Source organism: Glycine max, chromosome 3 (assembly GCF_000004515.6).
Source record: "Glycine max cultivar Williams 82 chromosome 3, Glycine_max_v4.0, whole genome shotgun sequence".
NCBI lineage: Eukaryota > Viridiplantae > Streptophyta > Magnoliopsida > Fabales > Fabaceae > Glycine > Glycine max.
In genome coordinates this window covers 5,752,293-5,859,466 of record NC_016090.4, presented here as the reverse complement: position 1 = coordinate 5,859,466, position 107,174 = coordinate 5,752,293, and the positions used below count along the sequence as shown (strand labels likewise).

General features: G+C 34.5%; 5 protein-coding genes, 3 long non-coding RNA genes and 2 pseudogenes across 18 annotated transcripts; 1 reads left to right on the top strand and 9 right to left on the bottom strand.

Moving 5' to 3' along the window:
• The first annotated feature begins 8,818 nt into the window (after positions 1–8,818).
• Positions 8,819–11,901, top strand: LOC100818918 (patellin-6). Its single transcript, XM_006576418.4, has 4 exons — positions 8,819–9,952; positions 10,109–10,233; positions 10,577–10,718; positions 11,169–11,901. The coding sequence occupies exons 1-4, from the start codon at positions 9,215–9,217 to the stop codon at positions 11,427–11,429; spliced, it is 1,266 nt and encodes a 421-aa protein (XP_006576481.1). The 5' UTR covers positions 8,819–9,214; the 3' UTR covers positions 11,430–11,901.
• An 8,711-nt stretch (positions 11,902–20,612) lies between these two features.
• Positions 20,613–29,093, bottom strand: LOC121172728 (putative disease resistance protein At3g14460). 11 transcript variants are annotated; one of them, XM_041014386.1, is made up of 7 exons: positions 25,271–29,093; positions 24,755–24,999; positions 24,070–24,202; positions 22,800–23,126; positions 22,553–22,670; positions 21,839–22,040; positions 20,613–21,277 (listed from the first exon to the last, which is right to left on the bottom strand). In XM_041014386.1, the coding sequence occupies exon 1, from the start codon at positions 29,005–29,007 to the stop codon at positions 25,291–25,293; it is 3,717 nt and encodes a 1,238-aa protein (XP_040870320.1). In that variant the 5' UTR covers positions 29,008–29,093; the 3' UTR covers positions 20,613–21,277; positions 21,839–22,040; positions 22,553–22,670; positions 22,800–23,126; positions 24,070–24,202; positions 24,755–24,999; positions 25,271–25,290. The 11 variants fall into 11 exon arrangements, with proteins under 11 accessions (XP_040870320.1, XP_040870326.1, XP_040870327.1 ...); XM_041014392.1 differs by having other exon boundaries at positions 20,613–21,006; XM_041014393.1 differs by having other exon boundaries at positions 22,800–23,078.
• A 4,267-nt stretch (positions 29,094–33,360) lies between these two features.
• LOC102668133 (uncharacterized) lies at positions 33,361–36,632 on the bottom strand. Its single transcript, XR_413435.4, has 4 exons — positions 36,568–36,632; positions 35,512–35,560; positions 35,245–35,433; positions 33,361–33,579 (listed from the first exon to the last, which is right to left on the bottom strand). It is a non-coding gene; the product is annotated as an uncharacterized lncRNA (long non-coding RNA).
• A 158-nt stretch (positions 36,633–36,790) lies between these two features.
• Positions 36,791–38,873, bottom strand: LOC121174660 (uncharacterized). The gene is made up of 3 exons (XR_005890914.1): positions 38,775–38,873; positions 37,185–37,434; positions 36,791–37,081 (listed from the first exon to the last, which is right to left on the bottom strand). It is a non-coding gene; the product is annotated as an uncharacterized lncRNA (long non-coding RNA).
• Positions 38,874–39,160: 287 nt separating this feature from the next.
• LOC102668219 (uncharacterized) lies at positions 39,161–41,379 on the bottom strand. Its single transcript, XR_005890905.1, has 5 exons — positions 41,033–41,379; positions 40,784–40,918; positions 40,561–40,694; positions 40,280–40,372; positions 39,161–40,191 (listed from the first exon to the last, which is right to left on the bottom strand). It is a non-coding gene; the product is annotated as an uncharacterized lncRNA (long non-coding RNA).
• A 27,400-nt stretch (positions 41,380–68,779) lies between these two features.
• Positions 68,780–73,755, bottom strand: LOC121174651 (putative disease resistance RPP13-like protein 1; annotated as a pseudogene).
• Positions 73,756–84,338: 10,583 nt separating this feature from the next.
• On the bottom strand, positions 84,339–84,851 carry LOC121174542 (uncharacterized). Its single transcript, XM_041013893.1, has one exon. The coding sequence runs from the start codon at positions 84,849–84,851 to the stop codon at positions 84,339–84,341; it is 513 nt and encodes a 170-aa protein (XP_040869827.1).
• On the bottom strand, positions 84,848–86,650 carry LOC121174541 (uncharacterized). The gene has a single exon (XM_041013892.1). It carries the CDS (start codon positions 86,648–86,650, stop codon positions 84,848–84,850), a length of 1,803 nt encoding a protein of 600 aa, XP_040869826.1.
• Positions 86,651–92,485: 5,835 nt separating this feature from the next.
• Positions 92,486–100,986, bottom strand: LOC100810023 (putative disease resistance RPP13-like protein 1; annotated as a pseudogene).
• Positions 92,766–94,859, bottom strand: LOC106798142 (probable protein phosphatase 2C 33). Its single transcript, XM_014774100.2, has 5 exons — positions 94,671–94,859; positions 94,424–94,541; positions 93,823–93,911; positions 93,025–93,150; positions 92,766–92,879 (listed from the first exon to the last, which is right to left on the bottom strand). Exons 1-5 carry the CDS (start codon positions 94,857–94,859, stop codon positions 92,766–92,768), a joined length of 636 nt encoding a protein of 211 aa, XP_014629586.2.
• Positions 100,987–107,174: the final 6,188 nt, after the last annotated feature.

The following is a 107,174-nucleotide window of genomic DNA, read 5'->3' as shown; positions in this document are numbered from 1 at the left end:
TTAGATACAAGGGCGATACCCCTAGGAGATAAATTCTTAAAAAATTTGACAATTAAAAAGGAATGAAAGGAGTATCCTCTTCTATCTTAGTAAATCATTTAATTTCAATCATGCGTATGTAGTATAATGTAAAATGTTCTTAATTAACACAAAAATAATGAACCGGTTATGAAACTCTATCGTAATCGCATTTTTATTTTGTAAAGTGTTTTAAAAAAATACATTGAATTAGCATTTTTAAATACAAAATCTTACAAAAAAAATCATTTACATTTTTTTGGTGAAAAAAAATATACCACAGAACCGGAAAAACTTCCGTACTATAATACTGGAAAAAGAAAATAACCAATCACTGATCATGATACAGCAATTTGCTGCCACATTTGTACTCATATTAAACATGCTCTAGGCTTTTTTTAAAAAATAAAAATCATCCTTTTTTATGTTGTTTTTATGTCATTGATCTTTGTCTCTTTATGAACTGAACAAATTTAAACATAATCTAAGATTTAATTTGATAATTGATTCCTTAAATTTAGATATAAATTAAATAAGTTAAATTTAAGTTACATATAACTTAATTTAATTGGTTTATCAATCATATATATATATTCTAGATTTATCTATTTATATAATCATTTATCTAGTATTAAATATTTTATATTATTGAATAATTCATTTTTTTAATTGATTTCGTAATTTTTTTTTGCATAAAATATATAAATAAAAATATATAAAATAACTATATTTAAATAAATTTGAGCTGACAAACTCAATTGAGTTTTTCATGAATTTGAATTTAGTTGAGTTTCGGCTAAAAAATAAAAGTGTATATTAAACTTAAGTCGAATTTCTAGTCGAATAATTTTTTATCAAGTTGAGCTAAGCATAACTGGATTCATTTTTATTCCTAAGTTGTGTTCTAAGATAAATCGTGACATTCAGTAATTCAACATAAATTGCAATATTTATTTTGGTCTTATAAGAAAAAAAATCATCTTATTCTTTAAAATTGATTTTTAACGGTCAACCAAGCATGAGACTCAATTCACCTATTTTTTTATATAAAAAAATATTTTTAAAAATAAAATCTTGAGTTAAAACTCATAAAATAATGAATTAAATATGTTTGATATCTTTAATATATATTTAATTTTTTGTTTTAAGTGTCTGATAAATAATTTTGTTGTTATAAGTTTCTAATATATTTAAAGTTTTATTTCGAGTTTCTAATATATTAAAAGTTTTATTTTGAATTTTTATTATTAATTAAATAATGACTGATATCATTTTAACTATTCTTCTAATATATATCAACCCATTGAAATGTCACGTTATTATTTAATGTTAGCATAAACTCAAAATAAAAACTTTTAATATATCAAAAATTTGAAACAACAAAAATATTTATCAAAAACTCAAAACAAAAATTATATATATATATATATATATATATATATATATATATATATATATAATTTATCATGTACTTAAAATTTATTTAAGCCTAAAATAATTCAGTGGCTTCTTGATTGGATATGAAGACTTCACTTTACACATCACACATAAATTGTAATTTTATAAAAAAATCATAATTATAAAATATATACATCAATATAAAATAATAGTTTTTATATTTTAAATATATATATCATTATACCTCTATCAAATTATGTTGAATAACTTATAATTTAACTATGCCCAATATTAAAATTTATGTAATTTTAATAAATGAAAGATTGGATTGGTTTTAATATGGATGCTAGTTTACTTTACCTTGAGTTCAAACTAGGCTAAACTCATCCTATATGTCAGGTGAATACTCTTGGGTTGGACATTAATTATTCACTTTGTGGGCATAATTATTTATTCTTGCCATGTGTGTTGTAAGCACTTAAGTAAGGCGAGTTCTTTCAAAAGTGAAAGGCTTGTTTTAAAAAATAAAGTAAAATTATAATTGTTTATTAAAAATAAACATTTGAAGTTTAAGAAATTACGTGTTTTATTTTATAATTGTAAGCATTCAATGACATGCACTTTCGATCATTGAATTTTTAATTATAGATATAACTTTTTTTTACATTTTTCTAAATTTTTTTTTAGTTCAGAAGAAAAAATTAATGCAATACAACAAAATTTAACCATTTAAAGTAAGTTAGGAAAAAGATATTAGTGAACAAGACAGACTTTTTTTTATCTAAACCATAAATATTTTCTTTAAAAAAATATTTGAGTTGGAAACATTAATAATATAAGACTAATTAAGAGCGGTTATTTCCATAAAAAAAATTTAAATCCAAGATTTTTTACTTAAAGAATTAGATATGCGTGACTTAAATTAATCACTCGTTTGTGTTTAAAGAAAACCCGAGCCTATGATCCAAATTCCTTAAAAATTTAATAAAGAAAATGACACTCAAAACATTAATGTTCGTTGAATTTCTATTTGGGTGTACCAAATCTGAAGCACAGGACCACACACCATGTTTCCAATTCCCCAGCAGGAAACTATTTTCGTATTCTTGCTCTGCAGCAATTACCATTGCTTCTTCCTTTCAAGCAAAGTTCCTCAAAAGTCAAAGACTTGGCCATCTCATTCCCATTTTCTCAGGAAAAATAGTCATATCTTTTAATTTTCTAAATATATTTAACTTAGTAATCTATATTTTGAATCTAATAAAACAAATAGCTACCCAGTTTTACGTGTTATATTGTTAACTAGTAACGTGATGTGCCCAAAATAAATAAAATAACAACTCCTCTCCTCGTAGGCTTTGTAGCTTCTTTGTTCAAACTCGTGGCCTTAGAACTTTTCGAAGGCCCAGCAAAATAGTCCATGAATGATTCTGTAGTAATTGTAAGAAATGGTAAATAATTGATTTCCTCTTTAGGAAGGATGGAGCATGCTGTGGTGATGAGGGGAGTACCTCAATTATTTATTATTTATTATTTATAAATATAAACGATAGAATTTTGAAAGAATTTTGTTTCCCTAAAGGCATGAATAAACTTTTCATTTAATTTCAATTCAAATTAGTTAAACATCTTAAAATTACTCAAATTTTAAAAGAAAAATAAAATATTATATAAAAAACACACACATAGATAGATAAATAACACATTACACGAGAACTTTTCTCTTGAAAAATAAATTGTAAATTTAAATCATTAGATAATATTTAAATGGATAAATTAAAAGAAAGACATATATAACTTTTTAATTGATGATGTAATTAGGAATTATAAAGTTAACTTATTGGTTAAGATATTAGAGAGAAGAAATAAAAAAAATTATTGTGTGTTTGAATTTTTTCGGCTAACAAACTAATAACTAACATTAACCCTTTTAAAAAAATAACCATATAATTTATTTTTAATTTTGATAGTCAATATTTATAAATTTTGTTTTTCATAATTAAAAGAATTTTTGTTTGTTAACATACACCTACATATTTTTTAAAAGAAATAAATTGGCAAGTTATATCTTAGTTTAATACACATTTGTTAACGTTCATTGATATATTGATATGTGTTTTTAGAAGGACTATGTTATTAAACTACACCTTCAGTATTTTTTAAGATAATTATTATAACTTATTAACCTCATAAAAAATTGGTAGATATGTTAGTGTATATATATATATAACACAAAATGCTTGTATGCTATAGGATGTGTATACTTTTAGGCAGGGAAATTGACATTTGATAACACAAATTACAAAGCCACAGCATGGGAATTCACTTTGAATATGTATAGTGGATACATCAACAGTGTATAGAGCCAATCAATTGAAAGTGATATATCCTCCATCAACTAAATTAATTGACACATTCATATCATCCCATTTATGTGGACTGTGGGGTAAAATGTTCCGGCAAACACACGACAAATGCAGGTTAGTGGACAGGCACAGTCTGTAAAGCTAGCTTATAGCACGGTCATAAGATTAATTTCTTATTATATATTTTGCAAGTGATGCACATTAATAAAACTAATATTTTCTCCAACAAAGTAAAAAAAAAGAAAGAAAAGATGTCAAATATAATAAACGCAATACATGAATGGACCCGTGAAATTCTTTCAAACTATATACATGAAAATACAATTTTGCCATTTATCTTGATTAAACATTTATTTCTTAGCTAATGTCCTAAACGAATATGACATCCTAACTTTTATTATCAGTCTAAATACACGCATGAGATTATTGATTACACATGTAGTGCATGTGTCAAACTGTAATAAGAGCAAGACCCTCCAGTGACATTAATAGACTTTTGGTTCATTACTATTTTTTCAGGACCATTAGCATATGATTATACATAATAAATTGTACTGTGGTGCATTTGACCATCACACTATAGAATATATACATAATGTTCTTTCATATGGTTAAAATTTTGAAGGTTGCTTTCAAACCAAGTTTAAAGCTTATTTTTTTCTTACTTGCTTTTTTTATCCCTAATTTTTTTTAATTTGATGTATTTTATTCCTAAATTTTAAGAAAATTATAAATTTTACCTTTTGTCATTTATTCATAAATAAATACAAAAGTTTGAAGTAAAAATTTTCAAAAAAAAGTTAGGGGTATAAATCGCCAAAAAATAAAAAAATTTGAGGATAAAATTGTCAAAAATAATAAATTAGGGGTATAAAGTGTAATTATGTTAATAGTAAAATAATGAGAGTAAAATTTACAAGATTCTTAAAAATTAGGGATAAAACACACCAAATGAAAAAATTGGGGTGAAATTTGTAAAAAAATAAAAAAATTGCTATAAAAATACAATTAAACATTTTTTGAATAGCTTCTGCATTTTGCATTTGGTTTTTTTTTTTTCAGAAAATACATTATGCCATTTCACTCATAAGAGAAAAGAGATACAATGTATTATAAGTTTGAATTAAACTTGGACTACGTACCAAATTGCCAAGTTGTTTTTGAAAGAACAAAACAACCATATTCATCTCACAAACAAATTTTGGTTCCAAAGCAATATTGTTGGCTAAAGATAGCGACATCGATGTTGCATTTGATTTTCCCCGAAGGAGGTTTTTTCCATCGTGACAACGATAAAGGACACAGTTTCCAAGTGTGTCAATGTTGGATACATGTCGAACTTGCATGACTGCATGCATTATGAAAGGAATTGAAGAGCTAAGTATTCAGAATTGAAGAGTTTAAACTAAGATGCTGAGATCGTGTCTGGATTATTCCATACCTTATCATAGCAAGTTTGTATCAATTATCATGAGATAAAAACTGGAACAAGTCAAAGAGCAATTTTGTTATACCTTTAGCTTGGAGAACTTTGTCTTCTTAAAATGTGAATTAAATTCGGTTGAGTGATTAAATTTTCATTATTTTTATAGTTTTTAATGTGAATAATAAAAAAATTAATTAAAGACAAAACTCTCAACTCAAGAGTTACCGCTAAAATAAGATTAATATGTTTGAGGGGTTAACTGAGACTCAATGTAAGAAAAAAGAAAGAAACAAGATATTGAAATGGGATTAAGGTTGCTTTGTGTTGTTTAAATGTTTGTGTTTGATGGCGAGGAAGGAAAGATAGGGAAAATGAGGGGATATGTGAGTAAAAAAGAGAAATAGAATATAATTAAGGTTGTTTGGTTGAGATAAAATAAAGTGAAATAGAAGAGAAATATTTGAACTAAAGATGTTTGAGAGGTAAGAAAAGAAAAGAAATAAGTTTGGTAAATTAATGAAAAAGTTGTAATTTTTGTTGGAATCCTAAACCCTAAATCCTATAAAAATTTGAAATTTTGAAGTGTTTAAGTTGTAATTTTTGTTGGATAAGTGGTCTCAATAACTTAAGAGGGGGTGAATTAAGTCTCACACTATTTTTCACTAACAAACTTTTAACCCCTTTTTAAATGATAGACTCATGATGCAGAAGAAGAAACAACAATCAATTTAATAATGTTCTTTAAATGTGCAAGACAAAATTGATTGCAATAAAATAAATAAGATAAGAGAAGAGATAATTGCAAACTCGATTTATACTGGTTCAGCCACTTCCCGTGCCTATATCCAATCCTCAAGTAATCCACTTGAGATTTTCCCCATCTCTAAAAATCCTTTACAGACTTTGAACGCACATTGGGATCCCTCACCCTTATGTTAAAGATTCTCCAAGAGACAATCAGTCTATTGATTACAATTCATTCTCACAATCCAAGAGACAACTAGTCTCTTGATTACAACTGAGTTCAAGATGAACAGAAAAATTTCTCTCCTTTAGAGTAAATTATACAAATTGAAGATCCTAGAAGAATTCTCAATAGATTTGCAAGTGTTTGCCCAAAAGTTGTTGAACGAGCATTTGACAATTAAGTTCTCTTAAAATATATCTCTCTTCTGGTACTTGATTATACTGCTTGGTAATCGATTACCAAAGCCTTTGATCTCTTGGAAACAATTTGTTTTAAGGCAAAAACCAATCAACCACTGAGATTGTTTGAGACCTTATCTTTTTTTTGACCTTGAATTAATCTTGAAGCAATGCTTAACCTTTGAATGTTTGTTGAAGTAACCTTGTAAGCAACATTGTTTGATTCTACTTTGACATCATCAAAACTTTATATTCATACATTCACAATTTTTGAGCAAACTACTTTCTTAAGCCTTCAAACTCATTTATTAGTATTTTTTGTTATAAAAAGCTCTTGAAACACCTTATGTATCCTAAGAGAAAAAATTATGAGCTAAAATCTATATATCTAAGAGCTAGTCTAGTCTTTGTGCATCCACCTTAAACAAATATGTCCATATGTATAAAATCACAAGTAACTTGTTAGGAAATAATAGTTATGTTAAAATACTATATAATTAATAAATTTTTAGTTTAAATATGTTTTTTTATTCTTGCAATACATTACTTTTTTTTGTCTTTATAAAATTATTTTTCTTAAAATGATTCTTATGAATTTTTATTTATTTTACTCACTATTATTTTATTTTAGTCATTCTAATTCATCTTTTTTTAGTCCCTATAATATTTTTTTTTATTTTGAATTATTTTTTTTGAAAAAAATATATTTAATAGAGACTAAAAATAAATTATCTATATATTACAAGGATAAAAGTTTTAAAAAATATTTAGTTTCAAAATCATCTTTGTAAATTTCATTTTCTCTTAAAATTTGATATTTATAATTTTTTAACTTTGGTATTGATATGAAGTTGCTTCATAAAAAATAATAATAAATCTTCATCAAAAATCAAAAACCATAAGTACACACTAAAATTAATTAAAATTCAAATCCCAGAGTATTTAATTAAAAAACACATATTATTATCATTTGTGTCAATTATTATTTATCTATAATTATTATTCTATTCATTAAAAAATATAATTTACAAGGAAGAATGCTAAAAATTATGCATCACATGAACAAATCATATCATATTTAAACCTAAAATTTAAACATGAAAAAGCGTCAGTTTTTTTTGGTAAAATGAAAATAAAAACTTTCCTTTGTATTTTTTAAAGGGGAAATGGAGGAAACGGAGGTCCCTCAATGTAGTAAAAAAAAAAAAAACCGTGTTGTGCAATCTCCCAAGCGGTGCGGTGTGGGTTGCTACTGCCAAATCTGAACCGTCTATTATTTGCATCACACTTCTCTCTCTTCCCACCCTATCCTTTTCAGTTTCCTCATTCCCCCCACATTTTCCGTACACACTCCCTTCCACACCACTTACTCAACTCATTACACATCATATACATGTTGACACAATAACATAATTAATTAGTTCAAGAATAAGTAATTTTTTTAATATACTGCGGTTCAAGAATAATCTAAAGTATAAGAAAATGTATTTTTGAAAAATTAGTAAATATGGTTTATAAATGAAAATAAAAAAACATAGAAATTTAAAATTGACAAAAAAAGTACATTTCCTTATTAAAATCAAGAAACTTTTCGTTATTCATATAATGTAAAAATATTTAAATATAAAAAATTATTGTACTACTTTAATTTTATTAGCTCATTAAATTAAAATTTTTAAGCTAATAAGCGTTCAAAAAAGCCTAACTAAACAAATTTAATAACTTATTTTTAACCAAATAAACTTGGTAAGTAACTTGTACATGGAATAAACTAATTAAGTAACTTATAAACAAATTAATCAGTTTCATGCTAAAGTAGAATCGAGAGTTTTACTCACCAAATACAAGTACTCAAATCTACTATACTAATACAAAAGTAAATAATATACATTTTTATTATATTAAATAGAAATAAATTAAAAGGATAAAACTTAAAATTGAAAAAAATAAAATTAACTTACTTTAAAAATAACTCTTTTAAAATTATTTCTTATTCTTATTATTTATTTTCTTGAAATCGAAGGATTAATAAAAAAATTACTCTTAATGTCCTCATAATTTACTTAATGAGAAAGAGTCCATATAATTTATATCTATTTATAACTTAATTATATATAAAAAATATGATATTTTGATGTATATATTTTTATATTTATTTTATTTCACAACTATATTTTATTGTACTATTTTATCCTTATAATTATTTTCACAATCTACCCGCTAATTTTTATTTAAAAAAAACATGGAGCTTGTTTCCCTATTATTTAATGACTTATTTGTAATCTAGGTAACTTACAATGTACAAACTATATCTAATTTACCTTACTAAACATGCAAAAAATTAAGGCAAGATAATCCAATAATATAAACTCCAAGATTTCTCTTGTTTGGTCTCGTTTTGAACTCTGAACTGTGCAGCAATACAGCTCATAGAACCCCCACTCGCCACACAACAGCGCGTGCCCTCACTCTCTCTGCCACGAGCCCTTGTCTCCATTCACTCCCCTCATCACCACATTCAAATTCGTTTCTTCCTCAAACACCACTTTCATAGTTTCATCTCCCTCACTCTCATTCAAACACAACACAACACAAAGTGTCACAAACACACACAGTTCCAAACTCAAATCTCGCCTCAAACCTCTCTTGTTCTCGTTTCCCCACTCCCTCATTTTCCTTCCTCTACCCGCATTTTTCTCTAACCACCCCTCACACACTTCACTTATAGAGAGAGAGAAAGTTCAGTGCTTTTGTATAGAATCACCACCCCATTACCCTGCATACACCATTTAATGCATTGATTCCATCTGGGTCAGTCACAATAACAGAAGAAAAAAAGAAAGGAAAAAACCCCTCTTTGATGATGGACACCACTTCATCCCCTTTGTCCCTCCAAACCCAAAAAACCACCTTCCAAGAACTTCCAGAAGCTTCTCCCAAGCCATACAAGAAGGGCATAGTAGCAACCTTAATGGGAGGAGGTTTATTCAAAGAAGACAACTACTTTGTGTCCCTTCTGAGATCCTCAGAGAAAAAAGCCCTTCAGGAGCTGAAAACCAAGCTCAAAGCTTCATTTGAAGACTCTCCCTCTGATGCATCCATGTGGGGAATTCCCCTCCTTGGAGGTGATGACAAAGCTGACGTCATTCTCCTCAAGTTCCTAAGAGCAAGGGACTTCAGGGTTGGTGATGCACACCACATGCTTATGAAGTGTCTATCTTGGAGGAAGGAGTTTGGTGCTGACACAATCTTGGAAGAGGAATTTTTAGGCTTGAAGGAGCTTGAAGGGGTGGTGGCATACATGCAAGGGTATGACAAAGAGGGTCACCCTGTGTGCTACAATGCCTATGGGGTCTTCAAGGACAAGGAAATGTATGAGAGGGTCTTTGGTGATGATGAAAAGCTGAAGAAATTCTTAAGGTGGAGGGTTCAGGTTCTTGAGAGGGGCATCAAGGTGCTTCATTTCAAGCCTGGTGGGGTCAATTCCCTCATTCAGGTCACAGACCTCAAGGACATGCCAAAGAGGGAGCTTAGGGTGGCATCCAACCAGATCCTCTCCTTGTTCCAAGACAACTACCCGGAAATGGTGGCTCGCAAGGTTAACTAATGTGGTTCTTTTTTTTTTGTTGTTGTTTTCTTCAAATTAAGGAACTTGCTATCAATTCATTAATTAATGTCCCATGGCATTTATTTGACTGTGACAATTTTTTTTTTGGACTCATTTGCTTGGTTTGGCTTTTGGGGGGTTCTTCAGATTTTCATCAACGTGCCTTGGTACTTCAGTATGTTGTATTCAATGTTTAGTCCGTTTCTGACTCAGAGAACCAAGAGCAAGTTTGTGATCTCTAAGGAAGGAAATGCTGCCGAGACACTCTACAAGTGAGTCATTTGGTTCCATTTGGTTTGCTTTTTGTGTCTTTTTTTTTTATTTAATCTTTTGGATCTTTTATAACCTTCTGCAATTCAAAAATCAAAATCCACTATTTTAGAGCATTTTGGCCCCTCTCAAATTTTTTATTATCTCTATTAAGATTTTTAAAGTGGTTGAGATCTTGTCTGCTTTCTAGTTTCTATACTGTTCTGAGATTTTGTTCACTGTTATTATTATTACTTAAGTTGTCCTTGCGTTGCTTTCATTTTGTGGTAACTAATATAGTTCCAATTTTCCTTCTTTTTCTATTTTGGGCTTGCTTTCTGAAGGGAGTTGTTTTCTTGTGTTCAGATTTATGAGACCTGAAGACATTCCTGTTCAGTATGGAGGACTGAATCGGCCCAGTGATTTGCAGAATGGTCCCCCAAAACCTGCATCTGAGTTCACAATCAAAGGAGGAGAGAAAGTGAACATACAAATAGAAGGAATTGAGGTGATGATTCACCCCCATTACTTATGCATTTTTCCATCAACTTATTTTAAAGAAACAATAATGACTTTTGCTTTTTTGAAAAACTATACTGTATTTTATAAATAGTTAGTAGAGCAAAAGATTTTTTTGTACTGACATCTAATAATAAATTATGATGATTTCAAGTTTGTTGTTTTTTATAATTATAATATACCTTTAAAGTCATAACAATTACCAATTCTGATTTCTGATTGGTGTAAAAGGGCATACAAATTAAACACAATAATGCATCCCAAACATTCACTTGTTCTTCCCTATGCTGATTATGATTACTCTTTTTGTCATGCAAATGGGTTCCTTTTCAGACTTAATATGGATTTTCTATTTTAAATTTAATGCTTAATAATAATTTTGATACAATGGAACTAAGGAAGATTAGTTGGTAATTAACTTCTTTTTTGGGTGAATTAGGCTGGTGCAACTATCACATGGGACATTGTAGTGGGAGGGTGGGACTTGGAATACAGTGCTGAGTTTGTGCCAAATGCTGAAGGAAGCTACACCATAGCTGTTGAGAAGCCAAGGAAAATGGGGGCATCAGAAGAAGCAATCCACAACTCATTCACATCAAAAGAATCTGGCAAAATGGTACTCTCGGCTGACAACACTGCCTCAAGGAGGAAAAAGGTTGCTGCATATCGCTACTTTGTCCGCAAAAGCAGCACCATTTGAGAATGGCTATTATTAAATAGTTTCTAGGACCTTCTTTATTAATTAATATCTTGCTTGTGATGTTACTTTTTCTACCTTTTTTTGGGTTAAATTTTTAGAGGGTCTTCTTATTTATGCTTCTGAACTCATTAAAAGCCTGTTTCACAGGTATTAACTAGTAGTAGTTTATTAACTAGTAGTAGTTGTGGTGGTACTAATGTGATGTAAAAAAAGAGAGAAAAAATGGTTGTTGTGGTGGTGGTAGCATATGGCTTGGTATAGAAGGAAAGCAAGTAAGTTTGCTTATATAGCATTACCAAATTACTGTTTGTTGTCCTTCACATTGTGGTGACTCTTGTTGCAAGTGAGTGTGTGTGCGTGCGTGACCATTGATTGTATTATTGTTGTCCTTTTTGGACACGTGGTTATTTGTATGTTGCAATCTAGAGGCATCATCACTTTGTGAAGGAGCAATCTATGGTTTATTTATTTATGATTTATGATTTGAGGTTTCTGTTTTTGTGAGGGGTTTGATTGGTTTAAGGGAAAGTACTTGAGATGTGTCCACGTAAAATGAAAGGGAAAAATTCCGGGGGTGGATATTGACAGGACTGTGCATTGTAAGAGAGGGGTTTTGGTTTGGTTACTTTGTATAGAAATAATAGATTTTATTATAATCAATGTATGGAACTAGAGGGTGAGGAGAGTTCCAAAGAAAGAAGCAGGAATAGGAATAGGTCAGGGGCAGTGACTGACAACGTGTTCAGAGGGTTAAGATTAGGTAGTGGAGCCTCTTTCCTTGCTTTATATGTTTTCCAAGAGTGGTGCCAATTCTGGTTTGGTAACCATTTAACTTTGGTATTTTAATTGGGTCCCCTTTCTACCCTCTCCATTTTACCTTTTATGCATACACATCGATTTTTTAGCCTGAGATTAAGGATGCTAATATTATCAATGTACTATTGAGGTGTTTGTAAACACATTCTTGATATTTGGTATTATCTTTTTGGGTTCTTGGTTGGCTAAAAAGCAATTTTTTTGGGGGGATTATTTGAACTCAATTTATTTAACATGAGTTCAGATGGGTTAAAATTGGGTTAACATGTTCCTTATTTTAATATTTTTCATTTAATTAGTAAATATTTGACTTGCACTTATATTTAATTTGACTTATTTTAAATCTAGTTATCTGCCTTTTGTAGTTTAACTTGAAACATTAAACTTATCTTATTTTTTTATTTTTCTTGTGTGTTTTTTTTTTTATGAAAATAAGGTGAGTAGGTTTATCCAACTCACTGATTTAGGTGCGTCAAGTTAATTTTCTTAAACTTAAATTAAGCCAAATTTTGGAATGAAAAGAAGTTTTTTTTAGATGTGTTAAAATGCTCTTCTTTATTTTATAATCTTTATATGCACTTTTATATGACTTTTTTTAAAAAAATTTAACCAAATTCTCTAAAGAGCTGGTTAATAAGACCTTTACTTATTAGTAAGCATGTGGTGAACCAATTATTGTGTTAAGCATGTTGGAAGGTTCATTTTCACATCACTACCTCCTAATGAAACTCTAATTTAATTTTCTTACATTCCTTTTTCTTTTCAATAATATATTTCAGTACTGAAGGGACAGGCTTAAAGAGAAGAGAGTAAATATCAAGATAAATAATGTCTCCAAATTGCGTACCATATACATTGGAATGGAGTATTTGTTGTTTTGCAATTGGAGTAGTACACAATGTCCTCTCATCATAGGGTGTGCATTGATTGTAGTAGTTTGCTGTGACAAATGACAATTGTACACCACACCTTTAATTCAAACCACTATTGGAAGCTTTGACATGGGAAAAGGAACTCGTTATATGAAAAATTGCCATTCATTGCATCTGCTAACAAGTACAGCAGAATTCTTCAGTAGCAATGAAAGGTATCGCATATTTTCGCCAGAATAGAAGACTTAATGGCAACGCATTGCTCTGAACGATTGGTTGAATTTTTTGCCTACCATTGAAAATTAAAATTTACTAGCTGCTGGGCCTTTACAAGGGATCATGTACTGTGTTTGTACTGTTGTAAGTGGATATGAATCCTTGACAATTTAAGTACATCTGTACATGTTTGGATGAGTGTGATAAAAAATGATTTTGTAGTCAAGTGATTTTTTCTTGTTGCTAAATTACATATTTTGTCCTTTTTATGTTTTAGTTTTGGTTTAGTTTGATTGTTTGTTTTAGAAATTTTATTTGTCTCTAATATTTTTAAATAGCCTCAAATTAGTCATTGCTACCAATTGCTAAACGCAACAGAAACATGTTCGCAAGTTTTTTCACAAGTAAACAATTGATTAGTGGTAATTACTTCTTGCACCACATTTTTTTTCTTCCTACATCTCCCAAAAAACAAGAATACCCCTCACCAGACATCCTGTGTCCTTGCCTCTCCCAAAAAATCCCAGCCATGAAGCCTCCATAACCACTACGCCCCAACACAATCACACCCCGAACACCATTGTGCACCCAACACCACCGTGTCCTCATGGGATTTGTAGCTGGTAGTGCTCCTTGGTCTATACCTTGGATCTCAACACACAAAGGAATGAAGAGAAGGAGAAGAAGGTGTCGGTGGAATTTGTGGTGAGAAATGAGGGGATAAGGTAGGGCATATGCGAATGGGGTGTGAGATTTTACATTTGTGTGAAAAAGAGAAATTTGACCTTTTACACTTTTAGAATACCTATTCCAAAATATGATTTTTCATATTCCATAATAGGCATTTTGGAATATCCTTTTGGATTACTTATTCCTATTACGAAATACTTGTTATGAAATAAGATTTTCATATTCCAAAAATAGGAATAAGTAATCCAGAAACATATTTTAAAATACAAATTTTAGAACATGAAAATTATTATTTTGGAACAGGTATTTTGGAAGTGTATACAAAATTAGTGTCTTATGAATTTATGAATCTAGAATGGGGTTGCACTTTACACCTCTTCGTTGGTCTTCGATTCCATTTTCACTTTGTTCCTTGCACCAAAGTCATCAATGGTGGTGTTGGGTGGTGTTGTTTGCGTGTTGGTGGTTGGGTGGAGGTGGGGCTACAGTGGTGGTGGTGGTGTTGGAGGGGTAGTTTTGCCTGCTTGGATTTTTGGGAGGTGCAAGAAACAAAAAATGGAATGTAGGAAGTAATTCCCTTGATCAGTTGACCCATAAAAAGTCTAAAGCCCAACATGACACCTAACCAAAAGAGCCTGGAACCACCGATCCATGCCTGACCCAAAAGAATTACATTTCCTTCTTGGGCCAAGGGCCATGATGCTATTAGCATTCCCACACCGAGCATAATGTCATCATGGAGTTTGATTAGCTTGACAATTATATTGACAAAGAGATATGAGTAATAGGTGAATTTTCATATTCTTATTCATAGGTAATGAAGAGATACAAGGTTACATACAAACCAGCTTAACAGAATCAGTAACTAACTTTAGCAGTAACTAACTTCAGCTTAACAGAATCAGTAACTAACCTTATTCTAACTAATTGCCAGTTATTCTAATTGACTTTCATCCCTTTACACAACTGTAATACCCCCCTCAAGTTGGAGAGTAAATGTTAATGAGTCCCAACTTGTGGATAAAGGAAGAGAAAGCTAGAAGTAGTAAAGGCTTTGTGAAGACATCTACAACTTGGTGTTGAGATTTCACATGAACAAGCTTGAGGATGTTGGACTACACTAACTCACATATGAAATGATAATCAATATCAATGTGTTTGGATCGTTCACGGTGAGCTGGATTGGATGCTAGATCTATAACATATTTGCTATAACAGAAAAGCATGACAGAAGGAATAGTAATCTCAAAGTGCAGTAAAAGTCTTCTTAGCCAAATGACTTCACTGGATACTGAGGAGAGTGCTCGATATTCTGCCTCAGTAGAAGACTTAGACACAGTGGGTTGTTTTTTTTTTCCCATGATATTAGAGTATCTCCTAGAAACACAAGAACTAGATGTTGATCTGTGTGCGTCCAAGCATCCTCCCTAATCAGCATCTGCATAGGCAGACAAGTTGAAGGAATTACTTGTTGGAAAATGAAGACCCTGACCTAGAGTACCTTTGATGTATTGGAGGAGATGATGCACAACATCTAGATGAGGTGTCCTTGGATTTTGCATGTACTGACTCAGTTTGTTAACAACAAATGTAACATCCGACCTTGAAATAGTTAGATACATTAGGCGACCAAGTAAACGCCTATACATTGAGGGATTAGTAAGTAACTCACCATTGAGCATGCTGAGCTTTAAATTTGGATCCATTAGAAGAGAAGATGGTTTTCAGCCAAGGAAGCCAGTATCTTCTAACAGGGAAAGAGCATATTTTCGCTGAGTCAGTATGATTCCCTTGCTGGACTTTGCAATTTCTAGTCCGAGAAAGTACTTTAAGGGACCAAGGATCTTTAGTTTGAACAGAGCTTGAAGTTTGGCCTGAATAGAATGAACACATGCAACACTTGGGCCAGCAAGTAGAATATCATCTACATATACTAACAACATAACCAAGGAAGCACCTTTGCCAATGGTAAAGAGAGAATAGTTATTCTTTGACTGAGAGAAACCATTAGCAATTAATGTTGTTGAGAATTTACAAAACCATTGTCTAGAGGCTTGTCTAAGGCCATAAAGGGATTTGTTGAGTTTGCAAACAAGATTTTTATCAATTGAATTGTACCCTTTTGGAAGTTCCATATATACTTCCTCAAATAGATTGCCATTAAGGAAAGCATTATCCACATCAAGTTGTAAGATTGATCAATTTTTAGCAGCTACAACAACCGAAAGAACTCTAACTGATGTAAGTTTAGCAACTAGAGAAAAAGTATCAGAAAAGTTAATGCCAACCTGCTGTGTGTAGCCTTTAGCTACCAATCTGGCTTTGTGGCGATCCATAGTGCCATCAGGTTTGAATTTCACCTTATACACCCATCTGCAGCCAATGCATTGTTTTCCAGCTGGAAGGGGAACCAAGGTCCATGTGTTATTAGATTCTAAAGCTTTGATCTCAGCTGTCATGGCTTGGCGCCATTATGGATTGATGATAAAATTGTGGCTCATATGTAGTGGAAACTTGAGCAATGAAGTCCTTATAAAGAAGGTTGAGATGGACTAGAGAGCAATGGTGCCGAATAGGATGAGATCTTTGCCTAGGTTGTGGTCTAATATAGTCAGAAAGATAAGGTGGAGGGTTTGATGTTCTAATTGATCTTCTTAATGGAGGAGAAGACAATGTAGATGATGCACCAATGGTATTATCAACTGTAGAATCATATAACTGAATAGGCAGATTATTTGTGTAGAGGAAATAAGGTGATCAGGTTCAGAAGTATTGGGTTCAATGGCTCTAGGTTGAATGTTTGAGGTTATAGATTCAGGAATGGGTAAGGAAATAGCTAATTCATTAAGGAAACCAGGTTCTTGAGATGAATTGGGTAAAGTTTGAAAAGGGAAAATGCTCTTATGAAAGACTAAATCCCTTGAAACATAAAACTTCCTAGTATGCAAGTTATACAACCTGTACCCCTTGACTCCTTGTGGATAACCAACAAACACAGAAAGAACTGCTCTTGGAGAGAATTTGTTCCTCTCAGAAGCTAAAGTAGCTGCAAAGGCAAGACAACCAAAAGATCTCAAAATGGAATAATCAGGTGCAGAACCATGAAGAACTTGAAATGGAGTATTTTGTTTCAGCAATGGTGAATGCAATCTATTGATAAGGAAAACAGCAGTAACAACACATTCTCCCCAAAATGAAATAGGCACCTTGGACTGGAAAAATAATGCTCTAGCAACATTAAGTAAATGTTGATGTTTCCTCTCAACAACAGAATTTTGTTGAGGTCTTTCAACACATGCGAATTGATGTAAGGTCCCTTGAGATGCTAGGAAGTCTGTAAGAGCTAACTCCTTAGCATTATCTGATCTTAGACATTTGATTGAAGTTGCAAATTGAGTCTTTAACATTGCAAAAAATCTCATGATCACAGTTGGTGCTTCAGATTTATTTTTGAGCAAAAAAACCATGTAAATCGTGAATAATCATCCACAATTGTTAGGAAGTAACGATTATTAGCATAAGTTGAATGCTTATAAGGTCCCCAAATATCACAATGAATCAAATCAAAGGGCTTATCAAAAACATTATTAACAGAAGGAAAAGATAATCTATGAAACTTAGCAATAGGACACATATAACAACTTTTGATGGAAAACTCATTAGGGATGGAAAAAGGAATTTTATTACTCATAATTTTTAAAACATTGTCTGATACATGGCCAAAGCGATTATGCCAATTAATAGCTTGAGTACAAGTATTGGAAACAACATTTATGCAGGAATCAGAAATAGAAACATTGAAAGTGGAATGAGTATCCTTGAGGTTCAAGACATAAAGTCCTTGAAGGAGATCCCCTCTACCAATCTTCTTGCAATGAGGCATTTCCTGTATGATAAATTGATTTGAAGAGAAACAAACAGAGTAAATTGAATTGGTAAGGAGTGCACTGACTGAAAGGAGATTGAAGGCAAAATTGGGAATAAAAAACACATTATGCAGAGTTAAATAAGGAGATAAATGCACAATACCAATTGCAATGACTGAAACTGTTGCATTATTAGGCAATCTAACGATATGATTTGACACATATTGATAGGAATCAAAAAGATCAATGGAACAAACAATGTGAGTGCTCGCACCCGAATCAACAATCCAACAATTTTGAGGAAACTTAGTTAAAGAAGCAGACAAGACCATACCAGTGTTAGAAGACTCAATATTGGGAATAACAACATTTGAAGTTTGTGCTTGAAGCAAACTCATGAGTTGGCCATATTGTTTGGCAGTGAGATAAAAATCAGGAACAAAATTGGGTGTTGAGGCTTGATTCACTATTTTGCTTTTAGTATTAGAAGAAGAAGGCTTATTCTTCTTGTAATTTGGGGGGAAAACCATGTAACTTGAAGCACTTATCTTGAGTATGGCCAAGCTGACCACAATGTGCATAGAAGGGTCGATTCTTGGAATTAGCATTAAACTTGTGATCAAATTGATATTTGGAGTCCTTGACAGCAAAGGCATGAGATTGTGAAGCATCATTTGTGGAGTTGAAAGTAGAAACAGAAGCACCAATTTCTCTCTGTTTTTCTTCTTGAACCACTAGAGAAAAAATGCAATTAATAGAAGGGAAAGGATCCATAGAAAGAATCTGACCTCGAATTGAACCATAGGATTCATTGAGACCCATCAAGAAATGCATGGCATACTCCATCTGTGCATAGTAGTGCCAAGGACAGATATCGTTGCAGGTGCATGAATGTGCAGGCTTTAATTCAGAAATCGATTCCCAAATTAATCGCAACTTGGAATAATAGGATGAGATGGACATAGAACCTTGTTGCAAGGTTGCTAGTTCATGTTTCAACTATAAAATCAAGGGACCATTTCTCTGTTCAAATCTTTCTTTAAGATCATTCCAAATGGCTTGAGCAGTGGAACAATGAAGAATGCTTATCTGTATCTCTTTTGTAAGAGAATTGAGAAACCAAGATGCTATCATTTTGCTGCCATAAAGCATGACTGGAGTGCTCCAATGGAGGTTCGAGAATGGAACCATCCACAAAACCGAACTTATTCTTGCCAAGAAGTGCCATCTTGATGGCTTTCTTCCAAGATTTATAATTCTCGCCAGATAAAGGATGAGTCACAAGACTCAATCCAGGATTTCATTGGTTTGTATGAGAAAAGGATTGGAATCATCCATGGCACCCATGGGGGAACTTCGAAGAATCGAAGAATAGGAGAAGAAGTGCTAGAAAGGGATCAGAGAAAGCGGTAAAAGTTTATCTATGCTGATACCATATTAACAAAGAGATATGAGTAATAAGTGAATTCTCAAATTCTTATTCATAGGTAACAAAGAGATACAAGGTTATATACAAATCAGCTTAACAGAATCAGTAACTAACTTCAGCTTAACAGAATCATTAACTAACTTTAATTCTAACTAATTGCCGATTATGCTAACTAACTTTCATCCTTTTATACAACTGTAATATTATAGTTGGGGAAGGGAGGGTTATTTCAAGTTACCCTTTTTTCAACGGGATCACATTTCAACACCAGAATTTTATACAGTTTATCTGTTGTATCAGATATAATAGTTACGCAATTTTTGATCTGATTTTTAAGTATCAAGCTTTTCATGAAGTCAAACTCTGATTTTGAAGGTAAAATAAGTCTTGACAAAGCTGGGAGCAGTGAAGATGGGTTTGGGTTTCTTTATCTTTTCTCATGCTTGTTACTGATGTATCATGGCGCTGCTTATATGAAGACAATCAGCTGGTGAACTGTAGAAGCTCCACGTGGTGAGGCAAAATACATATGGTGGTCCCTCAAAGATGTATCTTTTCATCATGGTTAATTTGTTAGGAGGCCTGCCTTTATTTTGTTTTCTAGGCTAATATATTTGTATGATTTTTAATAAATATTTTAATTTTATGTTTAGGTATTAATATTTTTTTTTTTTAGTTTTTGTTCTCTGATAAAATAAAAAATATTTTGTTTTTTTATCGTTGATATTTTACTTTAGTCCATAATAAATTAAAAAATTATGTGTTGTTTTCATGATAATTATTTTTTATTTGTTATTAGCCTATTTGAAAAGACTAACGAAAAATGAATTTTTTTTATTAGAGACTCAACGTAATTTTTTTATCAGAAAACAAATATAAAATTTAAATATTTATTAAAAATACAAAATATATTTTAACCTTTTTTTTTCCAACTTTGGTGCTGCTGTTTATAATTCTAAGGCATGCTTTTCGGCCAAATAGCATTTTTTTGGTGTTGTAATCTCTTTCCAGAAGTTCTGGAAGTTATTGATATAATTTCATTTCCTTCGGCTTTAAAAAAATAAACCTTACTCTGGGTTGTTATTGGATCACTTTTTACTTTTGTAGATTCATTCTTAAACTTCAAAATGCTCAGCAATAGTATAACCCCTCTGAATTATCGGCAATCTATTAATACTATATTCTTGGTATGTAAAATTCCAAAATCCTCTGGTTCTAGTGTCTAGTAATGTTTTATGCTGAATGTTAGTGTCAACACAGAACACTAGGAAATAATTGAAGATAAATAGAAAAGTAGGTGCTGCTTAGTTCTTCATTGAACTCTTTAGAACCCAAGCCAGAAAAAAGAAAACTTTTATGGTACCATAATATAGACTGCTAAAATTGATCAATGTTGGTCTTAGGCAGATAGAAAAGAAGTCTTGCACGTAATTACACCAGAATTAGAAGGCTAAAATAATTGCCATCTTCTGGGATTGTGTCAAAAGCAAAATCTTCTGGCCGTAAAATTGTTAACTTGTTAGTAGCACTAGCCCTTGGATTCGGGGAGTTTCTGGCTGAGTTAGTGATCAGCTTCAACCCTCCTTGAGGTACTGAGGTGATTGCAATCTATGATTCAAAGTTGGCTCTGGAGAACCCTCCAAGAGCATCCCATTCTTCCTTTTGATTCTACCATACTCTTGCCATATCTACAATTTCAGTATTTACAAGTCTAGATTATGAGAAATGCAGGTGCTTCAAGGGATGTCTATTGTTCCCACTAACTTTGGATCAGGATTGGGTTAAAGGAGGCTAATCCTTCAAGAATAAGCATATGGATGAACAATAATCAACCTTGAAACCATACTTATATTTCCAAGCCCGAGCAGCATGGTTTACTAACAATTTGGCTGCCACGGACCTTTTTGGTGCTGAAGCAACTATGTTTATTACTTCACTGTTTGTTAGCAAATCCATAATCTGCAAGAAATAAAATTTAGACCTTATTGGTTGGGATAAATTTTGAGAAGTTAATTGGTTGTTGTTTATTGATTAAAAGCTCTCTTAGGAAATTGATAAAAATAAGCTATTATTTGTGCCAAATATGCTGGGACAAAACTTAGATACAGTTTTTACAGGTGCTTTTAACATTGTTCTTCAATCAAAATTGGATTTCCACCTTAGTAGTCTATGTTGACTTTTAATTGAAACCTTTATTACACGAATTTACTAGGTGAAACTCCAATTCTAATTGAAAGACAACAACGAAAGCACTTACAGAACTAACTGCATCTAATTTTTGTCCAATATGAACTAAACACGTATGTGTGGAAACTACATGCTGTTAATTCATTTAACCTTCTTGGTTATTTCTTTTCTTACACTATTTGATCAAATATTTGCAAACATATTTGGATTGAGAGGAATACGAGAAATGAGCATAACTTAAACACTAAAAATGATTGTTCTGTTCCTGTAACTGATTACTCAAGAATCAAAATCCAAAATTCGAAGTTGACATCCTGATATGAAAATGCTTACCCCATCAGAAGCCAAAACCACACACTTATCCTCCTTGGTAAGTTTTCTTTAAGACACATCAGGGACTGAGGCGACACCATAGTCTTTTAGGCAAAAATTTCTAAAGGCTCTTGCCATAGCCAGTCCAGGCAGTCCCTTTTAGGCATCCATACTCTGTTTACAGTAGGATCTTCTTCTACAGCAAAAATTCTCATAGCTTCTCCTGAGTAACATTGAGGAAGAAAAGCTAGTTAGACACAGACCAAGGGACATTAGGAAGAATTTCATAAAACTTATTTGGACTTGTAGAAGTAGCATATGGCCATTCAGTAGAATATTTTTAGCTTATTTCAATTAAATTTCAAAAAGAAGGTTATCAAAATAAGTTTGGTTAGCTTATTTACTAAGTTATACAATCAAGCTTTTAGGGTCTGTTTGGATAAACTTATCTGGAAGCACTTTTAGGAGAAATAAAATAAGAAAAAGAAATGAAATGAGTTTCTCCATAAGCTAAATTGTAGAAACTCTCTTGTATAGTTTCTCTAAAAGATGAGAGAGCTTTTACAAACTAGTATGTGCATAAGTGGTTTTGGATAAACTTACCCAAACAAGTCCTGAAAGAAGCTCTCATCTAATAAGTTCTTAATGAATATGGCTTAATTAGACAATTTAACCAAATAAACTCAAAAGGGTTGTAAGATTTGGAAACTAAGAATAGGTAATACCAAAACATACTTGGAATATCTGGAGTCAAGTCAACAGTAAGTTGAACAGGAATAAGGCGATTGTCAGGTGCTCTTCTGCAAAGAACTGCACGAGAATCCCTCACATTGCCAATTATTACTTGGTCACCCTGAAATTTAAAGGGGGAAAAAGATGTGGTTATAACATTGTTGCAAAAGTATTCACAAAAAAAGAAAAAACATAATTGCAAAAGCAACATTGGCAAGAAGGTAATGTAATTGTGAAGGTCTAGTTATACCTGTTTGAGTACAGATACAGAAGTGCTACCGCCATGAAATCCATCAGTGTCAATGTTCTTAGCAAGCTTTTCATTTATTTCACTGAAGCACCTCATAAAGGTTCCCTCCCACGACGGAAAGGACATGTTTTGGTTATCCTCAACATGGACATCACCGCGACTGCCACCATTTTGTGGCATTAGCATCATAGTGTTTCATGGCCTTTTCTTGTGACTGTTTGATTGATGCTGAGAGTTTTGAGGGTAGATTGTCACGTATTCACTGTGATAACTTTTGTCCTAGAGAAAACAAGGGAAGGAAAAATTGCATGCATGCAAGGAAGAAGTCTGCGTTTATGAGAAAAATTGGATGATTAAACCTTGAATTGAAATTTAAAAAAATGTTGGGGCTTTGTCTTTTATGTGTAGTAGTATTTCAGTTTTTAATTTGTTTGCAATTGTCACCACAGACTTAATTTGGATTGTAAGTTAAGTATTTAAACTGGCTCAGTTCTATTTTAGATTAAAATGATCGTTATCTAACTAATACTGTTTTTTATTTGTAGTTAATGTCGAATCGAAAAACTTAAGTCCACAGCTATATTTTAATTGTGTTGTGAGTAACGGATAAACACATTAGTTGCCTTTTTTTATAGTAAATTTTATAGTTTTATCTGAAATGAAATGAGTTTCTTGTATTGGAAAATATTTTTTTAAGAGTTATTCTTCAACTAAAGTATTTTTAGTTTTTTTTTCAACAAGATATTTTAAATTTTTTTATAAAACTTTTATCTCTGTTTAATTTTTCATTTTCATACTTATTTTTAAATTGAATTTTAATATTTTCAAAAGAATATAAATAAAGATAAATATTTTTGTATTATAATATAAATTATAAATTTAAAATTTCCTGTAGCACAATATTAATAAAATAATATCAATAGGATTTATTTAACTTGCTAGTCTCTAGTCTTTTGTGACTGTTTTAGTCCTTCTTAATCTTTTGATGGGTCTTAGTCCATAATTTTTTTTTTCGTTTATAGTCCCTCAATTTTTTTGTTTCATTTTTAGTCCCTAAAAAATTCTACATATATTGAGAACAAAAAATAAAACAATATTTTTTTTGGGACTAAAAAAAGACAAAAAAATCATGAAACTAAAAACGAAAATTCACAAAAGATGAAAGATAAAAAAGATAATAACCCAACTCGGATGAAAACTTGTAGTGACAGAGAATTTATAACAAGTAGTTAGAGCCATGATAACAATTTTCAATTATGTGACAGCATACCTGCGTGACATGCTTAATAGGAGCTGTATCCAGAGGTAGGTTGGAATCATCCTTGTCAATTTGATCAAAGCCACCCCTTTGGGTGAAAGCAAACATTGCATGCAATGACATGAACAACTTTAGAAAATATGATCTGAAGGAAAATAAGAAACAATGAGTAAGAACAAAGCTCTGAGCCCAATTTAGAGGAAAATAAGAAACAAGAATGAGAAAGAACAAAGACAATTGCCTAATAAATCAGCTTAGAGAATGATAAGCTTGATGAATTCTAGTTAAAGACTGAAATCAGGACTTTGCTTCTCAGATAGACCACAATCTCCTACCCAAGACCCTCTAGTTTCTATTCCTTGTTCATTGTAATTATTGTGTTTTAAATGATCCAAGTTTCACATAGGTTACAAAATTGATGCAAGGCATGGGAGGAACAATAAAATATAAGATTAAGAAGAAAACAACATTGTCTTATTTTTTCTATCTTCTTTGTTTTCCTTGTTGAACTTATGTTCTGGAAAATTTCCTAGAGATGTTAGACAGGAACTGCAATTTATATTGTTATTTCAAATCATCCATGGTGTGATTGTTAAGTTGGTTCACGAATCCTTGGTATTACTAGCAAGATCTAAACCCTTGTCAATTTTATATGAACCCTCATAGAATTTAGTGTCTTGAATTCAGTAATTATTACCTATCTAAACCAGTCAAGTCATGGCTTAAGGCCTGTATGCTCAGGGAGTTGCTGGTGCTATGCTCCAGATGGTGCCATGGAACAATCTTAAACACTTTGCCATCAGCTGACTGCGCCCTCGCTTCCTCCTCCTTTTGCCCTGGAAGATCAGCTTTACACGCATAAATATGAGCTTTCTGGTGTCACGTCAAAGTTGAATTCATATCCAATTACAGGTGCAGTTTCTACAGGACAATCTATCATCTCTGAAAAACAAAGTACACCCAATTACACTTTGAACACTGACAGAGAATGTAACAAGATGAAACAACCACCATGATTGCCGATATATTGAGAAAGTTCAAATACAATGGCATTGATTGATAACATTTCTTCAGGGTAATAACGCTTGTTGAATGAAATGAATAAATTAACTGTGAGAATAAAAAGACATGAAAAGAAAGATATCCTTGACTGAAATAGTTTTGTTTGGTTAGACTTAGAAGACGATGAAGTAGGTCAAAGAAGGAGAATTACCCGGTGCTCATCCTTGGTCACTAAATCCATCTATTGTCAACTTTAATGTGACGGATGTGGGATATTTGAGGGTGCTTCCTGCGGCATTGTTTTTCCAGCAAAGGACATCTCTCTATGGTTAATTTTATTAGAGAGACAGGAAGCCTTTCTCCCAGCATATTCTCCAGCAAAGGACATCCGATTATGGTTAATTCTTGCAGGGATGTGAGATGGAGAAGCCCCGTGCAGTCCAACATCTCCAGATTTGACAACTTATGTAGATACAGAGACGTAAGGGAGGGAGGCAGCAAACCCTCCTTAGGGAAGGACTTGATGCCATCACATGGACCCTGAACATGGAGATGGGTAAGCATGCCCATGGATGGCCATGCTAGGCCGCTCAGTAGTTTCTCACAATTGTGAATCGAAACTGTTCTCAGGTTAGGTGGCATACCCCCTTCTGGAAACGACTCAATTTCTGGGCAGTCTTTTATGTGAAGATATTCTAACTTTGGGAGAAGACTACTCATTTTGTCAGGTAATGACTTCAACTTGTCGCAATTGAAAACTTCAATTCGAGTCAAATTGGGCGCAGGCAATCCTTCTCTCCAGAATGATACAAAGTTGGGGCATCGGCAAATTCTCAAAGAACACAGACTCTTGAATGACTCTGCCCCTGAAACCAAAAGAGATTCCAGATGTTCACAGTCATGGATTTCGAGACTTTTGAGATTTGGAAAGGTAACCAATGGAAGAGACGTGAGAGAATCACAACTATTGTATAGTGACAGTGATTCCAGTAAATCGTGTTTGTGTTGGGTCGGGAATTCCAGATTTTTAAGATTGCTGATATGCAGATCCTTCAGAGATGCAGGTAGACGACCACACGGAAAAGATATGGCTGACGAACAATCACTCAATGTTAAATGTTGGAGGCAAGTTGGATCAATGCTGAAGATGGCCTCGATCATGGACTCCACCATTGGGCTTCCTTCTACTTTTATCCTTTCCAACAAAAGAGGAAACACATGCAACGATACATTATTGCTTTTACATATCTCTAAGCCCTTAAGGATGGGAGCCCTTGGCAGGGAAGAGACAAGAAGCTGGCATCTTGTAATATTGAGTGTTTCTAGAGCAGGAAGGTGATTTGGCAAATCTCCCCTTAGTTTGGGGCAATCCTCTATTGTAAGAGACTTGAGTAGAGGAAAGGCGTCTGACTCAGGGGTACTCCACAACTCCCAGCAACACATGTTATTAATGTATAGCGTTTCAAGGGAAGAAAAGGGAGTCACAGAAGGACAATCTTCATTTTTGTAAAACCCTGCATCAACAGTCTTCACTGACTTCAATATTGAAATATAGAGCTGCTTAAGAGATGGTAGTTGCCCAAGCGAAGGAAGCACACAACAGTTATTACAATCATGTAATCTTAGACTTGTCAAGTTGTGGTAGGAAAAATTTCCCACCCAATCTGGAAATATGGTTCCATTATAACCCCATATTGTTAGAGATTCCAGGTCTGGGTGAGGTTTTAATTTGCACAGTACATCTAATTCAGTTTGGAAGTCGGTGCCATTAGACCATTTCAACGATAAATGATTTATGTTCTTCTTATCCATCATCCTAGCCTCCAATGCTTCATTGCTTCTGGTTACATTCTCCAAATTCCTAATAGAAAGCGAACCATGAAGATTTGAAAGTGTCCCCAGTTCTTTGATTCCGTTCTCTTTATGGTTGCCCACAATAAAGAAATCCAATTGCTGCAAATGACTTAACATTCCCATTCCTCTAGGCATCTCTTCTATACGAGTACCATAAATATGAAGATGACACAAGTTTACAAGATTTTGCATGTCAGTAGGCAACCTGGTCAACATTTCGCAATGAGACAACACCAGAGTTTGTAGATTGTACAAATTACACAATGACTCCGGCAGTGTTCTTATTCTTGTAAAAGAGAGATTTAAATAACGCAAATGGATCAATTTACCTATTGAATCAGGCAAAACATCCAGACTTGCAAAGCCACAAAATGATAAAACTCTCAAGCACTTAAGCTTCGATGCTACAATACCTGGTGCCTTTTCCTTGTTGAATGAAGAATCTTTAAAATCAATTGCCAATAAAGTTCTCAAAAATTGTAGTCTGTCAAAAACTTCAATATCTGAGATTGGATCACTGAACTTTGTAACTGACAAATGACGAGTCTTTATACCAATCTTGGTTTCTTTTCCAAGTTCTTCTGATCTGAAATAGAATTCTCCACCAAGGTATAATGCTAGATCATGCACGAGGTCATGCATTACAAAATAATTGCCCCAAGTTTGATTACTTGAACGTTGAAAAAATGATCTAGAAACTAAATCATCAAAATACTCGTAACCAACTTCTAACGCCTTTCCTCTGTTTGGAAGCTTCAAAAGATCTTCAGCCATCCACAACAAGATCAAGTCATTCTTTTGAAATTCAAAATCTTTAGGGTATAATGAACAATAAACAAAGCATCGTTTTAAATGTGGAGGGAGATATTGATAACTAATTCTCAAGGCTGGAATAATTTTACACTGACTTTCAGGAAGTTCCCAAATGTCACTTTCAAGTATATTATTCCAATCCCTAATAGCATGCTTTCTTCTCAACATACCTCCAAGTGACCGTGCTGCTAAAGGCAATCCATTACACTTTTTAACAATCTCCCTTCCAATTTCTTCTAAAGCTCTTCTAGCATCCCCACTTGATTCTGAGGGGGGAAATGCATGGTTTGCAAACACTAGCCAACAATCTTCATCTGACAATTTACTTAGAGAATAAACTTGAACAATATGATAAGGGACTACATTCACTACATTTGCATTGCGGGTTGTCAAGAGAATTTTACTTCCCCTTTTTCCATGTAGAAATGGTTTTGTAAGATTACTCCAATTCTCATAATCCTCGATCCATACATCATCCAAGACAATTAAGAATTTTTTAACTTTCAGTTTGTCCATCAATTCAAGTTGAAGCAAGTTTAGATCATTCAATTTACATGACTCTTGCGTGATTTGCTCTATCATAGTTTTTGTGACCTTAACAATATCAAATTGATCAGAAACACAAACCCATGCATTTAAATCAAACATCTGCTTCAAATTCTCATTGTTGAACACAGATCGGGCTAAAGTGGTTTTTCCAACCCCACCCATGCCTACAATAGCGATCACAGACACTAGTACACCATCACTGCTATCATCTGACAACAACATCTTCATTATGCCCTCCTTGTCTGTATCCCTACCATACATACCATATCCATCTTCCAGAGATGTTGTTGGCTGAGTATTCCATGACTCGCTCATCTCCCCTGCCATCACTTGCAAAGGAAGACCCTTCATGCCTCCTAAAACTGTGTCTAATTTGTCAACTATTTTTTCCAACTTACTGGCCATTTTCCTATCAGTAAAGCGAGAAAGCACTTTACTTACCTTCTTTTGAGTTGCAGATTTGGTAGAAATTTCATCCAGCAAGTCATCGGCCTCATAGAGAGCATCTTTGACCTCAATGAGCCACTGGTTGACACTGGAGAGTTTGATTTGTTTCTTCTCAGCATCATCAAGCACAGCTCCAACCACTCTCAGAGTGCTCTTCAAGTTCTCAAGCAAATTGAGGTCAAGCTTCTTTCCACGGATGAAGTCAACAACCTCATCTGTAGACAGCTTGTCGAACACAACATCAAGGAAAGCCGAGAGGAATGCACCACCAACTGCCTCAGCCATGATGTCAAGAACAAAGGAAAGGAATTGGTTGCAATAAACTGGGTTGGTTTTCGACAAGCTTAACTGGTGTGATGAGATTTGATTCTAGTCAACTCTCTTCACTTTTAACTCGCTTTGCGTTAGTACCTACCATCAAAATTAACCGTTAAATATATTAATTAAAAATTCAATGGTTTAGATTGAAGTCTGGCTACTTTAAAAAGTGTAGTGGTAGTAGGTGTCTTGTCCTCTTTTGAAGACAATGTTCTTGGTTGGATGCTTTTTGATCGTGGAATCTGGGGGAAGTACCTACCATCAAAATTCATCGTAGATATATTGATTAAAAATTCAATGGTTTAGATTGAAGTCTGGTTAAATAAAAGTTGTATTATATCTGTTTTGTATTACTTCTTACTGTTCTTAGGTGTGCAAGTTGGCTTTAATTTATAAAAAGTAAAAAACCTTAATGCATTTTGTTTTTTTTTTCTTCTGTAAGTGTTTTTAAAGAAATTTATCTAAAAAGAACCAAATTGTTAATGATAAGCTTGATGCATTATAGTTTATAGATGATGACTGATATCAGGACTTCCCTTCTTAGACAAACCATAATCTGCTACGTATGACCCTCTATTTCCTATTCCTTTGTCATTGTTTTTATAGTGTTCTAAATCATACAGGTTTTACATAGCTTACAAAATTGAGGTAAAGAATAGGAGGAGAAAAATAAAATATTAAGATTAAGAAGAAAACAAACATTATCTTATTTGTCCTTTCTTTTTTTTTATTCCTTGTTAAAGTTATATTTTGACAATTTTCATAGAGATACTAGACTGGAACTGTAATTTTTTTTTTTTGTTTTTTCAAATCATATAAGGTGTGATTGCTAATTTGGTTCACGAATATTTGGCATTACCCTCATAGAATAAGAAGCTTTAATGTTTTGGTGAAAGTTTATAGATATTACCTATCCGATGAGGCCAAGTCATATTGTTAAATTTCTTTAAATTACTTTTGTAACTACATATTTTATTTTTATTCATTTCAGTTATGGATTAAAGTTATTCCTAAACTTTAGGAGCAAGTCACTTTTAATTTTCAATTTTCCTGAAATTAATAAGTGGTTAATATTTGTTTTCCTATATATTGTATTGCTCCTCAGAATAATTTGATTAAGCAAAAATTATTATATTTCCTCCACCTTGTATTGTTTCTCTTTTTCCTTGCTTATTATATTTTTTTGCTACAAAACTAACAATTGATATCAGAGATGAAGGTTCGACTTGGTGACCGACTCAAATAAGTAAGATGGCACGGCGCAGCATGCAGTGGCGGTGTAAGTACCATAGGTGGCCAGAATGGCTATACTCGTGACCGGCTCAGAGGAGTAAGATGGCGGCGCAGGGTACCCCGCAGATGTAGCGGTAGTGCAAGTACTGCAGGTGGTCAGAATGGCTATACTCGTGAGCTCCAGAGGAAGGCTACCATGTGGAAGAGACTCACACTTGAAGGGGAGATGTGTTGGAGTACAAGTGTGAGGTGAAGTCTCACATTGGGTAAAAGTGGAAAAGTTGAGCACCATATAATTGAGGAGAATACCCATAAACCTGAATCTTAAGGTTTTGGGTTAGAGTGTGGTGACAGACTTCCTTATGTGGTGACTCATGGTCCATAGGTGTTTCCCTCGAATCTCCCCAACAATTGATATCAAGAGCCTCTTCTTAAGGAACCTATGCATTTTAATTTCTGATGGATTCTGACATAAGTTTTTTCCAAGCCATCATTCTTGTCTTTACCAGGGAAAGTTATGATCTCAGATGATCCTACTATAAACCAGATCAGAATTCACAAGGAGAAAGAAATATGTCAAGAAGAACTAGCCAGCAAGCAGCGAAAATAGTGCAAACAACCAAAACAAAGGTAAGGGTAAAAAGAAAAATTACTCACCTTGTCAGCATTGCGGAAAAATGGGTCACCCACCATTCAAGTGTTGGAGAAGACCAGATGCAAAGTGCACTAGGTGCAATCAACTTGGACATGAAGCTGTAATTTGTAACAACAAATTTCAACAAGCTGAAGCCAATGCCCAAGTTGTGGAGCAAGATGAAGAAGATTATATTTTTGTTGCAACGTGTTATTCGATGAGGAGTAGTTTTGAATGTTGGTTGATTGATAGCGGTAGTATGAACCACATGACAAATGATAAGACTTTATTCAAGGATTTGAAGCCAACTAATGTCTCAAAGGTCATAATTAGGAATGGTGATTATATTTCTACAAAAGGAACCATTGCAATTTCAACATGTTCAGGTACCAAAATAATATCAGATGTTCTTTATGTACCTGACATTGATCAAAATTTGCTAAGTGTAGGTCAATTGAGTGAAAATGGATTTAAATTGTCCTTTGAACATCAACACTGCCTTATTTATGACAGTGCTGGCCGGGAAGTTCTAAGGGTTAAAATGAGAGGTAAAAGCTTCTCATTTGATCCAACAGAGGAGGTGCATGCAACCTATTACACTAAAGTCAATCCCATAGAACTCTGGCACAAAAGACTGGGTCATTGCCATCTTGAAAGAATGCTAGATATGAAAAAAAGGGACTTGGCAAAAGGCTTACCATAATGTTTTGATAATTTACCAAATCGTAATGCTTGTCAATTTGGTAAACAAATCAGAAAGTTATTCTCAAAATCATCTTGGAGAGCCTCTCAAAAGTTGCAACTAATTCATACTGATGTTGCATGACCTCAAAGAACACCATCACTGAAAAGGTAGTCTCTACTTTGTTCTTTTCATAAATGACTTTACAAGAATGTGCTGGGTTTTTTTCTTAAAATTCAAGCATGAAGTGGCTGGAGTATTTATGAAGTTCAAGAACATGGTAGAAAACCAAAGTGGCTGCAAGATTCAATTTCTAAGATCAGACAATGGGAATGAGTATACTTCATCAAAGTTTAATCAATTCTATGAAGAAGCTGGCATTGAACATAAACTCACAGCTCCATACACTCCAGAGCAAAATAGAGTTAGTGAAAGGAGAAATAGAACTGTGATGAAGATGGCTAGGTCCATGTTGCATGAGATGGAGCTACCTGAAACATTTTGGGCAGAGGCGGCTAATATGGCTATTTTCATGCAAAATCAGCTTCCAACCAAGGCTTTGAATGATAAAACTCCATTTGAGGCTTGGTATGGGTTTAAGCCTTCACTAACCTTTCTTAAAGTGTTTGGTTGTGTTTTTTTTGCTTATGTTCCACAAGTTAAGCGTGACAAACTTGACAAGAAATCAATTTCGGGCATCTCTGTGGGCTACAATTCAATTTCAAAAGCCTACAAAGTCTATCATCCTCAAACTAAAAAGATGACAGTCACAAGAGACATGCACTTCAATGAAGGTAAGAAATGGGATTGGAACAACTCACAAACAGGTGGGTTTTTCCTCAACAGTGGAGACAATCATCCTGGAGAACAAACAACAGAGCTTATGCATAATGAATTAGGAGATGACCTTCCAATCAGAGGAAAAAGGTCACTGTTCGACATCTATCAAAGATGTAATATAGCAATTTATGAACCTTTTAGTTGTGAGGAAGCACTAAAAGATCCAAAATGGAAAATTGGAATGGAGGAGGAGATGTCTATGATACACAAAAACAAAACTGAAATTTTTGTTGACAACCAACACTACTACAAATTGTGTTTTCTAAGTCGGTTCTAGAAGACCTTCTAAGACGGTTTTGAACCGTCTTAGAACGCAACGTCGTAAATTGGTACTACACTTTTTACATCGGTTTATGAACCGTCGTAGATTATTATGTTTTCTAAGACGGTTATTTAATAACCGTCTTAGAATGTTCATCTTACAAAGGCGGTCCTCAAAGCTAACCGTCTTAGTGACTATTACTTTCTAAGACGGTTTTCATGTCACCCGTCTTAAAATGGAGTCCACAACATGAAAAATCTAAGACGGTTATTAAATAACCGTCTTAGTATGTTTGAGATTCTAAGTCAGCTCTTCTTAATAACCGTCTTAAAATAACCTTTTTGAACTTAATTTTTTACGACGGTTTTTCTTATGACCGTCATAGTTTCTCGATCATTCTAAGACAGTTATTAAATAACCGTCTTAGATAGTTTTTCTTTTGTTTTTTTTTGGATTTTTGATTTTGGTTTTTTTTTATTATTAAATAATCGCCCTGGGAATATTGTCACGTGTTAAATTTACCATCTTATTCGCAACAATTTATAAACCATTAGACATAAGTTACTTTTTGAAATAAAAATTAAGGCTTTTCCCACCAATTTTCAGTTTATAAACCACCAATCATCCAACAGAAACAATATTGTCAACCTATATATTATAACAGACACTCGATCAAAATCTTTATTGCATAAATAATCGAATAAGTAAATTGTCTGACATATCGAGCAACTATTGGGAGAAGGGAACAACTACTATTAACTCCAATGACAGCCAAAATTGCAAAAACTAGAGCACATAACATTATATTTAAGAAGGAATGTTTGGACTAATTGGTGTACCATAACCATCGGAACCACGACCAAAATCAGGCCCTCCACCAGGACCACCCTGCAAACAGAGTTAAAACATATACATATAAGGAAAACTTGACATGTCAAAGTAGGCCATCACAAGAACTTCTACAAATTCTTTATCAAAATTAGGACAATGCTACTTCATAGATAAAAAAGAATATGGGTTTTCCTAACTAGAGATTAGAGAAATATCAAAATAATAAAAAGTGATAAAAATAACAACACATTTTCTCTCAACTTGAAGTCATCATGCCCAACTCTAGCCAAAATTTTCAATATGATTTGATTTTTGCACTGGTAGAAGCAAATAATATACCTAGTTTAAGTATGAGGATCGAAAATGATAAGAGGGCCAAAATGTTGTCCAGAGAGCAAAGGAAGAAGCTTCTACATAAAGACTATAGTCTAAAAGTCTGAAGTCTTTTTCTGAATAACAATTTGATTACCAAATACGGGCAATTCAACAATAAAACTTATTGTTTGTCAATGTGATATTAGTTGGCAGATTACATTAACATCCCTAAGATTACTTCAAATTATACACAATATCCCTCCTTATTTCATTACAAGGATAACAAGGACACTAACCAATTTGCCACAAATTTAATTAAAAAGTCATAGTAGTGATTAAGAGTTTCCTGTTACTGCAGTGAATTTAGAGACAAGTTTTGGTTCATTGCCCTTTGGGTTGGTGAAACGACCACATCATCAAATGATAGTGGGTGAGGGGTTGCTCTGTAAATGCGTGACAAAATATCCTGAACGAGAGGCCCAAGTTTTTCTTACAACTTTTTATTTTAATTTTTTCAAATATCTAAAACAATGATGTAAACTTTTTCAATTATCGGCAATAAAAGAAAGAGAGGGCCATAAAATTAAATGAAAGGAGGCATGAATGCTATGTATAGTATAGTAATCATTCGGTGATGTGGACCAAAAAACACACGTCTTAGAAGAATGGGCTAGTATTTCTTTTAGTTTGTAATCAATCATTCTATCGGGTATTTAGCCCATCTTCAATTTTAAAAAATCATCTCTTCATCATTGTTATAAACTATTGAGTTATATATAAAATGTAAGAATTTGAACGGGGCAATAAAAAATGTAATTCATTTTTATATAGGACTTTTTTTTGATAAAAAGTAGCTTGACGGGTAATAAATATGAAGGATTTGACATGTGACACTAATTTTGACAGATTTATGATATAAAATATGGGAAATAATTAAAAATGATAATGATGTCTAACAAACAACTATTATATATATGTCAAATTGAAATTATCAAGAACATAAATGTAAATATAAAGAATAAATAATTAAATTCTTTATTCTTCTAAGTCTTTATACAAGGTGTTAGGAAGAAAAATTACGCATATGATTCATCGAAAATCTTATAGATAAAATATAGTACATAAGTTAATATAATACGTTTATTAGAAAATATCTGACAATTTATACAACTAAAATTAAGAGTGTAATTTTACTTGTCCAAATTTTATGAAAGGAATTTTCTCTCAGAAAACATAGAACAAATATTTATAAATACAAAAATAAACATTCAACTTCAAACATTGAATTGTTTATAAATATAAAAATAGTCATTTCCACTGCCTTTTTTATTTCCTATTACAATAGAAAAACAAGGAAAATTAAATAATACTGTATTCATTAAATAAAAATGAGTCTTTAAAATTTACCTGAAAAATGAGGTCTGCGTGGATCTCCACGGTATCCATCACGGTCACTGTTGAATCTCCTCTCTCCGTCAAAGCGAGATGGGCCTACTCTCTGGATTTGAATCTCCTCTCACGGTCACTGCAGATTCGGCACATCAATCTCTGGGTGCTTTGCCACATTGAAGTCCTTCTTCGCAAAGCAAACTCCCTCTGAATCAAACAAACACACCTTACAATTTTAACAAAACCGTAAAGCACAACAAGAGACAACAACGTTAACTAACGAACCTTGGAAGATGTATTTGTAGATCTCTTTACGATTCTTCTCGGGAATGATCTGCACAAAACAAATCAAATTAGGGCAAGCATAAGTTGATTCCACCATGGTTGCTACGGTGGGTGAAGCGGCAACGGAAACAAGCTTAGCTGCGGCTACCACACTATGCGTAATATAAAACCCTAATACTACTTTCTTCCCATTTTATAATGAACCTCCCAACAAGTTACGGCTTATGTTTTGGGCCTATACATGGCCCGAGTTTGACAAAATCATATATGGGGGTGATTAATTTTAAATGCAAGTTATATTTTTTAAAAAGAAATAAAATACTAATTAAGAGGTGTGTGGATAATAATTAATTTAATTAAGAAACAAAATAATTTAATTAAGAAATTAAAAAGAAATAATAATATTTTTTTATAACTAAATTATCTTAATTAAAACATATATATGTGTGGATAATAATTAATTTCATTATTTCAAATCAGAATATATAATTATTCAAATTATCTCAATTATTATATTTATATAATTCTATGAATTAAAAATATAAAAAAGTTTCTCTAAAATTTTCTTGCTCAAGTGCATAAAATGTCCCTATAATTTTATTATAATAAGAAATTTAAAATAATCTGAATTACCTTAATTAAAACATATACCAATAATGACTTTAATTATTTCAAATTAGAAAATATACTTATTTTAATTACCTTAATTACTATATTTATATAAAAAGTTTAAAACCATCTTAATAACGTTAACTAAAACATATACCTAAGTTACTAATTACAATTGATTAAATTATTTCAAATTATAAGATGATTCTGATTACCTTAATTACTATATTAATATAATTCTATGAATTAACAAATAAAGAATAAAATCTCTAAAAATGAACAATTTAATTGCATAAGTTTTCCCTCTCAAACTTATTTGCTTTTATTATTATTATAAAGATAAAGATACAAAATATTCCTAATCATACCTTAAGATTACAATCGGTGCATAAAAAACTCATTATAAAATTATGATTAGCAAGTGTACATATAAATTGTTTGACTAACCAGATCAAGAAAGAAGATCCGAATCAGATCCATGCATGAGAATATTAATAAGAACATTATTCCTGCCACAACCTGGGAATATTAAGAACAGCAACACTGCTACTAGCTATATATATATATATATATATATATATATATATATATATATATATATATATATAACAACAGGTGAAGATATCAAACAACAGGTGGCATACCAGTCGAGCTTGTTGAGGCAACTAAGGTCTGCATCTAAAGATTCTAAACTTGATTTGGTTTCATAACTGGTATAAGGTGCATTGAATATAAAAGAAGTTGTAATCACAAGTATACAGATTAGGAATAAGGCAAATAACATTTCAGATTATAATTAACATGATCCTATCAGCAGTTGTGGTTACCTAATTCCTGACACTCACTTCACATGAAGAAGATCAACAAGCAATTGTAAAGCTCCAGAATCACCACAGACCTCCCACACAGCTGATTGGACATCTGTATCTGATAGTTGCCTCTCCCTTTCAGGTCCAGCAAGCTTCATAGAAACATGAACATATACAATGCAATTCAATATAATGCTTATCACTTACCTTCAGGATTCTAAACTTCTAGCTAAATGTAATAAATTTAAAATTCACCTCATTTTATCACAGCTTAAAATCTGCCAACAATCGAAAATGTAATAAATTTAAACTCTACCAAGTACGGTTGCATTCCCTCAAATCAAAAGATCTTGAAAAGCAGACCACCATGAGTGGCAAAAAATGGTGCGAAGACAAGCGACTCAACTGCCATGAGCTTGATGAGGATGTTGAGTGAAGGGCCTGAAGTATCTTTGAGAGGGTCTCCAATGGTATCCCCCATAACAGTCTGCAAAAAGACAATTTGCTGCAAGAAGAGATTGATATGTAATTCTAGTCAAGGATAAAAATTATCATTAGGAAATATTCAAAACTTTATACTTAAATTTGAAAAATTATTACGAGAGCCCACTTAACATAGGTAAGCACCACGTCATATAATTCTGCATAAGTTGCCACATTCTTTTTTTTTTCTTTTCAAAATCAACAAGAAGGACAACACACATCTTTCTCGTGATCACAAATTGCGATTTTCAGGTTGCTAGCTCCAAGGGCAAAGCATATTCCAAGTTGCATTGACCAATATTTCATAATGAATTAGCCAAATCATCCTATGGTCCTATCTTAGCCCAGAGAAGCAACTAGATCCAGTGTAGCTAAAAAACTTAAGAGGACAAAAACCGGAAAAAAAAATCTTAAGAGGACAAAAAGAAAATAACCCTGTATATATTATAGGGGCTAAAAAACTATTTAAGTCTTTTCTTAAAATCTTCATATGTACTTGTATACGATTATTAATAAAAGGAAGTGAAATCTGTCATTCCATACCAGTACTAAGCTACCACTTACACTAAGACTCCTACTTCTAAGCAAGTTTCTATTTTAAATGATAAATCACACATGACACAACAATCTGGATCAGTTGTACAGTTCAAATAAAATGAATAAAATGATTTCACCAAAATGGAAAAGAGAAGGGATAGGCACACACCTATATACTTTTACTCTATAATTAAGTTTTCCTTTACAGCTTCTTTCTTTAATTTGACAGAATACGAATTACTTTATATAAGTGATGTCCCATATGAAACGTAGAAAGGAACAATTAATTAGGAAAAAATGACTTCTTTTTTTTCCTAACTCCCTTTGTTCTATGCACTCATCATGCTCTTTTAATTTATTATTAGCATCAATCCAGTATACTATTTATGTATATACTCACTATGCAAACGTATTACGTATGCAATCAAATAAAATATTTTAAAATACTAAAAAACTTTCCTTTATTACGTAATCCACCAAATAAAATATTTGAAAAATATTAAAATCTTACACGTCAAAATATTAAAAAAATTACTTATAAATATGGTCAATAAACTTTCCTTTTTAAATTATATTTTTTTATCCATAAACTTAAACTAAATTTTGTTTAAAAAGATGAAGTCCAATATATAATAATAATTTTTTATGGAAGATAGATATAGCATTGCTAAATAGAAAGAGAAGAGCAGCTCACTGAGCTTCTTCAAGAATAACTATGCCTTCTTCGCTCTTCACTGAAAATAATTATAAGCTCGAGTAGTATTAACTAAGTACTAACCACTACATAAACTGAGAAATAGATAACTATGGCTTCTTTTAGCTTACCTTGGTATTAACTAAATGAGGAACCCGAACCCTTTTGAAGCCATCAGGTAAACGCTAACAAGGTGAAGGGTTTTCCATATCAGTAAAAGCATTGCAAACCTGCAAACAAATCACAACCAAATAATTAGCATACAGATTTTGTTTTGTCCAACACTAAAATAAAGATCTTTACTAATAATTAAAAGACCCAAAAATCATGTTAATCTGCCACAAGTTGAAATTTGATACTGCCAATTATAATTTAACTATCTGAAAGCATAATACTATTGAGACAAGTAATTCTCACTTGCTAGGAAGATTATTTGGGTAAGGATTAAAACAGGGACAAATATGTTATAGTTTATGCCTACATTACTGTCCAAGTCAATATGATGACCAATCAATCACCTGTTTTTCATCCTGAAGCCCTCTATTAACTTAGTAATTTAACATGCTGAACAATTAATATTACCACTTTTGTGAAACCAAGTTTAAATCTTATTAAAGAAAACAATATAACATGCTACTAAACAATACAACTTTGCTTGAAACAAATCAATGGATTGACAGTAGCACAATGGCAATACTACTTTATGGAACTGTAACAATTGAATGATACACATACAACACACTTTTACAATTTTCTATTCCATATATCTTGCTAATAATAGGAATTGTTACACTGCCATAAATATTAAAAGAATCTGACATTCTCTATCGGGACTTGGGATAATTTGACTTCCGTCCTTAATGACAATGGTATCATCACTGTGTACCTTGACCCCATCAACAAGTATTGTATTTTGAGTTCTTGACTACAGCATGAATGCATGATACACCTAGAAACAAAAGAATTAAAATAAAAGGAGTAAAATATGAAAAGGAAAGGAGATAACACCCTTCTTGAAGTGATATATAAACATCTAATACTTCAACCCAGAATGAGGGGTGTAAAAAACATTTAAAAATAATTATTTAAGTAATCAGTATTCATTCACCATCATGAAGCTGAAACAAGGTATATATATTTAAGTAATCAGTATATATATTTTTTCTTATTATTGTCCTAGCTGTGATTTCCTAAGTTTTAACTCTAAAAAAGCAACATAGTGCACAAGGTCTGCGAGAATGGCTGAGTAGCGGCGCCGCGAGATCTATAGATGAAAGTTAACATAAAAATCATACATTTAAATAGACTCACAAAATAGAAACTATACATTTAAATAAAAGTTTTAAATGAATAATGTTTGGAGTTTTAAAAGCAAACAAAAAAGCAATGCACTACAGTTAAACAAACAATTCATACTTTTCATTCCTTTTGAGCAGTCATCATCAACAGAGGAAATAATATAAACTTCCACCTGATTGCACCCTTCTCCCTCCTTTTCTGGTGAATCTTGAACCTCCTTTCTTTTCTTCTTGTCTTTCTTTGACCTACCTACAAAAGCAGGACAAATTTCATGTGAAAACGAATGTATAGTTTCCAAATGCAAGAGTGAAATCCACCAGAAAATGTATTTTATTACATGGTTTGATAGCTGCTCCAGTATCAGAATCTCTGTGCCCATCTAACCCTTGGATCTCCTCAGCTTTACAATGAGGATTGTACATTACTCCATCTGACACCATTGGTTAAAAAAACAAAGATGTTGAGAATGAACATTAGTTTACTTAATTTTATAAAAGAGGTGTATACTAGATGCCAGAACAGGGAGAAACAATAACAACAAAAACAAAATTAATACAATATAGCATTAGAAAAGTAATGAACAGTTCTACAAGCCAACACCCAATAATCATCACTCACCACTTTGCTCATCCAAATCAACCTCTTGGCCTTTCAGTTTTCATTTCCTAACTAAATTCTTGTCCTTGCTCTTTCTCTTTTTGTTGATGGAAGTTTTCTCCTTTTTTGCCTCTTTAACCTGCATTCCATTGGCACTATCCAATGAAACAAAACAACCACTTTATTTCAGGGACAACTCAACAAAATGCGATGAATATGAAAGCATAATATCAACATAGTTTACCTTCACTGTTCTGCGTGGCAACAATTATCTCAACATCAAGGTTTTGTTCCCTGTACCTCTTATTCTTCTTCTTTTCCCCACTGTGTGAGTGTCTTTTCCCCTTCTTCATCACTTTCATCGTAACAAAAACTCAACCTGTGAAAAATATAAAACATCAACAATATTATCGTTACTCCGAAAATTAAGAATAAACTATATAACATGTAGTAGTTGCTATTGATTGATAAAAAGGACAAATAATTGGAGTACCTTTTAGATTTGAGAAATAATGATAGATAAGTTGCATGCGACGAGGGAGGGAAGAATAACAATCGTCGTTGTTAACAAAGGTATTGAGTATTGTGTGGTAGCGCAGCTAGGGCAATTGGGACATGGACTGCACGATGAAACAATTCACAAGAAATTTGATCCACTTAGAAGTTAAAACCCTTTCCTTTACAGTGGCGTATAACCTAATATTTTTGAGACAGCAGGCTAGGTTTGAGGTACACAATGTGGGTGAGGTTCAGGGTTTGAGGTACACCATGTGGGTGAGCTTCAAGGGGCAAGGTAAAAAGTTTGACGGAGATCGACAATGACTGAGGAAGAAACGTGAATGGTCTGCGAGAATGACTGAGTAGCGGCGCCGCGGGTTTAGGTTAGTTTTTATATTCGTAATACTACGACGGTCCTAGGTCAAAACCCGTCGTTGACTTCGTTGTACGTAATTACAAGTTTGTCACTACCATACATTCTAAGACGGTTATTTATAACCGCCTTAAAATGTACGACGTGAAAAATTATTTTTTTCTCTATAATTGCAAAATTGCCACCGCGCCTTTTACTAAAACGGTTCTCCAGAACCGTTGTAGATCGCGCGATGTAGAATGCCATAATTCTAGTAGTGCAAGCAGCCATTACTATTACAAGCAATCCAGTGTGTCATGGGAAGACTAAACATTTCAACATCAAATTCTATTTTTTGATAGAGATGCAGCAAAGTGGAAAAATGAACTTAATTTACTATAAGTCTGAAGATCAATTGACTGACATGTTTACAAAACTATTGCCTATCAACAAATTTGAACTCTTCAGGAAAAGTATTGGAGTTTGCATTTCCTAAAGCAAGGAGGAGTGTTAAATTTCTTTAAATTATTTTTGTAACTACATATTTTGTTTTTATTTGTTTTTGTTATGGATTAAAGCTATTACTAAAATTTAGGAGCAAGTCACTTAAAATTTTCAGTTTTCCTGAAATTAATAAATGATTAATTTTTGTTTTCCTTTATATTGTATTGCTGCTCAGAATAATTTGATTAAGCAAAAATTATTATATTTCCTCCACCTTGTATTGTTTCTCTTCTTCCTTGCTTATTATATTTTTCTGCTACAAAACTACCAATGGCTTAAGGCATGTATCAATCCTATTCTCTTCCCTTATCCAAAGCACTCTTCTATCTTCAGAACTTGCCATGACTTCCTCCACCCTTAGTCCTGCAAGATCAGCTTTATACACAAAATACTATTTGTATAGCAATGCATCTACTGATGCTATTTTGCTTCAAAGCACATATATATTGTGAAGCACCTCTAGCATGTGATTGAAACACTGAACTACATTTGGGTGACGCAAATAATCCAACACAAAAAAATAGTAACAGAAGTTTTTGATATAAAATTTTGTGAACTACATTTTGGTGAAGTCTCACATCTGGTAGAAGTAAAAAGGTTGAGTATCATATAAGTGAGGTGAAGTCCTACATTATTATGTTTCTCAATCGAAGCAAGATGGACACATTCTATATGTATGAGATTCAGTCAGCATCCTGCAAACAAACAAAATAATGTAGTTAATTTTAAACAGTTTTAAGAAAAAGTGGTAAGCTATGGATGTTTGCCAAATCATAAATCAAAACATTTCTTAATGCTTACTCTTTTGAAACCAAAAAATTGTACAATGTTGGAATGTCCAGCTGTTTAGAAGTTGTGCATGCTGACAATCCACGAAAAAAAATATAATTTTAAGATTATGACATTTGAATAATATGAAAAAAGAATCATGGTCATGAATAAACTAAACTTGGGCTATTGTAGTGGAGTTTCACCTCTGAAATTTATATGACTTCCATATATATCTTTGATTTAGTAGTTCCATTAAAATGCCAATGATCAAAAACCTTACCCATCATCAGCCATCATTCATCCCTCAAACTTCCCGAGTTTTTGTTTGGATTCAAAATGACTTGCCATACGAAGCCTGTACCAAAAAGGTGCTCAAGCTTTTCTTATGGAAGTTTGATGTTTTCTTCGAGATTATGGAACCCTTCCACACTGATGAGACCCAAACCTCCACTCTGATCTTTTGCATCAAAAGCTTTGCATGTATGATTCCTTTCTTCTAGTTCTATCCCATTCAGAGAACTGGTGTCAAGTGCATATCAGTAGTGTATAGGCAACTTTGAGCATTTCAAATACTGACGTACCCAACTTGAAAAAAATTCAGGGATTCAAGTGGAAATCCAACCTCAACATATATCATTCCTTGCATCAATGGATAACCTTCGTAGAGAGCAGTATACTACAATTTCCTACAACACAATAATAATGGAAAAAACAAAACCTCAGATATGTTTTGCCAAAGAATTTGAAATGGCTAGAAATTAAAGGATATGCAACATTTTCAGTTATCTGCCAATATATACATGGGACGCATGCCTTACTGAAATATCTCAGATTATCCTATGTAGTTGGCCTCTTATAGTCTGGTGCCCAATGAAAAGCTTTGCAATTAAAAATTCAGCTATTGAGAAAGGATCACTTTCACGTCAATTAAATCAGAAGTTCTGTTTAGATCTTGTTCAAAGTTGAATTCATATCCATTGAGAGTTGCAGTTTCTCTGGGCCACTCTACCATCTCTGAAAAACAAACTACACTCAACTAATTGTGAAAATTATATTTATTATTCAAAAGAAAAATATTTTTAAGATAATAAAGAAATTTTCATTGAATGATTATATTAACATTTTTTATCCACATCTTTGGGTATTGATGCATTTCCAAAAAACATTTTTTGCGTGGTAATATTAATAAAATGATTAAAATAAACTATAATTTATTTGATATGAGAAGAGACTCTCTTAAAAAAAATGAAAAAAGAGTGAAAAATAAAGTTATTTGATTGAGATGAAAAAAGTGTAAAAGAAATTTAATGTTTAAATTAAAGTGTTTAGGTCAATAATAAAAGAAAAAAACTGAAAAAGAGATTAAATAAACGCTCATTTTACCCCAAAAAAATACGTTTATGTAATTATATATATTAGATAAAAATGTATAGTTTTTTACAAATTAAAGTCACCTAAACAGTTATACAAATTGCATATATAATTGATTATACCTTGAGTAAAAGTCACTAGAAAGCAAACTTGATTCCAAATTAAGCATAATCAACTATGACATTTGAATAACTTATTATATGTGACATGATACCCTAATTTGAAAGTTCTAGCGAGGGTTAATGAGGGGCTTGAGGGACAATTTTAGCAACCAACAATTTTGTGTATTGCATCCTTTTTATTATTTCTTTTCCTGCCTCTTATTCTCTTTTTGAGATAAAAAGGAAAAACATGTGGGTCTCACATTATTTTTAAAACTTTGATCAACTTTTCACATGTAACAAACATCCTAGACAATCATTAAGTCTTATATATACAAACATATATGGAGTAATTTCTTCAAGATCGTTGGAGTGGGACCTCACTTCATCTCTCTCAATATTTGAAACTTATTTCAAGCCATTAGAAACATTGATTTTTAATTTAATGGACAATTTTTTTCTTCTTTCTTTTTTATTTTGTTTTTTTCCTATTTTTTTTCAATTTACTCCTCTATTTTCTCTCTACATTAGCCATCGTGCACTATCAAAAATCACCATAAGTGTTACTTCTACTCTTCCTCATCTTCCCCTTGTGGTTGTTGCCCCGCCAATAACCATCAACGGAATCATCTTTTGATGTGTCAGAATGTTATAGGTGTAACATTTCATTTTTCGTGAATTAAATTAAAAAAGTTTTTCATTTAAAATAAATAGAGTTTTAGAAAAAAAAATGATGAGGTTTTTTTAATTAAATAAATAAAGAGAAATAGTTGTATTAAAATAATTATTTGAAGAAAAAATATATTTGATTTGTTGATTTGATAGGAAATAAAATAGAGTTTGTTTTTATAAAATAATAAATAAATAAATAGAGTAAATAATAAGTTGTAAGTACCCTAGGTATAAATAGCGACATGCTAGGTCAGTCTTCAAACTGACTTCTCTGCCTCCTCTCTGCCTCTCAATTTTGTTTTTTTCTTTTCTTCTTCCCAAAATCCTCTCTTTTTCCACAGACCACCAAACATGTCTCACAAAAATGATGATCTCAGGCTCATTCATCATTGGATTGTCGTGAAATTTAAGCATCAGGTTCACAACCTAATTCTGAGCACTCTCACCATTGGGAATTTCGGAATCATGATTAAACTGAGAGAAATACCCTTCGCATATTAGCCTTTTATTTTCCAGCAGAAGCCCAAAACTGTCTCGGTAAAACTATGATCCTGGATTCATTAACCGTTGGATTGTCGTCCAATTTTGATATGTGGTTCGAAATTCATTTCCGCACGACTTCATAGTTGGATTTGCAAAATAATATCTTTGGATGGAGAAAGATGCATCGCACGAAGACGGTACAAAATGGAGGTTTCAATCCCTGTCTTTCTCTCTAACGTTTGGGAATTCTATCAGAGTAATCAGAGGAAAAAATTGAGGAATCTCAGGAAATTGCTAGAGATGTCGCTATTGCTTTCGGAAGACACGTGAGTCCGCTTAGAGGTACTGAATGAGTTATTCACAATTGGGGATTAGTGAGAACATGTGTAGGGATCCTTAGAGTGTCAATTGGAATGAGTTTTAGGGTGTTTCTGCAATTTTTATTTTATCCTTATAATTGTAACTGTGAATTATATATGTTTCATGAACTGGTTGATGTCCCAATGAGAAATTGTTGTGAAATTAATGTGTTCTTTTGTTGAGTGTGAACCTAAAAAAATTGAGCTTTTTTTATTAACGTAAATTATATTCTAAATAGTATTATTTTTAATGACTTATTTTATATGAATTATTATCTTATCCTATATTTTTCCACGAGGATAATCAACATGTTGTGTGTGTGTGTGTGTGTGTGTGTGTGTGCACGTGATTGAGATGTTGTGTGCATTGAGTTATGAACTATGAATAGTACAATCACACGACTATAAGTCCCTTTAAGGGTCACGAGTTAATGCTAAGTCCCTTTTAGAGCGATGAGTTAATGCTAAAACCCTTTAAGGGCGACGAGTTAATGCTAAAACTTTTTAAGGGAGACGAGTTAATGCTAAGACTCTTAAAGGGCAACGAGTTAAAACTATTTTGAGAACAATTGAGAATTCGTGTGTTTTGTATAGTTCATAGATAGAATCTGTGTGCTAAAATATTTTCTGAGATGGACCTGAATCAGGAGGGAGAGACCTTGACGGACTCTTTGGAGTGTAGGCCTTGGAGGTCACCCGGTTTGAGTGCTCCTTTAAGCCTATGTTGATCCCATATGGTTGGAGCATTCTCGCAAAATACTGTGACCCTGATTGGTCTCCCTATGATCTTATCTAGTGAGAGTGACCTGACTTGCTAGTGTGTGGTTTGTCTTGTTATGTACTCCTAAGTGCCCCAGGGTGATTTTTCATTGACATGGTACCACATTGCATATAGGCTTGAGTCTTAGCATAATTGTTGCATACGTTTGCTAATTGTTTATTATGAAATTTATGTGTTATTATGTCTTGATCGGAGTGTGTGATTTTTGTGTGATTTGATTGATGATTGAAAAGGGAATTTTGAATGAAAAGTGGTTGAATTACGTGAGTTATGTTTAAGTAAGTTTTATTTTGTTTATATGATATGTATATCTAGTTGTCTTGCTTCTCTATTAGTTAGGAATGTGATAACTCACTCCCGATGTGTTATTTGTGCTTGGATCTTGTGATGATCTAGAACTTTGTGTTCGGGGAGCAGATGACTAGGTGAATTACTTTAAGGAATCGTTTGCTGAAGGACGTCGGGACACAATACTCTGATAGGATGTGACATTGAGACATAAGTTTTTATATTAATTGTATGATGTTAGTCTATTTTATTTTACCTCACTGATTTAACAAAATATTTTTGTAAATTTTGACGGCCTTATTTTGAGCCGAATACGTTTTTAATAAGTTTTAATTGATAATAGTGAAGTGAATGTAAACCTTTCACCCACGTGAATTTGTTTATCGATATTTTTATATATTTTATTTATTTATATATATGTCGGGGTAGAAGGTGTCACAATAAGAAAATCTTAACGACATCACATACCCACAGACACCAACACCCTTGCCAACATCAAACAAAGATGAAACTCGTCAACAACATCCTTTTCATGCCTCTAAGAAACCATTATCATTGTTCGTTGATAACAACCATCATAAAGACAATGAAATCAACTTCGAAGAGAAGAACTTAGAGGGAATCCAAAGGGATATAGTGGCAATCGCCATGGTCCCCCGTGATAGCTGCAACAAAGGGAGTAAGATCCACTCGGCAACGTCACACCAGTCGCCATCATAGTCTTACCAACACGTAACACTAAGAGTACAAGGATATTTAAAATATACTTATACTGATCTAAACATGCAAATCAATTTAAGTGGCATATTCAGATCAAACAGCGGAAATTAAATATTACGAGCGTACCTCCAGTCATTGCAAATCGAACGCGAAGCGGCGCACACACGAACCTGAAAGGAAGTTTTGTTCTTCTAGACAGTTACTCGCTCTGAATAGATGATGTATTTTTTCTGAATAGACAAGTGAGTTTCGTGATACAAAACTGAGAGCACCCCATCTTATTTATAGAGTCTGTCCATCGTATAGCTCAACTTGTTATCAGAACGTGAGATAGAAGTTATCAGTTCGTGAGATAAAGAATGGGTACATGATTTGTTACTGAAGGTGGTTGCAAATATGTTGCAAAGATATGGGTTGAATGTAGATGGAAAATGGACCAGATTCAGAAATAACAAAATTTTCTAAAATAATGTAATGGGAATAAAAATTGGAACGTGGAACGTGGGCTTCCAACATTCTCCCACTTGGTCCATTTAACTCAACATCAACCGTGACAAGAAACATAATATATGAGTCATGGCGATAGATCCTCTGATCATAAGTAGTATCTTCCACGTACCACAATATATCAAATTGCGTACCATATACATTGGAATGGAGTATTTGTTGTTTTGCAATTGGAGTAGTACACAATGTCCTCTCATCATAGGTTGTGCATTGATTGTAGTAGTTTGCTGTGACAAATGACAATTGTACAGCACACCTTTAATTCAAACCACTATTGGAAGCATTGACATATGTGAAAAGGAGCTCGTTATATGAAAAATTGCCATTCATTGTATCTGCTAACAAGTACAGCAGAATTCTTCAGTATCAATGAAAGGTATCACATATTTTCGCCATAATAGAAGACTTAATGGCAACGCATTGTTCTGAACGATTTTTGGTTGAATTTTTTGCTTACCACTGAAAATTAAAATTTACTAGCTGCTGGGCCTTTACAATGGATCATGTACTGTTTTGTACTGTTGTAAATGGATATGAATCCTTGAAAAATTAAGTACATCTGTACATGTTTGGATGAGTGTGATAAAAAATGATTTTGTAGTCAAGTGAATTTTTCTTGTTGCTAAATTACATATTTTATCCTTTTTATGTTTTAGTTTTGGTTTAGTTTGATTGTTTGTTTTAGAAATTTTATTTTAGTCTCTAATATTTTTAAATAACTTCAAATTAGTCATTGCTACCAATTGCTAAACGCAACAGAAACATGTACAAAGGTTTTTCACAAGTTAATAGTTGATTAGTGGTAATCACTTCTTGCACCACTTTTTTTCTTCCTACACCATCCAAAAAACAAGAATACCCCTTACCAGACATCTTCTGTCCTTGCCTCTCCCAAAAAATCCTAGCCATGAAGCCTCCATAACCATTGTGCCTCAACACAATCACACTCCGAACACCATTGTGCCCTCATGGGATTTGTAGCTGGCAGTGCTCCTTGGTCTATATCTTGGATCTCAATGCACAAATGAATGAGAAATGAGGAGAAGGAGAAGAAGGTATCTGTAGAATTGGTGGTGAGAAATGAAGGGATAAAGTAGGGCATATGCGAATGGGGTGTGAGATTTTCCATTTGTGCGAAAAAGAGAAATTTGGCCTTTTACACTTTCGGAATGCCTATTCCAAAATATGATTTTTCATATTTCATAATAAGCATTTTGGAATACCTTTTTGGATTACTTATTCCTATTGCGAAATACCTATTATGGAATAGGATTTTCATATTCCAAAATACGAATAAGTAATCAAGAAACGTATTCTAAAATACAAATTTTGGAATATGAAAAATATTATTCTGGAAGTGTATACAAAATTAGCGTCTTACAAATTCATGTATCTAGAATGGGGTTGCACTTTACACCTCTTCGTTGGTTTTCGATTCCATTTTCACTTTGTTCCTTTCACCAAAATCATCAATGGTGGTGTTGGGTGGTGCTGTTTGCGTGCTGGTGGTTGGGTGGAGGTGGGGCTACGGTGGTGGTGGTGGTGGTGTTTGAGGGGTAGTTTTGCCTGCTTAGATTTTTGTGAGGTGCAAGAAAAAAAATGGAATGTAGGAAGTAATTCCCTTGATCACTTGACCAATAAAAAGCCTAAGGCCCAACGTGATACCTAACCAAAAGGCTAATAACAAATGATATTTTATGTTTAAGTATTAATATCTAAATTGTTTTTTCCATTTGAAAAGGCTAATAACAAATGATATTTTTTTATTACGAATTTCATGTAATTTTTTCATAAAAAACAAATACAAAATTTAGATATTTATTATGAATGGACAATATATTATAACTTTTTTTTCAACTTTGGTGTTGCTTTTTATAATTCTAAGGCAGGCTTTTCGGTCAAATAGCATTTTTTTGGTGTTGTAATCTCTTTCCAGAAGTTCTGGAAGTTGTTGATAAAGTTTCATTTCCTTCGGCTTAAAAAAAAAAAAAAAAACCTTAGGCTGGGTTGTTAATTGATCACTTTTTACAATTGTAGATTCATTCTTAAGCTTCAAAATGCTCAGCAATAGTATAACCCCTCTGAATTATCAGCAATCTATTAATACTATATTTTTGGTATGTAAAATTCCAAAATCCTCTGGTTCTAGTGTCTAGTAATGTTTTATGCTGAATGTTAGTGTCAACACAACACACTATAGGAAATAATTGAAGATAGATAGAAAAGTAGGTGCTGCTTAGTTCTTCATTGAACTCTTTAGAACCAAGCCAGACAAAAGAAAAGTTTTATGGTACCATAATATAGAGTGCTAAAATTGATCAATGTTGGTCTTAGACAGATAGAAAAGAAGTCTTGCATGTAATTGTTAACTCGTTCGCAAGTATACCAAATTGTCACAAAAAATAAAATACTTAAAAGTTCGAGTGTCGAATCCACAAGGACTTTGTTTGTACTTAGATTAATGCAAACCTAATTTAAAAGCAAAGGATAAATAATTTAAAATAAAGATAAAAAAATATAGGAGATAAGATAAAGATTTAAAAGAAAGGATAAAAGATTTAAAGATAAAAATAGAAGATAGAGAAAATAAAATATTTAAATTAAGATATGATAAAGATAAAAGAAAATAGAAGATAAAAGATAAGATAAGAAAAGTAAAAGATAAAAATAAAATAAAATCAAAATTTGATAAGATTGAGTCCTGCCTTGTTTGTCTAAGATGCATGAGTTTATGATTTTTCTTTATCAATTTAGGTGACTCTGTTCTACCCACATCTATTCAATTACTTGCCCCTGATCCCTCATGATGACAAACCTATTTTATTTATCTATCTTCTACCTTCCTTTGCAAAGACTCAACAAATAAAATGCATGAAGCCTCTAACAGAATATAAAGATGAATAATGCAAGATAAAAGCAGAAAAATAATAGAATAGAAAACACATTTGCATTGAGATAAGAGGGGTGAAAGAAAGTAAATCCTAGGAGAGGAGAGGGGTTCCATTGTATTATTTTTCTTCTTGGCTTGACTCCCTTTAGTTGTTGTAGTGGACTTGAGCCTGATGCTAAAAATTTTCCTTTTTGATATCTTTTAATATCTCATTTTCATATCTACAAGTCATAAATAAGAAAAATATCAAATCTTAATATTTAAGTCAAAGATAACTGCTAAATAAATATTTTTAAAGATATTTTCAATATATTTTTATCATCAAAATAACTCATATTTAGCAGTTATCAGTGATCATGGCAGAATTAGAAGGCTAAAATAATTGCTATATTCTGGGATTGTGTCAAAAGCAAAATCTTCAGGTCCTACAATTGTTAACTTGTTAGTAGCACTAGCCCTTGGATTCGGGGAGTTTCTGGCTGAGTTAGTGATCAGCTTCAACCCTCCTTGAGGTACTGAGGTGATTGCAATTTATAATTCAAAGTTGGCTCTGGAGAACCCTCCAAGAGCATCCCATTCTTCCTTTTGATTCCACCATACTATTGCCATATCTACAATTTCAGTATTTACATGTCTAGATTATGAAAAATGCAGGTGCTTCAAGGGATGTCTATTGTTCCCACTAACTTTGGATCAGGATTGGGTTATAGCAGGCTAATCTTCAAGAACAAGCATATGGATGAACAATCATCAACCTTGAAACCATACTTATATTTCCAAGCCCGAACAACATGGTTTACTAACAATTTGGCTGCCACGGACCTTTTTGGTGCTGAAGCAACTATGTTTATTACTTCACGGTTTGTTAGCACAATCCCAAATCTGTAAGAAAGAAAATTTAGACCTTTTTGGTTGGGATAAATTTTGAGAAGTTAATTGGTTGTTGTTTATTGATTAAAAGCTCTCTTAGGAAATTGATAAAAGTAAGCTATTATTTGTGCCAAATATGCTTGGACAAAACTTAGATACAGTTTTACAGGTGCTTTTAACATTGTTCTTCAATCAAAATTGGATTTCACGGTAGTAGTCTATGTTGACTTTTAATTGAAACCTTTATTACACGGATTATTAGGTGAAACTCCAATTCTAATTGAAAGACAACAACGAAAGCATTTATAAAACAAACTGCATCTAATTTTTGTTCAATATGAACTAAACACGTATGTGTGGAAACTACATGCTGTTAATTCATTTAACCTTCTTGGTTATTTCTTTTCTTACACTATTTGATCAAATATTTGCAAACATATTTGGATTGAGAGGAATACGAGAATTGAGCATAATTTAAACACTAACAATGATTGTTCTATTCCTATAACTGATTACTTGTTGATGTATGTTGTAATTCAGTTAGTTAGGAGTTAGTTAGTTTGATAGCTATGAAGGTTGTTATAGCTACATGTGCAATGTATATAAAAATAATAGTGATCATGAATGAGAAAGAATGAGAGTGTGCAGAAGTTCTAATTCAGAATTCTAAGTTTCCTCTATTTTCTCAATCAATTCTTTCATCTTCTCTTATTCTCTAACATAGAGTGAGTGAGTGCATAGTGTGAGTGTGAGTAAAGAGCTTTATTTGCTCCAACATTACTCAAGAATCAAAATCCAAAATTCGAAGTTGACATCCTGATATGAAAATGCTTACCCCATTAGAAGCCAAAACCACACAGTTATCCTCCTTGGTAAGTTTTCTTTAAGACACGTTAGGGACTGAGGCGACACCATAGTCTTTTAGGCAAAAATTTCTAAAGGCTCTTGCCATAGCCAGTCCAGGGCAGTCCCTTTTAGGCATCCATACTCTGTTTATAGTAGGATCTTCTTCTACAGCAAAAATTCTAATAGCTTCTCCTGAGTGACATTGAGGAAGAAAAGCTAGTTAGACACACACCAAGGGACATTAGAAAGAATTTCATAAAACTTATTTGGACTTGTAGGAGTAGCTTATTTCAATTAAGTTTCAAAAAGAAGGTTATTAAAATAAGTTTGGTTAGCTTATTTACTAAGTTATACAATCAAGCTTTTAGGGTCTGTTTGGATAAACTTATCTGGAAGCACTTTTAGGAGAAAAAAAATAAGAAGAAGAAATGAAATGAGTTTCTCCATAAGCTAAATTGTAGAAACTCTCTTGTATAGCTTCTCTAAAAGATGAGAGAGCTTTTACAAACTAGTATGTGCATAAGTGGTTTTGGATAAACTTACCCAAACAAGTCCTGAAAGAATCTCTCATCTAATAAGTTCTTAATGAATATGGCTTAATTAGACAATTTAACCAAATAAACTCAAAAGGGTTGTAAGATTTGGAAACTAAGAATAGGTAATACCAAAACATACTTGGAATATCTGGAGTCAAGTCAACAGTAAGTTGAACAGGAATAAGGTGATTGTCAGGTGCTCTTCTGCAAAGAACTGCACGAGAATCCCCCACATTGCCAATTATTACTTGCTCACCCTGAAATTTAAAGGGGGAAAAAGATGTTGTTATAACATTGTTGCAAAAGTATTCACAAAAAAAAGAAAAAACATAATTGCAAAAGCAACATTGGCAAGAAGGTAATGTAATTGTGAAGGTCTAGTTATACCTGTTTGATTACAGATACAGAAGTGCTACCGCCACGAAATCCATCAGTGTCAATGTTCTTAGCAAGCTTTTCATCTATTTCACTGAAGCACCTCATAAAGGTTCCCTCCCACGACGGAAAGGACATGTTTTGGTTATCCTCAACATGGATATCACCACGACTGCCACCATTTTGTGGCATTAGCATCATATGTTTCATGGCCTTTTCTTGTGACTGTTTGATTGATGCGGAGAGTTTTGAGGGTAGATTGTCACGTATGCACTGTGATAACTTTTGTCCTAGAGAAAACAAGGGAAGGAAAAATTGCATGCATGCAAGGAAGAAGACTGCGATTATGAGAAAAATTGGATGATTAAACACATTAGTTGCCTTCCACAGCTATATTTTAGTTGTGTTGTGAGTAACGGATAAACACATTAGTTCCCTTCTTTTATAGTAAATTTTTATAGTTTTATCTGAAATGAAATGAGTTTCCTGTATCGGAAAATATTTTTTTAAGAGTTATTCTTCAACTAAAGTATTTTTAGTTTTTTTTTCAACAAGATATTTCAAATTTTTTTATAAAACTTTTATCTCTGTTTAATTTTTCATTTTCATACTTATTTTTAAATTGAATTTGAATATTTTCAAAAGAATATAAATAAAGATAAATATTTTTGTATTATAATATAAATTGTAAATTTATAATTTCCTGTAACACAATATTAGTAAAATAATATCAATAGGATTTATTTAACTTGCTTCGTCTTTTGCGATTATTTTTAGTCCTTCTTAATCTTTTGACTGGTCTTAGTCTATAAATTTTTTTTTTGTTTATAGTCCCTCAATTTTTTTGTTTCATTTTTGGTACCTAAAAAATTCTACATATATTCAGAACAAAAAATAAAACAATATTTTTTTTGGGACTAAAAAAGGACCAAAAAATAATGAAACTAAAAACGGAAATTCACAAAAGATGAGCGATCAAAAAGATAATAACCCAACTCGGAAGAAAACTTGTAGTGGCAGAGAATTTACAACAAGTAGTTAGAGCCATGATAACACTTTTCTATTATGTGACAGCATACCTGCGTGACATGCTTAATAGGAGCTGTATCCAGAGGTAGGTTGGAATCATCCTTGTCAATTTGATCAAAGCCACCCCTTTGGGTGAAAGCAAACATTGCATGCAATGACATGAACAACTTTTGAAAATATGATCTAAAGGAAAATAAGAAACAATGAGTAAGAACAAAGCTCTGAGCCCAATTTAGAGGGAAATAAGAAACAAGAATGAGAAAGAACAAAGACAATTGCCTAATAAATCAGCTTAGAGAATGATAAGCTTGATGAATTCTACGTAAAGACTGAAATCAGGACTTTGCTTCTCAGGTAGACCACAATCTCCTACCCAAGACCCTCTAGTTTCTATTCCTTGTTCATTGTAATTATTGTGATTTAAATGATCCAAGTTTCACATAGGTTACAAAATTGATGCAAGGCATGGGAGGAACAATAAAATATAAGATTAAGAAGAAAACAACATTGTCTTATTTTTTCTATCTTCTTTTTTTTCCTTGTTGAACTTATGTTTTGGAAAATTTCCTAGAGACGTTAGACAGGAACTGCAATTTATTTTGTTATTTCAAATCATCCATGGTGTGATTGTTAAGTTGGTTCACGAATCCTTGGTATTACTAGCAAGATCTAAACCCTTGTCAATTTTATATCAACCCTCATAGAATAAGAAGCTTTAGTGTCTTGAATTCAGTAATTATTACCTATCTGAACCAGTCAAGTCATGGCTTAAGGCCTGTATGCTCAGGGAGTTGCTGGTGCTATGCTCCAGATGGTGCCATGGAACAATCTTAAACACTCTGCCATCAGCTGACTGCGCCCTCGCTTCCTCCTCCTTTTGCCCTGGATGATCAGCTTTACACGCATAAATATGAGCTTTCTGGTGTTTTACTTGAAAGTTTTCCTGACAATAATATTTTCCACAATATATATTTGCATAACTTTGCATCTACTAATGTGATTTTTCTTCAAAGCATCTCTAGCATGTGATTGAAACACTGTGAATTACACATTGGAGATGTAAATGATCCAACCCAGGAGAAAATGGCAACAGAAGTTTTTGACAGAAAAATTTGTGAGAAAGACAGAATATGCAGAGATGTTTGACCTTTAGTATGGTAAAGATCAATGACCTTACCCATCAGATATCATTCTTCCTTCAAACTTCCCAAGTTGCTTTTATTTGAAAATCACTTGCCAGAACTCATTCCATACAATGAAGCCTGTACCGTTAAGGTGCTCAAACTTTGGTTATGCAAGTTTGAAAGTTTGATCTCTGAGAACATCATGGAAACCTTCCACACAGATGAAACCACCACCTTCCCTCTTATGTTTTGCATCAAAAGCTTTGAATGTAAGATTTCCTTTCTTCCAGTTCTTTCCCAATCAGTGCACTGGTGTAAGGGCAAATCAGTAGTATGTAACAGAATTCACATCTAATAACATGTACAGCCTACTTTGAGCATTTTGCTTACTGACCAAACATGCAAAAATTCATAGATTCAAGCAGTATGAGAAATTCAACCTGTACATATTGGGATAAACCTTTCAGAAGTGTTCCACCTATATATATCCATCTTTGCATCAAACACAAAAGTGATGACCTGCCTAGGGAGCAGTATATGACAATTTCCTACAACAGAATAATAATGGAAAAAGCGAAACCTCAGATATGTTCTAGCAGAGAATTTTAAATGGATAGCAGTTAAAGGATATGCAACATTTTCAATAATCTGCCAGTATACCTAGGAAGACTGCATGGCTTGTCGAAAGATCTGAGATCTTCCCATGTAGTTGTCCTGATATAGCTTTTCATCCTCTCTATTGTATGCAATGAAAAGCTTTTCAGTTTCTAATACATGTGTTTAGAAAGCATCAGTGTCACGTCAATTAAATCAGAAGTTCCATTTAGATCTTGTTCAAAGTTGAATTCATATCCATTGACAGGTGCAGTTCCTACAGGACAATCTATCATCTCTGAAAAACAAAGTACACCCAATTACACTTTGAACACCGACAGAGAATGTAACAAGATGAAACAACCACCATGATTGCCGATATATTGAGAAAGTTCAAATACAATGGCATTGATTTATAACATTTCTTCAGGGTAATAACACTTGTTGAATGAAATGAATAAATTAACTGTGAGAATAAAAAGACATGAAAAGAAAGATATCCTTGACTGAAATAGTTTTTGGTATATTATTTTTCTTCATCATACCAAATGCAGTCAAGGGTATGTAGGATAAAAAGGAATAGAAATAGATGAAAGAAAGTTGAAATGAGAAGAGACTCTCTTAAAAAAATGAAAAAAGAGTGAAAAATAAAGTTATTTGATTGAGATGAAAAAAAGTGTAAAAGAAATTAAATGTTTAAATTAAATTGTTTAGGTCAATAATAAAAGAAAAATAACTCAAAAAGAGATTAAGTAAACACTCATTTTACCCCAAAAAAATACGTTTATGTAATTATATATATGAGATAAAAATGTATATTTTTTTTACTAATTAAAGTCACATAATCAGTTATACAAATTACATATATAACTGATTATACCTTGAGTAAAGACCACTAGAAAACAAACTTGATTGCAAACTAAGCATAAATACGACATTTGAATAACTTATTATATGTGACATGATACCCTAATTTGAATGTTCCAGCGAGGGTTAATGAGGGGCTTGAGGGACAATTTTAGCAACCAACAATTTTGTGTATTGCATCCTTTTTATTGTTTCTTTTCCAGTCTTTTATTCTCTTTTGAGATAAAAAGGAAAAACATGTGGGTCTCACATTATTTTTAAAACTTTGATCAACTTTTCACATGTAACAAACATCCTAGACAATCATTAAGTCTTATATATACAAACATATAGGGAGTAATTTCTTCAAGATGGTTAAAGTGGGACCTCACTTCATATCTCTCATTATTTGAAACTTATTTCAAGTCATTAAAAATATAGATTTTTAATTTAATGGACAATTTTTTTCTTCTTTCTTTTTTTATTTTGTTTTTTTCCTACTCTTTTTCAATTTACTCCTCTGTTTACTCTCTACATTAGCCGTTGTGCACTATCAAAAATCACCATAAGTGTTACGTCTACTCTTCCTCATCTTCCCCTTGTGGTTGTTGCCCCGCCAGTAACCATCAACGGGATATAGTGGCAATCGCCATGGTCCCCCATGATAGCTGCAACAAAGGGAGTAAGATTCACTCGGCAACGTCACACCAGTCGTCATCATAGTCTTACCAACACGTAACACTAAGAGTACAAGGATATGCATGAACATAGGGATGCACGTAATGAGGAGCACAGGGATTCAGGCAAAGCCATATTGGCATCAGGGACGACTTTGCAAAGAAAGGTGACAAGGAAGAAGGAGACAAAGGGGAAAAGAAACGAGTTAAGGAAGAAAAGGATATGTTGGAAAAAAGAAAAAAATAGAATACTTAAATAATAATTTGGTGGTTATAATATATCTTATTTTTTTGGTTTTGTATTTTTATTTTTTTATTTTTTTAGTCCTTCTAAAAATTTAATATTTTTGGTTTTAGTCTCTACTATCAAATAATGTTGATTGATAATATAACAGAAGTATTGATAACTCATTGACTTATTACATTATTAAGGAGTTTGACAAGATAGTCCGTATAATTTTCTTATAAATTATGGCATCGTCAATATATAGTTCTAAAAATATGAGAATTTTTTCTTTCTTTTTTTAAGGATGAGAATTTCATTCTCATTGAGTTATGGATTGTGATTTAGATAATGATTTTATGGGATGTTGATTTGTGGAATTTCTTATTTATGATTTGTTGATTTTTCTTACTACATCTTCTTTGTTTTTTTTTTCAAAACTTTAAACATTTTTCTCGTAGTTTACACCATCAAAAACTTAGAACTCCCAAAAAATGTCTTGAACCAACAATATTTTATTATGTGATTGTTACATTATATTAGTGGTGCGTGTGTTTATGCATCATCCCTAAACGATGATATTTGATTAAAATAATTAAAAACAATGATAGACAAAAGTTGAGGGACTTAGATCGATAAAAAAATTGTTGAGAAAATGAGGCAGATCAAAAAATTGTTAAATGACTAAAACTAGTAAAAAAAAATTGTAAAGGGACTAAAAGTGAATTTGATAAAATGAAAGATTAAAAATATAATTTACACAAAATTTGACACATGATTGTCACGTCATATAGGTCACTAGGTTGTCATGTTGGCAATCATGTCATCACTTAATAGTAATAGTTAATAGTATGGACTAAAAACATGAATAGAAAAACACTATAAGATTATTCAAAATTTTGTTTATGAACTAAAAATAAAAATTAACAAAAATTGGGGGAAAAAGCTTATTTTGTCATACAACTTTATCTTGCTGCTTTTGTTGCAATTAGGATGCTTGTGAAATAGAGGCTTTGCACGAATTAAAGGAACATGTTGAAATCAAGTTCTTTTAAAACTCAAGTTTAATTTGTTCTTTCAATTTTAATTTAATATTGGAAGAAATAAATTTAAATTAGGAGTGTACATATAAACTGATTCGAGCCTATCCGTTTTTGAATTACACCAAACTGAGGTGATTTTTGAACCGAATTGGTTCAATCAAATAAAATTGAATTGATTTTTCAAATAAGTTTGATTCAATTAATAGCCAAATGGTTTTTTCTAAAATCAGAATAATTTTTTTAAAGTAAAAAAATAGTTTGTAAACTAGTTCAAAAATAATTCGATTCTTAAAGTTGAAATAATTGAATTAAAGTTGGGAGGGTTTAATAGTATTTTACTTCAGAAGTATCAAAATTTTTCATTCTCCATTCATGTATTGGGACGCATAATTTTACACCTAAACTTCAGAAAGCACTTCTGTAACTTTAAACCCTTCCCATAATTAGATATGATAAAAAAAAAGTCTCATGCTAACTCTACTCTTTTACTTTTGCGTTTAATTTGCCAAAGTATGCATGCTTGATATCTATGTGGAATCTTGATTGCAACCAACATAGGTGAAAACAATCAAGAATTTTGGTCGCCAATTTCATTGTCAGTGATGATTAGCAAAAAAAAGTCCCACATACGATCCTTTTCTCGTTTATGAAGTTAGTGTTTTTTCAATTACCAAGTGCCTTTAATAGAAACCCCACATACAACAGTTAAAAGCTACTCGAGAACCTGTACTCAGTCTCGTCAGCACCAAGAAAACTGATCCAGAAAAAAGTGGCATTGAATATTCCGACTTTGCTACTGTTTAAGTGGGGCATTGAAATCTTCACCTTACACTTCATCTGCTATTCTTTTTTCCATTTACCATGGATTGTATTGCTTCACTACCCGTCACACCACTCTAGCTTCCTGCAACCTTAAAATCTTTTAATAGGGTTGGTAAATATTAGGTTTAATTAGCATGCCATCTCTAAATTTTTAATTAAGTTTCTGAAATTTTTTTAATTGGGTTTTTGAACTTCTATTTTGTAATTTGGTCCATTTACTTTTTTGTTTAGTTGGGTTAATGTTTATAACACATTCTAGTTAGTTATTTATAGTTAATTTTTCATAACAGCATTTAGACGGAATAATCCAATAAAAAAAAAAGGTTCAAGAGCCCAATTAAAAACAAATCAAAAACCTAGTTGAAAAATTGGTAGAAGTGTATGTAAATTTAACCTAAATATTATTATGGGTGAATATGAGATTATTGGAACCTGCATTAACTCTCTTGATTGTCATGTCAATTGATTGTTATTAGAACCTGTACTACTGTATAGGATTCTCCTCTTACTATCAATTGAAGCATGCACTTTAAAGAAATTAAATCATGTCCAGACAAGTGACGTAGAGTTTAAAAATCAAGTATCAATATCAAACAGTTTTGCATGTGGATGTGCCATTTCATCTACAACAAGCTCATTATTCGTTCATAAATCAAGTATCAATATCAAACTCTTTTGCATGTGGCCTTGCTATGTACAAGCTCATTAGTCATTTTCTATAAATGCAGAGAACTCACCTAAAGAAATTAAACCACGTTTTAACAACCATGTAGCTGGAACAGATCCACTTAAATGCCATACTTGAACATTATCACATGACTGCACTAATATTAATAATATCCTGCTTTCGCTTTACTAATCATTAACAATAATAATTTCAGATAAGACAGACATTAAACAGCTGATAAGGGACACATAAGAAACCATGTAATGTAACATCATTAGAACCATTAACCTCAGAATACTACCATGTATCAACAGCTATCATGGCCGAGGAATTAACTTGGCTGATGATAAACTGCAACTTAGCACCCAAACAATGACCATATACCAGTCTCTTTGTCAAACGACTAACTAAAGTTGATCATATTATTTGTCACTTGATTACTATTACTAATAGTATAAAGCAAGATTTTAGTTCAATCCCTTTGAGTGATATTTTCAATTGACTGAATTATCAGGAAAATCATCACCTGGGGTAATAATTTCAACTCTCAAACCCCTATTGCCTGCAATTCTGTTATAGCCACAGAAAACTTAAAATCCCATTGCAAGAACCTTTTAACTAAATATCCACATCAATTTTATTACCTAGTGCACTAGAACTAATTCAACGCAGTAATATTATTTAGATATCCAACAGTGAAAATACTCTATTGACACTTTATATTTCGGAAAATTTCCCCATCTGAGGTAGTTTTAGAAACTATTTCTCCAGATGGGGTTGTTTCCAAATTATTTCCAACATGGGGCAATTTTTTACGTGAAATGCATGGGGACATGCAGCCAAACCGCCATTGCCAATGGCGAGTTTGGTCTCAGTGAAGGACTCGCCACTACCAGTGGCGATATGTCCATGCAAGACACAAATCGCCAGTACGAATGGCGATATACACAACGCGAGGAAACCGCCAGTCAAACTGGTGAGTTCCATGGTCTGATGGTGCAGGCCTACGTCGCAGGCAGTTGCGCTTTTCAGTGGCTAGGTTGCAGGAGCTTTTTCAGAGAAAGGGGAGTTGCAACTGCCATTGGCGAGTTGCCTGCAAGTTGCAACTCCCATTGGCGATTTAGACAGAAAAAATAGCCATCACGAATGGCGATTTTGTGCTTATAAATACTCTTCTTTCACTTGTGTGCTCACTCACGTTTTCAGCTGTTCTTCAAATCAGAAATTCTTCCCTCTTTCAGTTGTAGCTGTGTGTGCTCACAATCAGTAGGTTTAAGTTTTCTGAATGCACAAAGTGCTTTGAGTTTTCTGAGTGTGTAGGAATTTTTATCCGCATAAAGTTTTAAGTTTGTTTGCTTGAACTTAAATATTTGAAGCAGGTTTGTAATTTTAAAATTAATAATTTGTGTTATAATTTTTTTAACCTATATTTTTATAGCAGTTAAAAGGTATAGTTTTTAGTAATTCTTTAATTAAATTAGTTTTATATTTTTATTTCGTAATGTCCCGTAAAATAATTTGTATTATTATTTTTTAAGTAATTTTTTATAGCAGTTTCAATGTATAGTTTTTATGAAATTTTTAATTAAATTATTTTTATATTTTATATGAGGGCGAGCCCTGGTGCAGCGGTAAAGTTGTGCCTTGGTGACTTGTTGGTCATGGGTTCGAATCCGGAAACAGCCCTCTTTGCATATGCAAGGGTAAGGCTGCGTACAATATCCCTCCCCCATACCTTCGCATAGCGAAGAGCCTCTGGGCAATTGATAATACGTTCCTTTTTTGAAAGTCAAAATAATATGTTCCTTTTTCGAAATTAATAATTTTTGTTATAATTTTATGTAAGTAATTATTTATAGCAGTTTGAATGTATAGTTTTTATTAATTTTATAATTAAATTAGATTTATAGTTTATTTTGTAGTTTCCAGTAAAATAATTTATATGATAATTTTTTTTAAGTAATCTTTAATTAGAAGTAGAATTTTGCTTTAAAGTAATTTTTTTTAAGTAATTTTTTTTATTTCTTAGTTTGCAGTAAAATAATTTGTATCATAATTTTCTTGTAGTAATTTTTAATTAAAACTAGATTTCAGCTTTAAGAAAAAAAATTTAAGTAATTTTTTTTATTTCTTTGTTTCCAGTAAAATAATTTGTATTTGTATTATAATTTTTTTAAATTATTTTTTAATTAAAACTAGATTTCAGCTTTCAAGTTATTTTTTGTAAGTAATTTTTCTTATTTCTTAGTTTCTAGTAAAATAATTTGTATGATAATTTTTTTAAGTAATTTTTAATTAAAAGTGAATTTCAGCTTTCAAGTAATTTTTTTAAGTATTTTTTATTTATTTCTTAGTTTCCAGTAAAATAATTTGTATGATAATTTTTATGAAGTAATTTTTTAATTAAAAGTAGATTTCAGCTTTAAAGTAATATTTTTGAAGATTTTTATTTATTTATTAGTTTGCAGTAAAATAAATTGTATCATATTTTAAGTAATTTTTAACTAAAACTAGATTTCAGCTTTCAAGTAATTTTTTTTATTTGTTAATTTGCAGTAAAATAATTTCTATTATAAATTTTTTAAGTAATTTTTAATTAAAACTAGATTTCAACTTTCAAGTAATTTTTTTAAGTAATTTTTTTATTTCTTAGTTTGCAGTAAAATAATTTGTATTCTCATTTTTTTTATTTCTTACATTTTATTATTTTTAATTTATTATGAATAATTAATTAAAATATTGTTTTTGTAGGTACATGATGAATTCGGTTATAACAGTGTTGTGTTTCAATGGAAGGGTATATGAAGATAATGATGGTGTAATATTTGAAGGCAGTAAAAAAACGATTCAGATTAAACGTGGAATTAGTTTCAATACTTTGAAGAAAAAAATTGGAGACAAGGTAAAGTTAGAAAATAATGAAATTATTTCTGCTATCAGTTGTAGATTTTTAGTGTCAGGAAAATATAGTCTTGCAAATTTGCGATGACGAAGACGTTGAAACGATGCTGGAAAGTTTTAAACAACAACAAGAAATGTCAGTTCTAGAATTGTACATAGAAAAGGATGTGGCTGGTGGTTCAATGTTTCATTCTGCAAATTCCCTTACATCATGTGGAAATTATGTATCTAATGATTACACACAACCGCCAACAAATATGAGCAATTTAAATCTTGACGAAGATGATGATCATGATGATGATGATTATCTTGTGTCTAACTCATACGTTGAAGAGTCGTTAGACGAAGATGACAATGTTGACGGTATATCAGATACAGACAATGAAGTCTCCGACATGATTCCACCAGTAAGAATTGTTCACCCAGCAGAAGGTATGATTTCCTCTACAAAATTAAAAATTAACATAGCAACATAAATTGAAATAAATGACCAAATTAAAATATGTGCATAATAAAATTATAAAATAAAACACGTTCATAAATTTAACACAACAAAACTTAATTTACTAACTAAAAAACTCTATACATAACAAAATTAAATATTCAAATGCGTACATAAATTTAATTAAATGACCATATTTTTTTCCAATTATTATAATTTAAATTAAATAACAAATATTATACACAAAAAAATGGTATTAAATAAAAAAAATTCATGGAATAAACAAATTTAAAGAACGTGTATATATATATATATATATATATATATATATATATATATAAAATTAATAAAATATCATATATTTCAATAAAAACTATAAATAAGTAAATTAAATAATATTCACATTCCAACTAAACCTAAAATACCATATATAAAATACAAATAATATCATACAAACCTAATAAATCTAAACCAAATAATAATAACATAACAACTAAAATTAACGTACAAATAATTTTATCACAAATAATAAGATAAAAATTTAAAAAATCTTAACAAAATCATATTAGTAAATCCACTACAACTAACGTACAAATCATAATATACCAACTCAATATTTCAATGTACCACTTAAAATTTAAAAATTTCATCTAACATCAACAAACGTAATATGTATATATAAAATAATTAATACCATGTTAATTTACAAAATTTAAAGAAAATAATATATATCAATTTAACTATAACTAACCTAACATATATCTATATATATAACACAACTAATAACATATAATTTTTAAAACCTAACATTAACCTATCAATTAAAGTTACCAAGTTAATAATCACTTACCAAGCACAGAGAACTCACGTAATATGAAGAGGAGAGAAATCACGTACCAAGACTGAAACAAAGCACACCCCTACAAACATTAACAAAATATTTACCATTCATATATAAATATATATATACACAATAAATATTTATCATTAAAAAATACTTACCAAAAACAAAAGACAGCAACCAAATAAGAAGAAGGCAACAACAACCAAATAAGAGGAAATAAGGAAGAAGAATAGCAAAGCAATGGAAGCAAAGGAAGGAAGAGCAGTGCAATCACGAAGCTTCTTCTGCTTTTATAATGGAAGAGGGGCAAAAAAAATTCAAACGGAATGCAACCCGCCAATGGTAATAGCGTTTTCTTGGCAATCCCTGTGCAAGGCAAACCGCCAATGGTAATAGCGGTTTTGCCTGCACCTGCATCTGCACTACACTGCCATGGCAGGGACGTAGCCCTGCAGCCTCAGGCCATGGAACTCGCCAGTTTGACTGGCGGTTCCCAAAGCGCAAACCGTATCGCCATTTGGACTGGCGGTTTCGTCTCTGCATGCACGTATCGCCATTGGTGCTGGCGATTTGCTCAAGGACACCAAACTCGCCACTGGTTCTGGCGGTTTGGGTCCTGCATGCATGGTTTCCACGTAAAAAACTGCCCCATGTTGCAAATAATTTGGAAACGACCCCATCTGGGGAAATAGTTTCTAAAACTACCCCAGATGGGAAAATTTGCCTTATATTTCTATCTTTTTCTTTTGTTACATTATATATATTCACTTGTCACATTCATACTCTTTTTTTTCTCTTTTATCTCTCTCTTGGTGAATGCCTAGTAACATGGAATGGAGTGTTCATGAATTATTTTTCAATTCAACAATAATTTGACAAAAGGAACAATAAAAAATTCTTCTCAGAGATAATATGATAGATTAGACTTCAAAGTATCCTCTACTATATATGTACACAGATAAAAACAAGACAAATGTGTAACAAATACAATTGTTGTAAAGGGATGGTTTTAATTTTCATTTTCAGTTGCAACTGTTACAAGTAGAGAAATTTTAAAAAATAAAGAACTCTCACTCTCACTCTCTCTCTTCTCTATTGGCTTGGGAAAAAAATAAGAAAACTAAAAAGAAGAAACATGCAGAAGCTAAGAACTTGCATATAGGGTTTGACCCATCATCCATCAGGCAATTCTACAAAGTTAATTAAAACCATTGATGAACAAGAACTCCACTTTGTCTGAGAGAAGTGAAGAGCTGCAAGCACTGATCATAAGTTTTCTCATACTTGGGACTCCTCTGTCCAGGGCAACACCTCTGCCACCTATTGTAATGGCACTCAAGAAAAATCTCATCCACCAAACAGATAGCCCTAGTTTCAAACAATCTTGGAATCAAATCAAACTCAGTACCCTCCACATCCATCTTCATCACAACGAAATCATTCTCCGAAACCGTGTTCTTTAACCAGTCTACGAAATCGAACCCAGGAATCTTCTCAACCTCTCCACCATCAAAACCACCTGAAGAAGGAAAAAAATAGGAAATATAGGGAGATTGTGGCATTTGAATAGTGCAAAAAGAATAAAAAAATCATGGTCATTATTAAACTGAACTCAGACTATTGTAGTTGAATTTCACTTCTGAAATTTATTTGACTTCCATAAATATATATACTTTAGTATTTCCTTTAAAATGGTAGAGACCAATGACCTTACCCATCAGATATCATTCTTCAAACATCCCAAGTTGTTTTGATTTGAAAATTGTTGATTTTGTGGAGGAAATTATAAAAAACAGAGGAGAAAAGAGAGACAATACGTATGTGGAGGAAATAAAATTATTTTATTCTAATTCAAATTGTTCTCAGCAACTATACAATAAATAGTAAAAGATAAACTAATTAGATAACAAGATATTAGCAAAACAAAATATTAAAACTAACTTGCTCCTTAAAGATAGGAATCACATATTGACTTGGTTAATCCATTAAAACTGACTTACTCTTAAAATATAGGAAACTAACTTATTTACTAAATCCTATTTTAAAAACTGAAAAATAAAATATTATGCAGTTACAAAAGCATATCTTCAACACTCCTCCTTGCTTTTGGAACTGCAAACTCTAATTTTTTGCCTTAAGAGTTCAAGTTTGTTGATAGGTAGTGACTTTGTAAACATGTCAGCTAGTTGATCTTTAGACTTGCAGTAAATTAAGTTCACTTCTCCACTTTGTTGCATCTTTATCAAATAATAGAACTTGATATTGAAATGTTTAGTCTTCCCAGGACACACAGGATTGTTTGCAATAGCAATGGCTGCTTGATTGTTAACAAAAATTCCAGTTTTGTTCTTTTGAGAAAATAGAATGTTTGGCCTTGTTGTAGTGAGATACATTAGACATCCAATCAAGCTCCCATAATATCCTTCATCAATATTATCAACACCTTCTTCCTTGCTAAGCTTCTTCAAATTTTCTTTTGCATATTTCCTTTTTTTCATGTTTAGCATTCTTTCAAGATGGCAATGACCAAGTCTCTTGTGTCAAAGTTCCGTGGGTGTGACTTGAGTGAAATAGGTTGTATGCTCCTTCTCTGCTGGATCAAATGAGAAGCTTTTACCTTTCATTTTATCCCTTAGAACTTCCAGACCAACAATGTCATAAATAAAGCAATGTTGATGTTCAAAGGACACTTTAAATCCCTTTTCAATCAACTGACCTACACTTAGCAAGTTTTGGTCAATGTTAGGTACATAAAGAACATCTGATATTAATTTGATGCCTGAACACGTTGAAATTGCAACAGTTCCTTTTCCTTTTACAGGAATATAGCCACCATTCCCAATTCTGACCATTGAGACATTAGTTGGCTTCAAATCCTTGAATAGAGTCTTATCATATGTCATGTGGTTCGTACAACCATTATCAATCAACCAACTTTCACTTGATTCACTACTCAAGAAGCATGTGGCCACAAACAGTTGGTCCTCCTTGTCTTGATTAGCAATCTGTGCTCCCTCATCGTGGTGATTTTTGTTGGGGCAGATCACCGCTTCATGCCCTATTTGATTGCACTTGTTACATTTTGCATCTGGTCTCCTCCAACATTTGAAAGGTGCATGACCTTTTTTGCCACAATGCTGACAAGGTGGATAATTTTTCTTTTTATCCTTACCTCTGTTTTGGTTGTTTGCACTATTTTCGCTACTTGCTGGTTGATTCTTCTTGAAAAAATTCTTTTTGCTTTCATCAACTTTATGATGTTTGGCAGGCAAAGCACCTTCGACAACACGATCTTGCCTCATCATCCTTCGCTGCTCTTGAGCTTGCAGGGCATGTAGCACTTCTGCCAATGTGATTCTCGACAGATCCTTTGTGTTCTCCAATGAAGCTATAGATGCTTCATACCTCTCTGACATCGTTACCAAAATTTTCTCTACAATTCTAGAATCAGCAAAATCACTTCCCAACAACTTTATCTTGTTGGCAATACCCAACAATTTGTTTGAGTATTCTTTGATTGTCTCTGACTCTTCCATCCTTTGAAGCTCAAATTCCCTCCTTAAATTCAGCACTTGCATGCTTTGTATTCTATCATCTCCAGTGTATTCCTTTTTAAGATAATCCCAAATTGCTTTGGGTGATTTAAGAGTCATGATTCTGGTGAATATCATTTGTGAAACACCAGTGAACAAACATGACCTCGCCTTTGCCTTCTTCATCTTTCTTTCCTTGTGATTTTTAATTTGGGCCATGGTGGGATTTTCAGGCAGCGGATATATTTCATAATCCTCTTCCACAGCATCCCACAAATCCAAAGACTCCATGTAGGATTACATTTTCACTTCCCAAAGATTATAATTCTCTCCATCGAAGATTGGAAGAGTTATGTGAGAAAAACTTGCTTCACCTTCCATGGTACAGGTCCCGTAAGAATAAGGCTCTCGATACCAATTGTTGATTTTGTGGAGGAAATTATAAAAAATATAGGAGAAAAGAGAGATAATACGTATGCGGAGGAAATAGAATTATTCTATTCTAATTCAAATTGTTCTCAGCAGCGATACAATAAATAGCTAAAGATAAACTAATTAGTAAAACAGAATATTAAAACTAACTTGCTCCTTAAAGATAGGAACTACTTATTGACTAGGTTAATCCATTAAAACTGACTTACTCCTAAAATATAGGAAACCAATTTATTTACTAAATCCTATTTTAAAAACTGAAAAATAAAATATTATGCAGTTACAAAAGCATATCTTCAACAAAAATCACTTGCCAGAACTCATTCCATACAATGAAGCTTGTACCGCTAAGGTGCTCAAACTTCTGAGAACATTATGGAAACCTTCCACAATGATGAAACCACCACCTCCACTCTTATGTTTTGCATCAAAAGCTTTGAATGTAATATTTCCTTTCTTCCAGTTCTTTCCCATTCTGTGCACTGGTGTAAGTGCCAATCAGTAGTATGTAACAGAATTCACATCTAATAACATGTACAGGCTACTTTGAGCATTTTGATTACTGACCAAACTTGCAAAAATTCATTGATTCAAGCAGCAGTATGGGAAATTTAACCTGTACATATTGAGATAAACCTTTCAGAAGTGTTCCACCTATATATATCCATCTTTGCATCAAACACAAAAGTGATGACCTGCCTAGGGAGCAGTATATTACTATTTCCTACAACAGAATAATAATGGAAAAATCAAAACATAGCAGAGAATTTAAAATGGCTAGCAGTTAAAGGATACGCAACATTTTCTATAATCTGCCAATATACCTAGGAAGACTGCATGTGTTATCTAAAGATCTAAGATCGTCCTATGTAGTTGTCCACTTGTCCTGATATAGTTTTTCATCCTCTCCATTGTATGCAATGAAAAGCTTTTCAGTTAAAAATTCAGGTGTTTAAAAAACATCAGTGTCTCGTCAATTAAATCACAAGTTCCATTTAGATCTAGTTCAAAGTTAAATTCATATCCATTGACAGGTGCAGTTTCTACGGGCCAATCTTCCATCTCTGAAAAACAAAGTACACCCAGTTACCCTTTGAACACTGACAGAGAATGTAACAAGAAGAAACAACACCATGATTGCTGATATATCGAGGAAGTTCAAATACAATGGCATTGATTAATAACATTTCTTCAGGGTAATCGTTATATTGAGGAAGTAACTGATGTTGCACACTTAATACCTGTATTGTTATTTCTTCTTTGTAGCTAGAGGATCATAAGAAACATTCTCATATATGTTGCCTTCAATAATGCTCTTATTCCCTGAAGATTTAGTAAGATATATAGTACATCAAATTCCATTTCAGAATCAGTTCGTAGACAAGAAATCTAGTCATTTCTGAAGTATGTTTCTGAAGTAAATAAAATCTATACAAAAGAATTTGGTTTCGTTTAGACCTGCAATTCCAACCAAGTATCAAACTGAACAACTAGCCTAACACTTGTTGAATGCAATGACTAAATTAAATGTGAGAGTAAAAGGACTTGAAATGAAAGATATCCTTGGCTGAAATAGTTTGCATGGTTAAACTTAGAAGACAATGAAGTAGGTCAAAGAAGGAGAATTACCTGGTGCTCATCCTTGGTCACTAAATCCATCTACCGTCAACATTAATGCCTCGGATATGGGAAATTTTAGGCCAAATTTGAGGGTGCTTCCTGTGGCATTGTTTTTCCAGCAAAGGACATCTCCGTATGGATAATTTGATTAGGGAGTCAGGAAGCCTTTCTCCCTCCATATTCTCCAGCTTTTGACAGTCAACAATTTCAAATTTTTGCAGGGATGTGAGATGGAGAAGCCCCTTGCAGGTCAAACTCTCCAGATTTGAGAAGTGATATAGCCCCAGAGACACAAGGGAGGGAGGCAGCAACCCCTCCTTTGGGAAGGACTTGATGCCATCACATGGACCCTCAAAAGAGAGATCAGTAAGCATGCCCATGGATGACCATGCTAGGCCGCTCAGTAGTTTCTCACAATTGACAATCCAAACTGTTCTCAAGTTAGGTGGCATACCCCTTGAGGAAACGACTCAATTTCAGGGCAGTGCTCAACTTGTAGATATTCTAACTTTGGGAGAAGAGTATTCATCTCATCAGGCAATGACTTCAACTTGTTGCAATATTTAACAACGAAATCAGTCAAGTTGGGCGCAGGCAGTCCTTCTCTCGGGAATGATTCAATGTTGGGGCATCTGGTAATCCTTAAAGAATTCAGACTCTTAAATGACTCTGACCCTGAACCCAAAAGAGATTCCATATTTTCACAGTTTTCGATTCGGAGAGTTTTGAGATTTGGAAAGGTAACCAATGGAAGGGACGTGAGAGAATCACAACTGTTGTATATTGGCAGTGGTTCCAGTAACTCCGGTTTGTGTTCGGTCGGGAATTCCAGATTTTTAAGATTGCTGATATGCAGAGCCTTCAGAGATGCAGGTAGATGACCACCTGGAAAAGATATGGCTGACGAATAATCCCGCAATTTTAAATGTTGGAGGCAAGTTGGCTCAATGCTGGTGATGGCCTCGATCATGGACTCCACCATTGGGCTTCCTTCTACTTCTATCGATTCCAACAAAAGAGGAAACACATGCAACGATACATTGTTGCTTTTACATATCTCTAATCTCTTAAGGGTGGGAGCCCTAGGGAGAGAAGAGACAAGAAGCTCGCAATTTGTAATTGTAAGTGTTTCCAGAGCAGGAAGGTGATTTGGCAAATCTCCCCTTAGTTTGGGGCAATCCTCTATTGTAAGAGACTTGAGTAGAGGAAAGGCGTCTGACTCAGGGGTACTCCACAACTCCCAGCAAAACATGTTATCAATTTCTAGAGTTTCAAGGGAAGAAAAGGGTGTCACAGAAGGACAATCTTCATTTTTGTAAAACCCTGCATCAACCGTCTTCAGTGAATTCAATTTTGAAATAACGAGGTACTTAAGACACGGTAGTTGCCCAAGTGAAGGAAGCACACAACAGTTATTACAATCACGTAAACTCAGATATGTCATGTTGTGGTAGGAAAAATTTCCCACCCAATCTGGAAATATGGTTCCATTATAACCCCATATTGTTAGAGATTCCAGGCCTTGGTGAGGTTTTAATTTGCACAGCACATCTAATTCAGTTTGGGAGTCGTTGCCATTAGACCATTGCAAGGATAAATGATTAATGTGCTTCTTATCCAGCATCCTAGCCTCCAATGCTTCATTGCTTCGGGTTACATTCTCCAACTTCCTAACAAAAAGTGAACCATGAAGATTTGAAAGTGTCCCCAGTTCTTTGATTCCGTTCTCTTTATCCTTGCCCACAATAAAGAAATCCAAATGCTGCAAATGACTTAACATTCCCATTCCTCTAGGCATCTCTTCTATACGAGTACCATTAATATGAAGATGACACAAGTTTATAAGATTTTGCATGCCAGTAGGCAACCTGGTCAACATTTCGCAATGAGACAACACCAGAGTTTGTAGATTGTACAAATTACACAATGACTCCGGCAGTGTTTTTATACTTGTAAAAGAGAGATTTAAATAACGCAAGTGGATCAATTTACCTATTGAATCAGGCAAAACATCCAGACTTGCGAAGCCACAGAATGATAAAACTCTCAAGCACTTAAGCTTCAAGACTACAATACCTGGTTCCTTTTCCTTGTTGAACGGAGAATCTTTAAAATAAATTGCCATGAAAGTTCTCAAAAATTGTAGTTTGTCAAACACTTCAATCTTTGAGATTGGATCACTGAACTTTGTCACGGACAAATGACGAGTCTTTATACCAATCTTGGTTTCTTTTCTAAGGTCTTCTGATCTGAAGTAGAATTCTCCACCAAGGGATAATGCTAGATCATGCACGAGGTCATGCATTACAAAACAATTGTCCCAAGTTAAATTACTTCTTGAATGTTGAAAAAATGATCTTGAAACTAAATCATCAAAATACTCGTAACCAACTTCTAACGACTTTCCTTTGTTTGGAAGCTTCAAAAGATCTTCAGCCATCCACAACAAGATCAAGTCATCCTTTTGAAATTCATAATCTTTCGGGTATAATGAACAATAAACAAAGCACCGTTTTAGATGTGGAGGGAGATAATGATAACTGATTCTCAAAGCCGGAATAATTTTACACTGACTTTCAGGAAGTTCCCAAATGTCGCTTTCAAGTATATTATTCCAATCCCTAATGGCATGCTTTCTTCTCAACATACCTCCGAGTGATCGTGCTGCTAAAGGCAATCCATTACACTTTTTAACAATTTCCCTTCCAATTTTTTCTAAAGCTCTTCTATCCTCCTCACCTGATCCCGAGGAAGGAAATGCATGGTTTGCAAACACTAGCCAACAATCTTCATTTGACAATTTACTTAGAGGAAGAACTTGAACAATATGGTAAGGGACTACATTCACTACGTTTTCATTTCGGGTTGTCAATAGCGGTCACAGACACTTGCACACCATTACTGCTATCCTCTAACAACAACCTCATTATGGCCTCCTTGTCTGTATCCCTACCATACATACCATATCCATCTTCCAGAGATGTTGTTGGCTGAGCATTCCATGACTCGTTGCTCTCCCCTGCCATCACTTGCAAAGGAAGACCCTTCATGCCTTCTAGAACTTTATCTAATTTGCCAACTACTTTTTCCAACTTACTGGCCATTTTCCTATCAGTAAAGCGAGAAAACACTTTAATTACCTTCTTTTGAGTTGCAGATTTGGTGGAAATTTCATCCAGCAAGTCATCGGCCTCATAGAGAACATCTTTGAGCTCAATGAGCCACTGGTTGACACTGGAGAGTTTGATTTGTTTCTTCTCAGCATCGTCAAGCACAGCTCCAACCAGTCTCAGAGTGGTCTTCAAGTTCTCAAGCAAATTGAGGTCAAGCTTCTTTCCACGGATGAAGTCAACAACCTCATCGGTGACCAGCTTGTCGAACACAACATCAAGGAAAGCAGAGAGAAACGCACCACCAACTGCCTCAGCCATGATCTGAATGAGAAAGATAAAGGAAAGAAATTGGTTACAAAACTGGGTTGGTTTTTGACAAGGTGCAGCGGTGTGGTTGGATACTTGTTGAACGTGGTATCTGGGTGGAAGTATCTACCATCAATATTAGCCGTTAAATATATTAATTAAAAATTCAATGGTTTAGATTGAAGTCTGGTTACTTGAAATAGTGTAGTGTAGAAGCTCCAGGTGGTAAGCCAAAAGACATGTGGTGGTCCCTCAAAGATCTATCTTTTCATCATGCGTTCATTTTTTAGGAGGTCTGCCTTTATTTTTTTATATGCTAATATATTGGCCTGATTTCTAATAAATATTCTAGTTTTGTATTTAAGTATTAATGTATATTTTTGTTTTTTATGTTATGTTTTAGTTCATGATAAATTAAAAAATTATATGTTTGTTTTAGGATAATGTATTTCATTTATTATGACTCCATTTCAAAAGACTAATAATAAATGACTTTTTTTTTTATAAGAACTTACTGCAATTTTTTTTTATCAGAAAATAAATATTAAATTTAAATATTTATTAAGAAAAAAAATATATTTAAACTTATTTTTCAACTTTGGTGTTGCTGTTTATAATTCTTAGTCATGCTTAAAATCTCTAAGAAAGAACATTCAGACCTTTTTGGTTGGGATAATTTTTAAGAAGTTAATTGGTTGTTGTTTATTGCTTAAAAGCTCTCTTAGGAAACTGATAAAAATAAGCTATTATTTGTTGCAAATATGCTGGGACAAAACTTAGATATAGTTTCATAGGTGCTTTTAACATTGTTCTTCAATGTAAATTGGATTTTCAGTTTAGTAGTCTATGTTGACTTTTAATGGAAACCTTTATTACACGGATTGCTAGGTGAAACTCCAATTCCTATTGAAAGACAACAGAGAAAGCACTTATAGAACTAACAGCATCTAATTTTTGTCCAATATGAATTAAACATGTATGTGTGAAAACTACATGCTGTTAATTCATTTAATCTTCTTGGTTATTTCTTTTCTTATACTATTTGATAAAATATTTGTAAACATATTTGGATTGAGAGGAATGAGAAAATTGAGCATCATTTAAACACTAACAATGATTGTTCTGTTCTTGTAAATGATTATTCAAGAATCACAATCCAAAATTCGAAGTTGACATCCTGATATGAAAATGCTTACCCCATCAGAAGCCAAAACCACAAACTTATCCTCGTTGGTAAGATTTCTGTAAGACACATCAGGGACTGAGGCGACACCATAGTCTTTTAGGCAAAAATTTCCAAAGGCTCTTGCCATAGCCAATCCAGGGCAGTCCCTTTTAGGCTTAGAAGACGATGAAGTAGGTCAAAGAAGGAGAATTACCCGGTGCTCATCCTTGGTCACTAAATCCATCTATGGTCAACCTTAATGTGACGGATGTGGGATATTTTAGGCCAAATTTGAGGGTGCTTCCTGCGGCATTGTTTTTCCAGCAAAGGACAACTCTCTATGGTTAATTTTATTAGAGAGACAGGAAGCCTTTCTCCCACCATATTCTCCAGCAAAGAACATCTCTCTATGGTTAATTCTTGCAGGGAAGGACTTGATGCCATCACATCGACCCCCCACATAGAGATGGGTAAGCATGCCCATGGATGGCCATGCTAGGCCGCTCAGTAGTTTCTCACAATTGACAATCCAAACTGTTCTCAGGTTAGGTGGCATACCCCCCTTCTGCAAAACTTCAAAATCAGTCAAATTGGGCGCAGGCAATCCTTCTCTCCAGAATGATACAAAGTTGGGGCATTGGGAAATTCTCAAAGAACACAGACTCTTAAATGACTCTGCCCCTGAAACCAAAAGAGATTCCATGTGTTCACAGTTTTCGATTGGGAGACTTTTGAGATTTGGAAAGGTAACCAATGGAAGAGACTTGAGAGAATCGCAACTATTATATAGAAACAGTGATTCTAGTAACTGGTGCTTGTGTTGGGTAGGGAATTCCAGATTTTTAAGATTGCTGATAACCTGAGTCTTCAGAGATGCAGGTAGACGACCACCTGGAAAAGATATAGCTGACGAACAATCCCTCAATTTTAAATGTTGGAGGCAAGTTGTCTCGATGCTGGAGATGGCCTCGACCATGGACTCCACCATTGGGCCTTGAATGTTTGCAATCTATGTGGCCGTGGCAGTGTAAAGATTTGAATGTTTGCAACTTAAATCTGATAAGGGCAACTATGTTTATTACATCACTGTTATTTTAGCAAGACACCACATAAATCTTTCCCAGAAGATACTTCATAGTTCAATGTCTTCACCAGAAGATTCAGTTGAACTAAAAGCAGAGCAAAATGTCCCATCTGTCATAAACTCAGTCTCTGTCATGGTGTTTCACCCCAAGAATGTACTTGTCTTCCATTTATATTTCATAGAGCAAACCCCTTAGTCCTGATGAAAACTTCTAACCTCCCTGGCTCTTGTCTAGATCCAAAATGACTTGCTAGAACTACAAAGGTGCCCAAGCTTCTCTTGTAGAAGTATGATGATTGTTTCTCAGCGGACTTGATGAAACTCTGATGAAAGCACCATGTTAAGACTTTGGCAAGTGCACCAAATCGTGACAAGTAGTAAAGCTCGGAAGTCCGAGTGTCGTGTCCGCAGGGATTTTATTGCACTTATTCAATACCTCTCAATTTGTAAGTGGGAGTAAAGTAGTAAAGTAGGAATGAAAGTAGGAATAGTAAAGAGTGCTATTACTAAAACAAATAAGTAAAAGGGAAAACAATTGATAGAAATGCCAAGACCAGACAAACCCAATTGGCCTACGATGCATGTAAGTATGATATTCATTACCAATGAAATGGTGTTAGTTCTACCCACATCTGTTGACTACTTGCCCCTGATGCCTCACGTTGGTAAGCCTATTTTAACTACCTATCTCCCAAATGCCTTTGCGAAGACTCAATAATTAAAATGCGTTAAGATTAAGTTCTAGATGTTGCTTATATGCATGGGTAGTGAGTTATCACTCTATGCCTAGCAATGCTAACCCAATGATTCTTTTCTTTAGATGTTCTATTAGGTGTTACCCTTTCCCAAGCGTATAACCCCTAAAACTGATGCATGCATTGAATCTTAAATATTATTGAGAATTACCCTCTCCCGAGCGATTAAAACCCAAAAAGAGATCTAAGAATGAATGCAAGAATAAAAGAAAAGAAATAGAATAGAAAAACCTGGAATAAATTCCTTTGCATTGATAACTCTTGGAGCTCAGTGTACATCGTTGGCTTTTTAGGCCTGCCAGGCCCTAGCTAGGGGTTTAGCCACTCATGGCCATTGAGGGCTTACAACTGGGGATGAAAGAAAGAATAGGCTAACAAAACAAAGAATATAGAGAGAAAAGAAAACTCAGGCTTGAAGGACTGAGAGTGATGCTCTGAGATGGGATGAAATTTCCTTGGGACTGCCTCTCTATTTATAGTTGCTGAAGTGGGCTTATGGGCCTTCGTAGTCGCGCTCAGCGCCACACCTCGCGCTTAGCGCGTTCAGATCGCGCGCTGGGCGCGCCATGCACGCTGAGCCTGTGCTTCTGTTGGATCGGGCGCTGGGCGCCTAGCTGGGCTTAGCGCGCGTAACGGTTTCCACCTTCGTGCTTAACGCCACGCTCAGCGCCTGCAGTTAGTTGCTTGCTTAGCGCCTGATGCGCGCTTAGCGCCCCTATTGGATTGGGCCTGCTTCAGAATTTCTTCTTTTTTCTTCCTTTCTGTGCCACTTTTGCTAACTGCAGCCTTATTTTTCGTATCTGCAACCAGAAATTCAATTAAATTAATTTTTTTCACTTTTAATTACAAATAACTGCTAAATAATTAATTTTAAGCCAAAATTTGACTATTTAACTCCTATAAATTCAAAATTATTTAGCAGTTATCAAAATCCCCCAAATTAAACTTTGCTTGTCCCCAAGCAAACCAAGAACAAAAATAAATTTTCAAACAAGTTCTGAGTGTTTCAACACTATCAATGGCCTTAGTTCCTCCTTCTTCCAGTGGTCCTTTCCGCATCTGTCAACATTTCAAAATGAAAGCATAAAACACACAAGTGGTTAGTCAGTCCTTTGGAATCTTGATCAAATCTGGCTTGCCTTACTTTCCTCACAAGGCTGGTGTTTTCCTCTGCTCACAAGTGTATGGTTTAGTGTCTGCAATTTTCTAACAACCTGCAAGTAAGATTCCAAAGTTTTGCATTTCCTCTCAAGTATAGTTATCTTTAGTTACCTTCAGGTGGATCACTAAGGACTTTATTGGCTTGTATTGGGGCTTGGCTCACAAAAAATCATGGTTTTTCTTGAAAATTCAAATTAGGATTAAGAGAGCAAAAATTTCTAATACTTCCGATGCATTCTTCTTAACCCTTTTATTCCCCACAACCCTTTTCTCTTGACACCTCTCTTGCTCTTTGTTTCTGCCCTTTATGATGTTTTTTTTTTGTTTTTCGGGCTTCTAGTTTATAAGAGGTGTCTTATTACGTGCTGCACCATTGTCTTAGCTACCTATTTTCCAAAATCCCCCAAATTAAGACCTTTATAACCCATTTTTGCTCTCTTATCATCCTAAAGGGTAGGACTTATCATTTTATTGGCTCAAGGGTTAATTCGGAATAATGTGATATATAGGCTCAATCATGGGTGCAAGGGGAAAAAGATGATGTCGGGTTGGCTTTTTGGCTAAGTAGCTAGATATAACAAACATGGCCTTGATCATTTCCACCTTAAGTAACTATTCTAACAATCCAAGAGTGATGCAAAACCAGGAACTTAAAAACAGGCGTTTTCTCTCACAATTAAGTTCACACTCTCACCGGAATTAAAGCAAGTATACGGCATACCAGTTATGACCTTGTTCCATCAGACTATCCTTCCCACCTTGTGTTGTTCATGTTCCATTTCCTGACCTGACTCGTGCTTCCAGAACCAATGTTTCCAAGGACTAGAGGCATCTCAAGTGTTTCAACCTTTCAGAACAAGCTCAAAAATTATGACTGCTCAAGTTATCATGCAATTATTATTCAGAAAATAGATGCTAAATCTCTCATATTATTACTACTACTTCTTTTTAATACCTAAACAGACCATATAACGAAACATAAGAAGGAACAAAACACAAAACAAAACAAAACATAAAAGAGACATCAGAACATAAAAGGAAAACAAAAAAAATCAACTGCCTCCGCCCAAGTCTGCCCATGGTCCCCAGTCAGCGGTGGCTAAGTCAGCAATGAGGTCCTCATCGACTGCAGGATCCTCAGCGGCTCCAGAAGGCTCTTCCCCCCTGTCAGTGGAGGGCTGGTCTCCTGGCCAGGCGACTCGCTGACGATAAGCCTCTGGAGTGGTGAGCGGAGGGTCCATCTATAGGTGTAGGGACAGCCTGTGCATATTCTCCATGATGAGCTGCTGTCCAACGTGAAGGGACCTCAGCATCTGCCCATGCGTGTTCATGGATGCTGAGGTGGAAGCAGGTGGATGTCGCGGTCGCTGGGATGGCTGAGACGGAGACTGGGTAGGAAGAGGGGCCTCGGAAGCTGATGCTGAAGCTCTGGTACGTGTACGACGAGGCCCAGGGAACATGATCGATGGATCGGCGGGGTTCCAGCAGTTCTTCTTCACATAGGCTAGGTTGATCGCAGGGCTGAGTGACTCAAAGATCAGGGTATCAGAAACCACCCCCTGAATGTCACACAATGCTGTAATCAACGCTGGGAACCCGAGCCTCGAGGTGCTGGACTGGGCAATCTGGCTGATCTGTTGTGATATAAAGCTGCCCACATCCATGTCCATGCAGCTCACCAAACCGTAGATCAAGCGGGCCCTGTCAAGATTAACATCAGAAGTGTGAGAAGTGGGCGCAAGATCGTAGTAAGAAAGGACACTCCATGTCTGAGCAAGTGTCGTCATGTCCTTCCTCAGGAGCTTCCAGGGGAGACCATCAGCATTAAGGACAAAGCGCCCCCCTGGAGTGCACAGTGTGGCCGCGATGGTGTCAGGATCGGGGTGAGTGCTGAGGTATCTGGTGTATGCTGGATACTCCTCCCCGACCTCCAAGATAACTGGGGTGTCGAGGAAGTCGTTAATGGTGTCAGCATCAAAACGAACGACCTGTCCTCGCACCCTGCAGAACCTGGGACTGTGGTCCTCTGGATCATAAAGGTTCGAATAGAACTCTTTCACCAGAGCCACGTCGATCTGCTTCTCCGAAAGGTGAGTCAGCACCTGGTCCCATCTGCGCCTCCTGAGTTCCTGGAGGAACTCGTCAAACATCCCGGGTCCCAGTTCAACATTCCTCTCCGGAAGGATGTTCCGAAGCTGAATGTTGTCTTGGTACCTGTGCCAGGCAATCTCAGATGTGAAGCGGGAAGTGTCCCAGTTGGACGCTTCCCCTGGTGTGGGCACGGCACGGCGCTTGCGAGAAGCCATCTGAAAAAAAAAACAAAAACCACAAAAACAACAAAACAGATTGCAGTTAGTAATTAGGGGGTGCAAAAAGTAAACAAATTAGGGGTGAAAGTGGTAAAGAAGGGGTTGCAGAAAGTAGACGGCGGGGGGGTGAAGTTAGAAGGAAGGGGGATGCAGAAAGCAAAGAAGAAGGGGTTGAGGAAAGTAGAAGGGAGGTGTAAAAAGAAAAGCACGAGGACTGGTGGCCCTAAGGCCCAGCCTCGCGCTTGGCGCCACCCTGGGCGCTGCTGCTGTCACGCGCTTAGCGCCACAAGAGCGTGCTTAGCGCCACAAGAGCGCGCTTAGCGCGTGCTTCCCAATAGATGAGCGCGCTTGGCGCGACAGAGCCCGCCAAGCGCGTGCTTCGTATCCTCTGCTGTATCAACGGGTGAGGAGCGCTCAGCGTGTGAGCCATACTTCTATCTCCTCCCCCTGTGTTCTTGCTTAGCTTAGCGCGTTAGTCCCTGTTCAAAACCACAGAAAATGCAGACGTTCAAGCTTACCTCTGAGTGTACGGAAAAACACGTGCTTAGTCTTCAGAGGATTAAGTAAAGGAGATGAAGAGTAGGAAAGGAAGAAAGGCAGAGGGAAGAAGGGAAGAAAAGAAATGCTGGGTAAAAATCCGAATTTAAAAACAAAGGAGGCAAACGAGGGGTTGGGCAGTTTTCGAAAACTGCCCAGCAATTATGGTGTATGCGCTTAGCGGGAGGTAGCCGCTAAGCGCCCCACAGGCGCTCTGACCTTTGGCATTCCCTCGTATTTTAAAATTTAAAAACGTACCTGGGCGCTTAGCGTGAGGGCTCGCGCTAAGCGCGGGTCTACGTGCAGCCCACTTGACTTCTGCTATTGGCACCCCTCCTTTTGCTATTTGTACCTGTGGGCCTTTGCTTTTCGTACCCCCTGTTTGCTATTCACACCTGTTGGGCTTCTTTTTTTTTTTTTTTTTACAGAAATAAAACTCTACATTTTTACACTAAATGTTGGGTTGCCTCCCAACCAGCGCTTAGTTTATTGTCCTTAGCTAGACAGTAGGCCCTCTCAAGGATCATTTAAATAGATAATGGTCGTCAATCGCTCTAATTGCCCTCCGTTATACGGCTTTAAACACTGGCCATTGACGATCCATTTCTTCTCGAAGCTCCCTTCTCTAGGGTCCACCAATTCCACTGCTCCATGAGGTCTAACTTCTTTTATGATAAACGGCCCAGACCACTTGGATTTCAGCTTACCTGGGAACAGCCTTAGTCTTGAGTTAAAGAGCAATACCTGCTGTCCTGGCTGGAATTCTCTCCGCTGCAGCTTCTTATCATGATATGCCTTTGTTCTTTCCTTGTAAATTCTGGACGATTCATAGGCATTCAGTCTCATCTCTTCTAACTCCTGAAGCTGCAATTTTCTCTTTTCTCTGCATGCATTTTTGTCAAAGTTAAGCAATCGGAGAGCCCAATATGCTTTGTGCTCCAACTCCACTGGTAAATGGCATGACTTCCCGTACACTAGCTGGAACGGTGATAAGCCGATGGGGGTCTTGAACGTTGTCCTATAGGCCCAGAGAGTATCATCGAGCTTCAAGGCCCAATCCTTTCTGGATGATGCAACTGTCTTTTCTAGGATTCGCTTGAGCTCCCTGTTAGAGATTTCTGCTTGGCCATTCGTCTGAGGATGATAAGGTGTGGCCACCTTATGTCGGACATTATAGTGCTCCAGGACTTTCTTCAACTGATTGTTGCAGAAATGCGTTCCTCCATCACTGATCAAGGCTCGTGGGACTCCGAAGCGGGAGAAAATGTTCTTCTTTAGAAACTTGATTACAACCCTGGCATCGTCCTTCGGCGTAGCTATGGCCTCCACCCACTTGGAGACATAGTCAACTGCTACCAAGATGTAAATATTCCCGTATGACGAAGGCAGGGGTCCCATGAAGTCTATGCCCCAATAGTCAAAGATTTCCACCTCTATGATGTTCTGCAACGGCATCTCATTTCTCCGTGATATCCCCCCTGTTCTCTGGCATCTATCACAACAACGCACAAACTCGTAAGCATCTTTAAAAAGAGAGGGCCAGAAAAAACCTGATTGTAACACTTTTGCTGCTGTTCTGTCCCTGCTATGATGTCCTCCGTATGATGAACTGTGACAGTGCCAAAGAATACTTCGTGCTTCTTCCTTTGTGACACATCTTCTCAATACATTATCTGCCCCTGCTTTGAACAAGTGGGGGTCATCCCAAACATAGAAGCGTGCGTCGTGTAGGAACTTCTTCCTCTGATTCCAAGTGTACTCCTCTGGAATGACTCCTGTGGCTTTGTAGTTTGCCATGTCTGCAAACCAAGGTCTGGTGGTAACCTGCAAAAGAAACTCATCAGGAAATTCATCTCTTACCTCAGGCTCTTCCTTAGTGACTTCTTCATTCTTTAACCGAGATAAGTGATCGGCTACCACATTCTCGGATCCTCTCTTATCCTTGATGATAATGTCAAATTCTTGCAATAAGAGGACCCATCTAATCAACCTTGGCTTCGAATCGGTTTTGGCGAGCAGGTGTTGGATGGCAGCATGATCTGTGAAAATGGTGACCTTCGATCCTATCAAGTATGATCTGAACTTCTCCAAGGCAAAGACAACAGCTAGCATTTCCTTCTCCGTGGTGGCATAATTCAACTGTGCTTCATTCAGGACCCTGCTAGCGTAATAAATAGCATGAAATACCTTATCGTGTCTCTGTCCGAGGACTGCTCCTATGGCGTAATCACTGGCATCGCACATCAGCTCAAAGTCTTTACTCCAGTCGAGTGCAATCATCACAGGTGCAGTAGTAAGCTTGTCTTTCAGTGTCTGAAATGCTGCTGAACATTCTTCATCAAACTTGAAGGCCACATCTTTATTCAGCAGGTTGCTTAGGGGTCTATCAATCTTTGAAAAATCCTTGATGAATCTCCTGTAGAACCCTGCATGCCCCAAGAAGCTTCGGACACCTTTAACATTCAGTGGTGGTGGCAGCTTCTCTATAACCTCTATCTTTGCCCGGTCAACTTCAATCCCTCTAGCTGAGATCTTGTGGCCCAGGACTATGCCTTCTCGGACCATGAAATGACACTTCTCCCAATTCAGGACTAGATTAGTCTCTACGCACCTCTGAAGTACCATCTCTAGGTTCCTCAAGCAACTGTCGACTGAGGATCCGAAAACCGAGAAGTCATCCATGAACACTTCGATGCTTTTCTCCACCATGTCTGAAAAAATGGCCAGCATGCACCTCTGAAATGTGGCTGGTGCATTACATAACCCGAATGGCATCCTTCTGTAAGCAAAGACGCCAAAAGGGCATGTGAAGGCCGTCTTCTCCTGGTCTCTAGGGTCCACCGCAATCTGATTATATCCTGAGTATCCATCCAAGAAACAATAATACGCCTGCCCTGCAAGTCTCTCCAGCATCTGATCCATGAATGGTAGAGGGAAGTGGTCCTTTCGGGTGGCCTCATTCAACTTGCGATAGTCGATGCACATTCGCCAGCCCGTGATAGTTCTTGTTGGTATCAGGTCATTCTTCTCATTCTGCACCACTGTCATTCTACCTTTCTTGGGAACCACCTGTACTGGGCTTACCCAAGCACTGTCAGAGATGGGGTATATGAGTCCCGCCTCCAAGAGCTTGAGTACCTCCTTTCTGACTTCTTCCTTCATTGTCGGATTTAGCCTTCTCTGGGGTTGCCGGATTGGCTTGTAATTCTCTTCCATCATTATCCTGTGCATGCAATAAGCAGGGCTGATTCCCTTGAGATCCGATATATGCCATCCAATAGCTTCCCTGTGTCTCTTGAGGATACCTACTAACCTGTTTTCTTATTCTATTGTGAGTGCATTGCTGATTACTACAGGCTTGTCTTCCTCCAAGAACACATACTTTAGGTGATCTGGCAATATCTTCAACTCTACCTTCTTCTTCTCGGACGGAACTTTCTCTTCTAGCTTCTCAAACTTGGCTTCTCCCTCCGGAATACTGTCTTGTCGATCCAAGTCTTCCAAGCAAGCCTTTAGATCTTCCTCCTCTTCACTGGTCAGACAGTCCAAAGCATTTACCATTGCTTTCTCCAGTGAAGACTGTGGTGTCTCGAGAATACTGACATCTTCCTTATCAATCTCTTCTACTCTGAAACACTTCCAACCTTCCTATGGATATTTCATTGCTTTGAAGAGGTCGAAGGTGATCTTCTGGTTGTCAATACTCAGCTCCAAGTTCCCATTCCCCATATCCACCACACAGTTGGCAGTCAGCATGAATGGTCTGCCTAAAATGAGGGGAATGTCTACGTCTTCTTCGATATCCATGATCACAAAGTCCACCGGGAAAGTAAAGTGGCGGACCTTGACTAGGACATCTTCTACCACCCCGTAAGGTCGTGTAATCGAACGGTCTGCTAGCTGAAGCGTCATCTTGGTAGGATCGATCTTCAGATTCCCAATTCTTTTACACATTGACAAGGGCATCAGATTGATGCTTGCTCCTAAGTCAATGAGGGCCTTGTTCACCGTCTCCTTCCCTATGGTGCATGGGATGGTAACACTTCCGGGGTCCTTAAACTTCTTGGGTAGCTTTCTCTGTATTATAGCGCTGCAGTTACCCCCTACCACAATGTTCTCATTGTCTATGTACTTCCCCTTCTTGGTGAGGATGTCCTTCATAAATTTGGAGTAGAGGGGCATCTGCTGTAAGGCTTCCCGAATGGCATAGTGATCTCCAGCCCTTTGAATATTTCCAAGAAACGCTTGAAATAGCGTTCCTTGTTCTTCTTGGTGGGCACCATAGGATATGGGAGATCTTGTGGTAGGGCTGGTGGTTCTTCTTTCCTGGCTTCCCGTGCTTTCTGGCTCTTAGGTGGTGATGTCACCTTCTCTTCGACTTCTGTCCTGTCCTCCTGTGTCTCTGTCTTATCTTCCTCTGTATGGTCTTCTTCCTCAACCTTACCTTCCTCTTGTGCTTTCCTCTGCCCTCGAGTTAGCACGGCCTTGCATTCTTCCTTTGGATTCTTCTCTGTGTTAGCCCCGAAAGTTCTAGTGGGCCTTTCAGCTTTGTCTTGTGCCAATTGGCCCATTTGAACTTCCAGATTCCGAATGGCTGCATCCGTGCTCTTCTGATGGGACCGTGTCTCCTGGATGAATTGCAGCAAGAGCTCTTCTATGTTGGTGGGCTTGTCTTGCTGATTGGGGCCCTGGCTAGGATGCTGGTATGGCGGTTGGTATGGTTGTTGATTCCTCTGCTCCTTGTACTGGTTTCCCTGATTCCTCCACCCTGAACCTTGCGTGAAGTTCCTTCCTTGATTGAATCCTGGTGGCCCATGATTGAATCCTGCTCCCCCTTGGTGGAATCCAGATGAGTTCCCCTGGTTGTAACCCTGATATCCGCGATTTGGTACGCCCATATAGTTTACTTCTCGAGAAGTATCCTGTTGGCTTACACAATGTCCAGGCTCATGGGTTCCTCCGCATGTGGGGCATCCTTCTACCTGCAAAATAGAAGAGTGGGAAGAACTTACCGCTTGTAACTGTTGAGGTAGTTTGCTGAGGGTTTCGGTAAGGGCTTCAATCTGCCTCGTCAACAGCTTATTCTGTGCCAATGTCGCGTCTTGCGTGCCAAGTTCCAAAAGGCTTCTTTTTGTAGGCACATAGCTTCGATCACGAAGGATTGCTTGATCACTGGCCGCCATGTTCTCGATGAGCTCCATTGCTTCCTCCGGAGTCTTCAACTTGATTTTTCCCCCTGCGGACGCGTCTAGTAGCTGTTTCGAGTGGGGTCGCAAGCCATCGATGAATATATTCAGTTGTACCGGCTCGCTGTATCCGTGTGTCGGTGTCTTTCGTAACAGCCCGTGAAAACGGTCTAGTGCTTCGCTGAGGGACTCATCCGGAAATTGGTGGAAGGAGGAAATCTCCATTTTTCCTTCGGCGGTCTTCGACTCTGGGAAGTACTTCTTTAAAAACTTTTCCACTACTTCTTCCCAGGTTCTTAAGCTGTTGCCTTTGAAGGAGTGCAACCATCGTTTTGCCTCTCCTGCTAGAGAAAAAGAGAAGAGGTTAAGGCGTACCACATCTTCTGGGACTCCAGCGATCTTTACGGTGTTGCATATTTCGATGTACGAGGCAAGGTGAGCATATGGATCTTCGCTTGGAAGACCATGGAAGAGATTCCCTTGAATCAGCTGGATAAGGGAATGCGGGTAGGAGATATTTGCGGCTTGCACCTCCGGTCTTGCAATACTTGTGAAGAACTGAGGAGTGGCAGTGTTGGAGAAGTCTTCTAAGGTGACTCTTCGTGCCGGTTCCCCGTCCATTTCAGCGTGATGTGGAGAGAGAGGAGGTGATGTGTGACTGCTTCCTTCGGTGTCCTGTTCCCTTCTTCTTCTTGCAGCGTTGTTACGCCGACAAGTGGCTTCGATTTCCAAGTTGATAGGGACCACGTCTCCAGATGCAGTCCTAAGTCGCATAAAAACAAGAAGGCACTACCCGTGCAATTATAGAAGAAAGAAAGACAGAATAGAAGTAAAGAGAAAATACTGATAAAGTAAGCCAAGAAAAGAAGGATCGGGCTTACAAACTGATATAGTATTAAGTGCGAAAACAAAATCCCCGGCAACGGCGCCAAAAACTTGTTGAGACTTTGGCAAGTGCACCAAATCGTGACAAGTAGTAAAGCTCGGAAGTCCGAGTGTCGTGTCCGCAGGGATTTTATTGCACTTATTCAATACCTCTCAATTTGTAAATGGTAGTAAAGTAGGAATGAAAGTAGGAAGAGTAAAGAGTTCTATTACTAAAACAAATAAGTAAAAGGGAAAACAATTGATAGAAATGCCAAGACCAGACAAACCCAATTGGCCTACGATGCATGTAAGTATGATATTCATTACCAATGAAATGGTGTTAGTTCTACCCACATCTGTTGACTACTTGCCCCTGATGCCTCACGTTGGCAAGCCTATTTTAACTACCTATCTCCCAAATGCCTTTGCGAAGACTCAATAATTAAAATGCGTTAAGATTAAGTTCTAGATGTTGCTTATATGCATGGGCAGTGAGTTATCACTCTATGCCTAGCAATGCTAACCCAATGATTCTTTTCTTTAGATGTTCTATTAGGTGTTACCCTTTCCCAAGCGTATAACCCCTAAAACTGATGCATGCATTGAATCTTAAATATTATTGAGAATTACCCTCTCCCGAACGATTAAAACCCAAAAAGAGATCTAAGAATGAATGCAAGAATAAAAGAAAAGAAATAGAACAGAAAAACCTGGAATAAATTCCTTTGCATTGATAACTCTTGGAGCTCAGTGTACATCGTTGGCTTTTTAGGCCTGCCAGGCCCTAGCTAGGGGTTTAGTCACTCATGGCTATTGAGGGCTTACAACTGGGGATGAAAGAAAGAATAGGCTAACAAAACAAAGAATATAGAGAGAAAAGAAAACTCAGGCTTGAAGTACTGAGAGTGATGCTCTGAGATGGGATGAAATTTCCTTGGGACTGCCTCTCTATTTATAGTTGCTGAAGTGGGCTTATGGGCCTTCGTAGTCGCGCTCAGCGCCACACCTCGCGCTTAGCGCGTTCAGATCGCGCGCTGGGCGCGCCATGCACGCTGAGCCTGTGCTTCTGTTGGATCGGGCGCTGGGCGCCTAGCTGGGCTTAGCGCGCGTAACGGTTTCCACCTTCGTGCTTAACGCCACGCTCAGCGCCTGCAGTTAGTTGCTCGCTTAGCGCCTGATGCGCGCTTAGCGCCCCTATTGGATTGGGCCTGCTTCAGAATTTCTTCTTTTTTCTTCCTTTCTGTGCCACTTTTGCTAACTGCAGCCTTATTTTTCGTATCTGCAACCAGAAATTCAATTAAATTAATTTTTTTCACTTTTAATTACAAATAACTGCTAAATAATTAATTTTAAGCCAAAATTTGACTATTTAACTCCTATAAATTCACAATTATTTAGCAGTTATCACACCACCTCCACTCTGATCTTAAGCATCAAAGGCTTTGTGAATTGGTGATTCTGTTGCTTCCAGTTCATTCTCATTTTGAACACTAGTATCAAGACTAGATTAGAGATGGCAACAACACAGTATGTGTATAGTTTGCTGCAGCACAATATTTGGCAAAAAAGTAAAACATCAAATTATTTGAAGTGTATAGTTTGCTGCAGCACATTCTTCCTTGCATCAATGGATAACCTTGGTAGAGAGCAATATACTACAATTTCCTACAACACAATAATAATGGGAAAAAAGAAAACCTCAGATATGTTTTGCCAAAGAATTTGAAATGGTTAGAAATTAAATGATATGAAACATTTTCAGTTATCTGCCAATATATACATGGGAAGCATGCCTTACTGAAAGATCTGAGATTATCCTTTGTAGTTGTCCTCTTATAGTCTGATGTCCAATGAAAAGCTTTCCAATTAAAAATTCAGCTATTGAGAAAGGATCACTTTCACGTCAATTAAATCAGAAGTTCTGTTTAGATCTTGTTCAAAGTTGAATTCATATCCATTGACAGGTGCAGTTTCTCTGGACCACTCTACCATCTCTGAAAAACAAAGTACACTCAACTAATTGTGAAAATTATATTTATTATTCAAAAGGAAAATATTTTTAAGATAATAAAGAAATTTTCACTGAATGTATTAACATCTTTTATCCACATCTTTGGGTATTGATGCAGATCCAAAAAACATTTTTTGCATGGTAATATTTGTTGGGAAGAGATAAGAATTATATGAATACCAAAAAAATAGTGTAATTATTAATTTGCTTAATTTTTTTAGACATTAGTTGTTAGATTTTGTTAATAAAAGGGATTCAAATCATGGTATTTCCTTCTTTTCTCTCTTTAAAATCATCTTATGGATACTTGGATCCTCTTTCGGATGAATCAGATCTAGCTCAATTTAGATGGGAAAATGTTTGATAACATCCAAAAATTTATTCAACATATAGGGAAAAAAAGGAAAAATATAGGTATAATATAATTTATGATGTGACAGATAGATAAAAAATAAAATGATTAAAATAAATGATAATTCATATATCATTAATTACTCATTCAGATGTCTTGTTGTGTGGAGTACATGGCATTGAATTTGTCCTTCAACAATTAATCTTAATCCTTGGCTATTTAAAACCTTATTTCTAGAAGATTGGAGCTTAATTTGTGGGAGGACAACTCATTGGAGCAATGGGAGAATTTGATTTGATTTGATGATTTGGAATCCACTCCCAACCAGCTTTATTATTGCCCCTTTGGATTTTCTTGCATTTTCTCCTAAACGTGCATGCTGTTAAAGCTAGCTAATTAACTTCCGCATCAAAAGTTACAATTGACGCATATCTATAAACTTTTTCTTTTAAACACACATTTGTCTCATAGGATGGAATTGTGTAGGGGGCATTTGATTTAGAAGAAGGAAAGGCAGAGGAAAAAAATGAAAAAAATAATTAAAGTAAAATATAAGAGATGTGGATCCCATCGAATAAAATATATAATTTTTTTTGTATATTACTTTTCTCCATCATAATGGCAGCCTAAGTCTAACTGTATGTAGTGTGAAAAGGAATGAAAATAAATGAAAGAAAGTTGAAATGAGAAGAGACTCTCTTAAAAAAAAATGAAAAAAGAATAAAAAAATAAAGTTATTTGATTGAGATGGAAAAAAAAAAGTGTAAAAGAAATGAAATGCTTAAACTAAAGTGTTTAGGTCAATAATAAAAGAAAAATAACTGAAAAAGAGATTAAGTAAACATTCATTTTACCCCAAAAAAATAAGTTTATGTAACTATATATATGAGATAAAAATGTATATTCTTTTACTAATTAAAGTCACATAATCAATTATATAAATTGCATATATAATTGATTATATCTTGAGTAAAAGCCACTAGAAAGCAAACTTGATTGCAAACTAAGCATAATCAACTATGACATTTGAATAACTTATTATATGTGACATGATACCCTAATTTAAAAGTTCCACTGAAGGTTAATGAGGGGCTTGAGGAACAATTTTAGCAACCAAGAATTTTGTGTATAGCATCCTTTTTATTGTTTCTTTTCCTCCCTTTTATTCTCTTTTTGAGATGAAAGTAAAAACATGTGGGTTTCACATTATTTTTGAAACTTTCATCAAATTTTCACATGTAACAAACATCCTAGACCATCTTCTTTCATTGTCTTTCAACTCTGTATACTTTCAATTCTCTTTCATTCTTCTTAACCAAATAGTAGAAAAAGGCAAGTATAAAGAGTTAAAGACTACTCATTCCATTTTTATTTATAAGACTCAAATTTAAAATGATATTTATTTTTTTATAAGACATAATCTATAATGTTTTATGTATTAATTAATTCTATATTAGAAATGTCCCTAGTTAAGAAAGAGAAAAGATATATTGACAAACAATTAGGAGAGAGGGGAGTATAAATGATAATAATTTTGAAAAAAATTATAAATTTAAGATAAATTTATTGTTATCAATTAAATTAATCAATTTTCTTAATCTTCATGAATTAAGTAATTAAGTATTATATATATAAACAGAGAGACAGTAATTTCTTGAAGATGGCTAGAGTGGGACCTCACTTCATATCTCATTATTTGAAACATATTTCAAGTCATTAGATATATACATTTTTAATTTTATGGACAATACTTTTCTTCTTTCTTTTTTATTTTGTTTTTTATCTTACTCTTTTTCAATTTACTCCTCTATTTTCTCTCTGCATTAGCCGTCGTACACTATAAAAAATCACCATCCGTGTTACTTCTGCTCTTCTTCATCTTCCCCTTGTGATTGTCGCCCACCTGTAACCATCATCGGAATCATCTTTCGATATTTCAGAATATTTCACGAATGTTATAGGAAAATCCTAACGACATCACAAAAATCAGAGGGAATCCAAAGGGATCTAGTGGCAATCACCATGGTCCCCCATGATAGCTGCAACAAAGGGAGTAAGATCCACTCGGCAACGTCACAGCTGTCGCCATCATAGTCTTGCCAACATGTAACGCTAAAAGCACAAGGATATGCATGAACATGGGGATGCATGTAATGAGGAGCACAGGGATTCAGGCAAAGCCATATCAGCATCAGAGACGAGTTTGCAAAGAAAGGTGACAAGAAGATACTTAGGAAGAAGGAGACAAAGGGGAAAAGAGAGAAATTAAGGAAGAAAAGGGTATATTAGGAAAAAGAAAAAAAAATAGAAGACTTAAATAATTATTTGGTTGCTATAATATATCTTATTTTTGGTTTTGTCCTTTAATTTTTTATTTTTTTAGTCCCTATAAAAATTTAATATCTTTTATTTTAGTCTCTACTATCAACTAATGTTGATTGATAATGCAACAGAAATATGATAATTCATTAACTTATTACATTATTAAGAAATTTGGCAAGATATTGATTATAATTTTTTTTTATAAACTATGCTTTTAATCCCTCATATCTACTAGTATGACATCGTCAATATATAGTTCTAAACATATGAGAATTTGTTTTTTTTAAGGATGAGAATTCTATTCTCATTAAGTTATGGATTATGTTTTAGAGAATGGTTTTGTGGGATGTTGATTTGTGTAAATTCTTCTTTATGATTTATTGATTTTACTTAATACATCTCCTTTTTGTTTTTTTTTTCAAAACTTCAAAACTTTTTCTAGTAGTTTTACACCATCAAAAAAATTTGTAGCACCTTGAAACTCTCAAAAAATGTCTTGAACCAATAATATTTTTATTATGTGATTATTACATCGTATTAGTCGTGCACGCGTTTACGCATCATTCATAAATAATGATATTTGATGAAAATAACTAAAAACAAAGATAGAGAAAACTTGAGGAACTTAGATCAATCAAAAAAATTGTTGAAACTATGACTGATAAAAAAATTGTATTTTTTTTTCATGGTAATTTTTTTAATTTAATTTTTTTATTAGAAAAAAATACAAAATTTAGATATTTATTAAGAATAAAAAATATATTTAACATCGTGTTTTTCAACTTTGGCGTTACTCTTAATAATTATAAGGCATGTTTTTAGGCCAAATAACATTATTTTGGTGTTGTAATCTTTTTCCAGAAGTTCTGGAAGTTATTAATAAAATTTCATTTCCTGGGTTGTTAATTGATCACCTTTTACTTTTGAAGATTCATTCTTAAGCTTCAAATGCTCAGCAATAGTATAACCCCTCTGGTTCTAGTGTCTAGTAATGTTTTATGCTGAATGTTAGTGTCAACACAGCACACTAGGAAATAATTGAAGAGAAATAGAAAAGTAGGTGCAGCTTAGTTCTTCATTGAACTCTTTAGAACCCAAGCCAGAAAATAAAAAAGTTTTATGGTACCATAATATAGAGTGCTAAAATTGATCAATGTTGGTCTTATGCAGATAGAAAAGAAGTCTTGCATGTAATCACACCAGAATTAGAAGGCTAAAATAATTGCCTTCTTCTGGGTTTGTGTCAAAAGCAAAATCTTCTGGCCGTACAATTGTTAACTTGTTAGTAGCACTAGCCCTTGGATTCGGGGAGTTTCTGGCTGAGTTAGTGATCAGCTTCAACCCTCCTTGAGGTACTGAGGTGATTGCAATCTATGATTCAAAGTTGGCTCTGGAGAACCCTCCAAGAGCATCCCATTCTTCCTTTTGATTCTACCATACTCTTGCCATATCTACAATTTCAGTATTTACATGTCTAGATTATGAGAAATGCAGGTGCTTCAAGGGATGTCTATTGTTCCCACTCACTTTGGATAAGGATTGGGTTAAAGCAGGCTAATCCTTCAAGAACAAGCATATGGACGAACAATCATCTACCTTGAAACCATACTTATATTTCCAAGCCCGAACAGCATGGTTTACTAACAATTTGGCTGCCATGGACCTTTTTGGTGCTGACGCAACTATGTTTATTACTTCACTGTTTGTTAGCACATCCCAAATCTGTAAGAAAGAAAATTTAGACCTTTTTGGTTGGGATAAATTTTGAGAAGTTAATTGGTTGTTGTTTATTGATTAAAAGCTCTCTTAGGAAATTGATAAAAATAAGCTATTATTTGTGCCAAATATGCTGGGACAGAACTTAGATACAGTTTTACAGGTGCTTTTAACATTGTTCTTCAATCAAAATTGGATTTCACCTTAGTAGTCTATGTTGACTTTTAATTGAAACCTTTATTACACGGATTACTTGGTAAAACTCTAATTCTAATTGAAAGACAACAATGAAAGCACTTATAGAACTAACTGCATCTAATTTTTGTCCAATATGAACTAAATACGTATGTGTGGAAACTACATGCTGTTAATTCATTTAACCTTCTTGGTTATTTCTTTTCTTACACTATTTGATCAAATATTTGCAAACATATTTGGATTGAGAGGAATACGAGAATTGAGCATAACTTAAACACTAAAAATGATTGTTCTGTTCCTGTAACTGATTACTCAAGAATCAAAATCCAAAATTCGAAGTTGACATCCTGATATGAAAATGCTTACCCCATCAGAAGCCAAAACCACACACTTATCCTCCTTGGTAAGTTTTCTTTAAGACACATCAGGGACTGAGGCGACACCATAGTCTTTTAGGCAAAAATTTCTAAAGGCTCTTGCCATAGCCAGTCCAGGGCAGTCCCTTTTAGGCATCCATACTCTGTTTACAGTAGGATCTTCTTCTACAGCAAAAATTCTCATAGCTTCTCCTGAGTGACATTGAGGAAGAAAAGCTAGTTAGACACAGACCAAGGGACATTAGGAAGAATTTCATAAAACTTATTTGGACTTGTAGAAGTAGCTTTTGGCCATTCAGTAGAATATTTTTAGCTTATTTCAATTAAGTTTCAAAAAGAAGGTTATCAAAATAAGTTTGGTTAGCTTATTTACTAAGTTATACAATCAAGCTTTTAGGGTCTGTTTGGATAAACTTATCTGGAAGCACTTTTAGGAGAAAAAAAATAAGAAAAAGAAATGAAATGAGTTTCTCCATAAGCTAAATTGTAGAAACTCTCTTGTATAGTTTCTCTAAAAGATGAGAGAGCTTTTACAAACTAGTATGTGCATAAGTGGTTTTGGATAAACTTACCCAAACAAGTCCTGAAAGAAGCTCTCATCTAATAAGTTCTTAATGAATATGGCTTAATTAGACAATTTAACCAAATAAACTCAAAAGGGTTGTAAGATTTGGAAACTAAGAATAGGTAATACCAAAACACACTTGGAATATCTGGAGTCAAGTCAACAGTAAGTTGAATAGGAATAAGGTGATTGTCAGGTGCTCTTCTGCAAAGAACTGCACGAGAATCCCCCACATTGCCAATTATTACTTGGTCACCCTGAAATTTAAAGGGGGAAAAAGATGTGGTTATAACATTGTTGCAAAAGTATTCACAAAAAAAGAAAAAACATAATTGCAAAAGCAACATTGGCAAGAAGGTAATGTAATTGTGAAGGTCTAGTTATACCTGTTTGAGTACAGATACAGAAGTGCTACCGCCATGAAATCCATCAGTGTCGATGTTCTTAGCAAGCTTTTCATCTATTTCACTGAAGCACCTCATAAAGGTTCCCTCCCACGACGGAAAGGACATGTTTTGGTTATCCTCAACATGGACATCACCACGACTGCCACCATTTTGTGGCATTAGCATCATAGTGTTTCATGGCCTTTTCTTGTGACTGTTTGATTGATGCTGAGAGTTTTGAGGGTAGATTGTCACGTATGCACTGTGATAACTTTTGTCCTAGAGAAAACAAGGGAAGGAAAAATTGCATGCATGCAAGGAAGAAGTCTTCGTTTATGAGAAAAATTGGATGATTAAACCTTGAATTGAAATTTAAAAAAATGTTGGGGCTTTGTCTTTATGTGTAGTAGTATTTCAGTTTTTAATTTGTTTGCAATTGTCACCACAGACTTAATTTGGATTGTAAGTTAAGTATTTAAACTGGCTCAGTTCTATTTTAGATTAAAATGATCGTTATCTAACTAATACTGTTTTTTATTTGTAGTTAATGTCGAATCGAAAAACTTAAGTCCACAGCTATATTTTAGTTGTGTTGTGAGTAACGGATAAACACATTAGTTGCCTTTTTTTTATAGTAAATTTTATAGTTTTATTTGAAATGAAATGAGTTTCTTGTATCGGAAAATATTTTTTTAAGAGTTATTCTTCAACTAAAGTATTTTTAGTTTTTTTTCAACAAGATATTTTAAATTTTTTTATAAAACTTTTATCTCTGTTTAATTTTTCATTTTCATACTTATTTTTAAATTGAATTTTAATATTTTCAAAAGAATATAAATAAAGATAAATATTTTTGTATTATAATATAAATTGTAAATTTAAAATTTCCTGTAGCACAATATTAATAAAATAATATCAATAGGATTTATTTAACTTGCTAGTCTCTCGTCTTTTGTGACTGTATTAGTCCTTTTTAATCTTTTGACTGATCTTAGTCTATAAATTTTTTTTTTCGTTTATAGTCCCTCAATTTTTTTTTCATTTTTAGTCCCTAAAAAATTCTACATATATTCAGAACAAAAAATAAAACAATATTTTTTTTGCGACTAAAAAAAGACAAAAAAATCATGAAACTAAAAACGAAAATTCACAAAAGATGAAAGATAAAAAAGATAATAACCCAACTCGGATGAAAACTTGTAGTGGCAGAGAATTTATAACAAGTAGTTAGAGCCATGATAACACTTTTCAATTATGTGACAGCATACCTGCGTGACATGCTTAATAGGAGCTGTATCCAGAGGTAGGTTGGAATCATCCTTGTCAATTTGATCAAAGCCACCCCTTTGGGTGAAAGCAAACATTGCATGCAATGACATGAACAACTTTAGAAAATATGATCTAAAGGAAAATAAGAAACAATGAGTAAGAACAAAGCTCTGAGTCCAATTTAGAGGAAAGTAAGAAACAAGAATGAGAAAGAACAAAGACAATTGCCTAATAAATCAGCTTAGAGAATGATAAGCTTGATGAATTCTAGTTAAAGACTGAAATCAGGACTTTGCTTCTCAGATAGACCACAATCTCCTACCCAAGACCCTCTAGTTTCTATTCCTTGTTCATTGTAATTATTGTGTTTTAAATCATCCAAGTTTCACATAGGTTACAAAATTGATGCAAGGCATGGGAGGAACAATAAAATATAAGATTAAGAAGAAAACAACATTGTCTTATTTTTTCTATCTTCTTTGTTTTCCTTGTTGAACTTATGTTCTGGAAAATTTCCTAGAGATGTTAGACAGGAACTGCAATTTATATTGTTATTTCAAATCATCCATGGTGTGATTGTTAAGTTGGTTCACGAATCCTTGGTATTACTAGCAAGATCTAAACCCTTGTCAATTTTATATGAACCCTCATAGAATAAGAAGCTTTAGTGTCTTGAATTCAGTAATTATTACCTATCTGAACCAGTCAAGTCATGGCTTAAGGCCTGTATGCTCAGGGAGTTGCTGGTGCTATGCTCCAGATGGTGCCATGGAACAATCTTAAACACTTTGCCATCAGCTGACTGCGCCCTCGCTTCCTCCTCCTTTTGCCCTGGAAGATCAGCTTTACACGCATAAATATGAGCTTTCTGGTGTCACGTCAAAGTTGAATTCATATCCATTAACAGGTGCAGTTCCTACAGGACAATCTATCATCTCTGAAAAACAAAGTACACCCAATTACACTTTGAACACCGACAGAGAATGTAACAAGATGAAACAACCACCATGATTGCCGATATATTGAGAAAGTTCAAATACAATGGCATTGATTAATAACATTTCTTCAGGGTAATAACACTTGTTGAATGAAATGAATAAATTAACTGTGAGAATAAAAAGACATGAAAAGAAAGATATCCTTGACTGAAATAGTTTTGTTTGGTTAGACTTAGAAGACGATGAAGTAGGTCAAAGAAGGAGAATTACCCGGTGCTCATCCTTGGTCACTAAATCCATCTATCGTCAACTTTAATGTGACGGATGTGGGATATTTTAGGCCAAATTTGAGGGTGCTTCCTGCGGCATTGTTTTTCCAGCAAAGGACATCCGAATATGGTTAATTTTATTAGAGAGACAGGAAGCCTTTCTCCAGCCATATTCTCCAGCAAAGGACATCTCCATATGGATAATTTTTGCAGGGATGTGAGATGGAGAAGCCCCGTGCAGTCCAACATCTCCAGATTTGACAACTCATATAACTCCAAAGACGTAAGGGAGGGAGGCAGCAAACCCTCCTTAGGGAAGGACTTGATGCCATCACATCGACCCGCAACAGTGAGACGGGTAAGCATGCCCATGGATGGCCATGCTAGGCCGCTCATTAGTTTCTCACAATTCCCAATCGAAACTGTTCTCAGGTTAGGTGGCATACCCCCTTCTGGAAACGACTCAATTTCTGGGCAGTTGGATATTTGGAGATATTCTAACTTTGGGAGAAGACTACTCATTTTGTCAGGTAATGACTTCAACTTGTCGCAATTTAAAACTTCAATTCGAGTCAAATTGGGCGCAGGCAATCCTTCTCTCCAGAATGATACAAAGTTGGGGCATCGGAAAATTCTCAAAGAACACAGACTCTTAAATGACTCTGCCCCTGAAACCAAAAGAGATTCCATATGTTCACAGTTATCGATTTCGAGACTTTTGAGATTTGGAAAGGTAGCCAATGGAAGAGACGTGAGAGAATCACAACTATTGTATAGTGACAGTGATTCCAGTAAATTGTGTTTGTGCTGGGTCGGGAATTCCAGATTTTTAAGATTGCTGATATGCAGATCCTTCAGAGATGCAGGTAGACGACCACCCGGAAAAGATATGGCTGACGAACAATCCCTCAATGTTAAATGTTGGAGGCAAGTTGGCTCGATGCTGGAGATAGCCTCGATCATCGACTCCACCATTGGGCCTCCTTCTACTTCTATCGATTCCAACAAAAGAGGAAACACATGCAACGATACATTGTTGCTTTTACATATCTCTAATCTCTTAAGGGTGGGAGCCGTAGGGAGAGAAGAGACAAGAAGCTCGCAATTTGTAATTGTAAGTGTTTCCAGAGCAGGAAGGTGATTTGGCAAATCTCCCCTTAGTTTGGGGCAATCCTCTATTCTAAGAGACTTGAGTAGAGGAAAGGCGTCTGACTCAGGGGTACTCCACAACTCCCAGCAAAACATGTTATCAATTTCTAGAGTTTCAAGGGAAGAAAAGGGTGTCACAGAAGAACAATCTTCATTTTTGTAAAACCCTGCATCAACCGTCTTCAGTGAATTCAATTTTGAAATAACGAGGTACTTAAGACACGGTAGTTGCCCAAGTGAAGGAAGCACACAACAGTTATTACAATCACGTAAACTTAGATATGTCATGTTGTGGTAGGAAAAATTTCCCACCCAATCTGGAAATATGGTTCCATTATAACCCCATATTGTTAGAGATTCCAGGCCTTGGTGAGGTTTTAATTTGCACAGTACATCTAATTCAGTTTGGAAGTCGGTGCCATTAGACCATTGCAAGGATAAATCATTAATGCGCTTCTTATCCAGCATCCTAGCCTCCAATGCTTCATTGCTTCTGGTTACATTCTCCAAATTCCTAATAGAAAGCGAACCATGAAGATTTGAAAGTGTCCCCAGTTCTTTGATTCCGTTGTCTTTGTGCTTGCCCACAATAAAGAAATCCAAATGCTGCAAATGACTTAACATTCCCATTCCTCTAGGCATCTCTCCTATCGGAGTATGATCAATATGAAGATGACACAAGTTTACAAGATTTTGCATGTCAGTAGGCAACCTGGTCAACAATCTGCAACGAGACAACGCTAGAGTTTGTAGATTGTACAAATTACACAATGACTCCGGCAGTGTTTTTATACTTGTAAAAGAGAGATTTAAATAACGCAAATGGATCAATTTACCTATTGAATCAGGCAAAACATCCAGACTTGCAAAGCGACAAAATGATAAAACTCTCAAGCACTTAAGCTTCGACGCTACAATACCTGGTGCCTTTTCCTTGTTGAATGAAGAATCTTTAAAATCAATTGCCAATAAAGTTCTCAAAAATTGTAGTTTGTCAAAAACTTCAATATCTGAGATTGGATCACTGAACTTTGTAACTGACAAATGACGAGTCTTTATACCAATCTTGGTTTCTTTTCCAAGTTCTTCTGATCTGAAATAGAATTCTCCACCAAGGTATAATGCTAGATCATGCACGAGGTCATGCATTACAAAATAATTGCCCCAAGTTTGATTACTTGAACGTTGAAAAAATGATCTAGAAACTAAATCATCAAAATACTCGTAACCAACTTCTAACGCCTTTCCTCTGTTTGGAAGCTTCAAAAGATCTTCAGCCATCCACAACAAGATCAAGTCCTTCTTTTGAAATTCATAATCTTTAGGGTATAATGAACAATAAACAAAGCACCGTTTTAAATGTGGAGGGAGATATTGATAACTAATTCTCAAGGCTGGAATAATTTTACACTGACTTTCAGGAAGTTCCCAAATGTCGCTTTCAAGTATATTATTCCAATCCCTAATAGCATGCTTTCTTCTCAACATACCTCCAAGTGACCGTGCTGCTAAAGGCAATCCATTACACTTTTTAACAATCTCCCTTCCAATTTCTTCTAAAGCTCTTCTATCCTCCCCACTTGATTCTGAGGGGGGAAATGCATGGTTTGCAAACACTAGCCAACAATCTTCATTTGACAATTTACTTAGAGGATAAACTTGAACGATATGGTAAGGGACTACATTAACTACATTTGCATTGCGGGTCGTCAAGAGAATTTTACTTCCCCTTTTTCCATGTAGAAATGGTTTTGTAAGATTACTCCAATTCTCATAATCCTCGATCCATACATCATCCAAGACAATTAAGAATTTTTTAACTTTCAGTTTGTCCATCAATTCAAGTTGAAGCAAGTTTAGATCATTCAATTTACATGACTCTTGCGTGATTTGCTCTATCATAGTTTTTGTGACCTTAACAATATCAAATTGATCAGAAACACAAACCCATGCATTTAAATCAAACATCTGCTTCAAATTGTCATTGTTGAACACAGATCGGGCTAAAGTGGTTTTTCCAACCCCACCCATGCCTACAATAGCGATCACAGACACTAGTACACCATCACTGCTATCATCTGACAACAACTTCATTATGCCCTCCTTGTCTGTATCCCTACCATACATACCATATCCATCTTCCAGAGATGTTGTTGGCTGAGTATTCCATGACTCGCTCGTCTCCCCTGCCATCACTTGCAAAGGAAGACCCTTCATGCCTCCTAAAACTTTATCTAATTTGTCAACTATTTTTTCCAACTTACTGGCCATTTTCCTATCAGTAAAGCGAGAAAGCACTTTACTTACCTTTCTTTTGAGTTGCAGATTTGGTAGAAATTTCATCCAGCAAGTCATCCGCCTCATAGAGAGCATCTTTGACCTCAATGAGCCACTGGTTGACACTGGAGAGTTTGATTTGTTTTTTCTCAGCATCATCAAGCACAGCTCCAACCACTCTCAGAGTGGTCTTCAAGTTCTCAAGCAAATTGAGGTCAAGCTTCTTTCCACGGATGAAGTCAACAACCTCATCTGTAGACAGCTTGTCGAACACAACATCAAGGAAAGCAGAGAGGAATGCACCACCAACTGCCTCAGCCATGATGTCAAGAACAAAGGAAAGGAATTGGTTGCAATAAACTGGGTTGGTTTTGGATAAGGTTAACTGGTGTGATGAGATTTGATTCTGGTCAACTCTCTTCACTTTTAACTCGCTCTGCGCTAGTACCTACCATCAAAATTAACCGTTAAATATATTAATTAAAAATTCAATGGTTTAGATTGAAGTCTGGCTACTTTAAAAAGTGTAGTGGTAGTAGGTGTCTTGTCCTCTTTGGAAGACAATGTTCTTGGTTGGATGCTTTTTGATCGAGGAATCTGGGGGAAGTACCTACCATCAAAATTCACCGTAGATATATTGATTAAAAATTCAATGGTTTAGATTGAAGTCTGGTTAAATGAAAGTTGTATTATATCTGTTTTGTATTACTTCTTACTTTTCTTAGGTGTGCAAGTTGGCTTTAATTTATAAAAAGTAAAAGACCTTAATGCATTTTGTTTTTTTTCTTCTGTAAGTGTTTTTAAAGAAATTTATCTAAAAAGAACCATATTGTTAATGAGTCTAGTCCAATTATAGTTAACGACACAGTCACAAAGGTGCTCAAGCTTCGCTTGTAGAAGTATGATGATTATTTCTCAGCAGACTTGATGAAACACCACCTCCACTCTGATCTTAAGCATCAAAGGCTTTGTGAATGGCTAGAAATTAAAGGATATGCAACATTTTCAGTTATCTGCCAATATATACATGGGAAGCATGCCTTACTGAGATCTGAGATTATCCTATGTAGTTGGCCTCTTATAGTCTGGTGCCCAATGAAAAGCTTTCCAATTAAAAATTCAGCTATTGAGAAAGCATCACTTTCACGTCAATTAAATCAGAAGTTCTGTTTAGATCTTGTTCAAAGTTGAATTCATATCCATTGAGAGGTGCAGTTTCTCTGGGCCACTCTACCATCTCTGAAAAACAAAGTACGCTCACCTAATTGTGAAAATTATATTTATTATTCAAAAGTAAAATATTTTTAAGATAATAAAGAAATTTTTACTGAATGATTGTATTAACATCTGTTATCCACATCTTTTGGTATTGATGCAGATCCAAAAAACATTTTTTGCATGATAATATTTGTTGGGAAGAGATAAGAGTTATATGAATACTAAAAAAAATAGAGTAATTATTTGCTTAATTTTTTTATACATTAGTTGTTAGATTTTGTTAATAAAACGGATTCGAATCATGATATTTCCTCATTTTCTCTCTTTAAAAATCACCTTATAGGTACTTGGATCCTGTTTCAGATCTAGCTCAATTTAGATGAAAAAATGTTTGATCAACACCCAAAAATTTATTCAACATTTAGGGAGAAAAAAAAAAGAAAAAATATAGATATAATATAACTTATGATGTGACATGAAGATAAAAAATAAAATGTTTAAAATAAATGATAATTCATATATCATTAATTACTCATTCAGATGTTTTGTTCTGTGGAGTACATGGTGTTGAACTTGTCCTTCAACAATTAATCTTAATTAATCCTTGGTTATTTAAACCTTATTTCTGGCAAATTTCCCCATTTAGTCTCCTTTTGCAAACTTATTCCCCAAATGGGGCCGTTTTGAAAGAATTTCCGCCATGGTGCTGTTTCGTACGTGGTTTGCATGGATTTTGCATGCAAAACGCAACCTTTATTGGCGACATCGTGGGCAACGGACACGTGGATGGCAACCCGCTGCTGCGGCTGGCGATTTCAGGTTGAGGAGCGTCCCGCCGGTGAAGCTGGCGATTTCGAGCCTGTGCTGAAATCGCAACTTTGACTGGCGATTTCCAAGGCTACGAACGTAGGGTGCAGAGGCACAGAAGCCACAGAAGCCATTTCCGAGGCTCTGAACGAAGCTGCAGCTGCAGGGAGTCGCCAACAGGACCGGCGACTTGGTGTTTCCCGAAACCGCCAATGGGAACTGCGGTTTGCTTTGCTTAAATCCCCCCCTTTCCCCCGTAGACCATCACGCGGAAAAAAAAAGGCAGGAAGAACGTGAGTGTTAGAGGATCAGCAGAAAAGAAAAAGGAAGAACGTGGGTGTTTTTTGCTTTTGGGGTGTCTTAGAGCATTCAGCTAAAAAGAAAAAGGAAGTTAGAGGAAGCTGGTTCTTAAGTTTCAGAAGCTTTCTCCTAAAATAAATTCAGTTATAGTAAGTTTGTTTAATTAAAATTTTATTTTATTTATATTCTGATTATAATTAGTAATGTATGTTATTAGTTTTGTATCTTAAGTTAGTTTTAGTTAGAAATAGTTTTGTGCAATAAATTTATTTTTAGTTTTAAATAATATTAGGTTTAGTTAAATATATTTATTTTATTTGTATTTTGATTATAATTAATAATGTATGTTATTAGTTTCCTATTTTAAGTTAGTTTTAGTTAGAAATAGTTTTGTGCAATAAATTTATTTTTAGTTTTAAATAATATTAGGTTTAGTTAAATATATTTATTTTATTTGTATTTTGATTATAATTAATAATGTATGTTATTAGTTTCCTATTTTAAGTTAGTTTTAGTTAGAAATGATAAATTATGTTTAGTTTGATAATTATAGTTTTGTACAATAGATTTATTTTTAGTTTTAAATAATATTAGGTTTACGTTTAGGTTTAGTTAAATATATTTAAATTTTGTATGCTAATTTAGGTTTAGTTTGATATAAATTTTTTATGTTAGATTACGTTACATTAGTCGTATGTTTAGTTTAGTTTAGTTTTAGTGAAATATATTTAAATTTTGTATGGTAATTTAGTGATACATTATATAAATTTTTGATGATAGATTATGTTAGATTAGTTTTGTATGATAGATTAGTTTTCTATATGAGATTTATATGATATTAGGTTTAGTTTTAATTTTGTATATATATTATGTTAATTTTTTTTGGTAAATATATATATTACGTTATATATTAGATTACATTAAATATATATATTATGTGAAGTTATAGTTAGTTAGTTTTTGTAGGTAAATATATATATTACGTTATATATTTATATTTAGTTAGTTTTATTTTTAAATGGTAATCTATGTTATTTATTTAAATTTATGTTTACTTAGTTTTAATTAAAAATGATAAATGATGTTATTTTAAAAAAAAATTGTGTTAGTTAGTTTTAGTTTGAAATGCTAAATTAGGTTTAATTTGTTAATTTAAATTATTTAGTGTAGGTTTAGTTTTAATTACATATATTTAAATTTGCTATGCTAGGTTAGTTATATAATTTTGTATATATATTATATAAATTTATGGCTATATATATATATGATGTTATTTTTTTTAAAAAAAAATTGCATGTAATTTATTTTATTTACGCAATAGATTTAAATAAATTTTTTATATATTTAAATTTTGTTATATATTTAAATAAATTCTTTATATATTTTGTTATTTATTAAAATTTAAATTGTGTGGGATATATAATTAATTATTTTATTGTAAATGTAGTTAGTTTTATTTCTTTATAACTAATGTATAAATTATTATGCGAATTTATTGTATTATTTTTTTTTGCAGTATCAATGGCATCTTCGTCATCATCTTCATCAAATATTAAAATTAAGTCTAGTCCGATTGATGGAGACGTACTATGGATGCAAGCTAAACATGTTTCAGAACATGTTTGGAACGGAGAAGAAGACCGCAAATTACACATAAGACGATCTGTCCCCACGTATCAAGGGGAAGAAGAAATTCCAGAGGAAATTATTCCTCTTCTTCGGCAATGCGGTTTTTATTGGATAATCAAGATGGACTATTTAAAAATAAATGCTTCATTAATTACTGCTTTGATTGAAAGATGGAGGCCCGAAACACATACATTTCACATGAGATGTGGAGAGTGTACGATTACTCTTCAAGATGTCTCAGTATTATTAGGTATGCGTGTTGATGGGGCACCATTAATTGGTCAAACGAATCTGGATTGGGCTGAATTGTGTGAAGAATTATTGGGAGTCAGACCACAAGAAGGTGAACTCCAAGGCAGTGTCGTTAAATTAAGCTGGCTATCTCATCATTTTTCACACATCAATAACCATGACGGGAATGTAGAACAATTACAAAGGTTTACCCGTGCATGGATTCTTAGGTTCATAGGAGGAGTCCTATTTGTTGATAAAAGCAGCAGCAAAGTTTCCCTACGGTACCTACAATTTTTACGGGACTTTGAGCAGTGCAGCACTTATGCATGGGGACCTGCCGTGCTTGCCTATTTATATAGAGAGATGTGCAGTGCTACCGATTACAAAATAAAATCAATCGGAGGCATGTGCATCTTAATCCAAATGTGGGCATGGGAACAATGCACGACTTTGGCTCCAAAGAGGACTCCTCCCGTGATCCAAAATAAGCCACTCGGACACAGGTTAGTTGTTTTAAAAATAAGATTTCATTTGAATAGGTCTAATAATGTAACGCGTGTCCACTAATGATTTCATATTTTTGTTAGGTGGTTGCGACGTGGAAATCAGCATATTGGGAATGATGATCTGATTGTATTTCGTCGCAAGTTGGATATCATGAAAAGACATGAGGTAAGAAGATCATAATGAATTCGTTAAACAATTAATACAATGTCATGTTTAAGTGAAAATTAACAACTTTGTTATTGTATGCAGTTTCTGTGGGAGCCTTACACAGCAACTGTTATGTCGTCGTTGCCTCCGATATGTTTGGTTGGTAGCGTAGCGTGTTGCGCGGTGGTGCCACTAATTTGTTTCCATGTTGTTGAGTGGCACCAACCCGATAGAGTGTTGCGACAATTTGGGATGCAACAACCTATTCCCGAGTGTCCTTCGCAACCACTAAATATCCATGGGCTAACGCTGAAAGGCAAACAATCTGAAAATTGGTTCCAGCTGTTGGCCCCAATGATCAGCCAATGGAATAATCGAGCTGAGTTTAGGGTCGACGTGTATCCTCGACAGGAGGGCCTATTGAGTTTTAACTCTGACTACATGGTGTGGTATAGGCGAAAAACAAAGATGTTTGTCGACCCAAACAATGCTAAGACAGCTACATTGGTATTAATTTATTTTTCAATTTTTAACTTCAATTTATTTTTGAAAGCATGGGAATTAATGTGTGAACCCTAATAATTGCAGGCTGAAGTTGCGGAGACATTACAGTATATGGTGTCACCGCAAGGGAGGAACACATGGACAGTGGATGATCTCGTGCCTTATGTGGAGAAGATCACGATTTTATCAGAAGAGCAAGAGAGAATCACTGAGCCGGCGGCACATGGTCCAACATCAGAGCGTCGATTCCCACCGCAGCAGTTTCACATGCTTCAGTCAAGTGTTGAAACTCGCGGTTTTGACAGACGAAGGGAGGCTGTGGAAGCGCAAGAATATGAGAAACAAATTGAGGAGCGTGGCCATGGAATGTATTACACGCCACCAACATTTGCGGAGTATCCTTCACAGATGTACCAGTATCCGTTCCAAGGTCATCACACTGATATGTCTGCAAGCTCACATTCGTTTGGTGGTGTTGCGGAAACACAACCTCATTTTTCATGGCCGACTATGACTCCTACACAGCAACATGATGCCCCAATGGTGACACCTGACGCCCCATTAGCTCCGCAATGGAATGTACCCGGAGCAATACCTGATATGGGTGACTTATTAGGTGTTGATTTGCGTCAGGAGTTCTCTGCTGAGGCTGAGGAAGTACAACCGGCGAGGCATCATGACAGAAGAAATCCCGATCGTCAAGCACGAAGATGGGATCGACCATGTGGCACATCCTCACGTCACCACAGACATGATAATGAATGATTTTAATGTCTCTGCTTATATTTGTTGTTTTATGTTTGTAATTTCACTTTGACACTTAATGTATGACATCATATTTATTAAGGTTTACTAATGTGTACACTTTTTGTCCAGCATCTAACTATTGGTACTAACTAACGATGTATTAACGAATGTAACTGTTGTTACTAACTATTAGGTTTATGGTTTAGGGTTATGGTTAGGGTAAAGGTTCAGGGTTTAGTTTTATTATCTAAGTCTAGTGTTTAGGGGTTAGGGTTAAGGTTAGGGTGGGGGTTTAGGGTTGAGGTTTAAGTTTAGGGTTTAGGGGTTAGGTTTAGGGTAAGGGTTTAGGGTTTAGGTTTATTGTCTAAGTTTATAGTTTAGGGGTTAGGTTTAAGGTAAGGGTGTAGGGGTTATGGTCAGGGTTAGGGTTTAGGCCAAGTTTAGGGTTTAGGGGTTAGGTCTATGGTAAGGGGCCAAATGCAGGGCTGCCCACAATGAGCAAGTCTCGT

Excerpts from the sequence above, each read along its gene's own strand:
- LOC100818918 (XM_006576418.4), top strand. The coding sequence starts at position 9,215 with ATGATGGACACCACTTCATCCCCTTTGTCCCTCCAAACCCAAAAAACC. Across the intron at positions 9,953-10,108 it reads CGGAAATGGTGGCTCGCAAG|ATTTTCATCAACGTGCCTTG; the intron begins GTTAACTAATGT and ends GGGGTTCTTCAG. Across the intron at positions 10,719-11,168 it reads TACAAATAGAAGGAATTGAG|GCTGGTGCAACTATCACATG; the intron begins GTGATGATTCAC and ends TGGGTGAATTAG.
- LOC121172728 (XM_041014387.1), bottom strand. The coding sequence starts at position 29,007 with ATGGCTGAGGCAGTTGGTGGTGCATTCCTCTCGGCTTTCCTTGATGTT.
- LOC121174542 (XM_041013893.1), bottom strand. The coding sequence starts at position 84,851 with ATGAAGGACATCCTCACCAAGAAGGGGAAGTACATAGACAATGAGAAC.
- LOC121174541 (XM_041013892.1), bottom strand. The coding sequence starts at position 86,650 with ATGCGACTTAGGACTGCATCTGGAGACGTGGTCCCTATCAACTTGGAA.
- LOC106798142 (XM_014774100.2), bottom strand. The coding sequence starts at position 94,859 with ATGATGCTAATGCCACAAAATGGTGGCAGTCGTGGTGATGTCCATGTT. Across the intron at positions 94,542-94,670 it reads CTGTATCTGTACTCAAACAG|GGTGACCAAGTAATAATTGG; the intron begins GTATAACTAGAC and ends TTTAAATTTCAG. Across the intron at positions 93,151-93,822 it reads ACTGCCCTGGACTGGCTATG|ATTTGGGATGTGCTAACAAA; the intron begins GCAAGAGCCTTT and ends TCTTTCTTACAG.